Raw genomic sequence first — 144,179 nt, 5'->3', positions numbered from 1 at the left:
AGGATCTACTTGGATGATCCTTTAAAGAGCTATCAGTATCACGTAGCGCCAAACGGCCTCTGTTATGTCTTAAATCTGATCTGTGGATTCAGAGTGTACGCATTGTCATCCTGCCTTCACTGGCGACTTCTATTCGACCAGGAAAACGCCTCAGGCTGGAATGTCGTTTGGAGGGGGTGGGTTTGAGAAACTATATCAAATAAAGGCAAAACACTATGGCTGTTGGAAATCTGAAAGACAGAGCGTGCCGGAGAAACTCAGCAGGTCTGATAGCAGCTATGGAGAACGAAACAGAGTTACATTTCAAGTCCGGCATCATTTCTTTAAAATCCGATATGACTTCTTCAGCAACTACAATATGTCCCGAGACAGCAGTGATCCAGTTGTAATGCAAGGAGCGTTCAATGGTTATCCTTGGCTGCGGGCCTGATTTTCAGAGGTGATTTTCTGTCCAGGAAGCAAGAAATGCGGCTTACAAATGAACAGCCTTAGTGGACGAGAATTTGCGACCACTTCGACGAGGCGAGTAAGGCAAAATAGTGAACACATAGCACAGGAAATCTCTAAAACTTTCTCAACATCCTTTGAATCATGGGCCTGTTGACGCGTGCACAGTATTCTGAAATAAGGGAGTACAGTGTTTCTGCGGCACTGTTCATGACCTGGGATATTGCAAAGCACATTACAACTATCCATCATCTCTTTGGTGGTATGGTTCATCACTACTTGTGACATACTGTAAAAGGTTTAATCAGAAATGTAGCAGAAAGAAAGAACACAAATTCCGTTTCTTAGTTCATGTTAATTGGTGTAGGAAATTTTCCCCAAAACTTTCACACTGCCAAAACCGCAATATTATACCGACAACACATCACATTCCTGACAACAATGCATTCCCTTAATACTGGCCCATAGACAGGACAGCAAGCACTCCGAATTGCGCCTGTGTCCTCCTTTGTGCTCTAAGATCTGAGATAGCACTTTAATCACAACTCTCTGATTTTGAGGACGGGGAGGGGCTTTTTAAAACTAAACAACTCACCGTTATTCATCTGAAATGGTTTTATATATACTGTGCACAGTTACAAATGCAGATCAGTTTGCACAGTTGTACATCAAGGACACAAACAAACATTGAAGTTTGATTCTTTGTAACAAACCAAAACCATCCCTTACTTGCACAGACCATAGTTATATGCATTTGAGACGCCGGGAGGGTCCTATAACTGAACGGGCCCCATTTATCTTCTGTAGGGAGTCCTCAGACAATGGTCTTTTCCAAATGTGCCTTTTCGGTAGTGGGTCCCGCCGCACATCGTCCTGGACCTTGGAATGTGCCAGTTTGCAACACTCTGAGGAGGTGAACCCTTGTTTTGGAAGACCAACAGGTTTCGGGCAGACCAAAGAGCATCTTTGACCGAGTTGATGATCTTTCAAGCATAGTTGATGATCAACTCCTTGTGCATCTGGAATCGTAGAGCACCCAGTCTTGTGTCAGGGAGATGCTCAGGACAACCCTCCATACAAAGCATCGCACTGTTCTTCAGATTTCTTTTGCAAAGGTACACTCCTCAAAACTACTCTGCGTGTGATAGCAAATGGCGTAGTTTTTACTCACATTTACGTTACTTTAAGCCCTAAAGAAGGGCTAGACCCGAAACGTCGACTTCTCCACTTCCTGATGCTGCCTGACTTGCTGCGTTCTTCCAGCCTCCTGTTATCTACCTTGGATTCCAGCATCTGCAGTTTTTTTTGTCTCTAACATTGACTTCACTGGTACATTCAATTCAGTCAAGTTCGCTGTATGGATTATAGAATAATGTTTATTGATGTCATGCAATGTAGCGTGAAATGAAAGACCAGATCGTTTTCAACACGCTTTGAAATCCAACAAAACACAGATAAACCACTGCAAGTCCGTGCACTAGTTTATTTCATGCAAACATACGTACATAATACGTACACGTCATTTCCGGAGCCACCTGTGCACCAACGCTGAGGTTCATTCACATTCGAGTCACTGGGCGTGAGGACACGCTCATTAGAGACATCAGTTTTGGTATTTTCCATTCAAATATGCACGCATTTTGCAAGGTTTTTACTTTTTTGCTTTTCCTGCCATGTAAGTATCCTGCATGCAATAATACGGGAAGGTCGAAGCGATTGCGAGAAATGTATCCAATTTTGCTGAGGGTGCAAAGTCAGGAAGGAATCAACATACTGAGGACGAAAAAAGGTTGCTAAGATATATAAATAACAATTAAATAGACAACACCATGGACGATGGAGTATAATGTAGGAAAGTTTTAGGTTATTCCCTTGAGTACTAAGACGAGAAACGCACAACAAACCTTTAAAGGCGTGAAGCGTCTAATGTTAATGTTCGGGAGACATGACTGGATTCTTACAAGGAATTTCGTGCGCAGGTTACAGCAAGAAATTGGGAAGCCAAATAGCATATTGTTCTTTACTGTAAGGGAACGAAACACACACAAACAAAACAGCTAAGAATTGCTGCAACGAAATAAGATTTTGGTGAGACAACATCATGAAAAAATGTGTGCAATACTGGTCTTCATGCCTAGTGAATCAGTGTAGAATGTGCAGAGGAAACCAGCTAGATTGGTTCCTGGAATGATACAGGTGTATTGTAAGAGACTGTATAAATTGGTTAATAGACTCTTTTGTCCGCATGTTTAAAAAATAATCCACCTGTTGGGCGTACGACACACATCTGAAACATGTGGGACTTCAATCCCAGAGTAGGGACACTACCACTTTATGAGCTGGTGATTTTTCGAGTCGGAGCTAATTGCATTATTGTTCGCGTCTGTTGGCATTAATCAGTGAGGTTTTCCTACAACTAACCCATCGATGAACCATTCTTCTTCTGTGCGATACGATCTTCTGAAGCCTCTTCATTTTTCTTTAGGTCTAACGGGAGGATTGCAACCTGTGCAGAGTCCCCTCAGACTGGTGACAGCAAAGGACAAGTTGGCGACAATTAACTGCAACGAGCGTGAAAGCACTCCTCAATCCATGCTCTGGTACCGGCAATCGGCTGGCCAAGGCCTCATGTTGATCGGGTATATTCAGTACGGAGGAACAGTCCGATACGAGGAGAAGGATCAGAGCCGTTTTGAAATCACTGGAGATGGCGATAGAAACTCTGTCTTGAAGCTCCCCAAAGCCGCACCTGCAGACTCGGCGATGTATTTCTGTGCGACTACTGATACACAGCGGTGCAGTCTGTAGCAACGTCCCATCAAAAACCCCACCACCCTCTTAAGGCATGGAGAAAGATGTTACATTTCTGTAGGGACTTCTTGAAGTCTCAACAGGACTCAGTCGATAACATAACAGAAAAAACAATGCTTTAGAAACTAGACAGCTGAAATAAAAATAGCAAATAATGGGAATGCTCACCAAATCTGGAAGTGCCTGTGGAGATTTTTAATCTTTCAAATTGAGCTTCTGAAGAAAGGCTCTCTTTGCAAATTCTGCCCTTAATATTTATGCCCTATAAATGTTTCATTGATTTGTCCAATCTGTAAAGTCCAAGGACACAGAAAGACCCCTAGGGTAAGATTAATAGAGCAAGAATGAGACAATGACGTTATTCATATCTCAGTGATTTTTGCTTGTGCGTTCATAGCTGTCACTCCGGCAAAGCAACCCTCCCTCTGTTCTTTCTTTACGACAGTGTGGCGTTCTCTTGGTATTACCCGCCTGATGGTGCTGCAGTCTTTCAGTCCTGACCCTCACACATTCTAACACCGCCAGAGCTGACCCATGACAGCGCAGCGCTCCGTCTGTTACCGACCTTTGGACAGTGCAATCCTCCGTTTGATCTTGTCCTCATTGTTCGCAGCTGTACGCTGTCGAGGTTCAATTCTTAATCGTGAAAAAAAAACTGGCACTGTCAAATGCTATCATCAAATAAAAACATATCTTAGAAAAGAAAGAAGGCACTCTTATTTGATCCGTTGAGCAGAGATTAAGAGAAGGAATGACAAAGATGTTCTAAGATGTAGGATTTAGGGAACACATCAAAAGAAAAGAGAGAATAATTACACTTAAGGGGATTTCTGAAATTTAGACTCCAAGGTGTAAAGGTCATGCCACCAGTGGTGGAATGATGGATGTCAGGGCAATGCTCAAAAGATAGCAATTGGAAATCTCAGCGATCTCCGTGGATTTTATGAACTTGTGGGTGTTACAGAGAAGCTGTGCGGATTAAAGAAGTTAAATTATAATCATTATTCGTTGTACCAAAATTGCTGAAGGTAGATGTAAATATATCCACCTAACAGGTAGGTGACATGAGGCTTAGTCTGAGCCTATCACCTGACAGTTTGCAGTTCGGTTTCTTCAGCTTCTGTAGCATTGCAGCAGCAGGTGGCAATATTGCACCATTCATCGTCAATCCCGATCGGAACTTGCATTCATGCCGTATTCATTTCCGGTGGAGGAAAATGAGACTATATTAGGTGGCGTGCAGAAGAAAGGAAGACCTTAAATGATGAGAGAAATCAGTGTGAAAAAGCAGATGACTATGCAAATAAGCAATGCCATCGGCTGAAACGTTCAATTTGCTACTTCCGTGATCCGACCTCTTGATTGACTGAACACTTTTAAGTTCAAATAGTGACAACTGGTAGCGTTTATACTGACAGGGGAGGGGATTCCCTGCTGCCCTCTTGCCGCGAAGTAATGTTGTCTCTCAGCTCTTGTGAAAGGCGATAGCAATCTCAGCTAAAACGATAACAGTCTTTGTCACCTTGCATTCGAACTTAGTCTTAGTGCAAGCTACGGAAACCCCACTTAGTGACAGCAAAACGGGAAATTGCAATACTCACAAGTTGGCGTATGTTCATTACTACTTTCCAAAATGGGATTAGATCAACATTGAGGTAATTTTGCACTGAATGGGCTCCTGTTATTTTGGGTAAATCTATTATTCGAAACAGTGTTGCTTCTTTAGATCGAATATAGGGTTCAGAGTGCACACAGTGTTGTTCTGATTTCACCACAGCTTCTATTGTTTCGAGAAAGCCCTAAATCTGGGTTGCAGTTTCATGTAAACGAGTCTGAGGAACAACACCATATTCTACACAATGAGTAGGCAAAACTTGGCAGATAGAAAAATATTAGTAAGAAGAATGGAAGGTCTGAATATTAGTTAGAAACCTGCAGATTGCTGTAACACAAAAGGGTTTGGAGTTTTTTTTGTGTGTAAATCACAAAAAGCTACCAGACAGGATCAACGGATAATGGCCAGGCAAATGTACAAAACAGAAATTGCTGGAAACGTTCAGCAGAATTTGTGAAGAGGAATCAGAGTTAACGTATCAAGTTGAATGACCATTCCTCAGAATTGCAGTTCTTTCGCTATTTATAAGACATGTATTCCGTTCGTCTTTAAATCAAAGAAAAGGTCGTATACAAAATAGGGAGACACTGCTAATAATATAGAAGCACTCGTCAAACCATGCTTACAACACTATGAACAGTTTTGCTCTCCCTAGCTAAGGAAAGATATACAGAAATTGGAGGCAATGCAGAGAAAATTAACTGGGCTGATTCTGGATGTGAGTGATTATCATCTGAGGAGAGATTAAGTAAATTCGGCTTGCTCTCATTGGTGTTGAGACAAATGAGGAGAGACGTTATTGCGTTTGAGTCGAAGACCAGAAATCGTATTTCAGAGTAAGTGGACACCCACGTAAGACAGAAATGAGGAAGAAAGTTTCCTCTCAGTGTGGAGACAATCTATTGCATTCTTTACCACAGAGGGCTGTTAACATTGGATCATTAAGACTGAAGTAGACAGTTTTTAAATCAGTTATGAAGATGTGGATACATCATACCTTTAAGAACGTTAAAAGCCAACAGACAGTACCAAGTATTCACGACAATATACAATGTAGCATGCGATCCAACAGTTAATGTAGCTGATTGCCTGGACACAAAAACAGATTCAATTTAGGTCAATCAGTTTATGCACCCAAAATGCCAAATTCCAATCAAGTTTGAATTTAGTATTTTGACGATCTTAAAAGCCAATGACACAAACCAATGCTTTGGGGGTATAAGACTGGGAAAAATTGAATAGTTGGGAGCAGAACTGCTACCAGACCAATAGGGTTAGACTGCAAGTCAGAAATGACTGGGAGTTACCTGTCTAGAGAAGGAATTTACACATTGACACCTACCCGGAGCCCAAATCTGCAAAAAAGAAGATTCAACACTTGGTTGGTTTTGTAATTTGAATATTTAGGTAAACCTTAATCTGGGGTTTTATTGGAATGGTATTATAGGAGACAAGATAAAAGATAGTTGAGAGGAAGGGGTTGTAAGTAGTTGTTAGTTATTCTCTGTTATACTTCAAGAAATAAAGTTGATAATTTTTACTTTAAATAGCTCTTGGCTTCTCGGATTTTCACAGATGACTGCACGGGATAAATCTATGTTGCTGTTTTAAGTTAAGCAGGAGGGTTATTGCAACAAAGCAGGGAGAGGATCAAGTGTGTAGAGAGAAGACAGGAAAGAGGAATTGAGGATTTACTTATCCTCCATGAATAATGGAGCAGGCTTGATTGACTGAATGACCTAATTGTACTCCTGTCTCAGAATAAAGGAATGGGGGAGGTGAGATAGATGGTTATGGTGGCTGTGGGCTTGATTTCAGGGAGTGTTTTGCCGTTCAGTTCGACGCTGCAAACAATGAATTAAACCTGCGACTGAAGAACCCTGAGGGGCCAAACTATGTGATCTATTTCTGCTGGGAAAGGCAGGTGTAGCTGTACAAATTTACCACAGGAACAGAAAAACTACATTTTCTCAACACCCTCTTGTTATTAACCAGGCCAGACTCCCTCAAGACATTTCAAGAAAGTAGCCTGGACCCTGACTTTTTTTAGTTGTTTTAAGCAGATGCAAAGTGGACATTCTAGGAATGATGTAGCTGATTAATCCACTCAGTTTTAAACAGACCAGAATTTATTTACGGACTACCAAATGAAATACTAACGAAAGAGAACAGAATGTAGAATAATTTAAGCTACCTGAAAACTCAGTGGACTCTATCGCAACTTAATGATGCTGTTACAATTTCCAGCAACATCCCCATAAACACACCTCCTTTGCGAAAAAGAGTAAATTCGAACACAATTACAGGAGGGATGTTAGAGAGATACAGTTAGGGATCATTTTTACTCCAGCAGCCCTTTCTCTAGGTCCCCAGCTAAAATCTAAAGAAAACTACAAAAATCCCTGTGCTGGAAGAATTGGCCACTCCCCTTTCATTGGACAAGTGGCGTTTTTAATCTAAAAGCGTTTTCCCCTGATTGTTGCCAAAGACAGGATCTGTTAGCTATAATTGAAGTGGCCTTAACCAAGACAAATCGGAACCTCTGCTTTTTACCGCACCTTTTGAAAAAAAAATCAGGACAACATAACCTTGTTAAAAGAGCAGCATCGTCACACTCTGCATCAGGAGTCTATCAAAACCTGCGCAACTCTGAACTAATGTGTGTCTGTTATGGAATGGCCCAATGAACATTACACCCAGTTTACCACATTGTCTGAAGTGGAGTTACATTCATTGTGCGAAAGTACCAACAAAGGCCAAAAACTACTGCTATTCCTCATGACAATGGATAATTATGAGTGTATCATCAAATGGTCATTGCCGCTCATTTCTGATAACCCTTCACCTCCTTCAAGAACAGGAATCTATCTCCACTGCCAGAAAGAGAAAGAAACCATTGACTCTTCCTCAGGTAAAGCGTCCCAAAGTTTCACAACCTCCCAAAGAAGACGTTTTACCCCACCTCTGTTTCGAATGGGAACTTCATTGTTAAACAGTGACCTGTAGTTTCGAAAAAATCGGTAACAAATTTAGACAGAGACGTCCCAAACATGAGAGGAAGACCCGATCGCTTTATTCCTATTAATTAAGGGACAGAAAAATGTCCTGTTTTAGATGCAGACAGTATATCAGTATTGGGAGAAAGTATGGACTGCAAATGCTGGAGTTTAGAGTCAAAGAGTGTGATGCTGGAAAGCACAACCGAACACGTAGCTTCCGAGCAGCAGGAGAGTTGATGTTTCGGCATAAGTCTTTCATCAGGGCTTATATCCGAAACGTCGACTCTCCTGCTCATCGGCCTCAGCGTATTGCCTGCATATATGTTGTAGTACCCGAGGTGGAAATATAACCTAGGACCTAATGCTTGAGAGGTCACACCAAAGCTCAATGAATAATACCTCACACAAGTTGTTGCGTGCGCAAAACATTTTGGCAAACACACCAATGCAACTTGTCTGATGCCTTGTTCTCAAAGTAGTCATGCTGCAGACATCACAGACCACCGATTGCTGCAGTTATGTGAAGCAGCGTGAAAACAAGGCAAGTGGCGACACGTTTTTAATAGTCCAGGAAAGCACACAAGAATCAACACGCACCTCTACACCAGCATGTAAATTTGGCTATATCATCCGGATTAATGTCATTTCCCGGGCAGGGTTCGGCTTTTGGACCCACGCAACCGTCAGGCAGAATTACAATCACTGAGCGTGAGGAGATGTTCATTGCAGTAATGTGCTTCTTTCCAAATATGCAAACGCATTGCCTCACTTTTATCTTTGTTCTTTTTCTTCCGTGTAAGTACCTTACTGAACATTATGTTTGTGATTAAGACCGAGAGAAATGTATCAAATTTTACTTATCATTCAAAATCAGGAGAGAATTAATATATGTGGATGACTGACAGAGGCAGCAAATATAAACGCTTTAAGTTAGTTGCTAATAAATTGGATAATAATGGAAAATGTGAGATTATTTTATTTAGTTGCAAGAAATTTCCAAATGTTCATGGTAAGGGGAACTTGATCGTAAGCGGAAAGCAAATGGAATGTTGGCGTTTACTAGAAACGAGCAAAGTAAGAAACGCTTTCTGCAGCTAAATGAGGCTGTGGTGACAACGCTCTATATCATTACTGTGCAATTAACCTGTACCCTCTGTTGTTTGTAAGAGGGAATTCCATTCGGTGTTTCTGAAGGAGCTTTACTGCGAAAACAGAGAGATAATCTTCCCCTGTCAGAGGAATCTCGAACACGGGAGAGTGTCTGCCGATGCAGGGCCGACTATTTCTTTTTTAATTACAAATAATATCAGTGTGGACATAAGGGGATTACTTGGACTGAACGAGAATATTTTGTTCATTGCATAATATTGTCAGTGGATTTGACGGTGACGGTGGCTACAATCCTTTTTCTAACAGTCAATTTAATTGGGTCAGTGAAATTATTATTTAATTGTTTATTAATTGATGATGAAGACAAGGTGGATTAAACAAAAATCCGCACGTGTCTACATTAACCAGGGAGGTTTTCTAACTGATAGCCGATCGATCGTGTGTGGTAAGATTCCATGAAATCGCTTCATTTTCCTTTAGGTCTAACGGGAGGATTGCAGCCTGTGCAGAGTCCTCTCAGACTGGTGACAGCAAAGGACAAGCTGGCGACAATTAACTGTAATGAGCGTGAAAGCACTCCTCAATCCATGCTCTGGTACCGGCAGTCAGCTGGCCAGGGCCTCACGTTGATCGGGTACATTCAAGTAGGAGGGATGGTTCACTACGAGAAGAAGGATCAGACCCGTTTTGAAATCACTGGAGATGGTGATAGAAACTCTGTTTTGAAGCTCCCCAAGGCCGCACCTGCAGACTCGGCCATATATTTCTGTGCAACCAGTGATACACAGCGTTGCAGTCTGCAGCAACGTCCCGTCTCCACCACCCTCTTAAGGAAGGAAGAAATATGTTACATTTCTGTAGTGACTTAGCGAAGCCTTAACACGACTCAAAGAAAAACCAATGCTTCGGAAACCTGAAATTAAGGTAGAAAACGCTGAAGAAACTCAACAGATGTAGCAGTATCCGTAGAGAGAGAGAAACAGAGTTATTGCTTCAGGTCTAAGTTCTAAAGAAAGGTCCTGAATTTGGAATCTTTCCTATGTTTCTCTCTCCATCAAACCAGTCATATTTCCTTCTATAAACTGCAGTGATTTCTATAATCTGAAAATTTGAGGTGCAAACGAAGACACAAGATCCTCGAGATCAAGGGTTAGACAGCTACATTATCTGCTATTCATTAATGTGCACGAAGCTCAAGTTGTTCTCCAAATATGGGCCAGTGATCGTCTAAAGATTTTGGAGAGGCCGGTCGTGGTCCTCAGACTTTTGCAGCTGTATAACTGACTGAAAACAAAATGACATATCATCTGGTAGGATATAAAATGAATGGCAAAACCTGTCACTGAACCAGATGAGTGTGGAAGAGTGTGGCACTGGAAAAGCACAGGCAGCATCCGAGGAGCAGGAATGAACCAGCTGAGGATATATTAGAACAGGGAAAGACATGTCTTGTCAAGGAGGTAGATTTTAATGCATACATTACTAGATAGGATTTCTGGCGGCTAAGTGTTTAGGATGCAGGAAAAAGGGCAAATCGCTAACGGTGAATTGACAGGTATCCAAACGATTTTCAAGAGGTAAAAATGAGAAGTCCCCGAGATCTTCATGTATTTTATGACTTCGATGAGGATAGGGTGATAACTACGGTGTACATAAAGAGGCAACAGATGAAACATAACATTTTTTTCCTGCCTCGTTTCATTGAAGAGTTCACGGACCAATGCACATGCGTGTGCTGCATAGATATCCTTCTCAACTCCCTCCATCTTACTCTATCGGCATATTTCCCTTTGCTTTCTCTAGCCCTTGCTTAAATAATTTTATATTGCATTGATTAGCCCTTTCCTCTCCTTCCGGATTCCCCGAAATCGGACTTACTGATATTCCAGGATTTACGAAGCATTCGAATATACCAAAAGCTTGCTTTGGAGCATGGCCGCCAGTAGGGGGAGCTATTGGAGCTCCTGCAAAGAACTTTTGCACACACGGATTGTCACAATACAGCTGACATTCCACCCTTGATGTGGGATGATAATCATATTTACCCCGGGCAAGAAAGGGCCAGTTCAAATCCTATTTGCCGCAGAGGTGTATCATTAACTTATCAATAAAATAAAGAATTGCGGATGCTGAAGATCTGAAACGAAAACAGAAATTGCTTGCAAAACTCAGCAGATCTGGCAGCATCTGTGGGGAGAAAGCAGATTTAACGTTCCCAGTCTGGTGAGTCTTCGTCAGAACTCACCAGAGTCAAGAGACTGGAAGCGTTTACTCGTCTATTTCCCTACGGAATGCTATGGTTTATTGTGAAAATTCAATGCAAGAATGAAGAGGTTGTACTTTATTTACACAGGACATTCGTAAGACCAAAGTGCTGTGTACAAAACTTGCTTACGAAAGGATCTCACTGTTTTGCAAGCAAATCAGAGAAAATTTACTAGCCTAATACTTGAAAGGAGCGGATTGTTTTATGAGGGAAGAGTAGACTGGCTAGGCCTGTAATTTCGGCGTTTATTTTAGAAGTGGCTTAATTGAAGCATAGGGGGACTTGGTCGGATTGATGCCGAAAGTTTGTCTCACCATGTGGGAGAATGTCATACTCGGGGTCATGGTTTAAAAAAATAAGTGGTCGTCCATTTAAAAGAGGGGAGGAAATGTGTTTTTTTTCTTTCAGAAGGCTGAGACTTGGGAATTCCGTTCCTCAAAAGGCAGTTTTAAATGACATATTTTAAATGACATGAATGCATATTTTAAAAATATTTTAGGGCAGACGTGGATAGATGCTTGATTACCAAGGGGATGAAAGATTATGTGGAATGTACAGTGGAGGTTAAAATAAAATTATTTCATGGTCTTACTGAATGTTGAAGCAGGCTTGGCGGACCTCCTGTTCGTATGTTCGTGTATCCTTCATCTCAGACACTGACCCGGAAATCCAGGTGGCGGGTGAAGAGGACAATCCGGACACTTTACATCGTAACTGGGAGTTGAATTTCCATCCTGCTGAAACGATTTCACATACGACGACCACAGGGAACTGGCAAGGAAACCATCTGGACTGTTTCACCTCAGAGACGTAAATATGAAGTCAGAACTCGGCGAGTTTGGTCTTCCTGGTCCTTGCCGTATTAACGTCGCTCCAACGTCACCTCCGGCCTTAGGTGTAGCTGCCTGTCATAAACAAGTCGATTGAATGATCAGTCAGACCACCATGCTTTTACATTCTATCGTCCTCTCTATTGCCTTTCTGCTGCCGTGTAAGCGAGGAGATTAATTGAAATCCTTAGAGGTTTAATTGTGTGCTCAGTTCATGAATATCATTAAATTTGTATTTTGAATATGAAATGTAGGGGATCAACGTAGCCGCATGTCAATGAGATACTTTGCAAATGAACTGGAGGCAAATTTTATTTAAAGCTCGGCTCTGAAATGCGCTGCCTGAAAAGATCGTTGAAGTAAATTTAAAAACGAACGTCAATGTATAATCTGGTACTTTAAGAAGAAGAATTGTAGATCTGTAGGGTCATAGAGCAGAATGCGTTAATTCAATAGTTAGTATTTCATGTAATATATATTTGAAAAGGTAGCTCCAACGCTTAGCTGGTCAGAACCTTATTTATTAATGCTCTTTGCAGGTGCTTCCTCCGGCGATGTGGTGCATCAGTGGCCGTTTACGCTCGCCGTGAAGGAAGAAGGAACCGCCAAACTGAATTGTTACCAGAATGGAAGCACGCGTGCTACCGTGCTCTGGTACCGGCAGCTTCCCGGAAAGGGCCTCGCCCTCATCGGGTATCTTGTGATAGGGAGCCAAGCGAACTATGAAGAGGAGTTTAATTCTGGGTTTGCTATCACCCGAAGTGAGAACGACAAGAAATCCGAACTGAAGTTGGACAGAGTCAAAGGTTCAGACTCGGCGGTTTACTACTGTGCCGCTAGTGATGGAGCACAGCGTCTTATAATAGCACATCGCCATGACAAAAACTTCCAGTGATCAAAGCCCCAGCCCCATTCGCACTCAGCTGATGCCTGTCAGGCTGCCCTCAGTTTTGGATCACTCTGCCTTCCCCAGGGATCATCGTTCTGTTGTCGGGGAGTTCTTGATGAAGTTGTTGGTGAAACTATGAGACAGGGCGGATCTCTCAATTGCCGTGCATCAAGATGCACCGAATCAGACGGAGAGGGTGAGGGGTTGTCTGGATGCCTTCCTCATCATTTGTTTTCCGCCCCCGCCTCCATAATCTACAGTTTGCCGCAAATGGCCGTTTTCTCCTGTTAGCCAAATCTCTGATCGTTTTACTATATCACATCAAACACATTGAGCTTTAATATGCAGGAACCCTCTAAATGGCACTGCATTGTACGTATTAGAATTACATTACACCCAATGTCTTACCCTTCGGAATTGTCCACGGCAAACGGCTGCAAATGCTCAGTCATTTAATAGATTTATTTCAGATATTTGATCTCGAAACCTACCGACATAGTCTTTGATTTGGCAGACTTTGATAGATTTTGGCTGGATTGCACTTCCAGCAAAGAGACTTCCCTTTCCTTTCTTTAGACCAACGTTAGCCACAGATCATGCCCAATATCTATCATTATTGACTAAACACGTCATGGCATTTACTCTGGAACGGAGATGACTGAAACCAATTTGAGATATTTTTCATTGTACGAAAGGATTTGGATCGGGTGAAGAATATGCAGTTCTCGCCTGTAATTGTTTACTTCTGCGTTGCGCATGTACAAAAGTGTGAAGACCATCGGAAGGTTGATCTGTTTCAAAATACACCCCCAAAAATTCCTTCCAAATCTTGAATATTTTCAGACGCTACTTTTTGCACATTTTCGGCACTATATGGCGCTATAGCTTCACTGATCATTGGCACTTCCTAACGACTAATTTTTGCTTCAAAATGTGATTTCGATTTACACCAGAATCTGGTCTAGTTTTGAAGTCAAGAACACCTTGCGGCCATGACGAATTGCATTTTTTTTCTCCCGCTGAATGCTTTTTTTCCTGCAGGACATAAGATTCAAAGAACAGACTTTTCATGTTTTATCCATTATAATGCTGAAACCAAGTGTTCAGCCCGAGCACGAGGACTATGTCGAATTCCGGCACCAGAATAGATGCCACGGCCACAGGGCGGTGCAGAGGAGCACGGTGTAAGATGGGCTTGGCCAATGGGTTGGAGGGGGTCTTGATGCACAATGTTAGTGTCCTTACTCTGATACAGTAAGACCACCAGAACATAAGACAGGAGCAGAAATTGGGCCATTCAGCCCATCGAGTCTGCTCCGCCATTCAACCACGGCTGATAAGTTTCTCAAACCCATTCTCTCGCTTCCTCCCCGTTACACTTGATCCTCTTGACACTCAAGACTCTATCCAACTCAGTCTTAAACATACTCAGTGGTCTGGCTTCCACAGCCTTCTGTGGCAATGAGTTCCATAGATTCAGCACTCTATGGCTGAAAAAGCTTTTACTTATCTCAATTGTAAAATGTCTTCCCTTTACTCTAAGTCTGTGCCATAGGGTCCTCGTCTCTCCTACCAATGGGAACATCTTTCCAACATCGACGCTGTCCAGGTCATTCAGCATTCTGCATGTTTTAATGAGATTCCCCCCCCTCCCCCCCCCACACACACACACACTCCATCCTTCTAAACTCTATCGAGTATAGATCCAGTGTCCTCAAATGTTCCTCATATGTTAAGCTTTTCATTCCTGGACCATTCTCATAAACCTCCTAGTAACATGCTCCGAGGCCGGTACATCCTTCCTGAGATATGGGGCCCAAAACTTCGCAGAATGTTGCAAATGTGCTCTGACCAGAACCTTTTAGAGCCTCACTATACATCCTTGTTTTTATATTCAAGTCCTCTCAAAATAAATGCCATTATTCCATTTGTCTTTCTCCTGACTCAACCCACAAGTTTACCTTGAGAGAATCCTGGAAGAGAACTCCCAAGTCTCTTTGCACTTCAAATTTCTGATTTTTTTTTCTCCATTCAGAAAATATGCCATGCCTCTATTCTTCCTACCAACGGGCATGACCTCACACTTTCTCATGTTGTACTCCATCTATTACTTCTTTGCCCACTCTCCAACGTGTTCAAATCCTTCTGCAGCCTCCCCTCCTCCTCAATGCTACTTGTTCCTCGACCTATCTTTGTGTTGTATGCAAAGTTATCGAGAATGCTCTTAGTTCCTTCATATAGATCGTCAATACATAAAGGGAAAAGTTGTAGTCCCAACACTGAGCCTTGTGGAACACTACCTATCACTGGCTACCATCCTGAGAAGGACCCTTTTATCCCCATTCTCTACTTTCTGCCAGACAACCATGAGAGCACCTTGCCTGTGACACCATGGGCCATTACCTTACCCGGTAGTCTCGTGTGTGACAACTTGTCAAAGGTCTTCTTGAAGTCCAGGTAGATAACATGTATTGGCTCTCCATAGTCTAAACAGTTTGTTACTTCCGCAAAGATTTCTAGAAGATTTATCAGGCATAATCTCCTTTTTTATGAAACCATCCGACTTTGCCTTACTTTGCTACACACTTCCAGGTATTCAGAAATATCATTCTTCCCAACGGATTCCAGGATCTTCCCCATGAGTGAGGTTAGGCTAGTCTTAGAGTCATTGAGTCATGGAGATGGAAACAGACCCTTCAATCCAACTCATTCATACCGACCAGACATCCCAACCTAATCTAGTCCCACTTGCCAGTAACCAGACCAAATCCCTCCAAACCCTTCCTATTCATCAACCTATCCAGATGTCTTTGAAATGTTGCAATTGTACTAGCCTCCATCACTTCCTCTGGCAGCGCATTCCTTCACGTACCATGCTCTGCATGAAAAAGGTGCCCCTTCGGTCACTTTTATATCTTTCCCCTCTCACGCTAAACCTATGCCCTCTAGTTCTGGACTACACCACCCCAGGGTGAGTCCAGAACTTTGTCTATCCTATCCATGCCCCTCATGATTTTCTAAACCTCTATAAGGTCATCCCTCAGCCTCCAACACTCCTGGGAAAGCAGCCCCAGCCTATTCAACCTCTCCTTATTGATCAAATCCTCCAACCTTGGCAACATTTTTGTAAACCTTTTCTGAACCCTTTCAAGTTTTGCAATGTCCTTCTGATAGGAAGGAGACCAGAATTGCACGCAATATTCCACAAGCAGCTTAACCAATGTCCTGTACAGCCGCAACATGGCCTCCCAACTCCTGTACTCAATACTCTGACCACTAAACGAAAGCATACAAGCTCCTTCTTCACTGTCCTATCTACTTACGACTCTACTTTCAAGGAGCTATGAACCTGCACTCCAAGGTCTTTTTGTTCAGCAACACTCCCCAGGACCTTACCATTAAGTGCATATGTCCTGCTAAAATTTGCTTTCCCAAAATGCAGCTCCTTGCATTTACCTAAATTAAGCTCCATCTGTCATTCCTCAGCCCATTGGCCCATCTGATCAAGATCCCTTTCTAATCTGAAGTAACCTTCTTAGCTGTCTACAACATCTCCAATTGTGATGTCATCTGCAAACTTAGGCTAACTTTTCCTCTTTTGCCATACTCCCTTTTTAACACAGAGGCGTCATGTTAGCAATTTTCCAGTCCTCTGGAACTCTTGTGATTCTAGTGATTAGCTGAAATAACAACACTAACGCCTCCACTATCTCTTCAGCTTTCCCCCTTTGACCTCTAGAGTGTCGTCCACCTGGTTCAAGTGATTTGTCCAATTTCAGACCATTCAACTTTTCTGGCACCTTACCTGGCGATGGCGATCATACTCAGCTCTGCTCCCTCACTCTCTTGAATTTTAGGGCTATCATTTGTGTCTTCCATCGTGAAGACTGCCACAAAATAATTATTTGGTTCCTTAGCCATTTCTTTGTTCCCCATTACTATCTCTTCAGCGTCATTTTCCAGTGGCCTAATGCCCACCTTTGTCTTTCTTTTGCGCTTTAAGCATCTGTAGAAACTTATAGTCTTCCTTTATATTACTGGCTAGATTACCCTCATATTTAATCTTCTCCCTCCTTTTTTCTTTTTTTACTTACCCTCTGTTGTTCTTGGTTATCTTCCCAGTCCTCTGGTTACCCACTGCCCTTTGCCATACTTTGTGCTTTCTCTTGTGCTTTTATGATATCCCTGACTTCCCTAGTCAGCCATGGTTGCCTCATCTTCCATTTATCATGCTTATTTTTTCCTCAGGATGAATCTCTGCTGTGTGTCATGAACTATTCCTAGAAACACCTGCCATTGCTTTTCTACTGCCTTTTCTGTTAGGATTCTCCTCTCGTCAATTCGACCCAGCTCCTCCCTCATGGCTCTGCAGTTGTCTTTATTCAGCTGGAATACTGTTGCCTCACAGCGCAAGGGACCCATGTATAATTTCAGCCTCGGGCAACTGTCTGGGTTTGCACATTCTTCCCATGTCTGCGTGGCTTTCCTCCGTGGTTACAGAAATTTTGCCTTTCCTGCACATCACTTCTATTTCCTGGTGTATCTCGCCCCCAGCTCCTGACTACTATTCGGAGGCCTTTACATAATTTTAACTATTTTTTTCACCTTTGCGGTTCCTCAACTCTACCCAGACAGATTCTACACCTTCCAACTCTACTTCGCTTCCTATTGTTGACTTAATTTCAATTCTTACTATTAAGATAACCCCAAATCCTCTGCCCACCTGCCCTGTCTTTGGGATAGGATGTATATCCTTGAAGATTCCCAATCCTGATCCCATTGCAGGCACGTCTCCGTAATGTTCACCACGTCACACCTGCCAATTTCGATCAGCACCATAAGTTCATTTAATTTATTCTTTATACCGTGTGCATTCAGATATAACACCTTCAGACCTGTATTAACCGTCCGAATTCTTATTGTCATTCATTTGTCCAGCGTGCATGAAGTTTGGTTGCTAACCTTTTCCATACACTCTGTCCTACTTGTTTCTGTGCTGGGGATTTTGATAACCTCCCCTGAATTCTGCATTCGTACCTTCTCCTTTAATTCAGGTTTTCTAATTTTCCCCAATAACTGAACCCTTCTCCACCTCCTCCTCTCCCCCTCCCAATTTAGGTTAAAGTCCTGTTTATAACCCTAGTTATGCAATTCACTAAGACTCTGGTCCCAGCTTGGTTCAGATGAAGAACATGTCCCTCTTCCTCCAGCACTGGTGGTAATGTCCCATGAATTCAAACCCTTTATCCCACATCAATATTTAAGCCATGCATCTCCCTGTTTAATCTTATTAATCCTGTGTCAGTTAGTTCGTGGCTCAGGTAGTAATTTAGAGATTAATATCTTTTCAGTTCTGCTGTTTAATTGGCAAGGCCAGGTTCATGTCCGACTTACTTCAGAAGTATGCCATAGTATTATTGAACAGGATGGTTAGAAATTATCTGAAAGAGTATCAACACTGAAACGTACAAATTCTAACTTTAGCTGCCAAGTTAAATCTGAGAAAAGTGGGACGGCCTTGAAGTGAAGCAGCTGTCAATCAAACAGAAGTGCCAGTGCCATTTTATAAACAGTCTCTCCTCCCCCCCCGAGTGAATTAAATATTAAAAATCAAGTTCGATTCGGCTATTGTTGCGTCAACTAGTGAAAATGCATTTAACGCGATGTCTGGCGTGTGTCCTCCTACTGCTCTGTGAGTGGCCCGCTGGGATAATGTCTTGATTAGTTCCAAATTTTAGCATCTCCTGAGTTTCAAACTCATTCTGTTCCTCTTCTCTGCAGGTGTAGCCGGCAGCAGAGTTCAGCAAAGTCCATTTGCAATCTCTAAATCCGCTCACGCTTCCCTCGAAATCCGTTGTTCTGCAGAGGGATCCTTCAGCTCAGAATTCTACTGGTACCGCCAGCTACCAAATGGGGAGCTCTTGCTGCTCTTCTACTCACCGAATGCTGAGAAAATCGATCCGACCGGAAAAGTGGAAGGATTCACGGCCTCGAGACCCGACGACTCTACTTTCTACTTGCAACCGACCAATCTGCAAGGGAACCACACAGGATTTTATTACTGCGCCTGGCGACTCCACAGTGACACGAGGAACAAGATCAGCACAACAAAAACCCAACGCAGCGAAGAACTGAATTAGACGCTGCATTGCTGGCCTGGCCCTCGGTTGGGGTTGAGCTGTGAATGGATTGTTGGAAGTCGGGTGTTCTTTACTCCCGCCCCGGAGATGACAACACCAAAGTTTAGATCCAATCACCTGTTAAGAGAAGACCCCACCTCTCCGAGCAGAATATTGGAGACAACACATCGCACTCAGAGCCCAGAGGTTTGAGATAATCTTCAGTCAGGTTCAGGGCTCAGTAATTTCACACAACAAATACACGACTGTGTCAGCCTCTGGAGATGTCTCTGTCTCACTTCTGCATTGTGCTGCTGTTCTTAACGTGTAAGTTTGTGGTGGACTGCGAGCCTCACTGTTCAGTTCAATGTGTTGCCCGTTTCCTAAATTCATCAGCACTTCTTTTCAGTGTCTTTTCCTCATTTTTTCCCCCTGTTTTCATGGCGCTGCCATTCTCCTTTTGCGCCCCATTCTGTATCTCTCTCCCTGCTTATTTCTTTGTTTTTCTCCTCTGTCTGTCGTTCTGTCTGGCCTTGTATATTTCTTTCTGACTATGCTTATCTTTGCCTCTATCAATCTCGATTCCTGACTCTCATTTTATCTCTTCTTTCTTTCTCTCTGTTGACTCTAAGTCTCCCTCCCTGCCCTTTTCCCCTTCATGCTAAGAATCGAAATGCAAATTAACCTTGACTTTATCTCTCTCTCTTCCCCCAATATCCCATCGCTGTTTGACAGATGCAGCGGCCGTTCCGATACAACAGACAACTGCCATTTCACAAACCCCAGGCACTCCAGTTAGCCTGGAGTGTCTTTATACAGAAGCTGATGCTGGCTCCTACTTTTACTGGTATCGATGGCATCCCGACCACGAACCCCAATGCCTTTTCTACTCAAACTACCGCGAAATGGTAACTCCCTCCCGTGAGGTTGACGGTTTCAAAGCCAGAAGACTCGATAACACCCATTTTTACTTGGAGTCCTCCGGTCTCTGGACGAATCACTCGGCCATGTATTACTGTGCCTGGAGTGTTCACAGTGACTCAGAGAGAAGGAGCAGCTCAACAAAAACTAAAACAAAAGTCTACAGGGAATAACTGGGATATCTGTCTGTCTTCCTGTCTGCCACCTTGTATCTATCTGATTGCCCATTTATGGGCAATTGTCGTTTCACCGAGATGTGATAAGTGCCATCGGGATCATTGCAGGGCCTTCACAGATTTAAACCAATACGAAAGATGAAATAACCCAATGCAGGTGTGTTAACTCTCCAGATGACACAAAACCAGGCAAGAAATCAAATTATAAAGAAGACAAAGGGAATCTTCGAAAGGCTATATGCATATTAAAATGTTAAGTAGAATACAATGTGGGACCACATAGAACCCAACTTCTGTCATTTAGGAAATTTGGGTTCTCGTCATGACGTAGGCGAACACGTGGCCAGGAAATATCATTCAGCTGTAGAAACATGATTCCGGGTTTCCCTGTCAATGTGTTACCTACATCCCTGAAGCTGATACAAAGATAGGTGGAGTTGTGGACAGTGAGGAGGGCTGTTGTCGGCTGCAGAGGGACTTAGATATGATGCAGAGCTGGGCTGAGGAGTGGCAGATGGAGTTCAACCCTGCCAAGTGTGAGGTTGTCCATTTTGGAAGAACAAATAAGAATGCGGAATACAGGGTTAATGGTAGGGTTCTTGGTCAGGTGGAGGAACAGAGGGATCTTGGGGTCTATGTACATAGATCTTTGAAGGTTGCCACTCAGGTGGATAGAGTTTGTAAGAAGGCCTATGGAGTATTATCGTTCATTAGCAGAGGGATTGAATTCAAGAGTCGTGAGGTGATGTTGCAGCTGTACAGGACTTTGGTTAGGCCACATTTGGAGTACTGTGTGCAGTTCTGGTCGCCTCACTTTAGGAAAGATGTGGAAGCTTTGGAGAGGGTGCAGAGAAGATTTACCAGGATGTTGCCTGGAATGGAGAGTAGGTCGTACGAGGATAGGTTGAGAGTTCTCGGCCTTTTCTCGTTGGAACGGCGAAGGATGAGGGGTGACTTGATAGAGGTTTATAAGATGATCAGAGGAATAGATAGAGTAGACAGTCAGAAACTTTTTCCCCGGGTACAACAGAGTGTTACAAGGGGACATAAATTTAAGGTGAAGGGTGGAAGGTATAGGGGAGATGTCAGGGGTGGGTTCTTTACCCAGAGAGTGGTGGGGGCATGGAATGCGCTGCCCGTGGGAGTGGTAGAGTCAGATTCATTGGCGACCTTGAAGCGGCATTTGGATAGGTACATGGATGGGTGCTTAATCTAGGATAGAAGTTCGGCACAACATCGTGGGCCGAAGGGCCTGTTCTGTGCTGTTTTGTTCTATGTTCTATGTTCTGAGTGTTATGTCGCTGGTACGTTTAGAGCGGTGGTCATACGGTGTATTAACGGTACGGGGCAAATAGGCAATGTGTGGCCACCATAAGACCATATGACAACAAGATGTAGTAGAAGAGTTAGATCGTTCAGCCCATCGCGTGTTCTCCACAATTTACTCGTGGCTAATATGATTCTCAAACCCATTCTCTTGCCTTCCATTACTAATCAAGAAATTTTCTGTATCTGACATAAATACACTCACTGACTTGGCGTCCGCAGCCCTCTGCCGAATGAGTTCCACGGATTAACTTCCATCTGGCTAAAGACACTCCTCCTCATCTCAGTTCTAAAGGATCGTCCCTTCCCTCTGAGACTGTGTTCTCGGCTCCAAGTTTATCCTGCATGCCCACTCGATCCAAGAATCTCAGTGTCCTGTAAGTTTCAGCCAGATGCCCCTCATCCTTTTCAACTCTATTCATTACATCCCCAGAGTTCCGCTCTTCATAGGACAAGCCATTCATCCCTGGGATCATTGTTATAAACCTCCTATGGACCCCCTTCAACGACAGCAAAGTCTTTCTTATATTAGGGGCAAAAAACTAACTAGTTCTAAATGCGCTCTGAACAGACATATACAACCTCGGCAGATATCTCTACTCTTGTATTCTAGCCTTCTTGAAATTAATACCATTTGCCTTCCAAACCATCGACTGAACCTACATGTTAACCTTAAAAGAATCTTGAACCAGGACTCCGAAATCCCTTTGTGCTTCAGATTTCTAAAGCTTCCCCGCCTCAATTCCTCTTACCAAAGCACTGTTTTAGTGACCCACAACCTAAAGTTGACAAAATGGCTGTTTAGGGTTTTTTCTTAAGCTAACACTAGGGTTGGATAGTCACACACAGCAGATGTTCACAGCTGGTATTGTGGATAAGGTGAAATTCTCTGTCGGACGAAATATTAAGGAAGTTAATCAGGTTTCTGTAAACACGCACTCCCAAGATGCTTTTTGAAAGGCTTAATTTAACCACAGTCCCAAATACCAAATCCGTGTGAAAAGGTTAGTTGCATTCCTTGAGCAGATATTTGTTGTTAGTAAAGTGGCCCAATGAATTATTAGAGAAGATAAAGTAATACATGTTGCAAACATTATTTCCAAAACAAAAACATTTTACACAGGAGGGGAGCAAAGGAAGGTTGTAAAAAGAAAGATCACAACTGGAGAGAGATAAATGATTAAAACTTTAAGGTAAATGTGGGTAATTTGAGCAAATGTTTACATCAAGAGACCAAGGGAAGAGTGATAAAGACAGATTACAAAATAAAGAGTGAAGCCGTGCTTATGCCCTCTTGTTATTTGTGGAATCTGAACAAGTTTCATTTAATAGCTTGGTAAAGTTGTAAAGTAATTGAATTTTACCCTGATCATGCTGTTAAGAATCTTCAAAAACTTTTAAAAATGCATCATCGAAAGCATATTATCCGGATGCATTATGGCCTGGTACGTCAATTGCTCTACCTAGGATAGTGTGGAACCACAGAAGGTTGTGTGCACAAAGCAGACCATCAGGGAACCCAGTCTTCCATCTATTTTGCATCTCTTGTTGCCGTGTAACGGCTGCCTAGATCATTAAAGACCTATTCGACCCCAATATTGCTCTCTTACAAACTCTTCTGTCAGGCAGAAGATACAGAAGCTTAAATATACGCACTAACAGGTTCAAGAATAAATTCTTCCCTGATGAATGGTCTCTCTTAACTTCAAATAATGTTAACCTTGTTAATGTTAATCTTGCTTTGTGCATAGCCTGTGCGGTGTAACCTGTATGCTTCTCTCGGCCAAGTTTTCTTCACCCTATATATATGATCTTTATGACCTTGCTTACTATGATTTGCCTCTACTGCTTGCAAACAAAGCTTTTTACTGTACATAGGTAGACGCGACAATAAATAAAATATCATCAGTAGAATTCGAATCAATGCTTTCTATTTAAAACAAAACAATTCGATTTGAAACTGTGAACATTTATTTAATAAATGAAGTTTTGGTTAAAATTTCACTCGCAGCATGCAAATAACAGGGGGTAGTAAACTGTAGCTGAAAGTTGGAAGGATGTTTATATGACCTTTCAGGCTGAAGAAAGGTTGGCTGTTCTCAAGTTTTCAGTTGTACCACAGAACTGTCGTAACTTTATATTAGATTTTAAAGACTTTGTAACAATTGGTATAAATTAATATCCTTCCTAATATACCGTCATAAAGTTAGTACAGAATGTGGAAGCCTTCTTCATGATAAGCAAGTTATTAGTAAATGATGTGTTGCAGCTGGTGAATGTCTGCGAAAGAATATGACCTTCAGAAGCATTGTAAGATTCCAAAGATAGATGATAGACATATCTGGTGAACATCATGGTTTTATGGGAGGAGCTAGGGCTCTCTATAGAGTTGTTCATCGTGAATCATATGTTCATTGGATTGGATATATAGCTTAGGGGGATGTGGTAAGCAATTGCATCAATGAGCATATATTCAATATAATGTGTAAGGTGTAAAAACGTTGTATTCAGTGGTGAACCCAGAACGTCACTGTCCTCTGATCTGAGCTGTATGAGTATAACAACTGAGCCGCAAGTGAAGGCCAGATTTGGAGTGGTCGCTGGCCTCTTCCACATACGTGGTAATAGAACTCTGAATAAAAATTGCTTGTACTGCTGAACACAGAACGTAAGACTCCTCTTGGATGTTTTTCTGGAGGTCAGTGCACAACCTCACAATTTCACACGCTGTATTCCATCTGCCACATCTTTGCCTACTAACCTAGTATATCGAAGTCCTTCATAACCTTCTTGCTTCTCCAACACCACTTTTCACTCCACATATCTTTGTGTCATCTGCAAACTTAGCAAAAATGCCAACAGTTCCTTTGTCCTGGACATTAATGTATAACGTAAATAGTTATGGTCCCAATAGCTGACTCCTATTGACGTCCACTGGCCTTTGGCTGCCATCCTGATATTGACCCCTTATTCCTACACCCTGCCTTTTCCGGGCCAGCCAGTCCTCCATCTATGCCAAATAGTTCGAGAGAAGCAGTAGATAGTGCAGGAGGCCACCCAAGAATCGTGTTCCATTCTGGATACTGATCAGGCCAATACTTCCTCAGAGGAAATTAGGAAGTCCAACGCCGAGGGAGGGAAAGTGAGTAATATTGTATACTTGTGGCAAGCCTAACGTCCGCTTTGTAATCTTTCTTTGAACATTTTTCAATGCTGCAGTGCAGGCTCAGTGAGTTTTGTGGCCCTGTCGCAAAATACTTTGCTATGTGTCAATAAATGAAAGATCCCGCATGAATGCAGTTGTTGCTGTTCCCTGCTCCGACATTCATCCATTACGCCACGAGAGGGGGTTGTTGCCTAACAAGTCATTCCGCACACGATTTCAGTAACTGTCGCGAATAGGCTTCCTCCTCAAACGAAGATCTTCATCTACATTATGATTGTGATTTGCATTCACGATCGACAATTAAGTGTACGCAAGTAGGATTTAGTTTATAATGTGCTCATATATGGGAGTTTAGATAGAGGAGGATACATAACAAGAATGGAAATATAACGAGGTCGGTGGCGAATGATCTGGGACATGGGGGGTGTGGACATTGGGTAGAGAAGGGCATAGATGTACGAGAATGTCCAAGGTTGTACAGCAGTAGATGGATAGAGACTGGGAGGTAGAGACCCCCTACAAGCAGAAAATGTTCATAACCTCACCTGTAAAGGGCCTTGCTCGTTTTCTCAAGAAATATCCACTTGTCATAAAGTCTTCCAGTGTCAGAACATGTATCGCTCCATATAACCTTGCCCCCGCCCCCACCTTTTCGAAACCATAAACGTTTCAACAACAACTTGAACTGATTTTTTTTTAACATTGCCTAACGTCACAAGACACTTCATGGGAGCTTATCTAACAAAAGTAAGACAAAGGGCCAAAATAAAATAACATATGGCAGTTGAACAAAACGTCAAAAGGTGAATGACGTTAAGGGAGTTCTAGTTCATTAATCTCTGAAGATAAATGCTGAAGGTGGAGATTGATCACTGCTGCGTCACAGAGCCAGGGACCCAGGTTCGCACTCGGGAGACTGTCTGTGTGGAGTTTGCATGTACTCCCAGCATCTGCGCAAGTTTCCCCCGGATGCTCCCGTTTCTTTTCGCAGTCCAAACATGTGCAAATTAGGTGGATTGGCTATGATAAATTGCTCCGTAATGTCTAGGGATGTGTAGTTAGCTGTGTCAACCATGGGAAATATAGGTAGAGGGATGGGTCTAGGTGGGATGCTGCTGGACGGTCGGAGTGCACTGGTTGGGCCGAATGGTCTGTTTTCACACTGTAAGAACTGTATTCTAAAAATAAAATCAGCACAAGGCTATTTATTGTGTTCGCATAACTGACCTCGTTCCCGAAAAGTTTGATCATCTTCACGGCATCCCCTTGTCAAAGGTTTCTTAGAATTCGCCAAGCCATTTTATAACCTGTTGAATTTTCTCTTCATGAGGGTTGGCGTCAATATTTAACAGTATTAGGCTTCTGAGAAATGTGATGTTATATAAATGCAGGTCGTACAGTAACTCAAATTGGATTTTAAAGCAAATTATGTCTGTCTTTTAACGGAATGTGTGGGGAAGGAACATGTACTGGCACAGAAAAACGCTCAAACTTCGCTGCTGCCGACAAAACCCCCTTTACCTGTCCACCGTCACTGTCCTGGTGCCAAAAGTCGTCATGAGGAGTATCCGGACAGTTTGCTCAAATGTTGAGTCAACTTCGCTCTTTGTTCGCAAGATAGAAGCATCCGCAGGTTTGTCTAAAATATCGGCAGGGAATCCAGAGAGTGTTGCATAATTGCTGCCACTGGCCTGCGTGTGAGATCTCTGAATTTTTGTCCCTCTCCAGTAATGAACAGAGTAAGAAATAGATTGAGGAAGAGTAAGATGGAGAGAGAGGGATTACAAACGGAGGTCGACAATCAGAAAAGAGAGAAAGAGAAAAAAGAGAGAAAGAAGGATGACATTGGCATTTGGAGAAAATTTGAGTGCTTGACTGAATGAATGAAGCAATAAGCAGTGATCAAGGGTTCGTCTGAAAGTGAGAGAAAGAGTGATGAATATTGAGTTAGAAACAAATTGAAGGTAAGCAAAAAGTGTGCTAAGTATTCAGAATGAAAAACAGATAACAAAGTAGAATGAGGGAATAAACGAAAGGGCATTAACAGGAAGATAGAAGATCGTACAACCACATCGCCTTTGGAGCAAAGAAAAAGACCGAGTGAAGGAGAGATAGAAAGGCAAAGAACAAAAGTTGAAAAGAGGTGGAGAGTGACAGAGAGAGTATGAAAGGTAAAAGATTGGGAAATACGTATTAGAAAAAAAAGAGACAGTAGAAACAGGAAAAAACCCAGAAACGATGGCAAATAGAGGGGAAAAATATGAACTGAAAGAAAAAAAACAACAGGAGTGGATAAGTAGTTAGAAAGAAGGTGAGGAGTAAACCAGAGGAAGAGACTAGGTCAGCGTTTGAAAAATAAAAGAAGAAATAGAGAAAAAGAAAGATGACGAGAGAGCGATACTGTGAGATTTGGGAAGACTCAGATAAAGAAAGTGGAAGGAGCACTCAGAAATAAAATTAGAAGTAGAACCCGAACAGAAGGATAGTGTGGCACATACAAATGCAGAAGCAAAGATGCTGGAAAATAGAGAGAGGATGAGCTAAAGCAGACAGAAAGAGAGCAAGGAGGATAAACAAAAGGAAATACAGATGAAAACACACGTAAACACACACACACAGAAAGAGAAAAAAGGAGAGAGAGCGAGAGAGAGATAGAACGGGTGATCTGTACTCAGTTCTTTAACCGAGATTAAAAGGCAATATTGTAGATTATACAACATTCCCTTAGTCCTACAATCTGCTCTGTCTCCACAGTGCCAATGAGCATTTTAATTGCAATTACACATATATCTCTGTTTCTGAATGTTATTATCGAAACTGCATTCAGACAGTGCATTCCAGATCATGACAGCAGACTGCATCAAAATAAAAATGACAGCATCGCAGTTTAACAATGTTAAATGAAGCAATTCAGCAATTCATGCCTGCTCTCCGACTGAATGAATTGCCTTAAGTTACTCCCTTGCCCCATCTCAACGTTAGTTCCTTTACAAATAAGAACCTAATTTCCTACTGAACCTGCCTCCACCATACTCTCAGGCAGTGCCTTCCAGATACTGAAAAAGTCCTCGTCTTTTTCCTCTGGACGCTTACTAATTATCTTAAATCGATTGTTAAAAACATACAGATTCACTAGTGCAACGTTACAAGAATACTTAATTACTGACGCAATAATTCAATTTTGATGTTCTTTCTAATTGAGTTGGTTGACCGAGCGCCAATTTATGTCAGCGAACGTTGGCCCTCAATGGCACATGCTGTGAATTAGGACTCGAGGTTGGGGGGGGGGGGGGGAGCGTGGAGAATGGTAGCGGAGATGGTTGTGGAGGGAACGGTGGGGGAAATAGAATATGGTAAATCAGCATGGTTTTAACTGTTGTATGGATTTGTGCATTGCTGGCTAAGCCAGCAATTTTTGTTCCGCCCAAAATATCCAGAGGGCAGTTAACAGTCAACCATATTGTGGGTGTAGAGTCACATTTAAATAAGGCCAGGCAAGGTTGGCAAATATCGCTTCCCAAAGGACATTAGTGAAGCGGATAGCGTTTTGGGATAATCAACATAGTTACCATTAGATTAGCTTTTTATTTCAGATTTTTGCACAAATACATTTTCAATATTTGTCATGGTGAAACACGTGACCTCAGAAGATTATCTTGGTACTCTGAATTACTAGTGCAGTGGCATTACCAAAATGCCACAACCTTCCATTTCGCCATTGGATTAGCCGAGAGTGGAGTTAGCAAAGGCGTGCATGAGAACATCAACAATCGGTGAGCTGAGAAGGATTGAAATCAGATGCTAATAGGATCATGGTCTTAATGGATGACATAAAGATGTGTTTTGAAACTCACAGTAGAATATGGCATGGAAGCTATGCCTTAGATTGATGCCAAGCAGAGAAGCAGAGGGATTGAGGGAAATGAATTAGGATGAGGGAGAAAAGACAATGACTTCAGTCTTTGCAATACAGAATGGGAGGGGTACCTATAACTGAAACAAATACAGAACATATGCAAGTGTTGATGTTCACTACCAGCATCACGAAGTACAGAATGAACACTGAGCCTAATTTGGACCTTCATTATTAAGAAGGCTGAAAATGCAGGATATTACTGTCCTCAATATATATATATATGTATTACTAGTATAAAGAGACTTAAGCACTTGAAGAGAGTATCACAGCGGATACATTTGTATGTTATGCATACAAGTTTAGGAATTACAGGTATCCTGAAATGTGGTGATATTAATGAGAGGTATGCCAACACATGCAAGTAATTAGAGTGTATTAAGAGCAAGATGCTTACTAGGGTCAGAATGGCGCCTATTAGAACCAAACCAACTGTGTGTGGAGCTAGAGGATGTGGGTGAGGTATTGAATTATATTTTATCTTCTGTATTCGTAAAGGAAAAATACATTGTTACTGGAGATTTTAGTTGGGATGGTTATATTCTAGGTAAGTTATTACTAATAAGGAGGTTGTATTAGATGTTTGAGTTGGCATACAGGTGAATACATTGCCAGAGCCTGATGGGAGGAGATTGCTCAGTCCCTGGCAGAAATATTTAGTACCTTGTGGTCACAGGTAGAGTGCCACATCATTGGAATATAGCTAATTTGGCACCCTTGTTCAAGAAGGGCAGCAGGTACAGGTCAGTAGTTATAGAACAATCAGTGTGACATCAGTTGTAGGAAAATTATAGGAAAAATTCTGAGGGGCACGATTACTCAACTCTTGGAAAGGCTAGGCTTGATCAGGGATAGTCAAAATGAATTTGATAGAGGGACATATTTTCTGACTAACTTGATGTAGTTTTTTGAAACTTCTTTAAATATATTGATGACAGTAATGCAGTTTGTGTGGTTTATATGAACTTTGACAAGGTCCCCCTTGGAAGCTTGGTCCAAACGGTAGGAAACCATGGCAAACTGGATACAAAATTGCCTTGTAAATAATGATGCAGCTTTATATTCATGATTGGAAGCCCGTGACCAACAATGCACCACAGAGATCCTTGCTGTTATGTACATTAAGACTTAGGTCTGAATGTAGAAGGGAAAATCAGCAAATTTGCAGATGACATCAAAATTGTTTCAAGCTACACTCTGATATTGATCAACTGGTAAATTGAGCAGAACAATGACAGAAGGAATTTAATCCCATTAAATGCAATTTTAGAAGTTTAATAAGAGAAGTACAAATACAATGAGTGATAGGTGTCTAGGGGTACTAAGGAGCAAAGGAACCTTGGTGTATAAGTCCATAAGCCCTTGAAGTTGTCAGCGCAGTTAGAGTCGTGAAAAAGCATAGGTATGCATACCTCATTAGCTGGAGCATAGAATATAGGAGCACAGAAAACTTATGGCAACTTTATGAAAAATTGGTTGGGCCACAAATGAATACTATGTGTAGTTCAGATCACCACACTATTGGAAGGATGCAAACAAAAACAGAAGTTGTTGGGAAAGCTCGGCAGGTCTGGCAGCATCTGTGAAAAGAAATCAGAGCTAATGGTTCACTCTGGTGACCCTTCCTCTGAAAAGTCACTGGACCCAAAAAGTACACTCTGATTTCTTTGTACAGATGTTGCCAGACCTGCTGAGCTTTTTCAGCAAATTCTGGTTTTGTTTCAATTTACAACATCCATAATTCTTTTGATTTTTCTTAGAAGAATGTGATTGCACTGGAACAGTTGCAAAAAGCTTCACCAGGCTGTTACCTGGGATGGAAAGTCTCAGTTATGAGGAGAGACTAGATTGGTTGGGTTTATTTCCCCTGCAGTAGAGGAGGCTTGGGGGGAAATGTGGCGGGGAGGGGGAAGGCGAAGGCGGGGGTAGAGCTGAAATCTGATTTAGACATGCAAAATTATGAAAGGCAAAGACAGGGTAGATCAGGAGAATCTTTTCCTCATAGAACATTGGCGAGGGCATTTTTGAAGTACTGCATACAATTCTGGTCACCCTTCTACAGGAAGGACTTTTCTATACTTTAGAGGATGCAGAAAAAGATTCATAAGTGTGTTGACTCGCCTGGAGGGTTTGAACTAAAGGAAAAGGCTGATTAGGCTGTGGCATTTTTCCCTGGAATGTCAGGGTCTGAGGGGTGAACTTATCGAGGTTTATAACATGATGGGGGGCATGGATGGGGCCAAGGTGTTTCTCTTGTGGTGAGGAAGCCCAAACTAGAGGGCAGAAGGTGTGAGGGGAATGATTTTAAAAAGACCTGAGAGGTAACATTTTCATGTAGAAGGGAGCATGGAAGGATCTGCCAGATGAGGTGGTGGAGACGGGTAAAATTATAATGTTTAAAAGGCATCTGGATGGGTAAATGAATAGGAAGGGTCTAGATGGATATGGGCCGAAAGCTGAAAAATAGGACTGCATCAGATTGGGATCTCTGATTAACATGGATGAGTTGGACAGAAAAGTCAGTTTCCATGCTCTATGATTCTATGACTCTATGTGTCCCAGACCAGGTGGTATAAGTTTAAGGTGAGGAGTAAGTCGTTTAGAGGGAATGTTAGATTAGTTACAGTGTGGAAACAAGACCTTTGGTCCAACAAGTCCACACCGACGCGCAACCCACCCAGACCCCACTCTCCTACATTTACCCCTTCACCTAAGGCTATGGGCAATTTAGCATGGCCAATTCACCTAACCTGCATATTTTAGGATTGTGGGAGGAAACCAGAGCACCCGGAGGAAACCCCACAGACACAGGGAGAATGTGCAAACTCCACACAGTCAGTAGCCTGAGGCAGGAATTGAACCCAGGTCTGTGCTGCCCACTGAGAAATCTGAGGAAAAATGCTCTTGAGCAGAGGATAGTAGAAATACAGAAAGCAGAGCCTGAGAGGGTGGTGGAGGCAGATACTCTCACAACATTTAAGAAGCATCTGAATGTGCACTTAAAATGTCAGGGCATTGAAGGCTAAGGAGCAAATGCAAGTAAATAGATTAAGTGCTGTTTGTTGGTCAGCATAGATATGGTGAGCTGCAGGATTTTTTTTTCTGTGCTCTATGACTCTGACTCAATGACTTCCTGGAAGTGAATTCTATTTATTAATTTTTTTCACATTCACACTTGCTTTTTTTGCAGATCTGTCTTTTGGTCTCAACCACTTTTAATGGCAGATAGTTCTATGGGCTACCTCATTACCTTCAACTGCAACCCCTTGTTCTGGACTCATTGGAAGCGTCCTTCTTGAATTTACCCTGTTTAGTCTTGTTAGAATTTCATTGATTTCTCTGAGATGTCACCTCATTTTTCTAAACTCCAATAAATATAGTTCTAACCAATGCAATCATTCTTCATGCACCAATCATAGAACATAGAACATGCAGGTCCTGGGTCTCTTCCATTGCTACTCCTTTACCACCCGGCACCTGGAGGAAGAATCATTGAACACAGAACAAGCCCTTTGGCCCACAATGTTGTCAAATTAACATGATGTCAAATTAAACTAATTCCTTTTGCATACCTTTGATCCACAACCTTCCATTCCTTGTATTTCATGGGCTTATCTAAAAATTCCTTAGATGTCTTTATTGTCTCTGCCTCAACCATCACCCCTGACAGTGTGTTCTAGATGAAAGTTGGTACTGCAGATGCTGGCATTTAGAGTCAAGATTAGAGTAGTGCTAGAGAAGCACTGCAGGTCAAGCAGCATCCGAGGAGCAGAAAAATTGACATTTTGGGAAAAGCCCTTCATCAGGAATGAGGCTGGGAGCATTGGGGATGGAGAGATAAATGGGATGGGGGTGGAACTGGGGGGAAGGTAGCTGGGAGTGCAATAGGTGGATGGAGTGGGGGGGTGGAGGTGATAGGTCAGAGAGGAGGATGGAGTGGAGAGGTTGGAAAGAAGATTGACAGTTGGGACAGGTCATGAGGACAGTCCTGAGCTGAAAGGTTGGAGGTTGGAACTGGGGTATGGTTGGGTGAGGAGAAATGAGGAAACTGGTGAAATCCACATTGATGCCATGGTGTTGAAGGGTTCTGAGGCAGAAGATGAGATGTTCTTCCTCCAGGCGCTGGGTGGTAAGGGAGCGGCAATGGAGGAGACCCAGGATCTGCATGCCCTCGACAAAGCGGGAGGGGGAGTTCAAATGTTTGGACACAGGGTGGTGGGGTTGATTGGTGTGGGTGTCCTGGAGATGTTCTCTGAAATGCTCTGCGAGTAGGCTTCCAGTCTACCCAATGTAGAGGAGACCACATCGGGCACAACACATACAGTAAATGACATGTGTGGAAGTGCATGTGATGCTTTGAAGGATGTGGAAGGCTCCTTTGGGGCCTTGGATGAGGTGAGGGGGAGGTGAGGGTGCAGGTTTTGCAATTCCTGTGGTGGCAGGGGAAAGTGCTAGGAGGGCAGGGTGAGCTGTTAGGGGGTGTAGATCTAACCAGGTAACCACAGAGAGAATGATCTTTACAGAAAGTGGATAGAGTCATAGAGATGTACAACATGGAAACAGACCCTTCAGTCCAACCCATCCATGCTGACCAGATATCCCAACCCAACTCCCCCTCCCACTCTGCCGAGGACATGGAGGACCTGGGCCTCCTTCACCGCCGCTCCCTCACCACCAGACGCCTGGAGGAAGAACGCCTCATCTACCGCCTTGGAACACTTCAACCCCAGGACATCAATGTGGACTTCAACAGTTTCCTCATTTCCCCTTCCCCCACCTCACCCTAGTTCCAAACTTCCAGCTCAGCACTGTCCCCATGACTTGTCAGGACTTGTCCTACCTGCCTATCTCCTTTTCCACCTATCCACTCCACCCTCTCCTCCCTGACCTATTACCTTCATCCCCTCCCCCACTCACCCATTGTACTCTATGCTACTTTCTCCCCAACCCCACCCTCCTCTAGCTTATCTCTCCACATTCCAGGCTCACTGCCTTTATTCCTGATGAAGGGCTTTTGCCCAAAACGTTGATTTCGAAGCTCCTTGGATGCTGCCTGAACTGCTGTGCTCTTCCAGCACCACTAATCCAGATATCCCAACCCAATCTCGTCCCACCTGCCAGCACACGGCCCATATCCCTCCAAACTCTTCCTATTCATATACCCATCCAAATGCCTCTTAAATGTTGCAATTGTACCAGTCTCCACCACATCCTCTGGCAGATCATGCCACACACATACCACCCTCCGCGTGAAAAAGTTGCCCCTTAGGTCTCTTTTATATCTTTCCCCTTTCAACCTAAACCTATGCCCTCTCGTTCTGGACTCCCCGACCCCAGGGAAAAGACTTTGCCTATTTACCCTATCCATGCCTCTCATAATACTGTAAGCAGCCATAAGGTCACCCCTCAGCCTCCGATGATCCAGGGAAAACAGCCCCAGCCTATTCAGGCTCTCCCTGTAGCTCAGATCCTCCAACCCTGGCAACATCCTTGTAAATCTTTTTTTTACTTAGATTAGATTACTTACAGTGTGGAAACAGGCCCTTCGGCCCAACAAGTCCACACCGCCCCGCCGAAGCGCAACCCACCCATACCCCTACATCTACCCCTTACCTAACACTACGGGCAATTTAGCATGGCCAATTCACCTGACCTGCACATCTTTGGAGTGTGGGAGGAAACCGGAGCACCCGGAGGAAACCCACGCAGACACGGGGAGAATGTGCAAACTCCACACAGAGAATTGCCTGAGGCGGGAATTGAACCCGGGTCTCTGGTGCTGTGAGGCAGCAGTGCTAACCACTGTGCCACCATGCCGCCCACCAACCCTTTTCTGAACCCTTTAAAGTTTCACAACATCTTTCCGATAGGAAGGAGACCAGAATTGCATGCATTATTCCAACAGTGGCCTAACCAATGTCCTGTACAGCCGCAACATGACCTCCCAACTCGTGTACTCAATACCCTAACCAATAGAAGAAAGCATACCAAACGCCTTCTTCACTATGCTATCTACCTGTGACTCCACTTTCAAGGAGCTATGAACCTGCACTCCAAGGTTTCTTTGTTCAGCAACACTCCCTCGGACCTTACCATTAAGTGTCTAAGTCCTGCTAAGATTTGCTTTCCCAAATGGGCGGCATGGTGGCACAGTGGTTAGCACTGCTGCCTCACAGCGCCAGAGACCCGTGTTCAATTCCCACCTCAGGCGACTGACTGTGTGGAGTTTGCACATTCTCCCCGTGTCTGCGTGGGTTTCCTCTGGGTGCTCCGGTTTCCTCCCACAATCCAAAAAAAAATGTGCAGGTTAGCTAAATTGCCCGTAGTGTTAGGTGAAGGGGTAAATGTAGGGGAATGGGTCTGGGTGGGTTATGCTTTGGCGGGTCGGTGTGGACTTGTTGGGCCAAAGAGCCTGTTTCCATCACTAAGTAATCTAATCTAAAAAATGCCACACCTCGCATTTATCTGAATTAAACTTCATCTGCCACCTCTCAGCCCATTGGCCCATCTGGTCCAGATCCTGTTGTAATCTGAGGTAACCCTCTTCACTGTCCACTATACCGCCAATTTTGGTGTCACCTGCAAATTTACGAACTGTACCTCTGATGCTCGCATCCAAATCATTTATGTAAACGACAAGAAGTCGAGGGCCCAACATCGATCCTTGTGTCACTCCACTGGTCACAGGCCTCCAGTCTGAAAAACAGCCCTTCACCACCACCCTCTGTCTTCTACCTTTGAGTCAGTTCTGTATCCAAATGGCTAGTTCTCCCTGCATTCCATGAGATCTAACCTTGCTAATCAGTCTTGGTGGGGTCCGTTTGTACCCGGTGACATTTATGCCCCCTCCCATTTATCTCTTCACCCCCGAGGCTCCTCGTCTCATTCCTGATGAAAGGCTTTTGGCCGAAATGTTGATTTTCCTGCTCCTCAGATGCTGCCTGACTTGCTGTGCTTTTCCAACACTACGCTCATCTTGAGTGTGTTCCAGACCCCTAACACTTGTCCCTCATATCTCCCTTAAACTTTCCCCCTCTCACCTTAAAAGCATACTCCCTATATTAGACATTTTAATTCTAGGAAACATATTTCACCATCAACTCTGTGTATGATTCTATTGATTTTATAAACTTCCATCAATCCTCTCCTCAGCATTGCCACTCAAGTGAAGACAGCCTGCGTATTTCCAGTCTCTCCTTTTAGCTCATACCTTTGAATCCAGGAAGCATCCTGGTAAACCTCATATTCACCCTCCCCAAAGCCTCCACATCCTTCCTTTAATGCTGCGACCAGAGCTGAATGCAATACTCTTAAGTGTGGCCTAACCAAAGTCTTACAAAGCTGTAACATGGCGTCCTGACACTTTTACTTAATTCACCGATCAATAAAGGCAAGCATGCCATATGCCTTCTTTAGCATTCCATCTACTTGCATGACCACTTTTAGGGAGTTATGGACTTGAACCTCATGATCTTTATAAACGTCAATCCTGTTCATTAATCGTATACTATTCCTTAACGTATGATCTCACAAAGTCCATCACTTCACACTTACCTGGATTAAACTCCATCTACCATTTCTCTCCCCATGTCTGCAATGAATCTATATCCCGCTGTATCTTTCGACAACCTTCTTCACTATTCACAACTCTACTGATCTTTGTATTAGCTGCAAATTTGCTAATACACCCATCTACATTTGCATCCAAGTCATTTTCATAAGTCACAAACAGTAGAGGTCCCAGTGCAGCTCCGCACTTACACTAGTTACAGGCCTCCAGGCAGAGAGAAACATTTTCTCACCACTACCCTCCGTTTTCCAAGCCAATTCTGAATCCATGCGGCCAAATCATCATGAATCACACACATCTTCAACTTCTGGAAGAGCCCACCCTGAGGGACCTTGTCAAAGCGGCACAGTGGCACAGTGGTTAGCACTGCTGCCTCACAGCGCCAGAGACCCGGGTTCAATTCCCGCCTCAGGCGACTGACTGTGTGGAGTTTGCACATTCTCCCCGTGTCTGCGTGGGTTTCCTCCGGGTGCTCCGGTTTCCTCCCACAGTCCAAAGATGTGCAGGTCAGGTGAATTGGCCATGCTAAATTGCCCGTAGTGTTAGGTAAGGGGTCGATGTCGATGTAGATGTAGGGGTATGGGTGGGTACGCTTCGGCGGGGCGGTGTGGACTTGTTGGGCCGAAGGGCCTGTTTCCACACTGTAAGTAATCTAATCTAAAAAAAAAGCCTTACTAAAATCTAAGTAAACAACATCCACTGCTGTACCTTTGTCACCTCCTCAAAAAAATTAATCAAGTTAGTAAGACATGATCTGCCCTGCTGACCATCCGTGATTAGGCCACACTTTTCCAAATGTGTGTAAATCCTATCCTAATCCTGTCATCTCAGGAATCAGTCAGAAATCTTTCAATGCAATTCCTCCTTAACCAACTCTCCTGAACTCTCAGGTACCTTCTCTGAAATCGGAAAAGATACAAAACATGTCAGTTCGCTACTCCCGTCACCTCCATCTAGGGTCCCAAACCAGATGAGATAGAGTTTCACCTGCCTCTTGTGGGTGGCACGGTGACACAGTGGCACAATGGTTAGTACTGCTGTCTCACAGTGCCAAAGACCCCGGTTCAATTCCTGCCTCAGGCGACTGACTGTGTGGCGTTTACATGTTCTCCCCGTGTCTGTGTGGGTTTCCTCCCACAGTCCAAGGATGTGCAGGTCAGGTGAATTGGCCATGCTAAATTGCCCATAGTGTTAGGTAAGGGGTAAATGTAGGGGGCTGGGTGGGTGGTGGGTCGGTGTGGACTTGTTGGGCCGAAGGGCCTGTTTCCACACTGTAATGTAATGTGATCTAATCTTAATCTGATTTCAGGCAATATTTCCTGTGTGGTTTCAGTAAGGTCCCATAAACTGTAGCAAGGCATCCCTGCTCTTCTACTGAAATTGCTGAGGCCGAAGGACTAATCCCTATTTTACCCTACTAGCTATTGCTTGTCATTCAGAAAAGAAGCACATATACTTACTCTTTGTTTCCTGATTGCCAAGCATTTTCTATCTATGTCAGTATGCTACCGCAATGCCATGTGCTTTATTTTTACAGAATAACCACAATATATATTATATTCATAATTTATATGGGGGAACTAACTGTAACATTTCCAATATTGCTGACTACACAAAGATAAGTGGGAGAGTGAAATGTGAGGAGGATGGTAACTTTGAACAGTTTGAGTGGGTGAAAAAATAAATGACAAATGAGGTATGATATATATAAATGTAAGGTCGTCCTCCTTGTTAGCCAATACGGGAAGGCAAGTTATTATCTGAATGGCAATATGTCAGGGAAGGGAGAGGTGCAATGAGACCTTGGTGACATCATACATCAGTCTCTGAAAGTCAATATGCAGATGCAGCAAGTAAAAGGCAAATAGTAACTTCCTTCCCCTCTGAACACTGCATTCCCCAACATTTTGGGACATTTCTTTTTCTTCCTTTGTGATGACAAATCAGATATGTGCAGAACTGATCTTCCACCTGTGTTCCCCATTACAACTCCCCTTGTTTATAATTGTAAGGAACCATAATTTGCCTTCATTAATCTTTTTGATCACATACCTGTAGAGGCTTTTACAATCAGTTTGCATGTTCCTGACAATCTTACACTCGTATTCCCTTTTTTCCTTCCTAATTAATCAATTTTCCTTTCTTTGCTGAAATCTAGTTTGCTTTCAATCGTCATGTCTGCTGTTTTCTTTCACCAATTTGAATGCTCCTTTCTTGGATCCGACACTATTCCTAATTTCTCTTGTAAGCCATAGTTGGGCCATATTTCTCATTTAGTTTTGTGCCAAGCCAGAATGAACAATTGTTGCAGTTCCTCCATTTTTTTTGAATATCTATTGTATGCATCTTCTTAGAGAAACATTGATACATCTGTATGACTTTGTCAGCCATTTCAATGGAGCATTAACAGTCAACCATTATTGTAGTGTGTCCAGAGGACAAGTTGGGTAATGACAGTAGGTTTCCTTTTATTAAACCACATCAATAAATCATTTAGTTAATGATGAGTCACCATTGTTAGTAAAAGGTAGTTGATTCGCAATTCCAGATTTGTTTACTGAAATGTAAAACATGGTTGCATGAAGAAGGGATTTGAACTCAGACAATCACATGAAGAGATTATTAGGAGAAAGTGAGGACTGCAGATGCTGGAGATCAGAGCTGAAAAATGTGTTGCTGGAAAAGCGCAGCAGGTCAGGCAGCATCCAAGGAGCAGGAGAATCGACGTTTCGGGCATAAGCCCTTCTTCAGGAAGAGAGTATTAGCCGACTAAGAAGACTCCTCTGCAATCTCACATTTTCATGTCAAATTGTTCTATTGGACAAATAAGATCAGTGCATATGTGTTGCAGCAGGTGATGTGTGGTAGTCTTTGTAACCACACATCCGGTTGTTTTTCTAACTGTTTGCACTGTTTGTCTTGTTTTGTTGAAAGCAAAAGGCAGCTGTACTTTTATGACTGTACATCCTAGCTGCTTTTTTTTCAATCTTTGCAACTTAACTTTGTGTTGTTTCCATTTTTGACAAAACCTTTGTTTTCAAGAGTGTTTGAACAGAACAGAGCAATCGACATTGTAGAAAGTACAAGTGAGACCAGCAACATATCTCTTCTAAATTTCAACCAGCTGAATGACCTCTTTCAGCGCTTACCATCTTGCAGCTGCATTATGGAGAGAATGCTTCCTCTGCTGGATGTTCTCTATAAATATCAATAACCAAATAATAGAGAGAGGAACAAATGTCACAAGCAACATTTATTCCTGACTTTTCATTCCCTATAATATAGAAGATTAGGAGTGACTAACTGCATGTATTTAAGATGATTTAATCACTTGGTTTGAAAAATAGACAGAAACACTTTTTTTTGATGGGAAATCAAGAACCTGCAGCCTTAACCCTGAACTTAGATCTCAAACATCCAAGGGTGGTGTCAGGAAGCATGTTCTCACGCAGAGATTAATGGGATTATGCAAACCTTTTCCACTAATAAGATCAGGATTTCAACAATGTTGAAATAAAAGTTTAGTTTTTGTGTGTTCTAAGTGTCATGGATGATAGCAGATACATAAAGCTAAAATGGAAATTTGCTAACAAATGGAGATGATCAAAGGGCTCCATAGCCATTTCCTATCTTTATGTGCTTTGCCTTTCAGTGTCAGTAATTGAATATCAGGTTAGATGGATTGGCCACGCTAAATTGCCCATAGTGTCCAGGGATGTATCAATTACATGAGTTAGCCATGGGTAATGCTGGGTTATAGGATAGGGAGGTGAGTCTGGGTGGAGTGCTCATTGGTGAGTGGGTGCAGACTTGTTGGGTTGAATGGCCTGTTTCCACACTGTAGGGATTGTATTCTAGCAAACTTAACAGTACAAACTATCATTTTGTCCATCTGTAAATAAGTTATCTCACATGATGAACTTGTTCCCTGTCTCCACAGGTTAATAACTACAAGGAATTAATTCATATAAGTCACTAACTATTGCTTAGACATGAATAATAAGGGGAAATCTTTGAGTTCTGATCATAAATTCATGCATCACAGATGATGGCCCTTAGGCCTGTCATTCTTGTGCATTATGTTTGAAAGAGCTATTATATTATCTTTACTGTCCACCCCCCACCAACACTCCCCCACTGCACGTTCTGTGCTGTTAATACATAACTCTGGAGATGTCTTGCTCCCCTCTCTCAGCAAACAAAGTTTATCAGCATTGGTATCATTTCTGAAAGCCTCTTGAGCACACTTTATTAACATGAAAAACAGAAGAGCTTTGAGCAAAAGTAGGTAACTGAGCCACTTGATCCTGTTCTGCCATTTAATCTGATCATGGCAGACTTCATCCTGACCTCAAAGTCACATTTTTGCCCGTTCACAATAATCCTTTAACTCACTATGAATTAAAATCTGTCTATCTCCTCCTTAAATTTATTCAATCCACTGCACTCGAAGGTAATGATTTCAACAGTTTCATGACCCTTTGAGATAAATCTGACACTACTTAGCCTAAAATTACAACCTCACATTCTAGGTTGCCCTCTAAGGGAAACATCTGCTCTATTCTACAGTACATTGTTAATACCCTTTAGTGTCTTATATAACTCAATTGGATCTCCTCTCCTTGTTCCAGTGAGCATAGGCTTGCAAACCCATAAGAATGGTTCCCACACTTTGATGCCTGACATTCAATATGATTCTACACCTAGAGAGAGAGAAAGTGAGGCCTTGGATGCTGCCTGACCTGCTGCCCTTTTCCAGCAACACATTTTTCAGCTAGAGAGAGAGAGAGAGAGAGAGAAACAGAGACAGTGAGACAGGTTGGAGGTGGGGGAATAAAACATTTCTTGCCCATCTTTGATACATACATTTTGTTCGGCAAAAGTACTGAGCATATTCAGGACTTGTGGCTAATTGAGTAAGCTTGCATTTTAGAATGGACATTTAGATGATTGCTCTTTATTCAAATTTCCTTCTTTCTTTCTTTCTTTCTTTCTTTCCTTCATTCGTTCCTTCCTTCCTTTCGTCCTATCTTTCTTCCTTTCTTTCCTCCCTCCTTTCTTCATTCCTTTCTTTCTTTCTTTCTTTCTTACTTTCTTTCTTCCTTCCTTCTTTCCTTCCTTCCTTTCTTTCTTTCTTTCCTTCTTTCGTTCCTTCCTTCCTTCCTTTCTTCCTATCTTTCTCCCTTTCTTCCTTTCTTTCCTCCTTCCTTTCTTCATTCCTTCCTTTCTTTCTTTTTCTTTCTTTCTTTCTTCCTCTCTCTCTTTTTTCTTTCCTTCTTTCTTTCTTTCTTTCCTCCCTTCGTTCCTTCTTTCCTTTCTTCCTATCTTTCTTCCTTTCTTTCCTCCTTCCTTTCTTCATTCTTTCTTTCTTCATTTCTTTCTTTCTTTCTTTCCTCCCTTCGTTCCTTCTTTCCTTTCTTCCTATCTTTCTTCCTTTCTTTCCTCCTTCCTTTCTTCATTCTTTCTTTCTTCATTTCTTTCTTTCTTTCTTTCTTTCTTTCTTTCTTTCTTTCTTTCTTTCTTTCTTTCTTTCTTTCTTTCTTTCTACCTATATATCCATTTCATTTCAACGACTGAATGGAGAGTATAACAGAGAGCAGGTAGCAGCAAAGATTATTTTAAATCATATTTGATCATTTTGTGTTCCATGAGCATAGAAGGGATGAAGAAATGAAAGACTGCTGGAAATGAATCGACTTTGTTTGGATGAATTAGGGAAAATTGATTGAAGGAAATTGATGAATAAACAGAAGGAAGTGAAGAGGAATATGAGGACAGTGTAGCATGTGAATCATTGAGAAGTTGTGAAGAGCAGTAGAAGAAAGGCTGAGGAAAAGAGTAGGAATGAAACCAAGGAAGGAATGGAAAGAAAGACAAAGAGCGAAAGGAGCAAAATAAGGTAGAGAATAAAGTAGAGAGAAATAACTCATAACAACAATGAATAAAACAAATTAAAGACAGTAGCAAGGAAAGGTCAAAAAATGACAAGCATGGAATACAAAATACAGAAAGAGTGGTAAGTGGAAAAAAAAACAACTGAAGTTGGGGAGCACAATAAATGAATAAACAATATGTTAAAGGTGGAAGTTCAGCTGCAATTTGCTTCAGCAGTATGTTAAAGGTGCCTAACAACCACATTGCTTTGCATGGACATCGCAGGTACAGGAACTTAGGGATTCTTATCACCCAGGAGGAGAAGAGAGAACATTAGTTCAGTTAGTACACCCTTAAACAGAGATAACCACAACTGCAGCTGGCTCCATTCTGTCATACCACAGAGTGAAACTTGGACGTGCTGACCTACTTTCAAAACCATGTGGTGGGCCTATCAGTGGAAAGCTGTATTGTGCAGTTTGAAAGCTGGGATCCCACGACTTCCGTTCAATATATTTTTCTGAGCAGCTGTATGATGTCACCTTCCCCACGCCAACCCGCTTTCCGAGCTTTTAGCCCGAGATCAAATCTTGCCTTTGAGTCAGAATTTCCAGAGATGTCCTACCAAACAATGGAAATTACTTTGGGCCTGAGATTTAATGTTAAAACATATTATTGTCTTGTTGTCAGCTTTGGGACTCAAACAGCTGAATGCTTTGACAGAACATTACATTCCTCTACCCACCATAACTGAAAGTATTCAGATATTTTTGATTGATATTGTAATCTGTCTTCTACTTCTTCCAAAGTTACTGTCATTTTAAAAATTAATTCACAGAATGTCAGCTTCACTGGCCAAGCCACCATTTATTGTCCATCCTTTATTGCCCAAAAGTGAGACAAGAGTCACATATGGAAAAGACCGGGTAAGAACTCGACGGCATTAGCAGGAACTTTTGAAAGCTGATTGGGGGCAGATGGAACGCTGGAAAATGGGAAGCCTTCAGAAATGAGATAATGAGAATCCAGAGCAAGTATATTCCTGTCAGGGTGAAAGGCTGGTAGGTTTAGGGAATGCTGGATGACTAATGAAATTGAGGGTTTGGTTAAAAAAATGAAGGAAGCATATGTAAGGTATAAGGATAGATCGAGGGAATCCTTAGAACAGTATAAAGGAATTAGGAGTATACTTAAGAGGGAAATTAGGAGGGCAAAATGGGGACATGAGATAGCTTTGGGAAATAGAACTAAGGAGAATCCAAAGGGTTTTTACAAATACATTAAGGACAAAAGGGTAACTAGGGAGAGAATAGGGCCCTTTAAAGATCAGCAAGGCGGCCTTTGTGTGGAGATGCAGAAAATGGGGGAGATACTCAATGAGTATTTTGCATTCGTAGTTCCTGTGGAAAAGTATATGGAAAATATAGACTGTTGGGAAATAGATGGTGCCATCTTGCAAAATGTCCAGATTACAGAGGAGGAAGTGACGGATGTCTTGAAACGAGTAAAGATGGATAAATCCCCAAGACCTGATCAGGTGTACCCGAGAACTCTGTGGGAAGCTGGAGAAGTGATTGCTGGGCCTCTTGCTGTGATATTTGTATCATCGAAAGTCACAGGTGAGGTGTCTGAAGCCTAGAGGTTGGCAAACATGATGCCACTGTTTAAGAAGAATGGTAAGGACAAGCCAGGGAACTGTAGACTGGTGAGGCTGACCTCGGTGGAGGGCAAGTTGTTGGAGAGAATCCTGAGGGACAGGATGTGCATGTATTTGGAAAGGCAAGGACTGATTCGGGATAGTCAACATGGCTTTGTGCGTGGGAAACCATGTCTCACAAACTTTATTGAATTTTTTGAAGAAGTAATAAAGATGATTGATGTGGGCAGAGCAGTAGATGTGACCTATATGGACTTCTGTAAGGCATTCGACAAGGTTCCCCATGGGAGACTGATTAGCAAGGTTAGATCTCACAAAATACAGGGAGAACTAGCCGTTTGGATACAAAACTGGCTCAAAGGTAGAAGACAGAGGTTGGTGGTGGAGGGTTGCTCTTCAGACTGGAGGCCTGTGACTAGTGGAGTGCCACAAGGATAGGTGCTGGGTCCTCTACGTTTTGTCATTGACATAAATGATTTGGATGCTAGTATAAGAGGTACAGTTAGTAGGTTTGCAGATGACAGCAAAATTGGAGGTGTGGTGGACAACGAAGAGGGCTACCTCAGATTACAACAGGATTTTGACCAGATGGGCCAATGGGCTGAGAAGTGGCAGATGGAGTTTAATTCAGATAAATGTGAGGTGCTGCATTTTGGGAAAGCAAATCTTAGCAGGACTTATACACTTAATGGTAAGGTCTCAGGGAGTGTTGCTGAACAAAGAGACCTTGGAGTGCAGGTTCATAGTGCCTTGAAAGTGGAGTCGCAGGTAGATAGGATAGTGAAGAAGGCGTTTGGTATGCTTTCCTTTATTGGTCAGAGTATTGAGTACAGGAGTTGGGAGGTCATGTTGTGGCTGTACAGGACGTTAATTAGGTCACTGTTGGAATATTGCGTACAATTCGAGTCTCTTTCCTGTCAGAAAGATGTTGTGTAACTTTAAAAGGTTCAGAAAAGATTTGCAAGGATATTGCCAGGATGGGGAGAATTTGAGCTATTGGGAGAGGCTGAACAGGCTGGGGCTGTTTTCCCTGCTGAGGCTGAGGGGTGACCTTATAGAAATTTACAAAATTATGAGGGGGCATGGATAGGGTAAATAGGCAAAGTCTTTTCCCTGGGATTGGGGAGTCCAGAACTAGAGGGCATAGGCTTAGGGTGAGAGGGGAAAGATATAAAAGAGACCTAAGGGGCAACATTTCCACACAGAGGGTGGTACAGGTATGGAATGAGCTGCCAGAGGAAGTGGTGGAGGCTGGTACAATTGCAACATTTAAGAGGCATTTGGATGGGTATATGAATAGGAAGGGTTTGGAGGGATATGGGCCGGGTGCTGGCAGGTGGGACTAGATTGGGTTGGGATATCTGGCTGGTATGGATGGGTTGGACTGAAGGGTCTGTTTTCATCCTGTACATCTCTCTGACTATGACTATGAAGGATATTGTTAAACTAAATGAGATTTTCCCCAACAATCATGGTCATCATTAGACATTTAATTCCATATTTTTAAGTTTGAATTCAAGTTCAAGAATCTGTAATGGTAGTCTTCCAGCCCCAGACCCTGAAACATTAGCAATGATACCACTAGTCCCGGTGATGTAGCTTGTGTGTTCGTTGTCGTAAAGAACCAGATGTGTAGATAAACAAATGCATGGAGATTGGATGAGATGAACTTAGATTTAAGTTTAGCAAGAAAGGCAGAGAACACGAGAAAGACAAAGAAAGAAGTGATAGTGGGGAGGTTGCACAGAAAGAAAGAAGCAAACTTAGGAAAAGAGAGGACGGAAAAAAATGGCTTGTGAGATAGAGGGAGTTTGGTGTTAGAGGAGGTGACAGATACAAGCAACGAGAGAAACAATGAAATAAGAGTCAAAGAGATACTATCTCCAACAGAGATTATTCCAAGTTGTCTCAACCTTTTGTGCTTGCAACATGATAAAGCAGGCCTAAAGACTGAACTGATACACAAGAATGCTTTAATCTTTGTGTGGGGCAGCGATGAAGTTCTAATGTTCCTGGGCTTGTAATCGAGAATACATGGCGCATGTAATAGGAACCTGGTTTCTCATATCACAAACAAGGGTGAACTCAATAAATATTTGGAATTAAAATGTTGTCTAATGGTGACCATGTACTAATTGTCATAAAGCCCTTCTGGGAGTGTTAATCACCAAGAACCTGTCCTTGTCCACCCATGTCTATGCGATGGTCTAAAAGCAGAACAACACATCTACTACCTCAGGAGGCTAAAGAAATTCAGCATGCCCACGAATAGTCTTGCCATTTAAAAAAAAGATGTGCCATGGAAAGCATCCTATCTGGATGCGTCATAGCATTGTTTGGAAACTGTTGTTCACCAGACTGCAAGAAATTATAGAGAGTTGTGAACACAGCCCTGTCTGTCACGCAAACCGACCATCTATCCATTCATTCCATCCATACCTCTTGCTGTATTGAGAAAGCAACCAACAGAATCAAAGACCCCTCCAACTCTTGCTATACTCTTCCACCTCTTCCATTGGGCAAAAAATTCAAGAATACCTTTTTTACTGTTGTTGTCAGACTTTTGAATGGACATCTCAAATGTTAATGCTGATCTTTCTCTCTCTGCACCTTTTCTGCAGTTGTAACTCTGCATTCTGTACTCTACTCTGCCTCCTTGATGCACTTTGTACTGTACAATCGGCCATGAAGATCACACAACATAACACCTTTCACTATATCTAGGTACATGTGACAACAATAAATCCAACTCAAAGTCAAACACTTTGGGAAATCTGTCTTCCTTAGCTGGTCCAATCTAGGTGTGACTCCAGAACAACTGCACTGTGGATGACTAGGGATGAAAATTAAGTGCTGGCCTAGATAGTGATCCAAACATCATTTGAATACATGTATTAAAATAAAACCCAAGAGACTTTGTCAGTTTCAAATTTTGGTTACTTTTCTATCGAGAAGAGAAGGCTGAGTAGGATTCTGATATGTGCCTTTAAACTTACCAATGTGTTCGATAGGGTAGACATAAGAATAGATACTTTTGCATTTTGTGGAGATCACAAAGAGAGGCAATAAATATGTGGTCATCATTAATTAATACAAATCTTATTCTCATGATGATAATGACACTTGGGATATTTTGGATCAATTACTGAATCAGAGAACACAGAATATAGAATTCACGACAACAGGAGAAATACTTGAGACAAAGATAGATGTCTTTAAGGCGAATCTGGAGACACAGTTAATGAAGACATGGACAGAATGATATGCTCAAGGGATGAGGTGAAGAGGAAAAGAGAAGATTGATAGGCCAGAAGTATTGGCATGGAACAGATGGATTCTTTGCCTCTTTCTGTGATGAAAGCAAATGAGGTTTCTTTGTTCTGCATGTATAATTGGGGAGAGAAACTGTCCAAACCCAGAAGAGACTGAATTTAATCATTTTGTAATTATGTATGCAGACTACAGTAACATAATGGTAACAGAGGACAGAATTCAAATTTATTCAGTGCAACTGAAGAATTTAAATTGAATCAATTAACTAAAAATATGAAAGAAATGTTCATAATCAATAATGGTAACCTTGTAATCATTAGATATTTCAAACACTTCTGATTTGAAAGAAACATGCTAGCCTTACACGATGAGAATTAAGGAAAACCCCAAGGCATTCTACACTTATGTGAGGAACAGGAAGATGACCAGAGTGAGTGTATGGCTGATCGGAGATAGTGGATGAAACTTGTGAATGGAATCAGAGGAGTTGTGGTGTGTGTGTGTGTGTGTATGGAGGGGGTGTTCTTAATGAAAACTTTGCATCAGAATTCACTGAGACGGACCTTGTCTTTTGTGAGGACAACATTAAACACGTTAATACACTTGAACAGGTTCATGTTAAGAAGGAGGATGTGCTGGAAATTTTCAAAAAACATGGGGATAGAAAAGTCCCCTGAGCCAGATGGGATATACCCAAGTTTACTATGGGAAGTGAAGGAAGAGATTGCTGCTTTGTGATGATCTTTGCATCCTCACTGTTCATTGAAGTAGTACCAGATGATTGGAGGGTGAAAACGTTTATTCATTTGTTCAAGAAAGGGAAAGTGGTTAACTCTGAGAATTACAGACCAGTCAGTCTCATGTTGGTAGTGGGAAAATTATTGGAGAGCATTCTGAGAGACAGGATTTCTGATTATTTGGAAAAAAAGTATAGCTTGATTAGAAATAGTAAGATTGGCTTTGTGAGGGCAGGTCATGCCTCACAAGCCTTATTGAATTCTTTGAGAATGTGACAAAACACATTGATGAAGGTAGAACAATGGATGTGGTGTATCTGGATTTTAGCAAGTTATTTCATAAGGTTTTTCCATGGCAGGTTCATTCTGAAAGCAAGGAGGCATGAAAAAGTATTCAGCCTGCAGCTTGGTGATCAGTAGTTGAAAGTGGGTACTGCAGATACTGGAGATTAGAGTCAAGATTAGAGTGGTGCTGGAAAAGAACAACAGGTCAGGCAGCATCTGAGGAACAGGAAAATTGATATTTCAGCCAAAACACTTCATCAGGAATGAGACTGTGAGCCTCGGGGTTGGAGAGATAAATGGGAAGGAGGTGGGGCTGGGGGGGGGGGGGGGGGGGGGAGGTGATGGCTGGCAGAGAGTGAAATAGGTGGGCTGAAGGTGATAGGTTGGAGAGGAGGGTGGAGTGGATAGATGGGAAGGTAGATTGACAGATGGGACAGGTCATGAGGATGGTTCTGAGCTGGAGGGTTGGAACTGGGGTAAGGTGGGGGAAGGGAAATGAGGAAGCTGGTGAAGTCCACATTGATGCCATGTGGTTGAAGGGTTCCAAGGCAGAAGGTGAGGCATTCTTCCTCTCAGTGTTGGGTGGTAAGGGAGTGGCAATGGAGGAGGACCAGGACCTGCATGACCTCGGCAGAGTGGGCGGGGAGTTGAAAAGTTCGGATCACCTATTCAAGTGAAATTAGAATCATAGAATCCGTACAGTGCTGAAAGAGGCCATTAAGCCCAACAAGTCTGAACTAACCCTTCGAAGATCATCCCAGGCCCCCACTTTATTCTCATAACCCCATATATTTTTATGGCTACTCCACATCCTGTGCACAGCTTTGGGCAGTATGAGCAATTTAGCATGGCCAATTCAACTAATATGCACATATTTGGTCTGTGGGAGGAAACTGAAGCACTCAGTAGAACCCCCACCCTCCCCCAAACATCCCCCCACCGCCCCGCCCCACCCACCCATCCCACACACACACACACAGAATGTGCAAAATCTACACAGTCACCCAAAACTGGAATTGAACCTGGGTCCCTCGCATCCAAATTGCGCATCCGTGCCAGCCTCAGGAATGGTTAAAATATGCTGACCTCAGCAGTGTTGAGCACGTCTCATGATTAAATGAAAATAACTCCAATTCCCAAGTATTAGTCTAATATTCGAGAGCCAGAATTACATGCCACAATTTCAATAAATGGAAATAAGAGATCACACAACTTTTTAAAACAATATTCATTTGTGGGATTTGGGCTTTACTGGCCAAGCCAGTATTTATTGACCATCCATAGTTACCCTTGAGGAGGTGGTTGTGAGCTGCTTGCTTGAACTACTGCAGTCCACCTGCTGTGGGTTGACCCACAATGCCATTAGGGAGGGAATTCCAGGATTTTGACCCAGCAACCCTAAAGGGACGGCAATATATTTCCCCATAGGCTGGTGAGTGGCTTGTAGGAGAACTTGAAGGTGGTGGTGTATCCCATATACCTGCTGTCCCTGTCTTTCCAGATTGAAGTGGTTGTGGTTTTGGAAGGTACTGTCTGAGGAACTTTGATGAATTTCTGCAGTGCATCTTGTAAACAGTACAGGGCGGTTACTACTGAGCATTGGTAGTGCAGGGAATAGATCAATCAAGATGCTTTGCCTTGGGTAGTGTCATAGAAGCCAACCGCCCTTTCGTGGACTCCATTTATGTGTCTTGTTGCCTCAGAAAAGCTGCCAACATCACCAAAGACCCACCCCACTCCAGTAATGCGTTCCAATGACCTCTTCCATCAGGCAGAAGATACAGAAGTTTGAATACATCCACCAGCAAGTTACACAATAGTTTCTTCCCTGCCATTACTGTACTGACAAATTGACTCTCTAACTTCAAATAAAGTTGACCTTGGCAATCTTGATCTTGCCTGGTGCACGTCCTGTGCGTTAAACCTATATGCTAAAGATTTTTGCTCTCCCTTGTATGTCCTTTCTTACTATGATCTGCCAACAACATTTTTCAATGTACTTAGATATGTGTGACAATAAATCAAGTCAAATCAAATCAAATGATGTCAAATACTATTACTCTCACCTTACCTGCTTGGATAAGTCATGTTAAAAACTGTTCAGTACACTTATGCCTCTAATATTAGCTACTGATGCAGTTCCATGTTCAAATGTGACAAAATTTCGACAGTATCCAAACTTGGGCTGACAAGTGGCAATGAATATTCAGACCACATAAACACCTGGCAAGTACCATCTTGATTAATAGACAATTTAACCACAACCTTTTTGCCACACAATAGTATCACCTTCACTGAATCCACTGCTATTGACATCCTGGGGTTACCATTGACCAGAATCTCAGTTGGACTTTCTATATAAATATAGCAACAAGAGCAGGTCAGATGCTAGGAATTCTGTGGTGAGTAACTCTTGTTCTGACTTGTAGTCATATAGAATCACCAGTTCATCAAGTTCACAGTGACCATCCAAAGAGCATCCTACACAGTTCTGTGCCCCTATTTTATCTCTGTGATGCCGTATTTCTCATGGCCAATCCTGCACATCTTTGGACTGTCAGAAGAAACTGCAGCACTGGAGAAAAACCCATACAGACACAGGGAGAATGTACACAGACAGTCACCTGAAGCTGGAATTGAACTTGGTCACTGGCATTGTGAAGCAGTATCACTGCAAATCACTGAACCACCATGCTACGCTTCCCAAAACCTGTCCACCAACTACAAGGCACAAGTCAGGAATTTGTCTGAATACGTGCAACTCCAACAATATTCATGAAGCTTTACAACATCCAGGATAAAGCAATCTGGTTGACTGGGACTCCATCCATTTATACCACCATTAATGCTCAGTAACAGCAGTGAGCACTATCTGCAAAATACAAGATGGAAATTCACTAAGATGTTTAGATTGCACCTTCAAAACCCGCAAACACTTCCATCTAGAAGGACGACAGAAGAAAACACATGGTAACACCATCATCTGCAATCCATTCGCCATCCTTACTTGGAAATATATTGCTACACCTTCACTTTCGCTGGGTAAAAATCCTAAAATTCCTTCCCTCAAGCATTGTGTGTCTACCAGAGGACAAGGATTGCAGCTGTCCAAAAAAAATGCTCACCCCATCCTCTCAAAGACAAATTGGAATAGGCAATAAATGTTGGCTCAGCCAGCGAATCCCATGCCCAAAATGAATTTTTACAATACACTTGCCTAGAGGCCTTCACGAAGACATGATTGGTCATATTAAAACAGAAAACAAAAATCTTTCAATCTCATTAGGCCTGTTACATTGCAACAGGAGGAAAGGAATTACCCCGCTGGTACCCATTACTCCACAACAGTTAAATGCCAGGCACTTTTTGTGATATTCAATTTGATCATGGCAGTTCTGTACTTCAGTTGCATGCCCCAATCATTACTCAGTATCTTGGATTGCTCAGATAGACTTAGGGCCACAAACATTTATCAACAGTTTGACTCCACAGTTTGAACATGTTTAGAATGCTGAGCATGGTGAAGAGGGAAGAACTGAAATAATAATGACAAACATTAGCTTTCATTGTATAAACTTTCTATTTATTTCTTAAACATTGAACAAAAGGAAAAGTGTAAAGGAAAAGTGTAAAGTGTAAAGCTTTCTGTTTTGATTTAAGAGTTCTATGGTTCTCTATAAAGTTTTAAGGATTATGGGTTAATAAGTAATCTAAAAAAGGGAAAATATTATGAAAACTTCAAATCTTAACCTAATTAGACACTAGGAAAACAAGGAAGCGTCAAGACTCTGAAAGGATTTATTTCAGCAGGAAAAAGTGAGGCAAGGCATAAATGTTCTCCACCCATCTCCCATGGTGACATTGTGGAGATATTTACACTGGCATGGTTGGAGTTAATTAGATAAAGTTCATCCCATCGATAAACACAATATTTATTTTTCTTGCTTCTTCCTCTCTCCCATACGTTCTGCTATTCATCTGTTCATTGTCTTCATTGCTTTGTTTTTATCAGTCAAATCTTTTGCTGGAAGATGTCTAATGACAAAAACAAATTTGATGATGTGATTGTAATAAAATCATAAATATGCAGCCCGAATGAGGCAACTCTGATAAACTATCTTTAATGCTGCATTCAGTTAGCTCATATAATTCAGGGATGGAAATCTGCCATCTTTACGTACATGGGACTGTGGATCCATGGCAAAGCTGTTGACCCTCTGAAACGGCCTAGCAAGCCATTCAGTTGAAGGGCAACCTTCGATGAACAATAACAATAGCACAATTTCCTGCAGTTGCCCGAGAGTTTTTGTCTCACACCCTACCATAAATCGTGTGGATGCTCTAATGGTGCAGGCTACTTAAGCAAAATTATGTGCCAAGTAACAGAGGGACACGTTGCTAGGGGTGAATGAAATGGACGAAGCTCACAAAAACATTGGAAGGCACCATTTGGGCAGAATGGGATGTTCTATACTAAAACTTTTAAATAATTCTATGAATGAATATCAATAACCAAGTCTTAGAATGCATTCTTTAATAAGTCTACTGAGTTTAACTTTACCTTAGTTTTCCAAGCAAGTATTGAGATGAATATTCCATAAAAGACACTTTTGCAAATCAAGATCAGATATGTCAATTTTCCTGTTGCCATGCTGTGCATTTTCACTTCTATAAAGAAATTTGTAATGAACATTGTTAAAATGCTTGTTTTCTTGAAGGAAGAATTGTTTTTGTTAACAAAAGAAACATATCTTTATTTTAGGGTCTCAATGTAAAATTAAGCTGTAAAATAGAATACGTCCACCTTTGATGCAAGAAGTTGCCCTCTAGCCTATCTCTCTATGTCAATTATTATTCAGTGATGTACCATGTTACTTTTTGAATACCTTTATTCACTGTAGGAATCGCATGAATATTTACTTCTAAATGTGAGGAAATATTTAAACCTGGAACTCAGAAATGCATGTGTTGAGAGCTCGTATCAGGCATGAGAATTTGTATCAATGTAGAGCATTTTTCTCTTCTGGTCACTTAAGCCCTACTTCCAGTGTCAGTAGAGGGGGAAAAACACAATTGTGCAGAAGCATTGACTCACTGATCTATTTTCCTCTGAGGCAGATGTCAAGCATCTAGTAACATTATGACATTCTGCAAGGGCCCTGGAATAATATACTCCTCTCAACCAAAATTACCAAAACAAATTATCAGGCCATTACAGTTTGTGGGAGTTTGTGTTGTGAAAGTTGCTTATTATAATTCTCATATTGCTGCAGTGACTGCAGTTCAAACTTACATCATTTGAAAAAAGAAGTTTATTGGGATGCAATTATTTGCATGAAATATCTGTTACAATAACACATTTACAATTGCCATTTATGCACTGTGACTATTTAAAGTCATAGATGTCATGGACAAAAGAATGCCATTTGACTCATTAAATTGTAAAAGAAACCAATCTTCCTGATTTCTTCACTCTATCTTCATAGACCTGGAATTTTATTGCTCCAAGTGGTCATCCTTTGGAAATAATTGTTTGTTTCTGTTTCACTACCCACATCGGCAAGTTGATTAGTATTCTCACAAAAGAAAATATTTTCTCACAGTTTTCCTGCATTTCTCACACAAATCCTAAAGTCGTGTATTCATCAGTTAAAAGAGCAGATTTTCTTTGTCCATGCTATCAAAATCTTTATCGCATTTCATACGCCTTCATTCAATATCCCCTCAATCTCCTTTATTACAAAGGAGAACTATTTTAGTTTCGCCAGCCTAACCTTGTGGGTAACAATCCCATTTCTAGATCCAATGTAGATAATCCCCTTACACCCCCTCAAAGATTGTTCATATTATTCTTAAAACATGATATTCAGAAGCAGGTAGAAGGATGTAGTGACTTACCTTTACTGATGCCGCAGATTTCTGAAAGAGATTTAATAGAAAAATTAGCATCAGAGTACTTGTTCGAGTGATTGTTCAGATGTAGATCATCACACAGTGGCCCATGGGTTAACACTGCTGCGTCACAGCACCACGGACATGGGTTCAATTCTAACCCTGGGTGACTTTGTGGAGTGTACATGTTCTTCCTATGCTTGCACAAGGTTCCCTCACTATCCAGAGGTGTGCAAGTTAAATATATTTGCCATTCTAAATTTTCCTGTGGTTTGTAGGCTAGTTGAATTAGCCATGGTACATCAGGGAGATGGGGTTGCTAGATCTGAGTAAGATGTTCTTCAGACAGTTGATGCAGACTCATTGGGTTAAATGGCCTCTTTTCACTCTGTTGGGATTCTATAAGTTGTATGTCAGTCTGCATAGAGTCTGATGCTGCTTTTGCAAGATTTTAGAACATTATTTCCCATTAACTTTATATTATTTGTCTATTTTTTGAATTATTTAGCTGGTTATTTATTTATCTATAAATGTATCTACTCACTTTCTTATTCATAAGAGCACAGACACTGTTTAAATCAACATTCCAGTATTCTTTGAAGCTAAAATTAAAATCATATGGGGTTAACACAAGCACATACCAGCATTAATGGGTAAAACTTCTGAATGGTTTGCCGGTTGTGATCCTTGGTAATAATGTTCCACTTTGCACTCAATATTTTTAGACTTGGCCCAGGTTTGAGCATTTAATCTGAACCGACTGCTGATGCTGTAGGTCTTTGTCTCAGGTTTGAACATAGAATTGATATCAGTCTGAATTTTCTCATCAGTCGCTGATATCGCAGTGCCATCCAGAAACCAGTGGATTTTGATATTGTCAGGATAGAAGTCAGTTACTAGGCAAATCACAGTTGCTTTCTCTTTCTGTTTAATCTCATCTGGTGAGGGTTTAAAGATTGTGATGATAGGATTCTTAGGATCATGTTCTGTGTGAATTAAACAACGATAAAGAAAAAGAACACGTGTGAGATTGAGAATCATCTGCAATTTTAAAATAGTACATTATTTTTACATAATACAATTAGCTTAATGTAAAATACAAAATAATGCTGTCTGTTTTCTTGACATCATGCTACATATTAGTAATAAACAATTGAATCTCTTTGCATGTTGTGTATTTTTTGTACCTTTTAACCAAAACACTGAGAATTCAAATCTGATCTTTTTCTTGGTAACTAACTGTAGTGTAATTCTGTCCTAAACTCAAAATGTTTTCCTGTCAATTTGAAAGTGTTTTTGAATTTTGGTCAAACCTATTATTAATTTACTGAACCATCTTTTACTCTGTAGATGACATTTCTAATTCTGCTCATAGCTGTTTTCTACATCTTGTGACCAGCAATGTAACCATAAACTGTTCCAATAAATGAGGATGTTTTTCTGTCTCTTACATGATAGTAGGTAGAGATACCAAGTTAACCCTGCCAACCCAACCCCTTGTCTCACAAAATAACAAAATTCCCCAAAATCAAGTAATTAGACTTTTATAGAATATCTCTAACACACACAGACACACACAAACACACAAATGTGTATACACATATAATATATAGTACTACTGGATTTATTTCCGTCACCAACTCAGGCTGTACATGTCAAATCAAATACAGTTTTTAAAAAGATCTTATGGTCTGTAACCCACTGATTTTTGGAAAATAAAGATTTTCAAGGAAATTACATGGAAGAGCAAAACATAGAATTGTATCAATAGGAACCTTAATTGTCTGAATATAGTGTAAAGGGTAGAGAAGGTTACGAGTTCCTATGGTGTGTCAGAATTTTCCACATCAGAATGTTTTCAGTGAAATTAGGAAGCAAACAAAAAAACTGTCATATTTGATTATTGGGAGAGAGGTGGGCCTCTCTCAAGGGTGAGTGGGAAAAGATTAAAATGAGTTGTGTGATCATTGTATCATAAAGTTTAGCGTTACAATGAAAATGACAAGGGACAATTTGGAGTAATAATAGTTAATTTGTGAAAACCAATTTTAATGATGTTTGATAACAACTAGACCTGGAACGCATAAATTGCAACCAAAGATTGACAGAAAGCCTGGTGTATTTTCAAACAATGGTGTATTTTCAAAGGAAAGCTAGAACAGGCACCAGCAACTTTTTGAAAGTGATAGTTACAGCAAAATAAAAGGACTTCTCTAGGTTATAAAAGGTTATGCAAATTATTATGAAGAATTAATTATGTGCTCTTAACAGATATCAAACAGAATATTCAATTGAGAATTATGTTATATGTTTTCAAAGTTTACCAGGCACCAAGAGCAGACGAGGTGCATTGAAACATGTTAAGTGAAGAGAAAAGTGAAGGGCCTTTGATCTCCTTTCTGTTGTTCTTAGTCTTAGGGTGGTGCCTGGAGATTGGAGAATTCAACAAAAAATACTGGAAAGTTCTCCATGACTTTGTGATGGATATAAATCCAATAACATATGTTAAAAAGGCAAATTACTTTTCATGAAAAATGTATTAGAAAAAGGCAAACAACTACAAGCTGCCCATCTTAACGTCTGTGTTAGGGCAATATATAGAAACAATAAATTGTAGCAAATTACTGGTTGCACTCATAAAATGGTTGCACTCATAAAATGTGATTATTTAGAGAAAGCTAATATGAATTTCTTAATGGAAAATTACATTTAATTGACATTTTGGAGTTTTTTGAAGAGGTAACAAATAGGGCTGATGAGGGCAATGCTGACAACATGGTGTATATCAACTTCTAGACAGCCTTTGATGTAGTACTGCATAACAGACTTGCAAATGCACTTGGGGTTCGACATAATTACCAGGGACCCTGGTTCGATGCCAGGCTGGGGCAACTGCATATATAGAATTTGCACATTGTCCCAGTGTACGCATGGATTTCCACCAGTTGCTCTGTTTTGCTCAAGTAGTCCAAAAGATAGTTGATGGATTGACCATGCTAACTTGCCCTGTATAATCTCAGTATGTGCATGTTAGGTGGATTAGACATGATATATATGGTTACAGGATAGACTCTCTTTGGAGTGTCAGCACAGACTTGATGGGTTGAATGGCCTCTTTCTGTATTGTAGGGATTCTATGTTTTTAATAGTTTCAGGCCAATCATCAGGAATCTTTTCCTTTAAATAATCTATATATACATAATACAAAGGATATATGATCTTGGTGTACAGGAGAAAATTTCAAATATTACAGATTATACGAAACTTCACAGCATTGTGAACTGTGAGGAAGATAGTGTGCAACTTCAAAAGGATATAGACAACTTGGTGCAGTGGGAGAATATTTGGGAAATGAAGTTTTACACACGGTCAGAAGAACTTGGAGGTATAGTATCAAATAAAGGATACAATGTTAAAACTTGTGTCCTAACAGACAAACCTTAGTGTATATCTGTAAAGGAAATTAAAGGCAGCACGGCAGAGACAGCAGTTGATAAGCTAATTAATGTGTTCAGTTTTATTAATTGAGGCACTGAGTTTTTCAGCAAGGATTTATTTTGAACTTGTATAAGACCATTGTTCTAATCCTGAGCACCACATTTCAGGCAGGATGTGAAAGTATTGAAAAGAGTACAGAAACATAAAACTGTGTTTGATGCCGTATGTAGAATTTGCACATTGTCCTAGTGTACGCATGGATTTCCACCAGTTGCTCTGTTTTGCTCAAGTAGTCCAAAAGATAGTTGATGAATTGACCATGCTAGGTGCATGTTAGGTGGAATAGCCATGGCACATGTGGTTACAGGATAGACACTCTTTGGAGGGTCAGTACAGATTTGATGGGTCGAATGGTCTCAAGTTTGATGCAACTTGACCTTATTTTTATTTGAATGTAATTCTATAGCATATATCAGGTGGGAAAGTCGCTCAAAGTCACAACCAAAAGTCAGCTCCATCTCCATGAAAAGTAATTGATGTTGGAATATTAATAGGTCTTGATTAACACTCAGACATCTAAAATCTAGAATATTACCCATTTCTGTCTTAGAAAATAATTGAACCAATGATTCTTCCAAACCACTGTTGGAAGCAATTGGACTGAACAAGCTGAGCTCTTTAGAAATGGCATAATGTGCTTTCATAACAGCAGTTCTCGATATAAGAGAAATGAATACAGTGTACAGAGAGCTGAGTGAATAGTTGGTTTAAAATTTCGAAGGAGGAAAAATGGAGTCTAAAGTGAGTGGATCCTAAATGTAAGACAGTCAGCAATAAATCCTGTGGAGATTTCAAGAGAAACCTATTTACTCATGGGGTGGTGAGAATGTGAAATTCACTATTTTTACTTGTGTGAATTTCTGAGAAAATGAGTATAGATGGAGTCAATAGAAGCTATTTAAAGAGATCAATTCTAAAAGTGCGGGGAGCCACTGGCTTGGTGGTGTTATCGATGGGCTGTTAATCCTGAGACCCAAACAATATTTTTGGGACCAGGGTTTGAACCCTGCCACAGCAGACAGTGGAAATTGAATTCAATTAGTAACAAATCTGAAAATACGAGTCTAACGATGACCAGGAATCCATTGTCATTGTTAGAAAGCCCCATCTGATTCACTAATGTTCTTTATGGAAAACAAGCTGCTATCCTTACCTGGTCTGATCGATATGTGACTCCAAATCCACAGCAACATGGTTGACTCTTAACTGTCATTTGGGCAATAAATGCTGCCTTATCAGTGATGTCCTTATCCCATGAATGAATTTTCAAATAATGAAGTTATATGGTTGGGTTACAGTAGAAGAACTAAGATTGGACTCACATGGAGTTTAAATGCTAGAGTTCACCTGTTGGGCTGAATGGTATACTTTTCGATGGTGCAATCTACCAGTGTAATGAACATTTTACAACCATAAAGGCATTTTTCTTTCCTCTTAGATTGTTAAGATCTTAGCGCTCAGACAGTAGTAAGCTGAGTGACTGTCAGTGAAACATAGTTATAGTGAAAGACAGCAACCCGAAAATAAAAATCATCTGCGATTGTGACAGTTAGTGTCTATGCTGAGAAAATTCAGTCTCTGGATTTGGAATACAAAACTGGATTTTGGAGAACTACACAAGCTAAAAGGCAAATTTCGAACAACTCAACTGTTTCTAGTTATATTTACATTTAAATGATGCAATATTTAAGAAGAAAACAATGCCATAAATCCATAACGTGTTCAAGCCAAGTGTGCACAATTGAACAGAAACATTGAAATCTGCTGACTATGTTCACACATCAACCATTGAACTAGAGCTGAGACCTCACAATTTAATAAACAACCACATTTTTTTTTCTCAAGCAGTAAACGTTGGTTCAGGACATTGGGAAAGAATTCCTTCATCTTCACTTTTGTCCTCTGCTCCTTTCCACCTACTAGAGATAACTGATGGAGTTTCAGATTAATGTGTCAGCTGAAGGACAGCTTCTCCAACATATATCACTCTCTAGTATCAGTCTTACATTAACCCTTCCTTAACACCGATCTTCTATAGTGAGGCATTCCATCACTACTGAAGATTTAAACCAGCTGCCTAGTTAATGGGTTAACATCTTCTGAAACTATAACACTTTGCCTTGGAGGAAACTATGCTGCAATGGTGCAACTTAATAGAAATGCTGAAACAAGATGGTAATTTTGAGAATCAATCTCTTTCTGAACCAGTTAACCTGAAATTGACAAATGTGAATTCACAACATTTCACCCTTACCTCAAGCTGTAACCAGCCACAGTAGACCAGAAGGCCTTGAGCAAAATATTACTGTGTATAAGTTGGAATTTTAAAAATTGCAACTTTCCAGTCTATCCACATAACTAAAGTCCCCTAGTGCTGGCAGCATTTCCATAAATGTTTCCTGCCTCTCTCTAACATCTTGGCACTATTCTGAATATGTGGCAATCAAGGAAATGAAACAACTGCCTCACCCAAATTTAGAAAATGCATAGAAATAAATATATATCTATTCATATAGTGCCATTGATGCAGTAAAATATATCCTCCCAAGGCACTAGGGCAGGTGTTAAAAGTTTTTAAATATTATTTTTAAAGGAAGAGCAAGGGAGAGATAAAAATAATTAGGAACATAATTGTGGAGTTTAGACGTTTAGGGCAGCTGATGGCAAGGGCTTTATTGGAAGGGTTAAGGAGGGGGGAATGGACAAGAGACCTGAATTGGAGATGTGCAGAAATCTTATAAATTCATAATATCCAGACCTGAAAATCTAGAAGCCCAAATTCCAAAATCAATTTACTTATATTCCTCGTTATCCAGAAACATATTAAAGTGTTCCTGAAACTACACAGTTGACTAATTGTTTGGAACCAGCAATTGAAGTTTTGAAATTGGCAAGTAAGCAGAGGTACACTCACAATAATTCCGCTGGCACTGAAAATGTAGTTGTACTTCCAATGAAGTAATTTGTATTTTTGTAGTGCAGTTAACATCTGTTGCAAAAAAAATTTGCGAATTTGTAATTGCTTTAATTGTGATTTAAATGAAAGCACTACTTTGACCTTTTCATTCAAACAGTTTTGGGGCTTTCACGACTGGAATTGCATTTCTGGTGTTTATATTAGAAATAGTTAGAAAAAAATATTGATATCAATAAAATATGCCAAAGTATACGGAGAGTACATGAGAACAGGGTGACCAGAGTTAGTACCAAGGATGAGGGGCTTCAGTTATTATGGCGAGCCTAGATGTTCTCCTCAGAGAAGAGAACATTAAAAGCATTTTTAATTGAGATCTTCAAAATTATGAAGGATTTACATGGAATAAAAGTTGAAAAATTGTTTCCATTGGTTGGTGAGTAAGTAATTACAGGTCATGCTATACATTTTTCTAAAAACTACTGGGTTCGTTATGACTGGAAATGTATCATCTATAGTAGCAACAGAAGCACGTTTGACAATAACTTTCAGTTGGAATCATGGATAAAGGAAAACACTGCTGATTATAACGAGAAATCATAAGTGATAATAACTGGGTAACTCTTGCAGTTAACTGATAAGGTAAGATGGATCAAATTAGTTCCTTCTGCGCTAAATACTAAGTGAGAATGAGTAGTTTTCAGGATGCCATAGCAAACTTAATACATTCACTAATTTGCTTTAGGAGTGGAAATGTGGCATTATTGTTCAGGTCTCACCTTAATGTGAATCCAAGCCAATACTGGTGACTCTTAACAATTTTCTAAAGAGGCAAGATAGATTCAGATGGGTGAAATCTTATAATCTGCTTGCTTAGTAACGGTGTCTTTGTGAAATATAAATCTTGCAATACATTTTTTCCAGTATTAGCTTCAGTTTATGAGGTCTGTGGATAATTTCAAAGCGAGGACTGAATACTTGGAGTCATGTAAACTTTGAACACTGAGATTGCGTACCTACCTAGAAATGATAGCTTCGACCTGGGACACCACATGAATAAACTGAACTCATAGATAAGAGAAAACCTGCAGCCTGGCAATAAAACTACTGGCCACTCAGTTATAAGAACATAAGAACTAGGTGGCAGAGTGGTCAATTCAGCCCCTGAAGCCTGCTCTGCTATTTGATGCAATAATGAGTGATCTCATCCTAAACTCTACTCTTGCATCTGTTCTTCATAACCCTTTCAATCTTTTGCTAATTATAAGGACTCAGCAGAAGTAATGTGTCCAATTCTCGGCATCACGTATAAAACATATGTCAAAAAATTGGAAGAAGAAGATGAGATTTTGCTAAAATTGTGATTTGGTTTCAATTATGTGGAGAGACTGGAGAAGCTAAGTTTGTTCTCCCAATGTATGTCACCAACAGTTAGCTGGTACATTCACAGTCACGAAGGGTTTCCTTGGAACAGATTGGCAGAAGCAATTTCCACCATTCAATTCCCGGAGCCTCAAACTTCCCTGTGCCTCAAATGCATGTAAAAAACAATCTGGTTCGAGCAAGAGATGACTTTCGTTTATTTGGATAGATTGAAACGCCAATATTTGTTTGTTTCTTTGATATGCTACTATGCAGAACTGAACCGCATTTCTGACTATGTATTTTAGACAGAGAGAGACAGCGAGAGAGAGTTTTTATGAATAAAGTATATTTGTAAATTAAACATCCTTATGAATATGCAATGCACCTTACCATGTCAGTTGGGGTTTGCAATATTCTAACTGAAATGAGATCACAGGTAAGTAACTGGAGATTGAAAAATGATACAATATAGTCGCAAATATTTTAAACCACTGATGTATTTTACGTTTACCTACCTGCAATTGTCAGTTTAGTGCCTTCACCAAAATATAATTGGTTGTTGTTGTTGTAGCACAATGTTAAACACCCATTTAAAAACTTCTAATACAAACAGGCAATTCGGCTGGGATGTGTTTCAGTTCCTGAAGCAGAACCACCATTTGCAATATCCCTTGATACCCTTGTGCTTTAGAAATCTATTAGTTTTAATCATGAAGGTTCAATGTTCTTTTTGTAGGGGAAAGGATCCCGAATTCTATTTTGATTACTGTGAAATAATGCTTCTGGATTTCACTTCTAAATGCTATAATTCCAATTTTAAAATACTGTCTTCTCAGTCCAGATGTCTCCACGGAAGAGTAAATCGTGCATAGTCAACATTCCCTTTATAAAATCCTAATTTGGAATAATACTTTACATGCATATTTTCTAAAGTACACGGAGCTTTATATTTTCTAATTTGAATGCTGAAGAGTAACTGGCTACTGCAATATAAACACTACAATATTTCAATTCACAATATCACAAAACATTACAATACGCCACCAAATTGTTTAAACCGGCAGTGGTCTCAGTATTTTTAAAATGATATTTTTTAAGAGAATCTAAATCAACGTTTCTGGGCCAAAAATGTAACCATTGCTCGTGCTGGATTTAATTACTAATGACGGTAAATTGTTACGGGAAATATCAATAAAACGATTTTTTAAACTGATTACATTTTCCATCATGTTTTTCACTTCATGTCTCTTTCCACTCAGTTCATGATTTCTTAACCTTTTGTTGTGCTCCCTTATGTAGCTAATTTAACAATTTGCCCTGCTACTCAGTCATCACAATGCTTATTGGCATTCAAGGGAAAGCAGTTGATTGATTAGAATTATAGAGCATAGAACAGTATAACAAAGGAACGGGCCCTTCAGCCCACCATATCTGTGCTGACCATGATACCATTCTAAATTAATTCCATCTGCCTCCAAGTGGTTTGTATCTTTTTATTCTCTGCCTGTTCATATGTCTGTCTAAATGTCTCTTAAATTTTGCTCGTATCTGCTTCTGCCACGTCCTCTTGCTGTATTTCCCAGGCACCTACCTCCCTGTGTAAAATACTTACCTTGCTTACCTTCCTTAAATTATATATGTATTTCAAATGTTACGTGACGCTAAGTAGGATCTTGATAACTAGATTTTACAAAATTAGTAGGGAGCTGATAACGAAGTGGACTGATATATTGGGTAGAGATGAAATAGTTCTGCAGGTTGGGCTCGTTAGTACTCAAAGGTCATAATCGAATCTTTGGGGTCAGAACCATCAGGAGTGCATTTGGGAAACATTTCCATAGGCAAACGATGGTGCAGGAATAAAATTCAATTGCAAGTTACAGTTGTTGAAATATCTTTTGGAAGCTTTAATTCTGAGGCTAATTGTTTTTGTCAACACATATTCAGGTTTTGGGCAAGGATATTTGGACTTAAGTCACAAATTAGCTATGATCATATTGAATGCTGGAACAGACTGAATGGAGTAAATGGCCTATTGCAGGTCATATGTATCTATGATTCTATTTCAGACAAATTCCATTCAAGCCTATTCAGCGAATTTTCACAAATGTTTCATTTATAGTTCACAAATTTATACTTTCAGTTTGTAATTAAGCTCCTAAACTCTACTGTAGACATTTCTCCAATATTTCTAAATGTATAACCATTTATTACTGGTTTCCTTGCTGGATGCAATCTTCTTCATTCAATGTTAGACCAATTTTCCTTTTAAATACTGCTTCAATGTCCCTATTATGCAATAGTTTCCAGATCACAACAACATGCTGCCTGGAAAAATATGCTTCACAATTTCACAAAATTACTTTAGGTTACATATACCTCTGCTGACAAAACTGTTCCTGGTTATTTTATGCATCCAGAGTCTTCACTATTTTTGAGACTTTAGTCGAAACTTCATCTAAATTCTAAGGAGCATAATACCAATTTCTCTGCTATGAACTCTCAAATATACTTTCTCATCCTTGGAACCATTTAAATGAATCTTTTGTGCAACCTCTTGACATTCTTCTGAGCCATATCTGCAAGCAGATACGTTATTTCGGTTGGAACGTATTTCATGATTTATGAAAGTTAGGTACAACTGCATTTCTTAACTTTACTAATGAATGTACTAATGAACTTGCAACAATGTTTCATTCCAAACCTCTTGACTTTTTTTGTGATTTATTTATCCTTCTGTCTCACAACTATCAATACATTAAAGTAATGGAGGAGCATTTGAAACAAGGGTGTCACAATCAGTCTGTGATATTCAGGATAGTTAGTTCATATCAGTTATAATGCTGAAAATTGAATTTGGTTCAGCAAATTTTGAATATGGCATTTGGAAGCATACAATTTTGGAATCTGCGCAAGGGTATGGTTTTGATTGTGTTCACATATTATGCACTCGGCTGTACAGTTAGATTTAAAACTGCTTTTGATTTTAAAAGGACAATATTCTCTTATATTGCTTTGCTCTGCAGAGCCAACTTGACTCTATATCACTTAACCAACACAAGAGTTTAGAACCAGCAGCAAATGTACAGTCATAAATTCCTGACATGGCATGACACGCTCTGTAGTCTTTACAGGTCAGTCCATTAAGTTATTTACTATGTTATTCTAACCTAAAACTCTTTATCTTTATCTGCTGTACTTTTAATCTGGTCTTGAAATCTTTTCTACTGCTTTATGTCTTTAATTTCCCATCCTCATGCAGCTTTGATTACATAAAATCTGAAATTATAAACTAATTTAATGGCAACTATGTAACCATTGTCTATTACAGTCAGTAGCCATCTGACTCACTGGTATCTTTCAGCTAAGGAAATCTTCCATCCTTACCTGATTTGGCCTAGATATACTTACAGACCAAGAGAAATTTACTGGACAATAACCTTCCTCTGAAATGGCCAGAGTCTGCCTTTCAGTTCAAAACCATTTAGGGATGGTCAATAAATTGAGGTCCAGGCAGTGGCATAGAGGTTCAATTAAAATAAGTCGTACTGCAACTGGAAGTTGAGGATATGGGAACGGATTTTATTAAAGCTTAGGATGTTTTATTTGGGACTTGACAGGACGATGCTGAGGTAATGTTTCTTCATGTGGGTAATTTCGAACTCTTGAGGCACAATTCTGAGTTAGTGGCTGCCCATTTGAAATTGAGATGAAGATTAATTTCTTCTCTCATAGGTCGGCATATCTTTGGAATTCTCTTCCTGGAGAGCTCGGGAGGCTGAATCATTATATTCAATGTTTACCAGGCGGAGTTTTGAACTAAGAGTTGTAGAGAATATGGAGTAGAATCGATTTCAATCAATGGCAAATTAATTTAATCTTGATGAGCTGTGGAGCAAACTGGAGGAACCGAGTTCTTAATCCGGTCATATACCTTCTTTCAAAATACCTTGTTGTCAATTCATGTCTCATTCATGCCCACGCACATTTCCTCTAATGTTAAATTAGTTAGCGATTTTTAAAAAAATTTCAAGAAAATGTATGCCCTTCTAAATTCCATTGTTTCTGCCCTTCCTTTGAATTTATTACAATGAATAGGTTCAGAGTTTCAATACTTAAAGATTGACCCGGGAAAATCAGCTCCCCGAGAACGGCAGGCGCTTTTTAAAAACAGGAGCCAGCACGACTCAGGCCAGGAGTTAGGTTGAGAAGGAGCGGTCTGGGAAGGGGTCTTGTGGCACAATGATAGTGTCCCTTTCCTGATGCTAGGTGACCTAGGTTCAAATCCCATCTGCTCCACAGGTGTGTAATAACAGCTTTGAGCGGGTTTATTAAAAGCAAAGTTCTTTATGGCAGCATCAACCAATGCGGGAATGTTACCATTCTTCTAGCCGACTGAGCTAACCGATTGATGAGGGATGACTTTGAACAATAACTGACTTACCGAGAACAGTCAACTTTGTGCCATCTCCAAAATGCAAGGGTTGACTTCCACCTGTACACGCCAATGTGTCATACCACAAAAACACTGCATAACAGTCTCCGGGCAAAATTCCACCATATCCCCAATCTTTGACGTGGTTTGTGGATAACAAAAGGTAACAGCAGTCTGATCTAAGCCCGTCAATTCACCAGGATGATTCCAAGTGATATGAATTACTTTCTCAATAGACCTCCTCCTTGTGGACCTGCATGTCCCTTGCCTAAGATTACAGTCCTGACAGTACTGAAAGATTTCCCCTGGCTTCCGCGTAAGTGGTCATTTAACTCTATTTAAAACATGCCATTCTAACTTCGTTGCAAAAAAAGAAATTGAACTCACCCAAAACCGTTAAAATCGTCCCGTCCCCAAAATGCAGAGGGTTGCTATAACCGCTCGCACTTTGCTAAACAACAGTACAAAAATACCGTGGTGTCTAACAGAGGTACAAAGACAGATAATGGTAGATACACAGACAGGCAAGCAGACAATCTGAATTACAGAAAGACAGACAGATTGATACGCACGTAGGTAAGTTCATAGATATATTGATGTAACCTACTTCTTTCAGTGATATGCATCTGCCAACGTGAACTTACCCAAAACAGTCACTTTAGTCCCAGCCCCGAAATAGTAGATATCAGCAGAGCACAGGGGTTGATGCCTGTTTTAAAACATCTCAGGTGCCTACTATTAGTTTTCCTGAGGATCTTGCACATGAAACAATAAGGGGAAGAACATACGACCAAACGAGAATGGATGCATGAGGACAATGGCATTATAGGAAGAGAGAGTGGGTACATTCTCTCAATCGAGTTTGCTCCAATAAGTAATTAGGCTTATCTCTATTTTGTCCCTGTCTAACCTTAAAGCCGACATATTCAATCGGTTACAAATTAGAATATTTCACACTCATTCCCAAATCCCTCCTGTTTTAACAATTTTCTCGGGGTTGCGCATTTGGAGTTTCAAGGACTCTCTGTGTTAATGAAAAAAAAACACATCATTCTTAAAGAATCCCATGCCAATTCTAAGGTTTAACACATCGTTCATTATTCGTCCTAAGTAAATAAAGTAAATAGTTTATGGTTATCGATGTAAGCGAATCTTGCAAGAATTTTAAAGACATTAGTTGGATCATCCCTTGATGTCCGCTAGTTAATATGCTGCAAACCAAGATTCTGAATCTTTCGGCAGAATGTAACTCATTTAGCTCCGGTAGTTTTATGTCACAGTAGAAAAGTTCAGTTAGACAATGGACGCTTCAAGGTATACAAATACAGCAACTTAACAACAATATGGAATTCAATTGGCAACTTCTAAATAGGTCGTCTATAAATGGTAATAATCCTTGATCACTGTTTATTAACATTTCCTCGTTCCTTCATATGTTTTTTTCTTTGACTTAATCTAAGCTATTCACGCCAACTCGTTCCGCAAGGTAACAAGTTATCAGCACGCTCTGGGGAAGGAATTTCCACTGGAATTTTCAGTTGGAATTTTAATGGTCATCCTGCCCGTCTTTTCCCACAACTCTAACTTCTCTTCTGGACAACACCACCCACCCACCCACCCCGCTCCACATCACCACACACCACTTAATGAAAACTTCTGGGCTATTACAACTCCTTTCGAAGATCTGAACACTTATCAGGTCACTCTTCAACCTTATCGTTACTATAACAGGAACAAAAAGCCAGAGAGTTTCAATTCTCCTGATAATTACAGCCTTTCAATTCTGATAGCGTCCTTTAAAAAAAAACTATCTATCTTTGTAAAACGTACACTAATTTTTCACAATATATAGGTTAGAACTGTATTAATAGATCTCAATTTAACATTTTTTCGTCTGTGAATGCGTCCTCTTGTTTAATCTTCATCGGCCCAAAAAAATGTCTTTTTTTTATTAATCATGGGACGGGAACATTTATTGTCAGTTTCCCAGATGACATTTAAGAGTCAATCACTTTGCCCTGGGTCTGGAATCACACTTAGGCCAGACCAGGTAAGGGTGGCAGATTTCTTTCCCTAAAGGACATTAGTTAATCAGCTGGGTTTTTCCGACATTAGGTTTGCATGGACACTGTTAATTGTTTTGTTTATTTGGAAGATCCTCTCCTATCTTCCCTCTCAGGTTTCTTTTCCATAGAGAAATAATGCCGCAGTGATTACTCTGTCTTCACAAACGGAACAAAAAGTTAACTGCCGACTTCCTAAACTTTCACTCCCTCAACTAGCATGATTCAAGAAGTGGACCAACTTTCTCCAGTATTAGAAATACATTTACTTACCTAAAACGGTCAATTTTGTCCCTCCTCCGAAGTAAGCTTCATAACTAGTACACAGCGGTACGAGCCGAAAGCAAAATCCTCCTCAAGTCGGCTCGTTATGTCTACTTTTTGGAGCATTTACGGCCCCTACAATCAACAGGAATGTTGGCCATGTGGTGGTCACTCATCCTTTTAGGCTATTTCATCATTCATTTATATTATTGTCGATTTGTATCTAAAGAATTGGTTCAGTAATCCTCAATAATACCATATTGAAAGCCCATAGGTCCAACAACATTTTGGGCACAGATTTTGATTTCCACTCCTTTTTGTATGAAAACAAAATGTTCTGACATTTCACATCAAATCTGGCTCTAAGTTGAATTGTCCTGGACCCATGTGGACCAGACTAAATAGTTTATCCATTCTACAAAAACTTGCAATCACCTGAAACGGATCGTTTTTCTGAACCACGAATGTTTTTTGTTTGAGGGAATACAAGCTGAGTCTAAGCAACTAGTCGTCAACGTATATTTTGGTCAATAGGAGGAACAGAAAACTTACCCAAAACGGTTAACTTTGTCCCGTCGCCAAAATAAGTGATGCTTCCTGCACGATGATCAATTATAAATCATGAACACTCCCCGCAACTGTCTCCAACTGAGAGAATTTGTGTCGTTCAACATTCAGTTCAACATTCAAGAGCCACATGGTATAGCGGACAGAAATTTTAAAACTAATCATCGCCACTTAAGACAGATACACCAGAAATAATACGGACTCACCCAAGACTGTTAGCTTCGTCCCTTGCCCGAAATAATTCGCATCTGTCACACAGTGACACTACAGCACGTTTAAAAAGCCTCAAAAATGCCACTTCTTTACGTCGTAATCCGTATCCAATCCGTCTAATGCCGCAAATAACTACATGAATTTCAACGTAGACTGCACGACTCCATGGGTTTTTTTATGGTTCTTTTCCGGTTGTGTCTAAACATGGCTTTCAACTTGTCCGGAATGATTGAATTCTGGGAATGATCTAGGGATCAGATCTTTTTAAAAAAAAATCATGTTAACCCTTATGGTTACAATTAACCATTAATCAAGGGGATGTTAAACTGTATTCAGAGTACTGCCTATTCATCCCTGTTGTATTGAAGCAGTTGGAATAGCCATTTCCCTAACATGCCTTATTGAGCTGGAAGACGAAAAAACAATCCTTTCTTTGTAATTAAAATTGCCCAATTCCGTCACAGAAATGGATTAATCCATCAAAACTGACATCCAAAGCAGTTTAAATGCGACAGAATATTTCCCTAACGTGAGCGTTATAGGAAATCGCCAGAATTGAATTTCGCCAAGAAATCCCTCAAACAGAGTTGTGATAAATCACCACATTTCTTCTTTAAATGTGGAATGAAGGTCAATATCGGTCATGGCACTGGAGAGGTGTTGAGGGCAAAGAGTGGCGGGTATTTCTGTACTTGCCACTAAATGAACCATTTGACCTAAAAAATACCGTTAGCGGACAATCTGAATGCCTTCTGAGGTGAAAAGGGTTCAGTTCCGTTCATTATCGCCACAGGATGTCGGTGCTTTCTCGCCCCTATCACTACTGTTTTGCTGGTCCCGAGAGACTTGTAAAGGGAGGTTTTTGTACAGAGACTGGATTACAATGTATCACCGTGTCCCCCCTGTCCCCACGGTAATATAATCTCATACAAAAAGGCCCCGCCTCTTCAACTCGTGGTCTGATATGAGATTGAGATCTTGAAAACCGGGAAAAATCTTTCGGATGTGAGAGGAAGCGATATTGCATAGAAACAGCTGGTGGTCATTCGTTGCCTGGACATCTATGGATGGAAACAGGAGGACACTACTGATCCTGCTGTACCAGTGACATGGAAACAGAAGGAGAACCATTCAAATTATTCATCCCAGCTTCAAAGAAACCAGAGTTTGTTCACCCTCCTCCACCTCCCGCCACCACCCTCCCACCCCCCGAATTTTCACGCAGCAACAGGAGACCCATTCACCCCATTGGAGCCATGATCTGGAATAGCAAGAATTCAACCCATCTCGAGTCTTTTCCAGAGCAACAGAAGTTTGCCACTCCTTCCCATTCAGGCTGGTGCATAGGAAACCATGGATATCCATTCATTCCCTTGGCCCTCTTGGACATGGCTTTTGACTATTACAAATATAACAGGAGAAGGGCATTCAGCTATTATTTCTTTCTTCTATTTTAATTCACTTTATTCCTCTAGTCTTCAGGCCTTCTCGTATGTTGCTGTCGTCTGTAGTACTGTTCTCATTTCAGCTACAACTTGCTAAGAATCAGGAGGTGCCCGTTATTTTCACTCTAATGGAATGCTTGTAGTTTATCCATTACATCATGTCCACTGCTACCTCTACTAAGCACCCCATGTCTCCAAAATGAAGAACCTTCTCATTGCCCACGCGCTCTGTTGATGCACGTGGCATTGTTATTTTTATGATCTCGTTTCAAAATGCTTAAGTCATAATCCACCTGCATCCGAGATCACAAAATCTACCATTTCCTTATTTCTGTTCAAAACACCATCAAATGTAGCACTAGGCTCCAGGTTGCGGAAGTTCCAAGAAAAGAAAACGTTTAAATGAACAAGTGTTCCAAGGGCTCGAAATTATTTGCAGAGGAAGGTGATTGTGAAGTCACTGAAGTAAGTGCATTTTTCATTTCCTTTTTTCAAGTATGGCATAAAGTATGAATCTGCTGTTCCTGCCCAGTGTTCCCCGGACACAACAGAGCTGTTGTCAGCAGTTCTGTTAAACCAGTGAAAAATTTGCATCTGCGTTTAGAATTCGTGGACGCGTATTGTATCAATTTTACGAAAGGGATACAGAGGCTTTGAGCATGTGCTGAAAGTATTTACAAGGAGATGTGATGCCTAAGGGAAAGTAAGGACAGACTAGTATTCTATTCTGCAAACGTATACATTTTCTGTTCGCTAGGTGTATAAGCTAATAGATCTCTTTATATTGTTGAAATGTTCTGATAGGACACATGGGTGGAAAATGTTTCCATTTGTGGGGATCCAGAATTTGAGGCCTCCAAACATAGCCAACAATAATTTCAATAAAACTAAGAACTGCAGATGCTGGAAAACATGAACAAAAATGTTAGAGGAAGTCAGCATGGGAAGCAGAATAAACGTTCCAAATCCAGTGACAATTTCAGTTTGGAGAACTGATTACTTTTAACCAAAGAGAGGTGAGAGCGCTCAACTGGCTACCAATAGGAGTGAGCAGCATAAATACATTTAAGGAAAAAAAGTGAATAAAGATATGAACCAGAAATAAACGTCGGTAGCTGAGGGATGAGATGGGACAAGATGTTGGGGGAGACTTGCATTAAGATTAAACATGGACATAATTAAATTCTTTGCTATTGGCTCAGGACACTCGGGGTACCGCACTACCTTTTTTATATTATTGTGCATTGGGTGTGTTGTGACTCTTTTAAGAAAGCAGACAGCGATATTTTATTTACCAGAAAGAAAACAGTGACTATGTTGCAGCGTTCCCATTGTACAGATCCTTGACAGTACAGTGCTGCTTTATTAATGTCTCGCAGTACGGTGTCCACCCTGTGCTAACCCTCAATTATACAGCTCTCCCTCAATACTGCCGCTTTGCAAGAACGAGTCTTCCTAGTGCTGGCCATTCGACACGAGCTCTTCCTCGAAGCCAACTTTTCGACATTGCAGCGCGCGCTCTCTCTTTGTCTGTGCTTCCTCCAAAAAAATCAGCAAAGTCCATCCCACAATGCAAATCATCATCCGCGCTGCAATAGGTGTATTAGAAGATATTTAAGGTGAAGTTTACGGAATGGAAAGTAAACCTGGGAGAATTTGATTCAGAGGCGATTGAGTAACTAACTGAGACACAAATAGTAATTCAATTACACATCTTCCAGCTGACCGAAAATCCCCAACTGGTTTGTGGCTTTTTCTCTTGAGCGAAGAGTTTTGCTAAAACATTAGATTTGAAATCCACAATTTCACAAAAACAAAGCCATGCAGACGCAACTCATTTGTGATTCATGAATTAAAATCAATTGTTTCAGCAAAAATATTGGTTGCATGAGCGAAAGATGGACGATAAGTGGCGTAATTTTTTTTGTCTTTCTCACCTATGTTTCCTGTGAGTGTAAACACCTTCCTAAAATCCCACCTCTCCACTCTCTTTTGGGAAGCTATTCAAACGCAACTGATTTTTGGATCACATGTCCCTTATATTTCTTGATTCCCCTCGATGTCAAAAAATGATTGATTTAAGGTTCCTATGATGTTTTGATCACGTTGGTTCTGGTAATTATAACAAGGCAATTTGTTGCCAATTATTAACTGTCACGTTTGGGTCAATGAATGCACGTTCTAAGCTTGTGAAAATGCGTTTTGCAATAATAAGTTCAATGTGTTTCTGTATTTAACAGACAGTTGGATGATCGGAGAGGCGATTCTCCTCCTCAGATATCATGCCGAGAACAAAGAAGAACAAAATACATTCCAACAAAGGACCCAGAATGCTGTCAGACCGAGGTCCAAAGCGTATGCAGGTTATAGGTAGAAGACAGAGTGTGGTGGTGGAGGGTTGCTTTTCAGACTGGAGGCCTATGACCAGTAGTGTGCTACAAGGATCTGTGTTGCATCCGTTCCTTTTCATCACATATATAAATGGTTTGAATGTGAACATTGGAGATACAGTTAGTAAGCTTGCAGATCGCAGCAAAATTGGAGGTGTAGTGGATAGCGAAGAAGGTTATATCAGAGTACAATGGGATCTTGATTTGATGGGACAATGTGTTGAGGACTGTCAGATCGAGTTTAATTTAGATAAATGTGAGGTGCTGCATTTCAGAGCACTACTTATACATTTAACAGGGAGGTCCAGGAGAGTGTTGCTGAACAAAGAGATCTTGGAGTGCAGGTTCATAATTCCTTGAAAGTGGAGTTGCAGGTAGAAAGGATAGTGAAAAAGGCATTTAGTATGTTTTCATTTATTGGACAGTGCATTGAGCATAGGAGTTGAGCTGTACAGAACATTGGTTCGGCCACTTTTGGAATATTGTGTGCAATTCTGATCCCCGCCTATCGGAAGGATGTTGTGAAACCTGGAAGGGTTCAGAAAGAATTTACAAGGATGTTGTGAGGATTGGAGGATTTCAGCTATAGGGAGAGGTTGAATAGGTTGGGGCTGTTTTCCTACAGCAACAGACGCTGCGAGGTGACCTTATAGAAGATTATAAAATCATGAGGGGCATAGATAAAGTAAATAAACAAGGTTTTCCTGTCAGTTGGGGTGGGGGGGGGGGGGGAGGGGGAATGGGGGCGGCAGAGGTGAGTCCAGAACTAGATATTTTTAGGGTGAGAGGGGAAAGACAAATTTTTAGGGTGACAGGGGAAAATTTTAAAGGGACCTAAGGGGCAATTTTTTCACGCAGAGAGTGGTGTGTGTATGGAATGAACTGCGAGAGAAAGTGGTGGAGGCTAGTACAATTGCAACATTTGAAAAGTCTCTGAATGGGTATATGAATAGCAATGGTTTAGAGGGATATGGAGAAAGTGAGGACTGCAGATATTGGAGATCAGAGTCAAGAGTGTGGTACTGGAAAAGCACAACAGTTCAGGTGGCATTTGAGGAGCAGGAGAATTGATATTTTGGGCAAAAGCCTTCTGGGCCAAGTGCTAGAAAATGGCACTTTATTTATTTAGGATATCTGGTCAGCATGAATGAGTTGGACCAAAGAGTCTGTTTCTGCACTGTAATTCTCTATGACTCTATCTTTGAGCTAATGAAACAGGCATTGAACAAATTAGTTATGAGGACAATTGTGATTTCAATAATGAGAAGAGATTGGACAAGTTTAGTTTGCTTTCACTTGAACGTTGGAGGCTGATGAGTGAAGTGAGCGAAGTTTACAAAATTATGAGATACGTGGATAGAATTGATGGTGCTTTTTTTCCCATGGTAAAAATGTTAATTATTAGGGGAACATACGATATAAGGTAAAAGAGGGAGAGTTAAACGAGATCTGAGAGGCATTTTTTCTTTACACAGAGGGTGGCAAGTATCTGGAGAACACTGCTGTTAGAAACAGACATAATAGCAATGTTTTAAGAGGAATCTTGACAAATACATGAATAGTTAGGAAATATAGTGATACAACTGACATTGGGAAAAGATTTTTAATTTACACAGGCATCATACATTGGTGCAGTCTTGGTAGGCCAAAAGGCTTTTTCCAGTGGTATGCAGTTCTTTGTCCTTTGTTTTAAGTGCATGGTGAAATGGTAATATCCATTGGCAGCTGCCCAGCAATACAAATTCAAATCATTAGATTAGATTAGATTACTTACAGTGTGGAAACAGGCCCTTCGGCCCAACAAGTCCACACCGCCCCGCCGAAGCGTAACCCACCCATACCCCTACACCTACATCTACCCCTTACCTAACACTACGGGCAATTTAGCATGGCCAATTCACCTGACCTGCACATCTTTGGAGTGTGGGAGGAAACCGGAGCACCCGGAGGAAACCCACGCAGACACGGGGAGAATGTGCAAACTCCACACAGTCAGTCGCCTGAGGCGGGAATTGAACCCGGGTCTCCGGCGCTGTGAGGCAGCAGTGCTAACCACTGTGCCACCGTGCCGCCATGGAGGGCACTGGCATTTACAATAGGCACAGATAATGTTGGAAGTATTCGCAATACCAGTCAACACTCGAGGGACAAATGCGTATTGAAATCAGGGGGAAGGTCAGTGATGCCATGAAAGAAATTTACTTAGGCAGAGAGGAGGTTCTGAGTGTCCCAGCATTCATAAACGTTGATATATCTCCTGGGCTGAATGAAATGTATCCCAGGTTATACAGTGAGGAAAGGGAGCAAAAAGCAGGGGAATTTTCCAAAAAATTCAGTTCCTCTCTGCCACAGGAGAGGTGCCAAAGGATTAGAGGACAGCTAATATCATAACATTATTCAAGAAGGGAACAAAGTCTAACCTTGAAAGAAATTCTGAGGGTCAAAATGAAACTGTATTTAGAGAGGCAGGTGTTGTGATTGCAACAAGGTCAGCCAGGTTGACCTTATAAAATATAGTTTCTTTCACTGGGGCTTTTAACCTAGTTCAATCAGGGTATTCTGGTGAATACATATAAAGAGGAGTGTCAGAGCCTCCGTTCACTCTGAGAGCTGGCTCTAAGGAAGCTAGACCAGTGAAAAGCACTATACACATATAAATAAAAGATGACTTGGTGACAGGATACTGGCCTCTAAGGAGTTTTCTTCAGTGGTGATGAGGGAAAATAATACATTTCTGAAGAAATCCTCTTACAACAATCATCTTTGAGTTGGAGTAAACATTTCTGGCATCATGCTATTATTTGGGATGCTTAACACATTCGTTCCTGCTATTGATGACTGGGCCTAGTACGTGGAAAGAGTGCGTTATTTTTCCAGGCAAGTGACGTTGGGGCAGAAAATAAGCAATGAATAATTTTCCTGACAGTTTGAGGACATGCAATTTTTTTGGTTATTAGAAGCCTAATATTTCCTGAGGCACACCAGACCTTCCAAGAGTTGATGGATTTAACTAAGGAATATTACAATGCCCAAGCCTCCTCTAATTCTGAGATACTGTCAGTTTTACATCGTAGTTCGAAAACCAGGAGAATCAGTGTCAGGATTTCTGATGAGATCAAGATGACTGGCAGAGGCACTAGACTTTGGTTTAATCTTTAATGAAATGCTGAGATATGATTTGGCATGTTGGATTAATGATGTCATCATGCAAAATGGCTTACTAGCAGAAGCCCAACTGGACTTCAAAAAGTCACTACAACTGGATTTGCCATTAGAAAATGCAGCAAATGGAGCATATGGGTTACAGGGAATGCCAATGGATGTGGACAACCTTGCCAGGCTGACTGAGATTGGGAGCACCACTTGAGTGAAACCAATTGCATAACCTCACTCAGGGCATATCCTGAACAAAGGGACTCTAGGTCAACCCACAAGAAAACTATAAAACAAAGCTGAGCCTCAATAAAATGGTTAACATTGTCTTCAAGATCCAGGCTGGCAAGCCATTGTAGTTGCTGCCCGTATGAGACCGCAAAGGAGTCCCACTGAAACTGAATGAGAGAAACTTAGGCCAGTAGCCAGGAGAGTGCACATTTCTTTTGGAACAGTTACATTACTTAGCAATATCCAAATCAGAAGGGATCAGATAAAGGGGTGCATTAAATCATTATCTGGTCTGAATTGAAGTCAATACCAGTGTGGCTGCATCAGTGATTGCGGAACCAGTCTTTAAAAAAATTCACTTTGGCCTTGTGTAAGATGTCATCAGAGACAGAAAAACAGCATCCAAAGTAAACAGGCAGAAGGTTGGAAGAGTGCAGCAAGCCAGGCAGCATCAGGAGGTGGAGAAGTTGACATTTAGGGTGTAACCCTTCTTCAGGACTAGGAATGGGTGTTTGGGGAGCTGCAAGTAAAGGGGGTCGCAGGTGCAGGATGGTGAAGTTGGGATAGGTGAAGACAGGTTGAGGGTATGATCAGGTTGGTCAATGGGAGGAATGAATCCAATTGGTAGCAGGGAGGAGGGGAAGAGAGGGGGAGGGGCTGGGAAGGGAGTCAGGGGATGCGAGGGGAGGTTATTTGAAATTGGAGAACTCATTGTTGAGTCCTCTGGACTGTAGGCTATCCAGGCTGAAGATGAAGTGATATTACTCCAATTTGAGGCTTGATTCATTGTGGCAATGGAGGAGGGCAAGGATCATTGTGTCGGAAAGGGAGTGGGAGGGGAATTAAAATAGGAGGTGACTGGGAGGTCAGCTTGGCTCTGCAGCCCAGGTGAGATGCTCAGTGAACCGTTCCTTAACTTTAGATTTGGTCTCCCTGATGTAGAGAAGATGACATCAGGAGCACCTGATGCAGTAAACTAGGTTGGAAGATTAAATTAGATTAGATTACTTACAGTGTGGAAACAGGCCCTTTGGCCCAACAAGTCCACACCGACCCGCCGAAGCGCAACCCACCCAGATCCATGCACGTACATTTACCCCTTCACCTAACACAACGGGCAATTTAGCATGGCCAATTCACCTAACCTGAACATCTTTGGACTGTGGGTGGCAACCAGAGCACCCGGAGGAAACCCACACAGACATGGGGAGAATGTGCAAACTCCACACAGTCAGTTGCCTGAGGCGGGAATTGAGCCCGGGTCTCTGGTGCTGTGAGGCAGCAGTGCTAACGACTGTGCCACCGTGCCATCCACAAGAGGTAGGTGAAACTCTATCTCATCTGGTTTGGGACCCTAGATGGAGATGACGGGAGTGGCAAACTGGCATGTTTTGTATCTATTCTGATTGCAGGGGAAGGTACCTGAGAGTTCAGGAGAACTGGTGGGGAGAGTGGCACAAACCAAGGATTGTCACAGGGAACAGTCCTTGCAGAAGTTAGAGAGGGGTGGGCAGGGGAAGATGTTCTTTGTCGTGGAGTCTACTTGGAGTTGACAGAAGTGTTTAAGGACAATGAGTTGTATGCGGTGACTGGTGGGGTGGTAGGTGAGGACAAGTGGTCTCTGGCCTTATTACATTGGGAGGGCAATGGTTTAGAGCAGTGGAATGGGGAATGGAGGTGGTGCGGTGGATGGCATCTTAATGACACAAGGAGGAAAAGCATATCGTTCGAAATAGGTGGACATCTGGAATGCTTGCCAGTAGAATGTCTCCTCATCCAAGCAGAAGCAGAGGAATTAGGAGAATGGGATACAGCTCTTGCAGGATACTGGCAGGAAAGAGGTGTAGTCCAAGTAGTTATGGGAGTCTGTGGGTTTGTAGTAACCATCCATCCAGAGACTGTGGCCAGAGATGGAAATAGGGAGGTCAAGAAAGGGGAGGGAGGTGTCTGAGATGGACCAACTGAATTTGATGGTGGGGGTGGCAGTTATGGGCGAAGTTGATGAACTGCTCAACTTCACCCTTTGTGCAGGTTACTGCACCGATGCAGTCATCGATATAATGGTGGAAGAGTCAAGGTACAGTGCCTGTGTAGGAAAGGGACTGTTCAACATAGCCAACAAAGAGCGAGGTGTAGCTGGGGCCCATCTGGGTGCCCATGGCCTCTCCCAGATTTGGAGGAAATGGGAGGAGTTAAAGGAAAAATTGTTGGGGGTGAGGTCCAGAATGATGAGGCAGAGGAGGGTATTGGTAGAGGGAGACTGGATGGATCTGTTGGAGAGGAAGAAGCGGAGGGCCTGGAGGCCATCCTTGTGGAGTATGGACGTATATAAGGACTGCACATCCATAGTGATGATAAATCACTGGGGGCCGGGGAACTGAAAATTATTGAAGAGATGGAAGCATGTTTGGTGTCACGGGTGTAGATAGGAAGTGCCTGAACAAAGGGGGAGAGGATGGAGTCGTGGTAGGACAAAATGAGTTCAGTGGGGCAGGAGCATGCCGAGATGATGGGTCAGCTGGGGTAGTTGGGCTTGTGGATCTTGGGGAGCAGGTATAAGGGGGCAGTGCAGGGCTGAGAATTGGAGTTTGGAGGCAGTGGAGGGGTGATCACTGGAGGCAATGAGGAAATGGACAGTGTGAGTGATTTTGGCCTGATGGGTCACAGTGGGGTCATGGCCAAGGGGGAGGTAGAATGTGGTGCTGAAGAGTTGGTGTGCAGGCTCTACGACATAGCGGTGAATTCTCCAGACTACCACCGCCCCACCTTTGTCAGCAGGTTTGATGAGGAACTGCAGTTGGTGCGGAGCAAGTGGGGCACTGCATGTTTGGAGGGGGTGAGGTTGGAGTGTATGAGGGGAGTGAAGAAATTGAGGCAGCCAATGTCACATCAGCAATCTGCAATGAAGAGGTTTAGAGTGGGTACTAGACCAGCAGGGTGTGACCAAGCGGAGGAGAAAGGTTGGAGGCAGGAGAAGGGATCCTCAGAGGGAAGTTGGGAGATTTTGACAAAGAAGAAGGCACAGAGATGGCAGGTCTGGAAATCATTACGGTAGGGATATAGTTTGAGCCCTTTCCAGAGGACAGACTGTTTGTCCTCAGAGTTTGAGGTCAGGACCACAGTAAATATGTGGCAGGGCTCAGGAATAGTGAGTTTAGGGCAGTTCAGAGGTGGTTGATGAGGATGGGGGAAGGGTGATGGCAAGTCATGAGTGAGGGTTGGGTGTGGTGTGTTGGGGGGGCCATGGACTTTGAGAGAGAAAGGAAATTGGGAAGGGAGGCTGGGGAGTGGGGTGTTGGTGTGGGAATGAGGTGAAAAGGCTGGAATAAGGTTGGAGGCCGAGAGTACATTTTGGGGATGGATGGGTAAGGAGGGAGAGCTGGTGTGCTGGCTGGCTGCAGGTTGGCAAAAGGACCCAGGATAACCCTGGGAAATGCAGTCTGGGTCTCAGTTGCAGATTGGGTGGAGCCAGAAGTGGAGGCCGAAGCTGGAGGGAAGTTGAGAGCAGTCCGAGTGTTGTCAGCAGAATCTGGGCCAGCATTTCAGAAGAGGTTTGGAGTGGAGTCAGAGGTTGCGGGTGTATACTGGGAGGTCAATGGGAGGAATGAATCCAGTTGGTGGCTGGGAGTAGTGGAAGGGATGATGAGGGGCTGAGAAGGGAGTTGGAGGATGGGGAGGTAGGCTATATGAAATTGGAGAACTTAATGTTGAGTCCTCTGGGCTGTAGGTTGCCCAGGCAGAAGATGAGGTGTTGTTCCTCCAATTTGCAGTTTGGTTCATTGTGGCAATGGAAGAGGCGAAGGATGGTCATGTTGGAAAGGGTGTAGGACGTGGCATTAAAAGGGGCTGTGACTGGGAGGTCTAGTCAGGCCCTGTGGGCACGGCTGAGATGCTCAGTGAACCATTCCCTTAATTTACGTTTGGTCTCCCCAATGTAAAGAAGACCACTTCGGGATCACATGATGCAGTAAACTAGGTTGGAAGAGAGGCAGGTGAACGTCTGTCTCAACTGGAAGGACTGTTTGAAACTCTAGATGGAGTGGTGATGAGCGTGGTGTACTGGTAGGTTTTGCATATTTTCTAATTGCAGTGGAAGGTACCTGGGGATTCGGGGAGATTGGTGGGGAGAGTGGCATAAACCAAGGACTGTCGAAGCGATAGAGGGTAGGGAGGGAAAGATGTTCTTGGTGGTGGGGTTTCTTTGGAGTTGGCAGAAGTGTTTAAGGATGATGCACTGGATACAGAGAGTGGAGGTTTGTAGTTGAGGACAAGGCGCATGCCGTCTTTATTGTGTTGGGAGGGGACGTTTAGAGCAGTGGAAAGGGGAATGGAGATGGTGTGGTGGAGGGCTGACTGGATGACAGAGGGAGGAAAAGCACCTTGTTTGAAATACATGGACATCTGGGATGCACGCATGTGGACTGTCTAAGCAGATGAGGTGGAGGCAGAGGAATTGGAAGAATGGGATGGAGTTCTTGCAGGATACTGTGTGGGAGCAGGTGTAGTGCAGATAGTTATAGGAATCTGTGGGTCTGTAGTAAATGTCCATCTGGATTCTGATGCCGAAGATGGAAATGGAGAGGTCAAGCAAGGGGAGGGAGGTGTCCGAGATGGATCAAATGAATTTGAGGGCAGGGTGGAAGTTGTGGGCGAAATCGATAAATTAACTGCTCCAGTTCAGCTTGGTTGCAGGACGCTGCACAGATGCAGTCATTGTTGTAACGGTGGAAGAGTTGGGGTACAGTGCCTGTGTTGATACTGATAGGGATTGGTACTGATTGGTACTGTAACTGGGATTTCCAGCACCTTCTACCTTTGATATCCGCAAAAGCACAAGTGTCACTGGTCGTAACTGTCCTGAGCGGTTCTAGCCATTTAAATGTGAATCCAGACTTCTCAGGTGCTAATTATCACCTGTGTTTAGATTAGAGTGGTGCTGGAAAAGCAAAGCAGGTCAGGCAGCATTCAAGGAGCAGGAAAATTGACATTTCGGGCAAAAGCCTTTCATCAGGAACCTAATTATCACCTTCCCAGTCCCTGGTACTTTGGCTTGCTCAGTCCTAGCATCTCCCTGTATATCGCATATTAACTGCTGATCTCAAACCTCTTATCTTAATCAGTGCAGCTATTTTGTACAATTCTCTTACAGGTTATTTTACTCAGTCTTTCACTGGTTCTATCTCCTCACTTCCTGTCTTGATTTCCCCAGGCCATCTTATTACTTTTCCAGTCATTAACTCATATGGAAATAGAGTCAAGATTAGAGTGGTGCTGGAAAAGTACAGCAGGTCAGGCAACATCCGAGAAGCAGGAGAATTGATGTTTTAGGCAAAAGCCCCTTCATCAGGAATGAGGCTGGGAGCCTCAGTGGTGGAGAGATAAATTGGAGGTGGGTGGGGCTAGGGACAAGGTCGCTGAGAGTAGAATAGGTGGATGGAGGTGGGGATGAAGTTGTTAGGCCAAAGAGGAGGGTGGAGCAGATCGGTGGGAAGGACGATTGACAGGTGGGATAGGTCATGAGGATGGTGCTGAGTTGGAAGGTTAAAACTGGGGTAAAATGGGGGTAGGGGAAAAGAGGAAATTGGTGAAGTCCACATTGATGCCATGGGGTTGAAGGGTCCCGAGGCGGAAGATGAGGTGTTCTTCCTCTAGTCATCAGATAGTGAGGGAGTGGTGGTGGAGGAGGCCCAGGACCTGCATATCTTCGGCAGAGTGGGAGGGGGATTTAAAACATTCGGCCACTGGGCAGTGGGGTTGATTGGTGTGAGTGTCCCAGAGATGTTCTCTGAAGTGCTCTGCGAGGAGGTATCTAGTCTCCTCAATGTAGAGGAGACTGCATCGGGAGCAATGAATACAATAAATGACATGGGTGGAAGGACATATGGGAATAGGCCCATAATCCTACTGGGCTCATTAGAATAGCAGGTGACAAATTCACCCATCCTTTCCCAGTGTCCTAAATTGCTTTAACTGGGCTTTCTTTCAGGTTTGATTCATTTGTTCAGCCCATGCCTGAACACTGCAGATGACACAGAATGTGAAATATTTGCTTTACAGCGGGGTATTCACAAGCTTCATTGATCACTTTCCCTGTAGAATGTGCTCCTAATCTGCATATACTTAATGTGGTATTCCCCACTGGGGAATTTCCTCTTCAGCTTTATTCAAGCAACAGTCACTGCTGCATAATCTCAGGTGGGAAGCTTTTCTACACCTTTACAAAATTAATTGATTGACCATCAGCAGCAATGTGCACCATCTACAAGATGCACTACAGAACTTCACCAATCATTCTTATACAGCACCTTCCAAACTCACATCCACCTCCATCTAGAAAGACAAAGACAGCAGATGCATGGGGACACCACCACCTGTAAGTTCCACTCCAAGCCAGTCACCATGCTGACTTGAAAATATGTTGTCATTCCTTTTATCGCTGGATAAAAATCCTGAAATTCCCTTATTCATGGTATTGTGAATCTACCTACAGCACATGGACTGCAGTGGTTCAAGAAGGCAGCTAACTGTCATCTTCTCCAGGGCAACTAGGGATGGGCAATAAATGCTGACCAGTCAGAATCTCCCATGTCCCGTGCGTGAGTGCAAACAAAAACAATACTGTTTACTCCTACTTGTTGGGAGAAGTTCTGTGAAGTCAATCAATAACTCCTCCCACTGATTACTGAATGTTTCTAAACAATTTGACCATACTTGCCGTCTGAGGCCCAGTTGCTGCAGCAGTCATTTTGAAACTTAGGCCCGTTGCTGCAATTACTAACTGACCTTTCTTCTCATTGATTACCCAGTGCAATGGGGTCTGCCACCTTCTGGTGGGCTTTGACTTTTATTATTGCCATCTCCAGTGGTAGTTTTGCAGCTTCCACTAAATCCTTAATTAGACCTGTCTGCTTTTTGTCATACCCATATTCATTACTTCATTCAGTTAATGTCCTCCTAAATATTTCAGTGTAATGACATATAGTATGAGCAAAGCTGTACCCAATATTTTAATTTATTTCATGTTTCCCTGATGACTGGTGTTTAATGCCTTCATCATTGAATTTGAAGACAAATGCCTTCTTCACTGAATCAAATGAAGTTAAAAGCTCCTGCAGTAGTCATGTTAACATGATAACTTTTTGATGGTTTTAAAGCTAGTTTCTTTATGGAGTATGTACCACTACTTCATCATTTAAATCATGTTTTGTTACTCTTCAGGTCAAAAGATCAAAATTTGGGGAGAATGTGTATCCTCCCCATTTGGTCCTGAACAAGGATCTCTTGCTGCAATTATATAGGGTATTGGTGAGGCCACACTTTGAATATTGTGTGCAGTTTTAGTCTCCTAATTTGAAGAATTTTCTTGCAACAGCAGGAGTGCAGTAAAGGCTTATCAAATTGAATTCTGAGACAGGGGTAACTCAACTATGAAGAGAGATTTAATTGTATTCATTGGAGTTGAGAAGAATGAGGAGAGAGCTCACAGAAACCTATAAAATTCTGGAAGAATAGATGCAGGAAGGATTTTCCTAATATTGGGGGAGTTCAGAACTAGAGGTCATAGTTTAGGGGTTCCAGGTAAACCTTTTAGGTTTGAGATGAGGAGAAATTTCTTCATGAGGAGGGTGGCGAACCTATGGAATTCACCAGCATAGAAAGTGGTTGAGGGCAAAACATTATGTGTTTTTAAGAAGGGGGTAAATGTAGCTCTTGTAGTCAAAAGGTACTGGGGAGGGCCAGATCAGGTTATTGAGCAGATGGTCAATTATGATAATGTTGGATGGCAGAACAGGTTCAAGGGGTTGAATAGCCTACTCCTGTTCCTACCTTATATGTTTCTTTATTTTGGATGTTGGCTAAATCATCCAATTCAGTTCTCTTAAAACTTCCTGATCAAGTGCACAAAAGTCTCCAAGAGAAAGCTGTGAATTAATTTACTTCATCTACACTTTCTTTTGAAATTCAACAATTCTCAGGATGAGTTATTCACAGTTAATGTTCATTTTCTTGTCAGTATCTGATTAAAATATTCTCACAATATTCTTAAAACAGAAATCAAACATTAACTATTTGATCAGAAAAATAAAACAATAATTTTACAATTGGGTCTCTCTGTTTACTAATGGAAAAAGGAACTTGCTACATTTCTTTCGCATTTCACTTCTCAAAATAGTCCAAATTCACAGTAACAAGTTCCCTTCAGAACTTATCATTTTGCTCGAACTTCTAAATTGTTGTGTTCATTCTTGTTATTGACTGAACTTAAATGCTTAATGAATTACAACTGATCCAACCCCTTTAGCTCAACTTACTTTTGTCAAATCTTGTTGGGGTGCAGCAATTTAGTCAAGTTCTTTCCAAGGAGTCCTACAATAATTAAATAAGCCATGGACCTGCTTTGCACATCCTTAGATTAGATTATACCCCCTACAGTGTGGAAACGGGCCATTTGGCCCAAAACGTCCACACTGACCCTCTGGAGAGTAACCTGCCCTCACCCATTTCCCACTGACTCATGCATCTAACACCATGGGCCATTTAACATAGCCAATTCAGCTGACCTGCACATCTTTGGATTGTGGGAGAAAACCCACACAGACACAGGGAGAATGTGCAAACTTCACAAGACAGTCATTCAAGGCATGAATTCAACCTGCGTCCCTGGTGCTGTAAGGCAGCAGTGCTAACCACTAAGCCACTGTGCCGCCAAATAGTTTAGATTGATTAGATTAGATTAGATTACTTACAGTGTGGAAACAGGCCCTTCGGCCCAACATGTCCACACCACCCCGCCGAAGCGTAACCCACCCATACCCCTACATCTACCCCTTACCTAACACTATGGGCAATTTAGCATGGCCAATTCACCTGACCTGCACATCTTTGGACTGTGGGAGGAAACCGGAGCACCCGGAGGAAACCCACGCAGACACGGGGAGAATGTGCAAACTCCACACAGTCAGTCGCCTGAGGTGGGAATTGAACCCGGGTGCTAACCACTGTGCCACCGTGCCGCCCACATTGACTGTGTTCCTATGACTGAGGCAGGTTGCCTTTTGTTTCAGCTGATTTTAAACCCAGCAGCTTCCAGCTGCATGACAGTAAAGCTCAATGTGTTCCTTGAAAGCTCCTGAGGCAATTCAAAACATTGTCTACATCGTACATCACCATTCTGCATCTTGAAGTTATTATAATTCCACAACTGAGTGCTTGAAAACCCACCTTTTATAAAATGTTTATCAATTCCAATTTCAGAAATAATTATCCAAGCTTCATGTATTAAATAGTTCTTTTAGATCAGGGACCCAAGAGATCAGAGTCAGTTTTCTTATTCTCAAGCAATTTGTCTCAGAAGGTAGGACCTAGTTGGTCAAAGCTGATCTCGAAAAGGAAAAGCCTGTAATCCAAATTTGATATCTGCAACTTTCCAAAACCAAAATCTAGCAATACGGAAAATGCATGGTGACATTAAATGGTCACTGCAACAGCAAGGGTTAACTTCCCGCTGGTTTGAGAAGGGGATGGGGCCCAAATTAATGAGTGATGTCAAGTAATTTTACTTTCTACAGAAAACTGCTGAAATCTTCTGACCATTTCACACTAAGACTTTAAATTTTCCAATTTGTTTCCAGTTGTCTCTAAACCCTTTTTAGTGTTTCCTGGATCATGTTCAAAATAGAAGCATTTATATTGTATCTTAACATAGAATCCCAACAGTTTGGAAGCAGGCCATTCAGCCCATCAAGTCCACACCAACACTTTGCAAAGCATCCCACTTGATTTACTTCTCCCTCATCCCCGTAACCCTTCATTTCCCACCTAGCCTGGACATTATGCATAATTTAGCATGGGACATAACCTGCACATCTTTAGACTGTGGGAGGAAACCAGAACACTCCGAGAAAACCCACATAAACACAGGGAGAACATGCTAAATCCCCACTGGCAGTCACACAAGGCTGGATTCAAACCCAGGTCCCTGGTGCTTTGAGATAGCAGTGCTAACCACTGAGCCACCATGCTGCTTTCTCATTTTTCAATATGGGTTTGATTAAATGTTTACCAAATGATTTAAATGTTTTGAAAATAAACCAATTACAGTGCTTTAAGTGCACAAAATATTTTTTATTCCAAATTTTAGGTTCAAATTGGATGTCTTCCAAAATGAAGTAGTTTTTGCTGTGAAAACAAATTGAGGTTGTACAGCATAAGAACATGTTTTCAAATTAAAATTGAAAAATACAGTTTACACCATTTTCATAGATTTGAGCAGATGTTTTGACTTCTTTCTAACTATGGTGTGGGTTACCACATTTTTGCATGATATTGTAGTGGGCATTTGAGATTCATTATCTGGGGGCGTATGTCTTCTCCCCATTTTCTTTTGACCTGTTCCTACCTTATCCCCACAAACACTAGCCACAACTACTGACTTGCAGTTTCATGTGATATTAATATTAACATGAATACATCTGCACAATTGCAAATTTACAGTTATGAATATTTCTGTTGTTTTGGGTACACCCATTACTTGGAGCTACCAGTTTTACAAATGATTGTTATTGGGCCATAAGCTTAATGTTTCCACATGCCGGAGCGATTGATGATTATGCTTTATCATATGGACTAGCCCTGCCCCTCTGTGCTCACTGTTTTCACGATTGGCTATAACTATCAGCTATCTCCTGCTGAAGATCTATCCTTTGTTTATTTGACCAGTTGTAAATATACTGTAGACTAGTAATGATTATCATTCCTTTATTCTCTTGTTTCTTGTTTTGACCCACCCACCAGCACTTTGTTCTGCGGGAATGTTATGTGGTTCCCAACCATCCACTGAACTTTCTCAACTAATTTTGCCTGCTCCTCTGTTATGAACCTTTTGTGCCTTCAGGTCCCCAGTTAAAGTTCATAATGCTTTCTCTCTCATTCCACGGCATTCTTTAGCTATCCCTGTGCAGTCTGTTCTCAAATCTACATGGCTCCTATTATCTTGTTAAAGACAGGTTTCCTTCCCTGCACTTGTGTAGCTTTCCTGAATTTGCCCAGCCCCAGTGCAGTTACTTCAGTGTCAATATGGCGTACTCTATCTTTGACCTCAGTACTGCTACTACTGCACAGATCAGATCGAGCACCAGTGCGGCATGTCCTGCTTGTATTTGGTTTCTCTCACTCCCTTGGCCAGCGTGGATTTTTTAGAATGGATTTGGCCTAGCCTCCATCAGCTTCCCTAGATGCCTATTATCCCTAGTTTTCCTTCAGAGTCTTTGAGATTCTGTTAATACTCAACCATAATGTTCCCAGACTCACTGCACTAAATATAGGTTGTGAATAAAACATAATCATCCCTTTTTTGCAATCTGACATGGGTATTCTGTTTCTAACATCAATTGTTATGGCAGATTATTTTGCAGAATAATCTCAGGAGCCTCGAGGTATAAATCAACAATTGTTTATTGATCCAATGTTGGGAGAGTGTACCCCAGGAAAGTTTCCAAGATAACACTCTAATTCAATTATCAGATATTTATACCTTGTGAGTTAGGCAGGTAGTACATTAATCAAGTTGCAAAGTGATAGCTTTTAGACATGTTCTGAAAGTGTCATAGTACCTGTTATCCCTGATCTCACCACTCCCTATCTCCCCAGGTGTCATCCAATTTCATCCAATTACCATTGCTTTGTCTTCCTCGATGTGGATGGAGTCTCCATCATATTCCATTTCTAAATAAGGCTTCAGAATTAATGTTGATTCAACCGAGTTGCATTTTCACAGAAACTCTGCTTGTTTGCTGCATCAGCAACTGAGCATTTTTTTGCAGTTTAACTTTTCTTTTAACCTGACTACTTTCTTTAATAAGAATAAATGAAAATGAATCTTCAATGAGATCTATGATTATTGCTCATCAAGTTAAATAAGCTCTCTACCTAATTCTAATACCAAATGGAACTTCATGTGGATTCATAGGCAAACTCATGTCATACCCAAATTTCCCTCGATGTTGAATCATTGAATATGATAAATTTTAGGGACTTTTTGGTTCTGAAGGTTTCCATCAGTTTCTGACTCTGTGATAAGCAGAGTTACAGCATCAGCTTTGGTTAGAGATCAAAGACCTGAAAAATGTTAACATTGTTTCTCTATCCAAACATTATTCCTGAACAGACAAAAGTGAGGACTGCAGATGCTGAAAACCAGAGTTTAGATCAGAGTGGTGCTAGAGAAGCACAGCAGGTGCTTTTCCAGCATCTGAGGAGCAGGAAAATCGACGTTTCAGGCGAAAGCCCTTCATCATTATTCCTGCCCAGCTGAGTGGTTCTAGTATGTTTTATTTTTTATTTTATTCCCTACAACTCCCTGTTTCCAATCAGTCTGCCAACTTCAATACCATGCTCCTACTGACCCTTTTGTGGATAGATGGCCCTGGGCCTGACTGACTAGGCCCAAAATCAGAATATGCAGCCTTTGAATAGCTAAACCCAGGTAATCTTTCAGGACAAGTCAAGCGCAAAGCGTTCGCACAAATCAAAGGCAGGAAGGACAAATCCGAACTTGTCTTAGAGTGCTAGGCTGGTTTGTGTTCTGAACTGCAGTGAGCAGATGGTTCCCACCATGTCCATGCATGGAGAGGGGGATGTGCCCTTGACACATTGGAGGATGGATATTGGGATTCCATTGGAAAACACATGGAAAAAGAGGAAAGACAATGATGTGTGAGATGAACCTTTGCCAAGTTCACAGAGCCTGGTCAAGTTTAACTGCATGGGTAATACCTGTCCTGGTAGTCTGCTGTAGTTTAGATAAAGATTGTGATAACGCTGAACATTACTGAAATCGTGTTCTTTTATGATAAAACTGCAAACCTTAGACTAATTACTCTAACAATCTCAATGTTAAAATATGGGAGTTTTATTGCAAAAGAGCAGGGTTTTGGTTAGTATTCAACTATAAGGCCCATTTGTGTCTTTAGTATATTTGTTAATGAAATTGCATTGAAGTACAAGTTGACCTTAACCCTTTTGTTCGTCTTACAAACTTTGTACATCAGCAAAATGAACTTAGCAAGAAACTGGTTGAAGTGTCCAAAACACAAACACTGTTGGCATCCCTGGATAGTCCCTGATAAGAAGTGTCCAATGATTACTATTCAATTGAAGCCCAACAGCTTTGTATTCCAGTCTGAGTCTGAATTTAAAAACAGGCTAACCTGCCTGATGGCCAGCATTCAAGTGGGCGAATGTGGATAGACATGACTGACAAACAATTATATTAAATGCCGGGACAGTGGAGTGAAACAAATAAAACAGCAGGGTTTTGAAGGTAAGGAAATCAAGGAGGAAGGGTAAACTCTGCAAGTCAGCCTTAAGGGCACAAGTCACTCACCTCTGGCATCTGAAGGACTGGTGGGAATTTAATGTAAGACAGAAGCCTACCTCTTGAACATACCCTAGAAAATGGAACATCAGGACAATGGCAAGTTGCTCAGAGTGCGTGAAAACCCTAATAATATCAGAATAGGAATTAGTCCAAGTGTGTTAAATGCTGGAAAGTGAGGTTAGATGCTGCCAAGTTGAGTTTGTGTGGATCAGCGGGAGTTCTCACAACCCTGAAACTGTCCCAAAATATTGAAATAGCTGGCCTACCTACAAAAAATCTATTTCATGCTGATTCACAGGGCACTTACAGGAGGGATCAGAAACTGACCCATGAAGATTCACATTGGAAAACGTTACCTGCCTTTAACCAGCCATATTTGTTGATTTCCACCGAGCAATGAAACACATCCTGGGCTTTGATTTTATGTGGAAATGCAAACTATTGTTTGACACTCTAAAACTGCCACGTATGGCAAATGCCCACGACAAACGAGGCCCTAATAGAAGTCTCCATGCGGAGATATGTGGTCAGAATTTGCACCCGAGGAGAATTGTGCTTTAAACCCACAGAAAGGACTGGTGTCCCAGAGGCAAGGCACACTCAATCCTTCACTGACCACAATCATGACTGCGGTGGAATGACAGGGAAGGTAGTTGGGTGGCATGGTGGCTCAGTGGTTAGCACTGCTGCCTCACAGTACAGGGACCCGGATTCGATTCCATTCTCAGACAACTGTCTGCGTGGAGTTTGCAGATTCTCTCTGTATCTGTGTGGTTTTCCTCCAGGTGCTCCAGTTTCCTTCCACAATCCAAAAATGTTCAGATTAGGTGAGTCAGTCATACTAAATTGCCCACAGTGTTCAGGGATTACGTGGGTTAGGTGCATTAGCCAGGGGTAAATGTAGGGTCTGGATGGGTTACTCTTTTGAGGATCAGTGTGGACTTGTTGGACTGAATAGCCTGTTTCCACACTGTAGAGATCCTACCTGCATTATAGATGGTCCTAACCTGAAAGCATAGAAGCAATATTGTTCCCCGAGCAGGCTGAGGGGGAGGTTGTCAAGGTCATAAACAGTCTCATAAAACAAGGGGCCCTGTGCCAGTCAACCAAAAATTCTCTAGTTTGTTCAGTTAAGAAGCAGGATGCCTCATGGAGGCTAATGATTGACAAAAAAAGCATCCATCTCAGCACCAATGGTTGTGATGACCTTCAAAGCCATGATGAAACAAGACCCATAGCTATGCTGGACACCAGCAATGGATGTTGATCTATTTTCCTCAGAAAGCAGTGCCGGTACAAGTTAGCATTCACTTTTAAGGGTCAACAGTACAGACAGAGTCATACACTGATACAGCATAGAAACAGATCTTCTGTCCATGCCAAACATAAAACATAAACAAAGGTTCCACATTGCATATCAGTCCCATCCAGTGGGATAATGGAAAGAATGAACCTCATCCTTAAAGGGGTACTTAGAAAGGTCCTCTAGCAGATCATCATCACCTGGAACATAATTCTACCCTTTGCATTGACACTGGTGAGAAACACAATCTCAAGCTCCACAAGATTCTGTGCCCATATCTGATGTCCAGACAGCACATGATGAGCATTGAATCCATGCGGGTCTGAATTTGCCTAAAACAAAAACAGAAACTGCTGGGAAAGTTCAGCAGGTCTGCCAGTGGCTATTAGGATGGGTCAGAAAAAGAGACAAAGTAAATGCCTCCTTTGATCCACCGGCTAAGAGTTGTGCACCTAGCAATCCTCTTGTCTTTTCATGCCGAGTTGCTCCTGGTTCTGCAGATCTCTGATAGCCTCTGCAACACTTTTCTTTTCATCCAGGGAGTTTACTTTCAAAATCTGACAATACTCTATAAAGCTGGCGTTTGACCCCACATGTGTTTGTATGTCAAAATTTAGTCAAAGTTCAGTCTAGGATTCATAATTGAAAAAATAATCAACGATTAATAACAGAAGAGAATTGAGGAAGAGAGCACATCTGGGGATACCAGATATTGAATTGTGTCAGAAATACATGCCAACTTGATCTTTTTTATCTGGAATGTACGCACATGCAAGGGGCATTGTAATGATAACCATTCACCTTTTGAAAGCGCTTGTTTATCCAAGTTATGTGTGATTCTCCCACCACATTGTTTGTCCAATGTGTGCAGGAGAGTTTCCTGACACAATATGTAGATAAGCCAACAAGAGGTGAGGCCATACTGGATTTGGTTCTGGGTAACGAACCAGGCCAGGTATTAGAACTAGAAGTAGGTGAGCACTTTGGGGACAGTGACCACAATTCGGTGATTTTTACTCTAGTGATGGAGAGGGATAAGTGTGTACTACAGGGCAAGAGTTATAGCTGGGGGCAGGGAAATTATGATGCGGTGAGGCATGACTTAGGATGTGTGGATTGGAAAAGTAGATTCCAAGGCAAGAGCGTAATTGATATGTGGAACTTGTTCAAGGAGCAACTATTGAGTGTCCTTGATAAATACGTACCTATCAGGCAGGGAGGAAAGGGTCGTGTGAGGGAGCCGTGGTTTAATAAGGAATTGGAATCCCTTGTTAAATGGAAGAGGGCGGCTTTTGTAAAGATGAGGCGTGAAGGTTCAATAGGGGCGATTGAGAGTTATAAGGTAGCCCGGAAGGACCTGAAGAGAGAGCTAAGAGCAGCAAGGAGGGGACATGAAAGGTCCTTAGTTGGTAGGATTAGGGAAAACCCTAAGGCTTTCTATAGGTATGTTAGGAATAAAAGAATGACGAGGGTAGGAATAGGTCCAATCAACGATAGTAATGGGAAGTTGTGTGTGGAGGCTGAAGAGATTGGGGAGGCACTGAATGAATACTTTTCGTCAGTATTCACTCAGGAACAGGACATTGTTGTCGATATGAATACTGAGGCACGAATAAGTAGAATGGATGGCTTTGAGATATGTAGAGAAGAGGTGTTGAAAATTCTGGCAAGGGTGAAAATAGATAAGTCCCCTGGGTCTGATGGCATTTATCCTAGGATTCTCTGGGAAGCAAGGGAGGAGATTGCAGAGCCATTGGCCTTGATTTTTGTGTCCTCTTTGTCTACAGGATAGTGCCAGAGGACTGGAGGCTAGCAAACATGGTTCCCTTGTTCAAGAAGGGGAGTAGGGATAATCCTAGTAACTATAGGCCAGTGAGTCTCACTTCTGTTGTGGGCAAAGTCTTAGAGAGAATTGTAAGGGATAGGATTTATGCACATCTGGATAAGAATAATGTGATCAAGGATAGTCAGCATGGTTTTGTGAAGGGCAGGTCGTGCCTCACAAACCTTATTGAATTCTTTGAGAAGGTGACTAAGGAGGTAGCTGAGGGGAAAGCGGTAGATGTGGTATATATGGATTTTAGTAAGGCGTTTGATAAGGTCCCCCATGGTAGGCTACTGCAGAAAATACAGAGATATGGTATTGAGGGTGAGTTGGAGGTTTGGATTAGGAATTGGCTGGCTGGAAGAAGACAGAGGGCAAAGGTTCATCTCGGAGTGCCGTCACTAGCGGTGTTCCGCAAGGATCTGTTTTGGGACCATTGCTGTTTGTCATTTTTATAAATGACCTGGAGGAAGGGTTAGAAGGTTGGGTGAGCAAGTTTGCGGATGATACAAAAGTCGGAGGAGTTGTAGACAGTGAGGAAGGATGTGGCAGGTTACAGCGGGATATAGAGAAGCTGCAGAGCTGGGCAGAAAGGTGGCAAATGGAGTTCAATGTAGCTAAGTGTGAGGTGATTCACTTTGGTAAGAGTAACAAAAAGATGGGGTACTGGGCTAATGTTCGGATACTTGGTAGTGTGGAAGAGCAGAGGGATCTTGATGTCCATGTACACAGATCTCTGAAAGTTGCCACCCAGGTAAATAGTGCAGTGAAGAAGGCATATGGCGTACTGGCTTTTATTGGTAGAGGAATTGAGTTCCGGAGTCCTGAGGTCATGCTGCAGTTGTATAAGATTCTGGTGCGGCCGCATCTGGAATATTGTGCGCAGCTTTGGTCGCCATACTATAGGAAGGATGTGGAGGCACTGGAACGGGTGCAGAGGAAGTTTACCAGGATGTTGCCTGGTATGGTAGGAAGATCCTATGAGGAACGGCTGAGGCACATGGAGTTGTTTTCATTGGAGAAAAGAAGGTTTAGGGGTGACTTGATAGAGGTGTACAAGATGATTAGGGGGTTAGATAGGGTTGACAGTGAGAACCTTTTCCCACGTATGGAGTCAGCTATTACAAGGGGGCATAGCTTTAAATTAAGGGGGGGTAGATATAGGACTGATGTTAGGGTTAGGTTCTTCACTCAGCGAGTCGTAAGTTCATGGAATGCCCTGCCAGTAGCAGTGGTGGACTCTCCCTCTTTATGGGTATTTAAGCGGGCATTGGATAGGTATATGGAGGATAGTGGGTTAGTGTAGGTTAGGTGGGCTTTGATCGGCGCAACATCGAGGGCCGAAGGGCCTGTACTGCGCTGTATTCTTCTATGTTCTATGTTCTATACCTGGGCAAGTGTGAGGATGGTGTTCTGCCCATATAACCCAATAAAACCATGACATTCAAGCGTGGCAGTTAGCAGGTGGGGTACAAAAGGACAAATGGCAATTTGAACTATTGTTATCATAGTGTGGAACCCAGTGGCGATTGATGGGGATTCTCCAATAAACTCTCCCAACAACTGAATGTCAAAACTATATTAAGTAGGAGAGAAAAAGGGAGACTGTCACAGACCTAAAATATGTGCTGACCATTTGCCAACCAGTACATGCTAATCATACATTTACTGACAATGCATTTATTTGTTCAAATTTACATTTGTATATTCTGTTACTCTATAGTTTATGGAGTTAAATAGTTGAAGCTTCCAGCCCAGAACCTAGGTGTCCCTCAGTAGTAGAGCAAGACCAGAGTTGCATGAGTCTATTTTATTACACACTTTTGGATTAAGTGGACCATATGTTGCCAGATAGCCTGAATATTTAGGCCCGAAACCAGAATGGGCAACCTTTGCAGCCAGGCTAGATGGGACTCTCAGGATGGATCAATATTGGAAAGATGTTGTGAAACTTGAAAGGGTTCAGAAAGATTTACTAGGATGTTGCCAGGGTTGGAGGATTTGAGCTGTAGGGAGAGGCTGAACAGGCTGGGGCTGTTTTCCCTGGAGTGCCAGAGGCTGAAGGGTGACCTTATGGAGGTTTACAAAATTATGAGGGGCATGGATAGGATAAATAGACAAAGTCTTTTCCCTGGAGTCAGGGAGTCCAGAACTAGAGGGCATAGGTTTAGGGTGAGAGGGGAAAGATATAAAAGAGACCTAAGGGGCAACTTTTTCACACAGAGGGTAGTATTTGTATGGAATGAGCTGCCAGAGGATGTGGTAGAGACTCGTACAATTGCAACATTTAAAAGGCATTTGGATGGGTATATGAACAGGAAGGGTTTGGAGAGATATGGGCTGGATGCTGGCAGGTGGGACTAGATTGGGTTGGGATATCTGGTCGGCATGGACGGGTTGGACTGAAGGGTCTGTTTCCATGCTGTACATCTCTATGACTCTATTACTATCTGCACAAGACAAAGGCAGGTAAGGACAAGCCTGAACTCACTCTGGGAATCAAAGCTGGTTTGTATTTTGGAATATGGCAAGCAGACTTGCTGGAGCCCTGGGTTCCCACCATGACCATGTGGGGCATATCCTTGATACATTGGAGGATAGATATTGGATGCCATGACCTTAATGTATAAGATCCATTGGCTGAAGGCCAGAGAACATTCCAGTCCAATATGGTGGTGGAATATGTCTCCTGTGCCAGAGCTCACTCATCCAATTTCACCACTTTTCTTTTTTATTTCTTCCCCTCTCCTTTCTTCTATTGACTTACTTACCATGTCTGAAGTTTGAATTGCATTGGCAGCGATAGCCCAGTGCACAGACCTCGAGTGGATCCAGGGCGCAGTCCTCCATCAGTCTTGAGCTGGGTCATGGACTTTGGGTGGGCTTACCCTGGACCTTGAGCAGGCCCAGCATGGATGACAGTTAGGCCTTACATACTTTTCTGCAGCAAGCACAGGACCTGGAATCGGAGGCTAGAACATAGAGCAATATAACACAGAACAGGCCCTTCGGCCCACGATGTTGTGCCGAACATTTGTCCTAGCTTAAGCACCTATCCATGTACCTATCCAATTGCTGCTTAAAGGTCACCAATGATTCTGACTCTGCCACTCCCACAGGCAGCGCATTCCATGCCCCCACCACTCTCTGGGTAAAGAACCTACTCCTGACATCCCCCATACCTTCCACCCTCCACCTTAAATTTATGCCCCCTTGTAACACTCTGTTGTACCCGGGGAAAAAATCTCTGACTGTCTACTCTATCAATTTCCCTGATCATCTTATAAACCTCTATCAAGTCACCCCTCATCCTTCGCCGTTCCAATGAGAAAAGGCCTAGCACTCTCAACCTATCCTCGTACGACCTATTCTCCATATCAGGCAACATCCTGGTAAATCTCCTCTGCACCCTCTCCAAAGCTTCCACATCGTTCCTGAAGTGAGGTGACCAGAACTGCACACAGTACTCCAAATGTGGCCTTACCAAGGTCCTGTACAGCTGCAACATCACCTCATGACTCTTGAATTCAATCCCTCTGCTAATGAACACTAATTAACCATAGGCCTTCTTAAAAGCTCTATCCACCTGAGTGGCAACTTTCAAAGAGCTATGAACATAGACCCCAAGATCCCTCTGCTCCTCCAACTTACTAAGAACCCTACTCTGTATTCCACATTCTTATTTGTCCTTCCAAAATGGACAACCTCACACTTGACAGGTTGAACTCCATCTGCCACTCCTCAGCCCAGCTCTGCATCATATCTAAGTCCCTTTGCAACCAACAACAGCCTTCCTCACTATCCACAACTCCACCAATCTTCGTATCATCTGCAAATTTACTGACCCACCCTTCGACTCCCTCTTCCAAGTCATTAATAAAAATTACAAACTGCAGAGGGCCCAGAACTGATCCCTGTAGAACTCCACTTGTAACTGGGCTCCAGGCTGAATATTTACCATCTACCACCACTCTCAGACTTTGACCAGTTAGCCAGTTCTCTATCCAACTGGCCAAATTTCCCACTATCCCATGCTTCCTGACTTTCCGCATAAGCCTACCATGGGGCTACTACATTGGTAGAGGCAAGTTCAGTGAGATAGGCCCAGTGGCAAAAAATGGCACCTGAGGATCAGTGTTGGTTGGATCCAACAGTGGTGGTGGTGAAGCAATGGTGGAAAGGCATCATGACAATATCAATAAGGGTGACCCAGTGGCAAGAGATGTGCCTTGGATGTTTTTGAATCCATTGCAGGCAGCAGAAGAGTATCAGGCCAGCAGCAAAGATGGTACCTGAGGTTCAATGACTTTGATGTTGGTTGGGTCCAGTGTACATGTCCGCAAAGTGGTTGTGGAGGGATGGCGGTGCAGGCATCTTTGATTGAAATGAACTGGTGCAGGACTGATGGACTCTTTTTAAGCTACATCATTCTTTCTTTTTCTGTATTTTAAATTATTCAGAAAAGTGCCATTTTGCAATGACAAATTGAAAAATACACGTGACAGTAAAATCAAAATCAAAATTCTGTGTCTGTCTGTCACGTTAGTCTAGACCGACAGCAAAGTGGATGGCTCACAACTGCCCTCTCACATGGCCATTCATAGAGTCATAGCTTCCTAGAGGCATACAGCACAATAACAGGCCCTTTGGCCCAACTCAACCAGATTTCCTAAAATGTCCTGTTTGCCTGTGTTTGGTACATATCTCTCCAAACCTTTCTTATTGACGTATCGGTCCAATTGTCTTTTAAACGTTTTAATTGTACCAACTCCAGTACTTACGCAGGCAGCTTGTTCCACATATGCACCACCCTCGGTGTGAAAAATTTACCAATCAGTTCTCTTAAATTTTTCCCCATTCACTTTAAATCTTTGCTCTCCAGTTTGAGACTCCGTTACTCTGGATAAAAGACGTTGGCTACTCACTTTATCTGTGCCCTTCATGATTTTATAAATTACTATAAAGTTCAGCCTCCGACATTCTAAGGGAAAAAAAGTCCCAGTCTATGCAGCCTTGTCTTATAACTCAAACATTTTTAGTCTCGGTAACACCTTTGTAAATCTTTGTAAATCTTGCATCCTTTCCAGTTTAATAACATCCTTCCTATAGCAGGATGACCAGAATTGCATGCAGTACTCCAAATGTGTCCTCATTAATGTTTTGTACAGTTGTAACACAATGTCACAACTCCTGCACTCAATGTCCTAACCGATGAGCATGCCAAATGCCTACTTCACCACCCTTGTCTACCTGTGACATCACCTTCAAGGAACTATAGGTCTCTACATTTGAAAGCAGTCCCCAGGGCCCTACCATTAACTGTGCAAGTCTTATTCTGGTTTGATGTACCAAACTTACTAGGTCACATTTATCGGAATTAAACTACATGTGCCTCTGCTCGGCCCACTGGCCCAGCTGATCAAGATCCTAATGTATTCTGAGATAACCTTTTTCAATGTCCACAATATCACCAACTTTTGTGCCATCCACAAACCTACTAAACATGCTTCCTATATTGTCATCCAAATCTTTTATACAAATGATACACAACAGTGGACCCAATACCGATCTTTGCGGCACATCACTGGTCGCAGACCTCCAGTCTGAACAACAACCCCTCACCACTAGTCTCTATCTCCTACCGTCAAGCCTTATTTTTATCCGATTGGCTAGCTCTCCATGGATCCCACGTGATCTAACCTTACCAATCAGTCTGCCATGTGGAAACTTGTTGAAGGCAGTGCCAAAGTCCTTAGACATTGTCTAACACTCTGCCATCATTTATTTTCTTGATCAGCTCTTCAAAAAAAATCAATCAAATTTCTGAGACATGATTTCCCATGTACAAAGCCATGCTGATGATCTCTAATCAGTCTTGCCAATCCAAATGTATGTAAGTCCCATCTCTCAGAACCCCCACCAATAACTTACTCACCACTGATGTTCATGTAACTCAGTTGTATCAGTTATGAGGAAGAAATTAAACCAGATGGACCACCTGGCATCAACCTAGGCACCAGAAAGGACATTGGCAGAAACAGCTCTACTGACACTGCAAAGTCCTCTTCAGTCACATCTTGGAGTTAGTGCCAAAATTGGGACAGTTGTGTTACAAACGATTCTCCTTCTCCTTTGATGCTGCCTGACCTGCTGCACTTTTCCAGCAACACATTTTTAAGCTCTGATCTCCAGCATCTGCAGTCCTCACTTTCTCCTGTGTTACAAACTAGTCAAGCAACAGCCTGACATAGTTATATTCACAGAATTATTCCTCTCAGTCATAGAATTATAGAATCCCTACAATGGGGAAGCAGGCCATCCAACCCATTGAGCCCGGAATGACCTTCTGAACAGCATCCCACCCGGACTCACCTCCGCCTCCCTGTAACTTACATTGCCAATGGCTAATCCACCTAACAGTTCTGAGGAAGGTTCACCAGATGTGAAACATTAATTTTGATTTCTCTGCACAGATGTTGTCAGACCTGCTGAGCTTTCCCAGCAACCTCTACTTTTGTTGGTCATGGATGATGGTGGACAATTACATAACTCTAAAATAAAACTAGAAAGGAATGTCTGTGAGAGGTGGCCACATCCAGGCTGCTTCTATTGTACCATTTTTTTAAAAAAAGCACAGGGCCTCACTAATTGTTCACTTTCTTCGAGACAACCCTGCACTTCTGCCTAATAAGCACTCTTCAAAAAATACCAGAACAAAATAACCTGTTAGAGTGACAGCATTGTCCCAAAATATGAAAGGTAACAAACAAGATTAATCTATATTTAGACACTAAAAATCTACACAAAGGAAACTATCACTGCCATAGAGTCCTAGAGTCAGAGAGATGTACAGCACAGAAACAGACCCTTCGGTCTAAATCATCCATGCTGACCAGTTATCCTAGCCTAATCTGGTCCCATTTGCCAGCACTTGGCCCATATCCCTCTAAACTTTTCTTATTTGTATACCCATTCAGATGCCTTTTAAATGCTGCAATTGTAGTAGCCTCCACCATTTCTCTGGCAGCTCATTATGTACATCCATGAATAAGTTGCCCTTAGGTTCCTTTTATATCTTTCCCCTCTCACCCTCAACCTAGACCCTCAGGTTCTAGGATCCCCCAACCCTGGAAAAGACTTTACTTATCCTATCCATGCCCCTCATAATTTTATAAACCATTATAAGGTCACTGCTCAGTCTCTGATGCTCCAGGGAAAGCAGTCCCAGCCTATTCAGCCTCACCTTATAGCTCAAATCCTCCAACCCTGGCAACATCCTTGTAAATCTTTTCTGAACCCTTTCAAGTTTCACAGCATCCTTCCAATAGGAGGGAGACCAGAATTGCACACCATCTTACATGAGTGAGATGTAATCAATGAGTTTATACATGCACACTGCCCCCCTTGGCTCCTTCCCTGTACTTTACATTGCTTCTTACATTTTCATTCTGTGACGACACTGCTCCTTTAACAAGGTTATTATGTCCTTGATTTCTTTCAGAGGTGTCGTAAAGGCTGAGGTTTCAATATGTCTGGAAATATCAACTTGAAAAAAGCTTTTGTTTTTTCTTTAAAACACCTGTACAATGAAAGGGGAGAGGCTGGTTCTCCCAGTTCAGGGTTTGGTTTGGTTTGGTTTTAGCAAGCTGTTTTGTATGCAGCTGCTGGTCATGTTTTAGCTGGGAACCCAGTGAAACAACTGGGGACCCAAAGAAGCAGTTCCATGCTGAACTTCTCTCTCTCTCTCTTTCTCTCTCTCTCTGACATCTCGCTTGTAAGAACCTGTGGTTGATTTTACCTTTACTTTTACCAAAGGAGTGTTTATGGGGACATTGCAAGAATTTGCAATAGAGTCGACTGGGTTTTTATATAGGTTAAGTTATTCTTTATTCTGTTCTCTTTTGTTCGTATTTCATTCAGTAGTATGTAAATAAATTCTGTTTTGTTTAAAACTGAGTAGTTGGGTCAGCTGCATCACTCCTGGAATATCCATTCTGCACCTGCTTAAAACAAATAGAAATGTTAGGGTCTGGGCTACCTTCTTGAAAGGTTTTGAAGAAGTCTGACCTGTTCCTTAACAATTCATTTAACTAATTATCTGTTTGAAAATGAAAATTAATCTGACCCTACCATCTTTTAAAAGTGGGCATACAATGTATTAGAGGCTAGCTTTGTAAAAACAGGCTCATATCCCCAATTGATAATTGTCCAAATTACATTGTATCTGAGGCCATAGTTTCGTAATATTTCTGGCAGCAGAAGCAGATTGCTACCACCTATTCTGCCAAAGCTTCTCTTTCTCTTCTCCACTGTTTTTCCCCTTGTTGGTGTTCTCTCCTGTGGTAGAGTGGCTGGAGGCCCAAATGATATGTGGATAGCCAGCGGGCTGGAGATTCACACAGATTGGGGGTGACCACTGGGCTGGGGGCTCGCGAGGAGCAGGCACTATCAATGGGAAGTACAGGTGGAGTCAATGGATGGAAGGCTGGTTTGTCTGATGACTGGGCTGCATTCGTGACTCTCTGTAGTTTCATGTGGACCTGGAAAGAGCAGTTGCCATACCAAGCTATGATACACCCAGATAGGATGCTTTCTATAGTGCATCTATAAAAATTAATAAGATTCTTTATGGACATGATGAGTTTCTTGAATCTCCTGAAGAAGTAAAGATATTGTTGTGCTTTCATGGCCATCATGTCAATGTGGGTGGAACAGGACACATTGTTAGTGGTCTTCATTCCCAGGGAGTTGACGGTCTAAGCCATCTCCACCTGAACACCACTGATGCAGCTAGGGGCATGTCCTCCACTCTGCTTCCTAAAGCCAACAATCAGTTCCTTCATTTTGCTGACATTGATGGAGAGATTGTTGACTTTACACCATTCTGCTAAGTATTGTATCTCTTTCCTTGACTCTGTCTCATCGTTGTTAGAGATCCAATCTACAGCAAAAGGTGTTGTCACATATCCTTATCCATTGTGGTCTGTGGGTCAGGAAATCAAGGATCTAATTACAGAATTGGGGAGTAGACACATAGATCCTGGAGTTTGGGGATGAGCATGTTTGGAATCATGGCATTGAAGGTGGGGCTGTAGTCAATACATAGGAGCGTGACGTCGGCATCCTTGTTATCCAGATGATCCAGGATGAGCGAAGGACATCAGAGGGATGGCATTGGCCCTGGATCTGTTGTGGCAGTTGGCAAATTGCAGAGGTTCAAGGCCATCTGGGAGGCTGGAATTGATGCAAGCCTCTCGCAAACTAACCTCTTGAAGCACTTCATAATTATAGAAGTCAGAACCACTGGGCAGTATTCATTCAGGCACACTGCATGATTTTATTTTGACATTGAGATGATGGCAGTCTTCTTGAAACAGGTAGAAGCTGCAGATAGTCGTAGGGAGAGGTTGAAGATGTAAGCAATTACCATTGCCAGTTGGTCCAACAGGATCTGAGTGCACAGGTGGGGGGCTCCTTGTGGGCCTGTCAATTTCCATGGGTTCACTCTCAAGAAGGCTGATCTAACATCTGTGGTGGTGACTGTGGGTATAGGTACATTTCTGACTGTAAAACAATAACCAAACTTGGAAAAGATATGGCAGGCCTACAGACAACTGAAGACAGAGGACCAAAAACTAATAGGAAACATAAAGAGCAGGTGGTGGGTGGAGAAAGCACTAGAAATCCACCGAATGGCTGACAAACATGACATGCATGGCTTCTTCTGTACTGTCAAGACCATGTACAGACCTAATACTGAAGGCCCCACCACACTGCTGGCCAAGGATGGAGTGACTCTTATCAAAGATGAAGAAGCCATCAAAAAATGCTGAGGGAGCACTTTAAAGACCTGCTCAACCAAGGCTCTGATGTTGTTTTGTTCTTCGTTGAATGCATACCACAGCATACTACAGACCATGAGCTCAGCAACACCCAAACCCTGAATAAAGTTGAAAAGTCAGTTGAGAACAACAACGTTGCAGGAGCCAAGACTCCTGTGGGCGGCACGGTGGCACAGTGGTTAGCACTGCTGCCTCACAGTGCCGGAGACCCGGGTTCAATTCTCACCTCAGGCGACTGACTGTGTGGAGTTTGCACGTTCTCCCCGTGTCTGCATGGGTTTCCTCCAGGTGGTCCGGTTTCCTCCCACAGTCCAAAGATGTACAGGTCAGGTGATTTGGCCATGCTAAATTGCCCATAGTGTTAGATAAGGGGTAAATGTAGGGGTATGGGTGGGTTGCAGGTCGGTGTGGACTTGTTGGGCCGAAGGGCCTGTTTCTACACTGTAATGTAATCTAATCTAAGACTGTGGTGCTGCAAAAGCACAGTATGTCAGGCAGCATCTGAGGAGCAGGAGAGTCAATGTTTCGGCCATAACCTGAAACATTAGACTCTCCTGCTCCTTGGATGCTGCCTGACCTGCTATACTTTTCCAGCACCACACTCTAGACTCTGATCTCCAGCATCTGCAGTCCTCACTTTCTCCCAACTTTGCAGAAGCACATGGTAACCTCTCTGAGGCACTGAAGTACAAAGGCAAAAAGCTCTGGCTGCAGCTACACACACTTGTCTGCCTTATCTGGAAGGAGCATGACATCCTCGGTGGGCTCCTAGATAACACAGAAAATCCATCACCGAGGTCCTCATCAACTGCCTCTTCCCTGCTGAAGAACTCCACTGGAGTTGTGGTGTGGCTTCTGGCTGTGGAGGAGCACAATGGTCATGATTTACACCACACAATAGCTGCAGGAGAAATACAGAGAAAAGAATCTATTCCTGTATGTGCCTTTCTTCAACCCTACAAAGGCCTTTGACATTGTCAATTGGAAAGTATTATTGAGCGTCCTTCTCCATTTTGTTTGCACCATGAAGTTTGTCACCATCCTCTGCCTCTATCGGACAGCATGGAATTCATGCTGATGATATGCCCCATTCGAGCCAGTATCATGCAGGGTTGCATCATCACTGTTCTCGATCTACCTCGCTGCAATATTTTACCTCACCACCAACAAACTCCCCACTGGAGTGGAGCTAACTTACAGAATCTATTGGAAATTATTCAGTCTCCGCCGCCTTCAAGCGAAAACCAATGTTACCACCAGTGTCATCAATTTGCAGTTTGCAGATGATGCATGTGCATGTGCACACTCAGAGGACCTACTCCAGACCATTGTCAGTAATGTTACAGGGGTATATGAGACAAAGGGTCTCACCCTGAACATTCACAAGACAAAGGTCAGCATAAATTGTTATGGGTGATTGTTATGGGAGACTTTAACTTTCCTGATATTGATTGGGAAAGCTATAGCTCAAGTTCGTTAGATGGGTCAGTGTTTGTGCAATGTGTGCAGGAGAGTTTCCTGACACAATATGTAGATAAGCCAACAAGAGGTGAGGCCATACTGGATTTGGTTCTGGGTAACGAACCAGGCCAGGTATTAGAACTAGAGGTAGGTGAGCACTTTGGGGACAGTGACCACAATTCGGTGATTTTTACTCTAGTGATGGAGAGGGATAAGTGTGTACTACAAGGCAAGAGTTATAGCTGGGGTCAGGGAAATTATGATGCGTTGAGGCATGACTTTGGATGTGTGGATTGGAAAAGTAGATTCCAAGGCAAGAGCGTAATTGATAGGTGGAACTTGTTCAAGGAGTAACTATTGAGTGTCCTTGATAAGTACGTACCTATCAGGCAGGGAGGAAAGGGTCGTGTGAGGGAGCCGTGGTTTAATAAGGAGTTGGAATCCCTTGTTAAATGGAAGAGGGCGGCCTTTGTAAAGATGAGGCCTGAAGGTTCAATAGGGGCGATTGAGAGTTATAAGGTAGCCCGGAAAGACCTGAAGAGAGAGCTAAGAGCAGCAAAGAGGGGACATGAAAGGTCCTTAGTTGGTAGGATTAGGGAAAACCCTAAGGCTTTCTATAGGTATGTTAGGAATAAAAGAATGACTAGGGAAGGAATAGGTCCAATCAAGGATAGTAATGGGAAGTTGCGTGTGGAGGCTGAAGAGATTGGGGAGGCACTGAATGAATACTTTTCGTCAGTATTCACTCAGGAACAGGACATTGTTGTCGATATGAATACTGAGGCACGAATAAGTAGAATGGATGGCTTTGAGATATGTAGGGAAGAGGTGTTGGAAATTCTGGAAAGGGTGAAAATAGATAAGTCCCCTGGGCCTGATGGCATTTATCCTAGGATTCTCTGGGAAGCAAGGGAGGAGATTGCAGAGCCATTGGCCTTGATTTTTGTGTCCTCTTTGTCTACAGGAGTAGTGCCAGAGGACTGGAGGCTAGCAAACGTGGTTCCCTTGTTCAAGAAGGGGAAAAGGGATAATCCTAGTAACTATAGGCCAGTGAGTCTCACTTCTGTTGTGGGCAAAGTCTTAGAGAGAATTGTAAGGGATAGGATTTATGCACATCTGGATAAGAATGATGTGATCAAGGATAGTCAGCATGGTTTTGTGAAGGGCAGGTCGTGCCTCACAAACCTTATTGAATTCTTTGAGAAGGTGACTAAGGAGGTAGATGAGGGGAAAGCGGTAGATGTGGTGTATATGGATTTTAGTAAGGCGTTTGATAAGGTCCCCCATGGTAGGCTACTGCAGAAAATACAGAGATATGGCATTGAGGGTGAGTTGGAGGTTTGGATTAGGAATTGGCTCTCTGGAAGAAGACAGAGGGTAGTAGTTGATGGCAAAGGTTCATCTTGGAGTGCCGTCACTAGCGGTGTTCCGCAAGGATCTGTTTTGGGACCATTGCTGTTTGTCATTTTTATAAATGACCTGGAGGAAGGGTTAGAAGGTTGGGTGAGCAAGTTTGCGGATGATACGAAAGTCGGAGGAGTTGTAGACAGTGAGGAAGGATATGGCAGGTTACAGCGGGATATAGAGAAGCTGCAGAGCTGGGCAGAAAGGTGGCAAATGGAGTTCAATGTAGCTAAGTGTGAGGTGATTCACCTTGGTAAGAGTAATAAAAAGATGGGGTACTGGGCTAATGGTCGGATACTTGGTAGTGTGGAAGAGCAGAGGGATCTTGGTGTCCATGTACACAGATCTCTGAAAGTTGCCACCCAGGTAAATAGTGCAGTGAAGAAGGCATATGGCGTACTGGCTTTTATTGGTAGAGGAATTGAGTTCCGGAGTCCTGAGGTCATGCTGCAGTTGTATAAGACTCTGGTGCGGCCGCATCTGGAATATTGTGTGCAATTTTGGTCGCTATACTATAGGAAGGATGTGGAGGCACTGGAACGGGTGCAGAGGAAGTTTACCAGGATGTTGCCTGGTATGGTAGGAAGATCCTATGAGGAAAGGCTGAGGCACTTGGGGTTGTTTTCATTGGAGAAAAGAAGGTTTAGGGGTGACTTGATAGAGGTGTACAAGATGATTAGGGGGTTAGATAGGGTTGACAGTGAGAACCTTTTTCCACGTATGGAGTCAGCTATTACAAGGGGGCATAGCTTTAAATTAAGGGGGGGTAGATATAGGACTGATGTTAGGGGTAGGTTCTTCACTCAGCGAGTCGTAAGTTCATGGAATGCCCTGCCAGTAGCAGTAGTGGACTCTCCCTCTTTATGGGCATTTAAACGGGCATTGGATAGGTATATGGAGGATAGTGGGTTAGTGTAGGTTAGGTGGGCTTTGATCGGCGCAACATCGAGGGCCGAAGGGCCTGTACTGCGCTGTATTCTTCTATGTTCTATGTTCTATAAATCTGGCCTGGCATTTTGGAGTAATGATCATCAATGTCCATGGGAAGGCTCAGAGAACCTTGACCACTTCCAACACCTCAGAAGTGTCCTGTTGGCCAAAGCAGCTATTGATGAAGAGATCCAATGTTGCCTTCAGTGTACTAGCACAGCCATCATCAGCCTGAGGAAAGTGTGTTTGAGACCAACAACATCAGCTGAAGATGATGATATATAGAGTTGTGGTGGTTTCCAACCTTCTATATGACTCTGAGATGTGGATTGTCTACTGTTGACACCTCAAGGCACTACAGCAGTAACATCAATGCTGCCTACACAAGATTCTGTGAGTTCACTGGGAAGAAAGATGCCCTAACACCAGCGTTTTTGACTCGGCCAACTTCCCCAATGTCAAGGCACTGAGCACCCTTGATTGGCTATGATGGCTGGCCATGTCATCCGCATGACCAAATGAGACAACCCAAGGAGGTTCAAAATAACAGGTGAGCCCCAGATGGACAGAAGTACTTTGATGATACCCTCAAGGCCTCACTGGCAAATTACAGCTTTCCTACAAACACCTGGGAATGACTGGCCCAATACCATCCAAAGTGGAGGAGAAGCATCCAGCGGCCGGCATTGAGCACTTTGAATCTTGCTGTCAAAAGATGGAAGCAGGGGAAAATCAGTAAATGGAGCACACTGCCACAAAATGCCCAAACCACCTTTTCACATGATCACCATCTGCCTCAAGTGTAACAGACTCTGCGGTAACCACATTAGTCTGTACAGCCAGCTACAGACTCATCCTGAGAGTGGAAGAGAGTCATCCTAGCATTGGAGGGACTGTCAATGATGACGGCTGTTGGGTCAGGTGGCATTGTTTCACTGACTTTCTGTTCAAAGCAAGCATAGAATGGGTGGCACGGTAGGCGGCACTGTTGCCTCAGCGCCAGAGACCTGGGTTAAATTCCCGCCTCAGATGACTCTCTGTATGGAGTTTGCACATTCTCCCCGAGTGCTCCGGTTTCCTCCCACAATCAAAAAATGTGCAGGTTAGGTGAATTGGCCATGCTAAATTGTCCATAGTGTTAGGTGAAGGGGTAAATGTATGGGAATGGGTCTCGGTGGGTTGCGCTTCAGCGGGTCGGTGTGGACTTGTTAGGCCAAAGGGCCTGTTTCCACGCTGTATGTAATCTAATCTAATCTAGAATGCATTGAGCTTATTGGGGAGGGATGCATTGTTGCTCATGATTCTGTTTCACCTTGCTTTGTAGCCCAATATATCGTGCAATCCCCGCCATAAATAATGAGTGTCCATATGGTTTGTCTGGGTCTCTAACTTAGATTGTTATCATCTCTTGGCCTCTGTGACAGCTTTATCAAGGTTATACCTAGATTTCCTGTATAGGTTAGGGTCAACTGACATGACTGTCTCAGACCTGGACTTCAGTAGGAACTGGATTTCCCAGTTCATCTGTGGTTTATGATTGGGAAACTTATGAATTAACTTTTTTGGCATGCAGTCTTCCACACAATTACTAATGAAGGCTGTATTGGTAGTGGCATACTCATTTAGGTTGGCTGAGTTCCTGAATATGAACCAGTATACTGATTCTAAGCAGTTCTTAGAAGCCCTTTCAATTGTCTCAGACCAACACTTATGTACTGGGTCCTTAATCTTCAAGTTGTATTGTAAGCTGAAAGGAGAAGCACAGCCTGTGATTTGGTTTTCCGGGGAGGGGGAGTGGGGAGGTGGTGGAGGTGGAGCAGTATGCATCTTTGATGGTTGTGACAATGGTCAAAGATGTTGGAATGTCTGGTGAGAAAGTAAAGATGTTGAGGGTATTTTGTTAGCAGATCCTTGAGGTTGACCCATGTGACTTCACTGGCTATGATGAACAGGACCTCAGGCATTCTATCTCAAGACTTTTGTGGTGTATTGTTCATCAAGCACACTATTCATCAAGTGGAATATAGACTGCTGTCAGGATAATAAAGGTGAACTTGCATGGCCAGTATTAGGGATGGCACTTCACCATAAGATATTCTGAGTCCGGGGAAGGGTGTGCAGGTTGGGGGTTGGGGGTGGGGTGGTGGCATAACTCACTGGGATCACTATGTCTGAGCACCAGATGCTGTCGATTAGGAGGAAGACCTTAACGCTGCTTACCTTGCATGAAAACTCTGAATGGTCCATCTGATGAATAGGGATAATTTGGGTTGTCAGGCACAGTCAGGTATAGCAGGAGTGGGCCATGTCTCTGAAAAGCAAAACACATAACAGTCTCTCAAGTCCATTTAGAAGGTGCGTCTAGCTTTAAGATCATCAAGCGTGTTTTAAATAGTTTGGATTTTTGCCAGGAGCATCTGCGGAGTGGGGACATGAATCCACGTAGTTTCAGTCTCACGTGAAGGCCAGCATGTCTCCCACATTTCCTGAGTCAATGTCCTTTTGTACTGTGGATGTCTGTGGCCTCTCTCCATTTAAATAGCATCCCACTTTTGTATTCTTCCTGCCACACTAGACAAGTTCATGTTTCCTCATATTACACTACAACTGCCAACATTTTGCCCAAATAGCTGAGCTCTCTATTTCCCTTCACAGACAATTTCCCTCTTCTTGACAACTTACATTCCTGTTCCCATGTACTTTCTGCCTTTGTCCCTCTAAATGACAGTGGTGGCGGGTTTGGAAGGTGCTGTTTCAGGAACATTTTTTCTCCTCTTCTCATTCAAACCCTCATCCTGGGACCATGACCACTTTTTCTTGACACTATGGCCAGGTGAAACATTGTCCCTGCATCCAGTATGTTCAGTCCTTATCATTTATATGTTTCAACGAGATTCTCTCTCAATCATCATGTGAATTCAGGCCCAATTGACTCAACCTCTCCTCAAATGCCATCCTAGGAATCAATCCAGTAAACCTCTCTGCTGTCTGTCTATGGCAAACATAATACCATGCTGTCAACATGGAATGTTTTCGAAACTCACCTTTCTCTTTCAGTTTTTCATCCCTTGGTGTACCTGCGACCAAAGATAGAGAAAAAGTGGGAAAAGGTGTCCCACTCCTCCCCTAATCTCCTCACTGAAACTCCCATTCATCAGACTCACGGTTTTGCCACTTTACACCAGAGCACTCCGTGACAGAATGTGTAACGTCTCACACTTAACTGAGTTTGAGATCACTCTCCTTAGAAGCAATTATAAAAACAATTTAGTCAGTTACTCAATTTGCTGCTGTCACCCACTCTGCAGCAGAGGCCTTGATATGCTTGCTTTGCTTTGATTCCAAGCCTCTAAGATACTTTAGACTTAAATGAAATACCAAATTGTCGGCAAGTAGTCCTAGATTTTATAAAGGATTCATACTATAACTTTTAACCTGCGACCACCCCTCTTACGAATTCAGTCTTTCCACTCTGTCCTAGAATGATGTCCTTCCGTATTGCATCACAGAGTAAGAGAACGTCACGAGCCTCGGCTCAACGATGACGACACTGCATGGTTGAGCCCCTGACACTCAAAACACTAACTACCTTTGCATTCCGAATGGCTGGTGGTTGATTCTTTTCCTACTTAATCCCGAGAAGTGCGCATCCAGACATTATCTGCCTTTCAACAATTCACCCCCACATATAAAATAGTACATGGTATATCCCACCGATCAAGATGTCAGGGTTTCTTGTTTCATTCTTATCAGTTGAGCCTTCTATATCTGCCTCAAAAATACTGTGATAATGGGTTACCTTAAACGCATCTAGCGTGTTTGCCCATTTTCTACATTCTCATCAGTCACCGAATTTCTCCTGAACCCGGTATTGAACAGAATTGGATTTATCTTGCAGTTATCGTCCTGTCATCTTCAAAGTGTAGTTTTAGATGCGCAGCACTTTAATAATCTCGAATGCTTGAACTGTATTTCTGTTAATCCGCCGTAATTTTACATGAATCCAGTTCAATTTGTGCAAAGGGTTTTTGTCTCAGTTACCTGAGACCATGAAGCGCTGTGTTACTGGCTGCACAGAAATAACTTGCGCTGTCGGTGAGTTCAACGCTGTCAATCTTCAGGGTAGATTTTTTATTTCCCATTGTCTTTGTAATAGTAAAGCCGCTCTTGAAACCATCTTCATACTGAGCTTCCCCTGCTAAATACATGTACCCGATTAACGCGAAGCTTCCATCGGCCGATTGACGATACCAGAACATGTTATCACGTATCGTTCCTTCCTGCAGACAACTCAGTTCGACCGATCCTCGTGGGTTGAGGGCAAGCGAAGCGGGCCATTGGCGCACCTCATCACCCCAGGAGCCACCTGGAAATGAGAAATAGAGATGAAAAAAATAAAGATTTTCGAGCAATACTTGAGGCAATGGATAGAGACAGCGGATTATCTATAAGAATTCAGCTTTTGTCCTACTTGTAGGAAATTAGGACAAAAGCTGAATTCTTATAGATAATCCGCTGTCTCTATCCATTGCCTCAAGTATTGCTCGAAAATCTTCCTACAAGTCACTGAATTCATGCAAATCCAATAGGATTAGTGAAATATGCGTGCCTGCACGCAAGTGCAATAATTTAAAAGGTTCTGTCCTATAGTGACCAGAATAAATACGGCACTCTATTAAGTAATTGTTTTCTGATTTCACAAGTCAACATCGTACTGCATTAGTTACAGACCCTTAATCATTTCCTCTCCTTGATGAAAGGCAAAAGAGAATTTTAACATACTAAGAGCGAGAAGGAAACCACCGAAGACGATCAAACTCAATCGCATCTCTGCATCGGATTTAACAGGCGTTCTGCTAGATGGGCAGGATCTCAGAGACGTTGATTAAGTGCAAGCAGAGCATTACGTCATAAGCAGATGATGTACCGCAGAGATGAGCTCCACCCCATTTTCGCGGGGAGGCGGTGCTTGCCTGCATGTTAGTCTGCTCTGTCATGAAACGGTAATGTGATTGACCCACAACAATTAGGAACGGAAAGCCCAGAAACCAACTAAAAAAAAACGTGCATTTGTTTTGTTTCGTTCCAAATATTTTCATTTCCGTTTCCTAGTTGAATTAATTTTCATGAAATTTCAAGGAAGAAATTAGTTTTTTTTTCGGAATTGGGGGTGGTGGAGGGGTGTCGTGGAGGGAGGAGCTGTCGAGGTTTGCGGCCATGACCATCCGGCACTAATTTGCCCAATTTTGTCCAACACGGAATATAGCTACAGCGCTATACCCCGCAACAATAAATATTGATAATGCAAGATTGGGGTTAGGTGAATTGGCCATGCTAAATTTCACGGTGGTGTTAAGTGTATGTGTCAGGTGTAAATATAGGATAATAGGGTAGGGGAATGGGTCTGGGTGGGTTACTCATCGGAAGGTCAGTGTGGACTTGTTGGGCCGAAGGGCCTGTTTCCACACTGAAAAAAAGTCAGAAGCTGGGAATTCTGTGACGAGCGCTCATCGCCTGACAGCTCAAACTATCTTCAGTATTAGGCACAAATCAAGGGTGCGATGAAAAAAATCTCCATCGTCTCGGTGATTGAAGCTCCAACTGGACTCAAGGAGCTCGCCACCATCCATGCCACAACAGCCTGCTAGATTGACACTTACCCATCATCTTGAACATTCATTCCCACCACCACTGATATTGAATGGCAGGAGGACAAGCCATCTACAAGATCCACTCATCCAAGGCACCTTCCAAAGTCGAAACCTCTGCCATCTAAATGAACAACGACAGTGGATGCATGGGAGTACAGCCATCACCAAGCTCCGGTCCAACACACAACGCCATCCTGATGGAACATTATTGGTTTCCCTTGACGGTGGGGGCATCGCACAAACCTGACAACGAGACAGCAATATGGCGGCGGGGTGCTGGCAGCACAGCATTCCAGCTCATGTTCTGGGGCTCGTCCGTCTGCGTCTACTTTATTTTCTTTTTGTTTCTTTTATTATTTAGGGGTTTTTTTCTTTTAAAGAAGTTTAATGCAGGGGCAGGAGAGAGAGGGCCAGCTGCGCGGAGAGGAGACAGCGAGAGCTCTGCAGCAGTAAATAAAAGGAGAGAGAACGGGACCCTACAGCGGGGAGGGAGGAGAGAGAGAGCGGGACTCGGCAGTGGGTAGGGGGGATAGAGAGAGGGGACCCGGCGCTGGGCAGGGGTGGGGGGTGGGGGGAGGGGGAGAGAGAGAGGGACCGGCAGCGGGGAGGGGGGAGAAAAGTGTGAGTTAGCTGTGAAGCATCTGTACTGCTCCTGGCTGGCCGCATTCCTTTTAACTCCCCTTTTTGTTTACTTACCTTCTGGAGAGAGTGCAATCGCGGCGCTGGCATCACGGGAAGCTTAGTAGCGGCCGTGGGTCCCGAGCGGTGGCGGCTGGATATCAGCTGTGGGCTGAGACCAGCTTGGTTAGAGTGAGCCTGAAGTATCAGTCCCCAGGTATCTGCAGCGTCGAGACCAGGAAGCCCGAGCTTTCCAGGAGAGTGGGCCAAAGCGCAGAAAACTGAACCCTTGCCTTCAACAAGGCAATCCACCACCATTTTCTCTGGGGTAATTCGAGTTGGTCAAAAAAACTGATTTGGCAAACGACATCCGAACTCCCTACTTATTTGCTTAAATAGCTCTTCGTACAATAGTCCACTGCACCAATGGGTTACTGCCAATTTTCAAGTTGGACGTTGTGTCCTTCAGGGTTCACATGACTATAAATCGAAATTTGAAGCCTTCTTCAAGTTCAGTCTACTTAAAAAGACATTCATTATCTAACGTCAGGTTACAGTTAAACTTGGTAATTCTCCGACCATCAGCAAATCAGTAATCCGGTATAACTAGTTTGCAATAACTTAAGAAAAAAGTGATTATTTCAATACCAAGGACACCCAATATGGATAAAGAAGGTTCACTGGACCCAAAAAGTTAACTTTGCTTTCCCTCTGCAGATGCTGTTCGACCTGTTGAATTGGGTCAGATCTTCAGCTTCCTCAGTTCTTTGCTTTATTTCAATGACCATTCAATCTAGCGAGTCAGCTCCACCGTTCAATGAGGTAATAGCTATTCTGAAAATCCACAATTCCACTTTCTTGACTTTGCTTCATAACTCTTGATTCCCTTACTGATTAAAAATATGTCTTGCTCAGCCTTGGACATACTAAATGATTCAACCTCTACCATGATCAGTAGCAAATATTTCCACAGATTGATTACCTCCAGTGAGGACTCCTCTGATGCAGTGATAATTTCCTTATAACTCAAGAGAAGTTGTAAGATTTGGATTCAAGTCCTACCTGTTGTTGAAGCATGTCATGGCATCTTGATTAAAGATATACATGGGAAGCCTCCATGATGATGAAAATCTCTTCATCTCTGTCTTAAGAGGGTGACCCCTTCCTCTGAAATCTTGCCTCTGGTCCTTAACATTCCTACAAGAGAGGAATTTTAAGTGTTTCAGTCAATTTACCCCTCATTCTGATAAATTCCAATGAGTACAAGCCCAACCTGCTAACTTCTCCTTTTAAGGTTGTCCCTCCTATATGGCCAGCCTAGTACGCCTTCTCTGGGGTGCTTCCATTGCCTTAGATAAGGAAAATGAAGCATCAACATCAATTGCCAGGTACTAGATTGTTTTCCTGAATGAATGATACTAGTGCACAACAGAGAATCATTCAACTTGATCTTATTTAGTGCCAGAAATAAAAGAGAGAAGGCACACATACTTAGATTAATGAATTAGGATAATCAGCACCTTGATGCACGAACTCAGAGTGGGGAGGTAGAATTTAAAATTAAACAAAGAGTTTGAGTTATGATCATCATTGCCAGAAAGGGATTTTTTAAAAATCCATGGACATGTGTTGCATTACAGGAAGGATGGCTAGCAAGTGTACACCAGCCACTCAGGAATGACAATAATGGAAAACCAATTGCTGGACTTCTTCATTTATAGTAAACATTGATCTGGACATTCACAAGATACCATTGTTCTTCTTTTCTCTAATACATCTAAAATGTTCTATGTCCAATTGAGATTGAAGGCAAAGCCTCAGATTAACAGTTTAGTCTGTGTAGCATTTCTCCAGTGCTGTCTACCAAATATGTGTGAAGAAACTGCTCATATGACAAATAATTGGACAGAGTGAGCCAAAGAAAGAAACCAAAATAGATATAGGGTTACAAAATTTAAAAGAAGTAGTCAGACTGGAGAAGAAACATTTACATAAAGAAAAAGGAAGTGGTAGAAATATTTCTGCACAAATTATGGCATCTGAACAGACGGATTGAGAGCATACACCTTAAGCAGTTCAGAAATAAGGCAGGGAAAATGTGGCTTTTATCACAAAAGGGATATAGGAAGCAATGGCATTCAGAATTATCGATACTTCCCCGTTCAGCTGTACTGACACCAATAATTCAACTGAGAACTGTAAAGTATATATCTCTGGTGAAAGATTCATATAAGTACTGTTTAATGTTTTTATTTTTGTTGTAGTCTCACTCAAATAGAACTGTATAGATTAGATTAGATTAGATTAGATTAGATTACTTACAGTGTGGAAACAGGCCCTTCGGCCCAACAAGTCCACACCGCCCCGCCGAAGCGCAACCCACCCATACCCCTACATCTACCCCTTACCTAACACTACGGGCAATTTAGCATGGCCAATTCACCTAACCTGCACATCTTTGGACTGTGGGAAGAAACCGGAGCACCCGGAGGAAACCCACACAGACACGGGGAGAATGTGCAAACTCCACACAGTCAGTCGCCTGAGGCAGGAATTGAACCCAGGTATAGCACAGAACAAGCCCTTCAGCCCACAATGTTGTGCTGAACATGGTGCCAAATCAAAATAATCCCTTCTGCCTGCCCATGATCTATATCCTTCCATTCTTTATTTATTCATGACCCTTAAAAGCTGCGTAAGTGCCCCCATTGTACCTGCATCCATCACTACATCTGGCAGCCCATTCTGAGCACCCACCACTCTCCATATAAAAAACTTGTCCCTCATATTTCCTTTGAATTCCTCCCTCCCCCCACCCCCTTGCCTTAAATGCATGTACTCTAGCATAAACATTTCAACTCTGGGAAAAAGATTCTGTCAACCCTATCTATGCCTCTCATAATTTTATGAACTGCTATCAGTTCTCCCCTCAGCCTCTACCGCTCCAGAGAAAACAACTCTAGTTTGTCCAGCCCCCCTTTATAGATCATGCCCTCTATCCCAGGCAGCATCCTGGGAAACCTCTTCTGCACCCTCTCCAAATCCTCCACCTCCTTTCTGTAGTGCGGCGACCAGAATTGAACGCATTGCTCTAGGTAGGTCGAACCAAACTTTTATAAAGCTGCGGAATCACTTCCTGACTCTTGTACTCAATATCCCAGCCGATATAAACAAGCATGCTGTACACCTTCTTTGCCACCATATCTACTTGTGTGGCCACTTGCGGGGAGCTATAGACTGGGACCTCAAAATTCCTCTATACATCAATGCTATTCGGGATCCTGCCATTAACTGTATCCTGTCCCTTAAAATGTAGTTTCCCAAAGTGCAACATCCCACTTGCCTGGATTAAAATTTATCTGCCATTTCTACCTTCACATCTGCAACTGATCTATATCTGCAGTATCCTTTGACAACCTTTGACCCTATCCACAACTCTCAACATCTTGATGTCATCTGCAAACTTACTAACCCACCCATCAACATTTTCATCCAAGTCATTTATATAAATCACAAACAGCCGAGGTCCTCGCATGGATCCCTGTGGAACACCAATACTCAAGGATCTCCAGGCAGAAAAACACCATTCCACCACAATCCTCTGTTTTCTATGGCTAACTTCATTCTGAATCCAAATAGCCAAGTTACCATGGATCCCATGCAACTTAAATCTTCTAGATGAGCCTTCCATGAGGGATCTTGGGAAAGTCATGTAAAATCATGTAAACAACATCCACTGTTGTACCCCCAGCCCGTCCTCAAAAACGTCAATCAAGTTGGTAAGACAAGACCTGTCCCACAAAAAGTAGTGCTAACAGTCTCTCGTTAGATTATACTTTTCCAAATGTACGTAGATCCTATACCTAAGAGTTCTCTTCAATAGTTTCGCAAATGCTGATGTGAGACTCACCAGTTTCTATTTCCCTGGATTATCCCTATTTTCTTTCTTGCTAGTCGTCTGGAACCTCTCCAGTGGATAGAGAGAATACAAATATTTTGGAGAACCCAGAAATCTCCTGTCTTGCATCTCTCAATAAACTGGTCTACATCCCATCAGGTCCTGGGGACTCATCCATTTTAATGCTCTATAAGACACCTAACATCACTCCTTTCTTGACCTTAACATGCATTTGTATATTAGCATGCCCTAAACTAATCTCGCTATCCTCTATGCCTTTCTCCTTGGGGAATGCTGTTGCAACGCACTCATTTAGAATCTCGCCCATATTCTCTACCTCCAAGCACAAATTTCCTCCTTTATCCTTGCGTGGTCCTACCCTTTCCCTAATTATTCTCTTGCTTTTAATGTGTAAAATGTCTTGAAATTCTTTTTAATCTGACTCTCCAAGGACATTTTATGGCTCCTCCTTGTTCTGCTAAATTTCTGCTTGATTTTTTTTGTACTTTCTTTGCATTGTTCATTGACCTGGTTCAGTTTTATCTTTCCAAACTTTTCATATGCTTCCTTTTACTTTTTGACTAAATTCACAATCTCACTAATCATTCAAGTGTCCTACACTTTGCTATCCCTGTTCTTCTTTCTTACTGGAATATGCTGGCCCTGAACTCTGATCAATAGGCATTTAAACAGCTCCCACATATCAAACATGAACTTGCTCAATAACAGCTGGTTCCAATTAACACTGTCTTGCTCCTGCCTAATACTGACATATTTTGCCCTCCCCACTTTACTAACTTCCTCTAAGGTCCTGACTTATCCTTATTCACCTCTATTTATAACTTAAGGAGTTGTGATCAGTTTAAATGTCTGAACATTCAATTGAAATTGCTGTCCTCTTCATCTGAATGATAATTAGTCGAGTGGAAAGAACAAAATTATCCACAGTTCTTGCCTCTCAGAATGAGACTTGTCAGTTTTGGATGCGAAAATGAAATGTAGAATCAGGAATACCATCGAATCTGCTCCATCAGCCTATGAGATCATGGAAAAGAAGATGAATTGTTCGAAATGTTTACAAGTTACTGACTACCTGAACTGAAATATTAACCGTGTTTCTCTCAAGTATTGATTGGTATGTTGAGTATTTATATCTTTCGTTGTGTTTACTTCATATTTCCAGCATTTACACTATTTGCTTTTGAAAATGCAGGTAATATTCACATGACATGCAGTGACAATCTAAGAGACGATCTAAATACCAGCAACACCCACATCCCACTAAATGTTTAAAAAATTGCTGACCATTTCCTAGCATGGCTAACTAGGATTGGAGGGCACTACGGAGCACTGAAATTTAGGACTATTGGCAAATGCACTAATTTCAATTTGAGGAATTTGTTTAAATGATGAATTAGGTAATTTAAAAGCGAATGGTCTGAAAGTGAGAAGGAAACAGATTCAATACTAATTATCAAATGAGCATTGGTTAACCATTTCAAAAAGAATCTGAACACGAGGATACTGGGATTGAGCAGATGACTGTAGTAATTGAAACTGGGGAAATGAAAAGTAGCTGTCACTAATTTATATTAATATAAACAATACATCTAGAATTTCCCCAAATTTCAGAGAAAATGCAACGTTTGCTACTATATGTGTTGAGTTAAATAGTATAGATGTAGCTTAGAGAAAAGCTGGATAAATGCATTCGAGAGAAATAGTAGAAGTATGTGCTGATAGACTTAGACAAAGAAGATGGGAGCATGATGAGATTGAAGTAATTGAATTTTCCATCGAAAAAAAAGACAGATTCCATGGTCTGAAAGTCTTTGTTTGCTTTCTATATTTTCTTGTTTTGGGAAAGACAGTTCCGTCTTGCATCTGCCAAATGAACTGTAAAAGGTTATGTTCTCCATTTGGCTTTGATACTTACTCAAAAGGCACAAAAAATACACCTGGTAGACAAGTGGTTTAACGGTTATCAGCAAATGCTCAAAACCACTGTTAGAGCAGGTGGTTCAGTAAGAAAATGGGTCAGGAAAGTGGATTGTCTTTGCTATGGATAAATCATTCATGTCATTACTAAGGTTTAAGGATTACAAATTTCATATTTCTGTTGAACAGTTTCCCTTGCAGCAGAAAAGATAGGATGGATTTGAAATATTGGTGAATTCCCTTAAGCATTTTGATAGTGTAAACGTGAAGAATTTGTGTTCAGATATTTGCTTCATAGAAAAAAAAACGAAAAAATGAGCAGGAGTAGGCTATTCAACCCATTGAGATTGCTACTTAATTAATTATGATCAAGCTGATCATCTAACTCAGTAAGTTCTCATTTTCTCCCGACACCCTTTGATCACTTTAGCACTAAAAACCATATCTAACTTATTGAAAGCGCTCAATACTTTGCCCTCAACTGCTTTCTGTTACAGAGAATGCCATTGGTTCACCACTCTTTAGGTGAAGGAATTTCTCCTCATCTCAGTCCGAAATGGCTTACCCCATATCCTTCAAACCTGACTATTGGTTCTGGACTCCTGCGTCATTGAGCACATTCTTTTTGCTTTTATCCTATCTAGTCTTGTTCGAATTTCATAGATTTCTGTGAGGGTTCTATTTAAATAAATAGGACATCAAATTCCAGGGAAGCATGACCTACGTGAGTGTGAGCTATATCGATCACTAATTAAGATTATTGCGGCTGTTGAATAACAATTATCTTCTGTCCAGGACATGATTTCAGTGTTCTGCAGGTAATGTCCAAAGTCAGCCCAGCTCTAGTTGGTTTATTCAAGACTTTTCTTACATTTCAATTCAGAAGTCAAGTGTTCTTTATTGATTTCACAATGTTCACCTGTTCACCATCCTTTCAAATTGTTCAGACACTGATGTTAGCCATACCCATATGTAATAAGGCCTGGACAACTAGTGTCCCTGTAGGTGAACCAAAAATGTCCACACATTGCACCTTTTCCATTGAATAAAAGGCTGCTGATGAAGATAATCAACCCCTGCAGCGCATGCATGGCATACTAACCAATCAGAATGGACCTATCTGATTTGAATTTAAACAGTTATCATCCCAAGACAAGAAATAGTATCTTCTGTATTCCCCACGTCAAACATAGAACATAGAACAGTACAGCGCAGAACAGGCCCTTCGGCCCTCAATGTCGCGCCGATCTGTAAACTATTCTCAGCCCCTCCCCCTACACTATCCCATTATCATCCATGTGCTTATCCAAGGAATGTTTAAATCTCCCTAATATGGTTGCGTTAACTACATTGGCAGGTAGGGCATTCCACGCCCTTAACACTCTCTGAGTAAAGAAGACATAAGTCAACCAATCAGCACTCTTTTCTCATGCCGTTAGAATTGCTTTGCTTCCTTCCTAAAGCTGTTTCTTTTTCATATTGTCTTTGATCCTTGATTAATTGCAAGACGGAAACAATTTAATCATATTCTGTCCCAATCCTTCAGTCAATTGGAGCTGATTAAAAGCACAGCGAGCATGGTGACAGCATCTGTCATGTCAACCGGAGTCAAGTTTTATATAACTGGTCGCTGTCAGTTTATGGTTAGAATCGACACTGTGCGTCCATATATTGTTGACAGTCGCTGGCGGGATGATAGACTTCAGGTTCGATTCCGTGCTTTCACCTGCATGTGGCGCAAAATTAAAATGAATGACTTATAGCATGTTCAATACAGATGCATTTTTCGGATTCCAGTGGTATATAACTTAAGTTATATTCCAAGACCAGGATGTCGCTGAAATTCTGCGCAATGAAGGTTCGCCTAAGAGGAAATTGAACAGAGGACTCTAAAATAATTAAATGAATTCGCAAGATGAAAGAAGATGATGTGGGTCCAATGTCAGGAATTCGGTCATCAGAAGACAACGATTTGTATTCATAGGACATCCGTAGAATCAGTGGAAGAGAAATGAAGCTGTGAATGATGTTCTTCTGTAGATTTTGTGATTTCATGAACCGCCATCTGCTGCTGCCGCAGTTTGACGAAAGTAGACAATCATGAGCGCATTTGTTGGTTTTTGCAGCTGCAGACCACCTTTGTGAAGCGCTGTGTTACTACAAGCACAGAAGTATACAGCCGTGTGAGACGGAGAGGCATCATTCAGTGTCAAAGTAAACAGCGTATTGCTGGTTCTCTCTACCTTAAACGAGTCAAACGTGTAATTTGTAAAAAGGCCTTCTCCAGCAGAATTGAATAGGGCTTCCAATGCCCGGCCTGGCTGTTGTTTGTACCAGAACATGTTGGAATAGTCAGTATTCTTCAGCGTACATTTCAATGTTGTCGACTGTCCTGATGCAATTGATACAATAGAAGGCGACTGCTCCACATAAGAGGTGAGTGTTCCTGTCGAATGGAACAGTAATTAGTTTACGTTTATCAAAAATAGATTAAAACAGGGACTGAATTTCACGTTTTTAAAAGAAAAAAAGTTTCTGCAGTTAAGCGAACCCAAAGCACTTTACAATGAAACATTTTAAAATCATGGTCTAAGCTCATATTTAAGGAACACCACGACCAATTTGCGCACAGCATGGGCCAAAACACAACAGTGCGATAATAACAAACTTTTGAAGGGGTTGCTACATGGTAAAGATTTGTAAGACCTCTCTTTTGATGTTAGACAATGGTTGTGGGCTTATTTAAATTACCTGAAAAAAACCGATTCGATTTAATATTGAACCCGGAATATGCACCCTTAGGACTGTTTCTAAAGTTGTGGAACGGTCCTTCAGGCATGACACTCCAGAATCAATATTGAATTTGAAAAAAAATGTCGAGATTCGAACAGAATGATTTTCTGCTGGGAAGCAGAACTGTTATCAACTGAACTAAAGTTAGCATTATCGTTCTTTCTTCTGCAAAATGTGTCGATGCAACCTACCTGCAAACATCGTAGCCATCCAAATAAGATAATGAACTTCATGCAACATGGTTTATTTGCTGCACACTAGCCCGATCTGTGAACGGAAAGCAGTTTAATCCGATATCTGATGGCGTTTTTCTCTGTTGTGTCTAATTGAATACAAAGCATCCTGGTATTATCATTATGCAAGCGTCACTTCCGGCGGAGCACACCCTCCACCTTATGATTGCAGTAGAATAACAACTGTGGGAAATATTAAGCACATTGGGTTAGTGAGAAGTTGAATAACACCTTTCAAATTTTAGAGTTTATGATTGTGTAGACAAGGAGTGCTCATTCTTCCAGCGGGTAGTCAGTGAAACAAGACCATTATTTAAAAACAAACCCAGAAACCCAGACGTAAACGCCGTGGTTTTTTTTTATGCAGCGAAGTGTTATCTGAAATAATTGTTTGGTCATATAAATACAGGCATCCCAGTGCAACCTCGGACTGCGTGCCTCTTTCAACAGACTGCCAGAAGGTGAATGGGCAAGAACGTGACATAAAGATGGTACGAGATGTTCCTTGATTGTTCCTAACTTATTGCATCCTGTAGGATTGGTTCTTATTCTTCCACATGGGAAGCAATGTTTTTGGTGCATATCTAGTAAATGGAAAAAAAAATCTACCTAAACTTTAAACTGCTGGTATATTAGCAATATATCTACTTTTAAAAATAAATATATTATGTTATGAAATAATTAAGTAGTTAAACAAAACACATGAACAATGACAAGATAGGTGGTTTGACATGGCTGAAGTATATGGAGGCTCTTGAATTAATATGTTTTTAAAATTCATTTGTGGGATATGGGCGTTACTGGCTAGCATTTATTGCCTGTCCCTAGTTGCCCTTGAGAAGGTGGTGGTGAGCTGCATCCTTGAACCACTGCTGTCCGCCTACTGTGGATTGACCCACACTGTCATTAGGGACGGAATTCCAGGATTTTGACCCAGCAACAGTGAAGTAACGGTGATATACTTCCAAGTCAAGATGGTTAGTGGCTTGGATGGGAACCTGAAGGAGGTGGTGTTCCCATGTATCTGCTACCCTTGTCCTTCTAGATGGAAGTGGTCGTGGTTTTTGAAGGTGCTGAGTGAGGAGTTTTGGTGAATTTCTGCAGGGCATCTTGTAGATATTACACGCTGCTGCAACCGAGCATGTGATAGAGGAATTGATGCTTTTGCACGTAGTGCCAAACAAGCGTGCTGCTCTGTCCTGGATAGTGTCAAGTTTCTTGAGTGATGACGGAGCTGCACTCAGTCAAGCAAATGGAGAGTATTCCGTCACAGTCCTGGCTTGTAGATGGTGGACAGGCTTGGAGTCCTCAGGAGCTGCGTTACTTGCCACAGCATTCCGAGCTTCAGACCTGCTTTTGTAGCCACTGTGTTTATGTGGTGAGTCTCGCTGAGTTTCTTGTCAACAATAACCCCAAAGATGTTGATAGTGGGAAATTCAGTGATTGTAACACCATTGAACGCCAAGGGGCGGTGGTCAGATTGTCTCTTATTGATGATGGTTATAACCTGGTATTTGAATGGTGCAAATGTTGCTTGTGACACGTCAGCTCAAGTCTGGCTATTGTTCAGATCTTGTTGCATTTGAACATACTTGAGTATCTGAGGAGTTGTGAATGGTGCTGAATATTGTGCGTTCATTTGCGGACATCCCTACTTCTGATCTTATGATGGTGGGAGGCGCATTGATGAAACAGCTCAATATGGTTGCCCTAACTGACTCCTTTGGAGATGAGCTGGAGTCGAGTTGACTGACCTCCAACAACCAACACCATCTTCCTATGTGTCAGGTATTATTCCAACCATAAGAGAATTTGCCCCATGGTACCAATTGATTCCAGTTTTGCTAGGGCTCCTTGAAGCCAGACTTGGTCAAATACAGCCTTGATATCAAGAAATGTCCCTCTCACCTCACCTCTGGAATTCAGCACTTTTGTCCATGTTTAGACCAAGGCTGCAATGAAGTCAGGAGCTGAGTAACACAGGCATAACCCAAACTGGGAGCCACTGAGCAGGTTATTGCTGAGCAGGTGTTGCTTGATAACAGTTTGATGATACCTTCCATCACTTTACTGATAATCAAGAATAGACTGATGGAGTCGTAATTGGCTGGGTTGAACTTTTCCTGCTTCTTATGTACAGGAAATTCAATTCCACATTGAATGTAATGTAACATAGAGCAAATATATCTGTACTAAGTGTTTGTGAATTGAGAACATTGGACTTAGAATAACTAAACTGGAGGCAGAGCTGCACAAGATGCAACACATCAGGATGGGGAAAAGTTATTTGGATATTTTGTAATAAGAGACAGTCACACCAGCTGGGTATTCTAGTTTCCTAAGTCAAAAATCACATGACTCCAGGTTACAGTCCAACAGATTTATTTGAAAACACATGCTTTTGTAGTCCCACTCCTTCATCCGATTAGATTACCGACAGTATGGACACAGGCCCTGCAGCCCAACAACCTTCTGAAGAGTAGCCCACCCAGATCCATTTCCCTAACCTATATTTACCCCCGACTATGGTCAATTTAGCATGGCCAATTCACCGAACCTGCACATCTTTTGATTGTGGGCGGAAACCTACACAGATGCAGGGAGAATGTGCAAACTCAGCACAGACAGTCGCTCTAGGTGGGAATTGAACCAGGGTCCCTGGTACTATGAGACAGTAATGCAAACCACTGAGCCACCGAGCACTAATGTTAAACTGTTGGGCTATGACCTTGGTGTCATGTGATTGTTTTTTGTTTTAACCTTGTCCAACCCGGTCGAACGCTAGCATTTTCACATCATGATTTCCTAAGAAGTCACGAATGGCGGATGGTGACTATGTCTGCAGCAAATAAGGTGAGTCAGAGAAAAAGAGTGCAAGAACTTCAGCCTTTCTTATTGTCGAACAGGTTTACTTGAAGAACAATGCAAACTTTAAGTTGGACGACAGATTGATACAGTTAACCGTGCATTGTTTGTGGGGAAGCAATGAATGCGGTGGTAATTCAGGGCAGTATTGTGATAGGCAATTGATATTGTCTTCTGCAGAAACAGCGGGATTTCAGAAGGCTTGTTGTTTTCCAATAATTTGGCATATTCATTCAAAGATGCAAAATAAAGCAAAGCTTGAGAGAGAGAAAAACCAATTGCCTAGTTCCATGTAAACACGAAATGCAAAGGGAGCACAATTATAGACTTTCTGCGTATTTGTAGTGAAAATCTAGGTACCAAATTAAGAAGCAAAACCTCAAAAATAACAACTTCTAGCGTGTAGGTTTGCTCGCTGAGCTGTTGGTTTGATATCCAGACGTTCCGTTACCTGGCTAGGTAACATCATCAGTGGCGACCTCCAAGTGAAGCGAAGCTGTTGTCTCTTGCTTTCTATTTATATCTTTCTCCTGGATGGGATTCCTGGAGTTTGTGATGTCATTTCCTGTTCGTTTTCTGAGATGTTGATAGATGGCATCTAGACCTGTGTGTTTGTTTATGGCGTTGTGGTGGAGTGCCAGGCCTTTAGGAATTCTCTGGCATGCCTTTGCTTCGCCTGTCCCAGGATAGATGCGGTGTCCCAGTCGAAATGGTGGTTTTTTTCATCCGTGTGTAGGGCTAAGAGGGAGAGAGGGTCGTGTCTTTTTGTGGCTAGCTGGTGTTGGTGTTTCCTGGTGTGGCACTCCAACCACAATGCCATAAACAAACACATAGATCTAGATGCCATCTATCAACCCCTCAGAAAATGAACAGGAAATGACATCACCACAAACCCCAGGAACCCCATCCAGGAGAAAGATATAAATAGAAAGCAAGAGACAACAGCTTCTCTTCACTTGGAGGTTGCCACTGATGATATTACCTAGCCAGGTAACGGAACGTCTGGATATCAAACCAACAGCTCAGCGAGCAAACCTACACCCTAAATCTCAACCTGTGCTACAAACCTTCACAAACCTTGCATAACAACTTCTGGATTATTACCTAAACAAATGCTCTCTGAAATGGGCTAAATAAGATCAGGGAAATGAATGCATGGCAGTGCAACTTCTACAATAGATATTGGTGCCGACTCATATGGCATTTGCTTCTGTACTGATAAAAGTGGGGATGAACCATTGGGATCGTCCATCTAATCTGAGTTGTCATCAATCTACAAATGAATGCACAAGTAATGATTGGAGAGAACTTTGAGTTAAATAATTGGTTAGGTTAAGTCATTTTGGAAAATGCAGCAAATCAATGAATGCAGTGAACACAAGGGAGAAATAAGGATCAGACAGTGATAGAGGGTGCTGAATATAAATCTAAATCAACAGATGACACTACAGGTGTCAATACAGATGAAGGGATAGTACAAATAAAAATGAGTATCATCTAGTAATTATTGCCAAGACGTAGTTGTAGGATGACCAGATTAGGCGTTCATGTTCAAAGAGTTTAGGAACTACAGGAAGCTAGTAAGGGGTGAAATGGTGGTTGTTATTTAATTATTGTAACAAATAATGCCAGAAATAGCAAATAGCCAGAATATCCACAAATATACAGAAGGAATCACGGACGAATTTAATTCAAATGTAGACTGAAAAAATCAAATAGACGATGGGAGACTATATGAAGAATTGACATCCCGAGTTTAATGAAGTTTCTTTGAACAACACACCCTGCAGCGTACCAGAGAACAGACCGCAGTCAGCCGTGCACCAAGATGAATTAATTCGTGACCTCATAGCGAAAGCGCCTCAGATTGCAGATACTGGAATATGATCGAATTTTAATTTAAATGTATGTGTGAGAAGATTCAGTCCAGGATTCGTACTTCAAACTTGAACACATGCAATTCTGAAAACATGAAAACAGTGACAGCTAATGTGAACTTTCAAATTTAGCTAAGCTAGATAGACATTTAGAGGCAGGTATTTCAAGAGCTAGTTTAGAAGGCACTGAATAAATACATAACAATGAGAATAAAACAAAACTAAGAGAAGCACACCATTTATGATACGACAGAAATATTAAGGGTAGCATCAAACTTTAAGAAAAAAAAGTGCAAAGATTGGTGTACGGTCAGAGAATGAAACGGGCAAACTGATGAAAAGATAAACGAGGAATGAAAAAAATGGTACAAGAAATGAGAAATGTATTTTAAAAAGTACTCCATATCAGTGGTCAATATAGAGAATACAAGAAACGTTTCATAAGTAGCTGTAAAATTAGAACATGGAAGGGAAAGAGGAGCTCAGGGAAGTGGTACTGAACAAAATATTTGGAGCTGGGAATAAGTCCTAATTAACTTCGCCCTTGTATCTTAAAATAAGTGGCTAGTCAGTTGTTGAAGATCTGTTTTTAATTTTCCAAGCTTCCCCTGATTGTGAGTCTTCTGTTATTGGAAGACATTAAGTGTGTTGTCCTTTATTCTAAAAGATCAGAAGACATCAATTAGGAACTACATATTAATTGGCGTAATTTCTGTAATCAGGACTATGTTAGAAACAATTATTAGGGCACTTAGAAAAGTTCAAGGAAATCAGAAAAAGCCAAAATTGTTTTTGAAAATTAGTTTCTTTTAGTTTTTGAACAACATATGGGATGAAGTAATATGCAGTATGGTTAAAGGATATGAACAATTGTCTCTATACTTAAATCTCCAAAAGGTATTTGTCATGGTGCCAACCACCCAAAAAAAATGGCTGTTGAGGAAAATAAGAGCTCATATATTTTGAGGTGTACAGAAGATTCGTTAGCTAATAGAATCAAATAATGTTCATGAATGGCTCATTTTCTCATTGTTATAGCAACGGAGTGAATTGGATTGTTCCGATTTTTCTTTAATTCAAAGTGAAAACTAAGGAGCAGACTTATCCATACGAACCTTGTACCAGATTAACCTTGTGCATGTTGGAGGTTAGTGTGGACAAGAATCTACAGGGGAACATCGTGCAAACAAGAAGCTAGCATTAGCAAAACATTCCAAAGAAGGTTTGGGGTCAGGAAGGATTTGGAGACATGGAAGCGAAATACTATAATAAACATAGAAGCATAGAAAATAGGCGCTGGAGTGGCCATTCCACACTTTGAGCCTGCACAGTAATTCAATATGATCATGGCTGTTCTTGCAATTTCACTCCCACTTTCTCTCCATACCCCTTGATTCCTTTTAGCCATGAGGGCCATGTCCAGAATCCTCTGGAATATATTTGATGAACTGGCCCCAACAGTTTTCAGTAGTATAGAATTCCACAGGTTCACAACCCTGAAGGAATTCTTCCTCATCTCAGGCATGAATGGCTTACACCTTATCATTAAGCAGTGACCCCTAGCTCACTAGTCTTCGAAACTGGGAAAGTTCTCCACACATCTAAACTGTACACTCCCATTAGGATTTTATATTTTTCAAGGAGTCGTCCCTCATTTTTCTAAATTCCAGTGAGTAAAAGTCCAGCTGATCCAATTTTTCTTCATATATTAGTCCTGTCATCCTGGAAATCAGTCTGGTGAACTTTCTTTGGACTCCCTCAACAGCAAGAATTTCCTTCCTCAGACTAGTAGACCAATACTCCACATATTACTCAATTGGCCTCATCAAGGCCATGTGCAACTGCAGCAAGACATCACTACTTCCACACTCAAATCCTTATTGCCTGCAACCTGCATGCCAACTTTGAGAGATTGTTCTACCATGGTACCCAGGTCTCATTGAATGTTACTTTCTTCCCCCTCAAGTGCTATCATTCAACTAATAATCTACCTTACTGTTTTTGCCACCAAAGTGGATAAGCTCATATTTATTCCATTATATTGCATTTTCCAAGAATTTGCCCACTCAGTCAGCCCATCCAAATCACCCCACAGCCTCTTAGCATTCTCCTCACTGCACACACTGCTACCAGCTAACTCTTGTGAGAAAAGTTGGAGATATTGCATTGATTCCCTCTGTCCCAGTCGTTACTGTATATTGTGAACAGCTAGGGCCTCAGTACTAAAGTCTGTGGTATCTGAGTCATCACTGCCTGTCACTGAGAAATACCTGTTTATACCAATTCTCTGCTCATGACTGCAAACCAGTTCTTTATTCACATTAATACATTACCTCCAATTGTTGAGCTGCCCTGTGTGAGACTGTCTGTGCCACAATGGTCAGATTGATTCTTATCTAAAGAACGGGCGTCTAGAATCTTACATGGATTCATGTAGTTTTTGAGCAAAGTAAAATGTAATTCTGCAAGTACAAGTTCACCCCACAAACTTACTTGTGTATGTGTGCATGTGGGTGCGTGTGTTGGGGGCGTGGTTATGAGTGTCTGTAAGAGAGTATGAGCATAAAGAGGTGTAAGTCTGTGAGAGGGTGCATGTGTGAGTCTGAGAGTGTATATGTGAGCATATGAGAAAAGGTCTGCGTGAGTGGATGGGTCTGTAGGAGTGTGCATATGTGTGTAAGAGTTGTGTGTGTGTTGGAGTGTGTGTGTGTATGCGCATGCAGGTGTGCGCATCTGTCAGTATGTGTGTATGGTGCAGTGGGGTCACCTGTAGTGTGATATGAACCCAAGGTCCCGGTTGAGGCCATCCCCATGGATACTGAACTTGGCTATTAGCCTCTGCTCGGCCACTTTTCATTGTTGCCTGTCCCAAAGTCTGCTTTGGATGACAGTCACCCGAAGGTCCAAGGTGGAATGTCCTGGACTGCTGAAGTGTTCTCCAACTGGGAGGGAACACTCCTGTCTTTTGATTGTTGTGCAATGTCCATTCATCCATTGCTATAGCCTCTGCTTGGTCTCGCCAATGTACCCTGCCTCAGGGAATCCTTGCCTGCAGCATTTGAGATAGACAAAGTTGGCTGAGTACCTGCCACATGCAAGTTTGGACGTGTCTCCCTACATGAAGGTGGTTTCCTGTCGACATTCTGACGCGTCTTGCAGCATCTACCATGACAAGGTTGTATGGTGTTGTCCTGAAAGCCAGACAGTTTGCTTTGAACAATGATCTGTTTGTAATTTAGTGGCTGTTTAAAGGCGAAAAGTGGAGGTGTGGGAAAGTCTTGGCGAGGTGTTCATCCTCACTGAATGTGTTGCAGGCTGCAAAGAACATGGCATAGTTTTTTGGCTGGTATTATTTTTGTCAACGCTTAAACTGACTGAATTTCTATTCGAAGAGTGTGGTGCTGGAAAAGCACAGCCGGTCAGGCAGCATCCGAAGGTCTAGAGAGTCGACATTTCGAGCATACGTTTTTCATCAAAATTAAGATCTTATGCTTGAAACGTGAACCGTCCTGCTCCTCGGATGCTGTCCAACTGGCATGTTTTTTTCCAACGCCACACTCTTCGACTCTGACCTGCAGTATCTGCCGCTCTCTTTTTCTCTGAATAAGTCTCTAGGCCATTTCAGAAACCAGTTATGGTTAGCTACATGGTTGTTGGTCTGAAATCTTTGCCACAGCAGGTTGGAACAGCAGAGTTCCTTTCCAAGACGGTATTAATGAACCAGATGAGTTTTCGTGACAGTCAACCAATGATCACATGGTCTCTATTAGGCTAACTTCTAATTTTTATTTAATTCACATTTCACCATCTGCTACGGTGGTATTTAAACTCAGGTCCCAGAATCTGAGCCTGGAGCTTTTGCTTACTTGTCCACCGATATTACAATTAGGTTACTGACATCTCCTGAGCATAACCATGTTTAAATCAGTGAAATCCATTCATATAGTTACAAATCCAATAGAGATATCTTTAACTTAGAAGGCGCCCATTCGTTTATAAAGTTTGGGATATTAACCTTCTTTCATACGGCAACATCGACTGCCCTTTGCAATTTTTTTTATATCTCGAGAACTTGGCCGTGATAGTCTTTCCAAAATCTATTGATTCAATGAGTGAGAAAGAGAATGTAGGATAGATGGTGAAAATATATAAGAGAGGGAGAGGATTTAAGGACCTAAATGAAAGAAGGGAAGGAGAAAAAGGTCAAGGAAACAAAGGGGAGAACAAGATAGAAACACAGAAGGTGGTTGAGGCAAGAGAACGAGATAGCAAAAGAGAAACATAGTGCAAGACTGGAGAAACCTGTATATCTATACATCTGCTTATAAACGCTTCGCACCTTACTCTACCTGCCTAGTCATCTTCCCCGTCTACTAATATTTCTGCTTCTTCCTTTTTTTCCTCTTTGTCTTCCTGACTCTCTCCGTTTACTGACCATTTATCCGCAATTAGATCTAGTTAGGCGACCGTGCGACGGGGTGAGTTTTTGCAGCGCCGTGCAGCGGGAGTGTTGCACTGTGCATCACTGGAGGCGCAGAAATATCGAGCCGCATCGCTGGGCTGCACCATCTCTATCCTTAGATCAAAGGAGCCGCCGGCTGTCCTCTTGGCGTTGAAACGATCTGAGATCTCGTCGGACCTTGCCGGTTCATTTTTCTCAATAGCGTGCAGGATATACTGGAGACCCTCGCCCGGGGACTGTCTGTACCAGTACATGTAACTATCAGTCCCACGTTGGGTGCACGGGATAACCACAGATTCGGTTTTTCTCACTGAGATATGCTCCTGGACCTGCACAATCTTCTGAGACTCTCCGTGTCCTCAAAGAAAATGAGAATAAAGATTTTTAAATATTTTATTTTCATCGACTTATATTTCACTTCCCACACATTCTCCCATTCTAGGTCAATGAAATAATATCCTGCAAAGTAATTGAGATAAGCAGCCAAGCGGACGGGATAGAAGGAGGAAAATAAAGCATTGCTTGTTGAAGCAAATTTGACCCTGGTGCATCAGGCAGCACGTCTGCAGTACTGAGACACGTTAAATATTCAAGCTGCGAGTCACTACAAAGCTGAAACATTATTACATATTACCATATTAATATATTAAGGATACACAAATAAGGCAAATAAATGGGATAAAACTACACACCATTCGTGATCAGATTGAATGATAGAGCACGCTTTTGAGGGGGTTGAATGGTTTAGTCTTTTTCTTAAGTTTTTTTCAAACAGACAGACAAGTTCTACCTGAAGACGTCGTTGTTTTGTCATTTTTTTTTGGTCAAAATCAACACCATAGACTAATGATAGGGGGCAGTTGACTTAGCCAGGTCGGTATTGTAAATGAGACTCAAATGAGAGATACCACTTGCTCATCCCAAATATATAAGTACGTCCAGTACGCACTTATCTAACACTATTTCTGTTTGCCTTTGAATGCATACATCGTGTTTGATGAATAGCCCGGTCACCTTTCCAATATTGTCATCCCTCCTCCTTTTTCTGCCTACTTCCTCTCTGCTCCATTCTCTCGTTCTTTCCCCTTCCAAGTTTTTATTATTTGGTCAGCGAAATTTGCAGCATACTTTCTCTCCAACTCCCCAATAAACCTGTGACATCGCTGTCCTGCATTACTTACCCATCATTAGAAGCAGTTCTGACGTGAAGAACAACAGCCAAGTCCGCATGGTCCGTTACAGTGTGTCTGACAGAGGACACTTAAGGTCAATTCGCAGCTCAGAGATGGCACACTGCTGTTTGCAGTCATAGAATTGACTGTTGTAAAGAAGAGCAAACAACATAAGAAGTAACATCACTGGCTACACAAAGCCATAACACTCCCTCTCTGATTGACAACCCAAACGTCATTCTGTTATAATAGCCCCGCCTTCGCCCTCACTCAAGGACCAACCTTTGATGCATTTAACTTCGCGATGACAGAGTTACTTACAGAGTTGTTTGAGAAGTTCCCTCCTGTTCGCCTTATAACAACCTTCAGAAGCTGAACGGTATTCCTCATGTATCCGTTTAACAAGCTCGAAAGAGGTGAAGTGGCCTTTTGCAATTTGTCGCTCATGCAGCCGAGGATTTGAATGACATACTCCTGTCCATTTATTTGGATTAAACCACCTTTTCGTTATTCAATTACAGTCACAGTTGTTCCATGGAGAGTGCATACGCAGCATCAGTGCATAAAATGTACCAAAGTTTCTTCTCTTTAACTCTTCATGTCACTCATAAAACATAGAACATCGAAATGTGCACCATAGGAAACGGCCCTTCAGTGCCAAACATGATGCCAAATTGAACAAATCCCTACAGCCTGCCTTTGGTCCATATCCATCCATTCCTTGCATATGCATATGCTTAATTAAACGTCTATTAAATTCCCCTGTCACGTCTACCTCCATCATCACCCCTGGCAGCGCGTTACATGTTCCTACCGCTCTCTGTATTAAAAAAAGGAATGCCCCTCACCATCTCCTTTGAATTTTTCTCCCTCTCGCCTAAAATATGTAATGTTCCTTAGTATTAGATATTTCAACTCTGAGAAAAATATTTTGACCATCAACTCATTGCTTTTGAAACAGTGGTGGAAAAGGATAGACCAGATCTAAAAGTTGAAGGCTAATTTTGACGGTATTAGACAAGAACTTTCAAAGGTTGATTGAGGGCAAATGTTCGCAGGTAAAGGGACGATTGGAAAATGGGATGCCTCCAAAATGAGAGAACAAGAGACCAGAGATAGTATATCCCTGTTCGAGTGAATGGAAAGGCTGGTAGGTGTAGGGAATGCTAGATGACTAGAAAGATTGAGGCTTGTTTAAGAGACAGAAGGAAGCATATGTCAACTAATAGACAGGAGAGATCGAGTGAATCCACAAACGAGTAGGAGTATATTTAAGAGGGAAATCAGGAGGGCACAAAGGGGACATGAGATAGCTTTGGCAAATAGGGTGAAGGAGAATCTAAAGGATTTTTCTTAATACATTGAGTACAAAAGGATAACTAAGGAGAGAATAGGGCTCCTCAAAGATCAGCAAGGCAGTCTTTGTGTGGAGCAGCAGGAGATGGGGGAGATACTAAACGAGTATTTTGCATCAGTGTTTACTGTGGAAAAGGACATGGAAGATATAGAATGTCGGGAAATAGATGGTGACATCTTGAAAAATGTCCATTACAAAGAAGGTGGTGCTGGATGTCTCGAAACAGATAAAAAGACCTGATCAGGTGTACGCTAGAACTCTGAGGGAAGCTAAGGAAGTGATTGCTAGGCCCCTTGCTGAGATATTTGTGTAATCGATTGTCACAGGTGAGGTGCCAGAAGACTGGAGGTTGGCTAACGTGGTGGCACTATTTAAGGAAGGTGATAAGGACAAGCCAGGAACTATAGACCAGTGAGCCTGACATCAATGGTGGGCAAGTTGTCGAAGGGAAGGACTGATTAGGGATAGTCAGCATGGCTTTGTGTGTGGGAAATCATGTTTAACTAACTTGGTTGAGTTTTTTGAAGAAATAACAAAGAGGAAATGATAAGGGCAGAGGGGCGGACGTGATCTATGTGGACTTCAGTAAGCCTTTGGATAAGGTTCCCCATGGGAGACTGGTAAGCAAGGTTAGACCTCATGGAATACAAGGAGACCTAGCCATTTGGATACAGAACTGGCTCAAAGGTAGAGAACAGAGGATGGTGGTGGAGGGTTGCTTTTCAGAGTAGGGGCCTGTGACCAGTGGTGTGGCACAAGGATCGGTGCTGGGTCCACTACATTTAGTCATTTACACAAATGATTTGGATGTGAACATAAAAGTTGGTTAGTAAGTTTGCAGATGACACCAAAATTGGAGATGTAGTGGACAGCAAAGAAGGTTATCTCAGAGTGCAACGGAATCTTGATCACATGAGGGGTAAGTGAGGACTGCAGATGCTGGAGATTGCATGGTATTGATCACATGAACTAGTGGACTGAGAGTGGCAGATGGAGTTTCATTTCGATAAATACCATTTTGGGAAATAAAACAAATCAGACATGACTTATATACTTAATGGAAAGGTCCTAAGGATTGTTGCTGAACAAAGAATGCAGGTTCATAGTTCCTTGAAAGTAGAGTCGCAGGCAGATAGGATAGTGAAGAAGGTGTTTTGCATGGCTTCCTTTATTGGTCAGAGCAATAAGTATAGGAGTTGGGAGATCATGTTGTAGCTGTGCAGGGCATTGGTTAGGCTACTTTTGGAATATTGCGTGCAATTTTGGTTTCCTTCCTACTGGAAGGATGTTGTGAAACCTGACAGGGTTCAGAAAAGATTTATGAGGATGTTGCCAGAGTTGGAAGATTTGAGCTACAGGGAGACGCTAAATAGGCTGGAGCTGTTTTCGTTGGAGCGTCAGAGGCTGTGGGGTGACCTTATAGACGTTTATAAAATCATGAGGGGCATGGATAGGACAAATAGACAAGGTATTTTCCCTGCAATAAGGGAGTCCAGAACTGGAGGGCATAGGATTAGGATGAGAGCGAAAATATATAATAGGGACCTAAGGGACAAATTTTTCATGCAGAGGATGTTGTGTGTATAGAATGAGCTGCCAGAGGAAGTGTTGGAGGCTGGCACCATTAGAACACTTTAATGGCATTTGGGTGATCATATGAATAGGAAAGGTTTCGAGGGATATGGGCCAAGTGCTGGCAAATGGGACTAGGTTCAGTTAGAATAACAGGTTGGCATGGATGACTTGGACCGAAGGGCATGTTTCTATGCTATACATATCTATGACTCTGATGACTATACTTATGGATCTTATAGTTTTATAGACTTCTACCAAGACGCCCCTCACTTCCGTCACTCCAGAGGAAATAACCCAAGTTTTTCTTGCATCTCCTTATAGCTCATGCATGCCCTCTAGTCCAAGCAACATCCTGGTAAACCTCTTCTGCATCCTCTCCAAAGCGTCCACATCCTTCCTGTAATGTGGCGACCAGAATTGAATTCAATTTTGTGAAGCCTAATCAAAGTCTTATAAAGCTGAAACATGACATTTTGACTCTTGTACACAATTCACCAAACAGTAAAAACAAGCATGCCATACGCATTCTTTATCGCCCTATTTGGTTGCGTGGCCACTTTTAGGGAGCTATTGACTTGAACCCCAAGATCCTTTTGTACATCAATGCTGTCCAGACACCTGCCATGAACTCTATACTTTTCCTTAGCAATTGATCTCCCAAAGTGCAGCAGCTCACACTTATTTGGATTAAACTCTATTTGCCATTTCTCCACCCAAATCTGCAACTGATCTAAAATCCACTGTATCCTTTGACAATTTCTACACTATCCACAACTCGACCGATCTTTGTATCGTCTGCAAACTTACTAACCTATCCACCTACATTTTCATGCAAGTCATTCACTTGTTCTTTCCTTAAGTAACCTTAAAATCTTATTATGGTTTTATCTAGATGTACTTCATTCGACTTTCACTTGAATGGAAAGTAAATGTTCGCATGGCGTCCTTGTCTTTGCTTCACAAAGACTCCCAGCCTCCCAGCTATAGCTAACAACTCAATTCAGATGGTACACTTGCAAATCCTCTCTCTATATATTTTATATATGCATCATCTGCAAAATAAACCTCAAAAGGACAAAACACAACTGGATATCAGGTCTTATATTTGTTCCCTGGCGCTTTTGGAGTTTTATTGAACAGCTCTCTCTCTCTCAGTCACTGTGAATGCTCCAAACGCAGATACACGGGCCGAGTGATTCGTCAACAAGCTGAAGGACGACAGAATGGATTGGTATTCACTTGGTCGCTTCGTTGTGAAACCGACCGCCGACTGATTTGAAATCACGCTTTCTGTGACTACGGAATAAAATAGCAACTGCAGTTCCTTCCTTGGATCTTGTCTGTACCAGTTCAGATTGATGATACCGGTGTTTCCCTCCACAGCGCATTTCGGTTCTAATTTATCCTGAAGAAGTCAGCGTTGGGAGTCTGGAGATTGTTTGCAAGTTCATGTCTGGAAATAAGAGTGAAAGGGTGGAGGTCAGAAAAATGGGAACTTTTGGAACAATGGAGCAAGCATTCCTATATTGAAAAAAGTCAGAAAAATAAAGTTATGAGATGTCGATTAGGTAATGTTATTTTTGAAATATATTCCGTACAATGACACATAATCAGAATTAGCAAAGGTGACATCATTTTTCGGACTGAGCTATTTTCTCAATCCGTAAGAGGCGAGTGCAGAATTGGATAGTGTGTGAGTGACCAACTCACTCTACTCAAATTATGGAAAGGACATGAAGGAAGTGACGTCGACTGTGTCCGTCTTTTCTCTTGGCGAACCATTTGAAACGAGCTGGGTCTAAGTACAGTTTCAGTCTGACTTGCTCTCTTTTCTCTCTCTCCCTCATTCTCTGCCACTACTGGTACCGCACAGATATAGCGTATAGCCATCATGCACATCTGAATACCCGTCTCACTTTCTCCATCTCTCAAAGGTTGTTTCTTCTTTTGACCATCAGTCTCCATGCTGCCTCCTATAGTTTATTTTTTGGTTCTGTTCAGAGGTATTTTATTGTCCCTCCATTTCTGAAACACTTTCATTATTCCACTGCCCCAATCTCTCTGTCGCAGTACAGCGCATTCTCTCTCAACTTCTCATTAAAGGGAAATTACTGAAAGGTTACCGCGAGTTGACCTGAATGGACCATCAAGTCAGATTTTGGAACAGGAAAATATTTATTAAGACGAACTATTGTTTGGAAGATAAAGCCCTCATGATGAAACGTTTTAATTAGACAAGGTAAAAGATGCATTTTTTCTGCCTGGAGTTCCCTTTCAATGAGGGAAGGAGCGAGAGCAGGAGCATTGATTCTTGTGAAGAAGTTAACCAATTGTTTCAAGTTACTAAGTAGAACGTTTGAAGTTCAAAAGTTATTGAGGACAACTTGAATACGCCCTTTCTACATTCAACATATGGGGAAGTAAAATTGTTGTTTAATTTATTCTTGCATGGGCCATGGGTGTTGCCTGTTAAGGCAGGCATTTATTGTCCATTGTTGATTATGCTTGAGCTGGCATTTCAGAGAGCACGCCAGTCAATCACACTCTTGTAGGTGTGGAGTCACATGCAAATCAAAGTAAGGATATCAAATTTCCTTACCTAAATAGAGTTAGTAAACCTGGTGTTTTCTTTCACAACAATCCACACTAGTTACTTGGTTTCAATTACTCTAATTTTTAATTCTAGATTTAATTGTATTCAAGTGGCACCATCTGCCATTGATTCGAACCTATGGCCAAGAATATTAGCCTGGGTCTCTCGAACTAGTCTAGTGACATTACCACGATGCCACCAACTCTCAATATTTCACAATTTGTTTGAAAAAAACATTAACTAAACACAGCTGCATTCTTAATTATCAAAACGTACATTAAAATACACAGTCAAATTTGATGACTTCCTCCTGTTCCAATGTGGCAGTCTAGAGGGATTGAATGGTTTCACGCTGCCCGATAGAGGACTTGATGGGCACAATAGACTCAGTCTGTCCGTAATAGCAGGTTCTAATTTGCAAAACGATTTCTGCCACTTTATACGTAACCGTGTCAAGGGGGAGGGGGGTGGGGAAGGTGGTGAATTGCTTCACCCGTGTTGCTTGCAAAAGGCTGGAAGAGGCTACAGACGTCTGCTGTTCGCGTGTTACAAAGCAAATTCCAAGCAGTTGTTTGTTCAATGTCCCTCGTCCAGTTCTGGACAGAGAGTCTATGACGTGCATGGATAAAACCCAATCTTTTTAATGATCATATTTTCTGATATTTGCAACCTATAAGCTTGGTGCCACTTTTTTTTGAAGCAGGAGGATAAAAAGATCAAAACGATGACAAACTTCCGTAATTTTTCTAATGTCCATAGGAAGATGTCAGCTGAATTTTAACCCACACAGGTAGTCGCCTAAGGCTGAAATTGAATCATGGTCTCTCGTGTTGTGATATAGCAGTGTTAAACTACATTGCCATCGTGCCGCCCTCATGCTCAGTCAACTCCCCATCTCGTCTCCAAATCTCTATACTCAAGAGCTGTGGATGAGCTATTCTGTAACAAGTGCATAATGTTCACGTTCTTTTGGAATCTCCATTTCAGAGAGCAATTAATCAACAACATTGGATTGTATCCTGAATCACATAGAGGTCAAATTGTATAAGGATGGACATTAGTGAACCAGATTGGTGTTTATTTTCGACAATCGGGTACTTTCATGGACACTTTGCTGATAATACCTTTTAGTATTGCAGATTTTATTCAATTTTCTGCCAATGTGGGTAGTTAAATGCATATAACGAGATCATTAGCCTAGACTTCAATATAACTACTAGAACAGAAACAAACCAACTGTTCTGGTTTCCTTCGACAAAGGCAAAAAAATGATACAGCGCCAACGGCATATTTCATTGGTTACATTCAGCCAAAATCGAACATTTCACCATTGAAATATTGAATGCGTCAGCATAACTGTGTAACTTGCAGGTTTAGACTAACAGACTCTGGTATCAACGGACGTAAGTCAATAGCCAGACTCTTCATTTAGCTCCGCCTCGGAAATGACATACCTCAGGTAAGAACCAACGAACGATAAAGGAACTGTCGCTTCCTACCTCTTGGTTGAAGTATTGTGAGGAGAATATATAAATTTCTCTCCGTGTCTTGAATGTGAGACATTCTACAGTGAAATGGTTTGGTGATTTCATACAATAAACTCACGCGATCCTGCAAAGATGTTTGTGTCACACCTTTGTATTCTAATCCTGGTGTTAACTGGTAGGTAGAGCTGAACTCTGATATATTTGTGCTCTGTCTTTCCTTTCTAGGTTTAAACCGCCTTTTTGGATCATTCTTACCGTCTAAACGTATAAATTCTATCTGTCACCGTTTCTGTCGGTCACACTGCCTTCCACACCACTTCAATTCCTCTCCCTTTCGCCCTCTCCTTACTTCTTCTGTGGTTTGTCTTTAGCTTTGGCTTTATGAATGAGTCCCAAAATGAGTTGCTGCACACGAAACGTTAACTCTGTATCTCGCCCCAGGATCTTGCCGTGCCGGCTAATGTTCTTCAGCATTTTCTGCTTTTATTTCAGTTCTGCAGTATCTCTGCTCCTGTGTTTTCCTCTTTTCGGTTTGCATGGATTCTCTATCGCTTTCTCGACATTGTGCTTCATTCTCTCAAGTGTCTTTGTTTTTCTCGGACCCTCTTTCTCTGTATCTGTCACTGATTCTTTCTCTATTGCATTGTACCACTCTCACCTATTTTGTGCCCTTTCAAAGTTGTCATGTCTTTACACTCTCAACTTTATAGGTGCGACGTCAGTGCAGATCCGACAGACTCCCGCTTTTGCATCCCAGCGCCCAGGCACTTCAATCAGTATGGAATGCGTTTGCACAGAAGCTACAGTTAGCTCATCCTTCTACTGGTATCGATGGCATCCTGGTGGACAGCCTCAGAACCTTTTTTATTCTTATGCTGAAACAATCACCCCGAACACTGAAGTTGACGGGTTCACTGCCAGGAAATCTGGCAACACTCACTTCTACCTCGAGTCTTCCAGCCTGGGGGTGAATCACACAGCCGTGTATTACTGCGCCTGGAGTTTACACACCGACAAAGAGAGATGAGGGTGTTCAACAAAAACCCTCAGTGGATCCGTATGTGTCAGTCTGCCATCCTCTCATTTCTTCTATGTCAATCGAACTATCAATCTATTACGTATCAATCTATTAGTTTCTATATATTTTCAATTATTTTTGATAAGTCTTTTCGATGAAGAGGATTGAGGTGCTGAAAAATCTTCTTTTTATATATAAATATCTAGAGGCTGAACTGTCATTCTCCTTCTCTTGTAATAGCAGATTGGGAGGAGCTGAAAGTACTCCTCGAACTTCTACTTAACATATTCTGTCTCCAAATCCAAAACGAGCCCGTGACACTGGTCTACCGCTTTACGCACGAAAGATTAGCAGGACTTCTGACGCGCAGAACAAGAGCAAAGTCCGTGTGGTATGGCAAACAGTGTCTGGCAGAAGGGCATGAAAGCAGCTCACAGACAGTATATAAGCAGGAGGCTGGAAGAGCACAACAAGCCAGGCTGCACCGGGAAGTGAACAAGCCAACATTTCGAGTGTAACCCTTCTTCAGGACTGGGGTTAGTTTTAAGGGGAGCTGCAGATAAACGGAGTGAGGGGCAAGGCGATGAGATGGGGATAGGTGATCACAAGTAGAGGGTACCACCTGGTTGGGAGGAATGAATCCGGTTGGTGGCTCGAAGGAAGCGCTGATGAGAGGAATGGAAGGGAGGGGAAGGGGCTTGGAAGGGAGTTGGATGATGGGAATGGAGGTTATTTGAAACTGGACAATTCAATGTTAAGTCTTCTGGGCTGTACTCTGCCTAGACGGAAGATGAGGTGTTGAGTAGATGCCGTTCACTAGCGTGGAATTGTTGGTTGTAATGGGAAGCAGTTCTCCAATGAAAATCATCATGCTCTCACACTGTCTGAATGACAGACCAGACCTTTTCAAGATTCGGGAACATGCTTTTGAAATAGTTTGTTCTTCCATTCCCTAACATGCCCCCTCACTCAAGGACTGTACTTTTGTGCTTTAAGTACAAAATGACAGCTACTCGGAGTAAAATTGACTTCTGTTTCAGCTATGAACATTTTGCTGGGATCTAATTCAAATGCTGAAAATGTTGCAAGAATTTGATAAGTAGAGATGGAGAAGTGGCATTCTATTTCCTAATATAAAGCAAAATGCACGTGACAGTAAATAAATTAAATAACATATCAGTCTGCAGAACAGGGCATAAGTATGGGGTTAACAAGTGAACTGCAGCTTGCAATAAAGGGTGGTGGAATAGTAAAAGTCTCTCACTTGACATGGTGAATAATGAAGATTTCTAGAAGATTCTAATGTGATTAATAAGTATCTATTCACTAGGTATATTAAATGTGACTGAAACTAAATTAGATTAAAGTCTTCAAGTCCAAATTGGGCCGGATTTGATAAAATGTTAGAATAGGATCGAGGAGCCGATCCAACCCCTAAACCTATTCGAGTAGGCTGAAGAAAGGCTGAAGTGCCATTCTCTTTCTCTTGTATTACATGTTGGAGGGAGTTGAACGGCATACTCGAACTTCTATATAATAGGCTTGTGTGGGTCTATACCGCCTCCTGTTCCTGTGTTACAAACTAGACGAAGCAGGATGGGCCTCCTCCTGTTTCCTTCGAAGAATGGCTGAATGTCTTTCTATCATTCCTATGTACCGGACCTCAGGCACGCTGAGCGGGTTCTCTCCTTTTCCCATGTAGCAATCTTCGCAGCGAGAAAAGGATTTCCTCTAGAACCTGTGTAGCAGGCTCAACAGAAGAGAAATAGCCTCGTCCTTTCCCTCGATAACACACCTCAATTACATCCTTCTATCCATTCAGTCTGATTAAGCCATCTTTCACATGCCCTGATGTAGGCCCTGTCACAGTTCATAGAAACCATACAATGCGGAAGGAGGCCGTTCGGCACATCGAGTCTGCACTGCCCCTCCAAAGAGCATCCCCCCGAACCCCAGCCCCCTAATCTATTAGCATAACGCCACATTTATCATGGACAATAGGATATATCCCTAGACAATGCGGGCAATTTATCTTGGCTGATCCACTTAGTCGGCATATCTTTGGATTGTGGGAGAAAACCGAAGCTCCGGTGGAAACTCATGCAGACTGAGGAGAAGGCGCAAACTCCACACGGTCACCCAAGGTTAAAAATCGGACCAGGATCCCTGGCGCTGTGACGCAGATGTGCTCACCACCGCCCATTGATGCCTTTGTCTGCCCCTGTTGTTCATGTAGCGTCAGTGCATAAAAAGTCGTGGTTTTTCTTTGCAAAAAACCCTTATAGCATATACAATATTGTTATAATTATCTGAAATTATTGTTACGATTTTTATCTACATGCATCTCATTAAACCTTAACTTCAAAGGCATCGGCGAGGTTACCCGATGGTCTTTTATTCACAAAGACTCCTGGTCTCCCAATTCGTATTAAGAACTCACTTCAGCTCGCACGCTTGCAAATATCCATTCCCATTGTATTCAGCACTCTGCACACAATCTGAATCTTTATTTGAACCCAGCTGTTGTATTCATCAAGACCATTTCACTCTGTAAAATAAACCTCAATAAGACAAAGCGCAGCCTGGTTTTGATTCTCACAACTGTTTCCTGCCCCCATTCGAGTTTTTGTTGAGCTGCTCCGTCTTTTTGAGTCACTGTAAATACTCCAAGCGCAGTAATACACGGCCGAGTGATTCACCAACAAGCTGGGGGACTCCAGAATGAATTGGTATTCACTTGGTCGCTTGGCTGCAAAACCGATAACCGGCTGATCTGAACTCACTCTTTCTGTGGTTAGGGAATAAAATATCAACGGCAGTTCCTTCCCTGGATATTGCCTGTACCAATACATGGAGATGCTATTGGTGTTCCCCTCCACAGCGCAGTTCAGTTCTAATTTATCCTGAGGATTTCTGCAAACAGCGGCGGGAGTCTGGCGGATAGTCTGCAATTTCACATCTGGAAAAGAGAGCGTGAAAGGGTGAAGGTCAGAGGAGTCATTTGGGCTAATGGAGAGAAATAAACGCGTATTAAAAGAACGGGAAACAGTTATGAAGTGTTGATTAAGTTATATTATTATTGATATATATTCCTTACAATGACACATGATCAGTAAAAGTAAAGGATACATCATATAGAGTATTTCCCTCTCAATCTATAAAGAGGCAAGAGCAGAATTGGGGAGTGCGTGATTAACAATATTCTTAAACGATTGGAAAGAAGGTTAAGGGCGAAAGGAAGTGACGTAACTGACGTAACGTGACGTAAATGGCCCTTCCTCGAATTGAACAAATGTGATCGACCTGACTGTTAATATTTTCCTTTATCTCGCATTTTCATCCTGGGCTGTTCTCTTGTCCTTTCTCTCTTAAAAGTACTCCTTCAGCATACACCGAACCACGCTCCCTGGATTTCCAGCCCAGTGATTTTATCACTTTTTTACGTCCAAATTAGCATAATTTGCTAATAAGATGCAACTAGACACATCTATATTCTTAATTACCAAAAAGGTACAGTACACTCCCACGTTTGTAATGGCATGGAGAAAGAAAGTTATAAAGAAAGATTATTAATGAAAGAATTTGCTTTCAAACTTTTTACAGAGAAACATGTCCTTCAGCCCTAGTGACAGCTGATCGCAACACTTCCCTTTTAAGATTGTAAGTCCGAGAACACAGCATGAAGTCACACGGGGAACTGAACTACTGCTCCAATTAATTGAGTATTTATGAAGAGTAAAAAGAAATTATATCACAATGAATACGCCTCTTCCTTCAATCAAATCAACCCGACTGGATGTTGTCGCTAAACTAGCGATTATAAATGTCATTATTTATCTTTAATCAGTCTTTTTGGACATGTAGTGACACACCTCCGAGCAGGTAGTTCTTGAAGCCAGACATTTTTGCCCAGAGGTAGATATATTACCACTGGCGCTTTCAGTTATTGTTTAATGTTACAGAAAATGATGCCTGTCATCGATATTGTGCTAGACAATTGAAATCACCATATCTACATTTTCAATTATCACATTATCTTCACTGAATCCTTAATCATCCTCATGTCGGTTGCCACAAACCAGATG

General features: G+C 42.0%; 1 protein-coding gene and 1 gene segment (V, D, J or C); both read right to left on the bottom strand.

The window, feature by feature from the left end:
* Window positions 1–51,603: 51,603 nt before the first annotated feature.
* LOC140454438 (M1-specific T cell receptor beta chain-like) lies at window positions 51,604–121,697 on the bottom strand. Its single transcript, XM_072549171.1, has 7 exons — window positions 121,647–121,697; window positions 120,800–121,108; window positions 68,425–68,460; window positions 54,518–54,862; window positions 53,883–53,903; window positions 52,546–52,652; window positions 51,604–52,019 (listed from the first exon to the last, which is right to left on the bottom strand). The coding sequence occupies exons 1-7, from the start codon at window positions 121,693–121,695 to the stop codon at window positions 51,993–51,995; spliced, it is 894 nt and encodes a 297-aa protein (XP_072405272.1). The 5' UTR covers window positions 121,696–121,697; the 3' UTR covers window positions 51,604–51,992.
* A 9,191-nt stretch (window positions 121,698–130,888) lies between these two features.
* Window positions 130,889–132,546, bottom strand: LOC140454676 (T cell receptor beta variable 24-1-like). The segment is given in 3 exon segments: window positions 130,889–131,250; window positions 132,074–132,210; window positions 132,386–132,546. Coding segments are annotated over 2 exon segments (411 nt in total).
* Between the last annotated feature and the right edge of the window lie 11,633 nt (window positions 132,547–144,179).

The sequence above is a fragment of the Chiloscyllium punctatum genome, chromosome 29 (assembly GCF_047496795.1).
Source record: "Chiloscyllium punctatum isolate Juve2018m chromosome 29, sChiPun1.3, whole genome shotgun sequence".
Classification (NCBI taxonomy): domain Eukaryota; kingdom Metazoa; phylum Chordata; class Chondrichthyes; order Orectolobiformes; family Hemiscylliidae; genus Chiloscyllium; species Chiloscyllium punctatum.
The sequence above is the reverse complement of the archived record's forward strand: the minus strand, read 5'-3'. Positions and strand labels throughout refer to the sequence as shown.

Coding starts and splice junctions, on each gene's coding strand:
- LOC140454438 (XM_072549171.1), bottom strand. CDS start 121,695: ATGTTGCATGAAGTTCATTATCTTATTTGGATGGCTACGATGTTTGCA. Junction 121,109..121,646: donor GATGGCTACGATGTTTGCAG/GTAGGTTGCATC, acceptor TCCATTCGACAG/GAACACTCACCTCTTATGTG. Junction 68,461..120,799: donor TAACACAGCGCTTCACAAAG/GTGGTCTGCAGC, acceptor CTAGTTATGAAG/CTTACTTCGGAGGAGGGACA.